The sequence below is a fragment of the Netta rufina genome, assembly GCF_964035555.1.
Source record: "Netta rufina genome assembly, chromosome: 3".
In the NCBI taxonomy this organism is placed as follows: Eukaryota; Metazoa; Chordata; class Aves; order Anseriformes; family Anatidae; genus Netta; species Netta rufina.
In genome coordinates, this window is record NC_140125.1 from 18,015,294 (window position 1) to 18,159,472 (window position 144,179).

Consider the following 144,179-nt stretch of genomic DNA (forward strand, 5'->3'; position numbering starts at 1 on the left):
GCTTCTGAGCTACAACACAGAAAAAAATGAATGTTAATTGCAAAAGAACCAAAGTATATACCTGAACGACGAGGATTAAGAGAGAAAGAATAATATTATATCACTTTTGAATCCGGGACTACCCATCGTTAGTCAGACTGTATAGAGCCCAACCTCATGTTTATTTTATATGCAGTATTAAGCAAATGACTGAATGGGGCTGCTTCTTTCACAGACCTGTGCAGTCTATTAAAAAGGCAGTATACGTTCACTGCCATGCTTTTAGGCACGTAACATAAAATTATCCTACAAACAATGGCACTTTCTATAGATTTGTGTTTCACACCTCTCCCCCTCCTTCTAACAGGACATAACTTTTCTGTGTAGCCCCTCTAGTCCCTCTTTATCAGCTACAGGAGCAGGAGAAAGCAGAACCCCACTGCTGCTGCTGACCTCGCAGTTGCCTCCACAGCCATGTCTGCAGCCACGGCAGAGATGCTCCCTGTGCTTATGTTATTGAACACATAAGTGAATAGGCTTTGGATCACGTCAGCTGCCCTCCTTCCTCCCTGACTCCTCCCAGTTGTCCCATGATAGCCGTACAATCGGCTGGGAGTTTCCACTATAGCTTTAGGGGAGCTGAAAACACATGTGCATTTTACTCCTTGTTAATGCTTCAGCAGCACTCAAACATAAGGTATGGACCTTACTGACTCTAGAACATGAGAATTTGAGTAAATGCTTGCAAGTGTTAAAAATAGCTTTAGTCATTTGGGTTTATGCCTGTTGGACTCCCATTTGTTCATGATTATCTACCAGCCATACAGAACAGTATTTCCACTTGTGGGTAGTGGGAAGAAATGCTCAAATACTACAAAGATAATATAAAAGTATGTAAAATATGAGTAGATTAGAATAAAATAAACAGAAAAGGATGTGTTGGGAAATGATCCTTTTATTTGAAACTTGGTGTTTCCCTTAGCATGGCAGAGACTGAGGTTTTTTGCTCTCTTGGTGTGTTATAAATCCTGTGATTTTCTCTAGACACAAGATGTAGCGAGAACAGTGTAAGTGGGTGAAAAATATAAAACCTGGCAGACTGAATGGTCATAGATGTACTGCTTTTTACCAGCTCATTGCATGGATTATTTCTATATTTATATATTTGTGCTGGTTGTATGCCTACGAAAGATGTATGTTATAAATAGAAATCTCAAAAAACAGCACATTGAAGTATATCTTCACCTGTTGCATGCTGCCAAATTCTTCTTAGGAATTGGCTCTCACATTCTGGGTAGTTTTTAAGGAGTTGATTTTGACCTTTAAAAAAAAATGTGAGTTGTATAGAAGTTCTGAAGCTACATACATTAAAGCCTGAGATGCTCAGATACTGCAGTATCTGGACTGACTGGTACCATATAAAGCTATCAGAAGTCAGTAGTTTACACAGGTTGTATTGACTAACATCTTACTTTGAAATTTAGCTGGAAATAAAGCCAAAAACCATTCTTATCAGAGTGAATTCCAAAAGGTTTTTGTTATGCAAGTCCCTCCATCCCTTCAGGCAGTCTTTTCTAGAATGAAGAGGCTGCGTTTCAAGTTAATTGAGAATATTAGACAAGATTCCAATTGGTCTGGTTTTCTTTTACTAGACTAGATCTGTAATTCATAATTTCTGGCACATCCCCCTTAAACGAGCAATATGTCACATCCCTGTTGTAAATGCTGCAACCTCAGGACTGAATATGTACAGCCTGTAAATTATACAGGGGTCTTCAGCCTCTGCCCATAATTTCTAGTTCTACCTATATGTTCCTATTTGATTTAGCAAAGACGGCTCCCTTAGGTATCTGCTCAGCCTCTGTGTGAATTGACTCACTGGAAACAGTTCTTGGCACATGTATTACAAAGAAATGAAAGGAAAAGTTGGGAAACTGGATGGAAAATGATCAGAAATAAGTTACATGGAATAACTCTTCTGTACTAGTTAATCTCTTAAAGTTTTCTCTTATATTGCATTTTGTCAGTGTACACCTCTCAAATGCTTAACTACTCCAAAATGATTGTTTTTTGGTTATTCTTACAGGAGCTAAGCAGATTGATGTGCAGGCTCTCCGTTCTGGGTACCCTTTGGTAAGTATTACCTGCTCATTCTGACAGCTGACAACAAATCTGTTGTTACCATTTATGTGTCTTTCTCTAGGGTGTAAGAGGAAATATTTCACCTGAAATATTCATACTGCAAAGTTCAGATATTTTCTTTCCATCTGATATGCATTCTGGTCCTCTGAAAAAAAAATAAAAATAAAAACAGTGGTGTTTTTAACAGTTTCTCAGAGTCTGCTCTTCAATGCATATGACATTTGTCTTCAGTTTTCATGTCTGCAACTCATCTATACAGAAAGGTGTTACAGCAAGGAGTTTACATGCTTACTGACATGTCATGCCAGGGAGATTGATTTAGGTTGGTAAAGGAATCCAACGCTTCCATTTGTTATTATTGTTATTGTTTTTGGCAGTGGTGGTTGGTTTTTTTTTGGGTGGGTGGAGTGGGGTAGGGGATGTTCCTATACTTTGGGAACACACTTACCTGCTATGTGATCTGAATTAACCTTTTCTTAGACCACATCCTCTAATTTGCCATTCCACAGCTTCTGTTGCTTTTGCTAAAAAAGCTTCCCTGAGAATGTAAGTCTCATTTCTTCACTGCCTATCAAGGTCACTATCGCTCTTAGAATCAAAATACCACAGTGGAAATCTCCAACTCATTCTCTTTTAGACCCATGTGGGCATCAATTTCCAAAGATAAAAATCTCTTTCCCAATTAAAACATGTTTCCTAATCTCCTGCAATTACACCAGGAAATGATACGCTGCCCTGCACAGCCTCCTTGCTTCTCTTCATCTTTCAGCCACATTTTACATTTATAGGGGCTCTAGGGCAGACACACCTCCATGCAGTCACACTCTTTCCCATCTTTAGCCCTCTGCAGCAAGCCCACCCCATCAGGTGGTCACGTTCTTCCTGGGACAATTTGATACCTCAAGCTTCATTCTTAAGTTAATTGAAACTTACTTCACCTTCCTTTTGGAGGTACCCTAAAGGATTGTAGAGAGGTATTTCTAGAGGAGTTATACCTACCAAGATACAAATCACTGAGTCATAAACTACAAGTCTACAAAAGAAATCGAAGCAGTTCCACAATGGAGATTCTCCCTTGCCTTCTCCCCCTCCCCCCTTTTTTATTTACATGCATAAATTTCAAAGTGCAAAGTGAATTTAAAAGTGGAAGCAAAGACAAAAATAGAAGGAGAACCTAAATCACTAATTGAGGAATTCTAGACTGACTCTGACATGGAAGTAGGTACTCTTGTGTAGAACAGAAGGAAAAGAAAAATGTTGCAGAAAAGTAAGAGAAACATGTATAAAACTAAATGCTAGTCATACGCATTAGTCCACTTGTGAATTATGATAATTAACCCACAGTAAAACCAGAGAGGAGTATTAATCGATCACCGATCTTGAGAATGTGAAGAGGGCTGACCAAGTCCCTAGGTAATGAGCAGACCACACAGTTATGAGATGAACAAGAGGAGTGTAAAATATCCTGCAAGATGTTAAGTTGTTTGAAAGATGTTTGCCCCTCCGTATAATAGAAAGCAGCATGGGCGAAAGGACTGGTGATACAAGCAGGAACTGAGATCGTTGGGAAGAAAGGCTGCTATGGGTATGTTCTCAGTGATCTTTCTGATGCTATGCACTTACAAAACTAAGTAAAGGCATTCTGAATTCCTTGGACAAAATCCCTTGATTTCATGCCAGTCTGCTCTAAAGACATCAAATCTTGTTTTGAAGCCAGTAAGGTTATATAGGGTAAGGGCAGAAATTGGATCCCTATTCAGGGAGATGCTTATAGTTCTCCAAAGGATGACAGGTAATAACACAAATGGAGCTTTTGCTCTTTAAACTTGACATTAATAATGCCAAGTTATTCCCCTTTCCACACTCTATTACGACTAGATGCTTTCGTTATTCATAGTAACAATTACTGGTAGTGTATTAGTGCCTAGAGATCTCGACTGAGATAGTCCCATTGTAACAAGCACTGTGCAAACACCTCATAAGATAGAGAGCGCGCAGCCTCGCCCTCCCCGGGAGCTCATCTCTAAAAAGACAAAGCAATCAAGTGGCAGGAGGAGTCCGGAGTGCCGAGAGATGGGAAGGGAATCATCCAAAGGTCACAACTCAATGTCAGAAGGGAAAGCAGAACGAGGCAAGCAGACAGACCAGTGCATTGGTGACACTTTCCCATGGACCTGACTTGGATGAGTCTGGCTCTTTCCAAAGAAAACTTGCACAAAACCCCCAAACAGGTTTCATACCTATGCTTTCACTTTGTGACACAGATGTTTATGGGCCTCTCTAATATGTCAGTTACCTAAACAACATGACGGACTAAATTTTTAAACTGGCACCTGGTAAAACATAACTGAGCAATATGAGCCCGTGTACAGCCAGCTTGAATAGTTTTGTCTGGTTTTGCTGCGTGCATGCTTGGTTCTCTCCTGTTATATCTAATTATTTGATATTGGCATATAACTGTTGCTTCCCTCAGCTCCAGCTGAAGGCCATGAATGTCCAGTGAGAAACACAAAAGCATGTTTGATACAAGGAACTCCAGTCTGAACGTCAGCCTTTCATCTGAAGGGAACACAAAGCACTTTCCACAAGTTCACAAGGTCCATTCAGCTGCAGGAGATGGCAGCCTTGATAACTGGCACATAGCTGCTGCAGGGCAGGGACGTGGGAACTTTGATCAAGGACCTGAGCACAAATTTTCGCTGCTACCAGGAGTTACAAAACCTGTAATAGCAAATAGTGAATCAGGGAAGAACAATCAGTGGGATTTTGTTTGTTTGTTTTAAGAGAATTTCAGCTGTTTCTTGCATATCGAATACATAGAAATGCACCTGAACAACCTGGGACAAGTTAAAATGCATACACTTCAGAGAACCTAAATGCTACAATATCATTAAACAATGAAAAAAAAAATAAAAAGAAAAAAAAATGCAATTTTAAGAGGAATCAGTTCTTTTTTCTGTTTTTGTTTATTTTGCACTGTACTCATGTTTTCCAACTTCTTAATAGCGGATACTAGAACTTAATCTTTGTCTAGAAAGTGGTATTTTAACATTATTATTGTCAAAGCAAGAAGTAAGCCATTTCATCTGACTAAACAGCATAAGAAAGGCCTTTGAATTGCTAGAAAGTTAAATCTCAAATTGCAGATTTCAGTGTTAAATATAAAACACCACAAGAAATTTTATCACAAAAGATTAGAACCAGCATTAACTTGGCTTGGCTTCCACTTTGTAAAGCCCATTGCACTCCTGAGAGGGGAAATCCTTCCTGTGCAGGTGGAAAATAACTGCAAACTTTGCCCTGCAGTGAGTATGCAAGAAGCTGACACAGTAAAAAAGGTGCAGAAAGGATCTGGCTTGAAACACAATAGCAGACTTAGAGGCACTGATAAATGAAAAGTAATTCCAAGATTAGGATCACAATCAAAAAAATAACACAGACATTCTCTGGTATGAGGCTGAAAATAGATTCCATATAAAAACTGTTAATAGAATGTATCAATATTTTTCATTCTTGGATGTCTTTGAATAAATACAGCACATTAAAATAAAAGCCATTTTTAAGAACTTCCTGAAATTTAGATGCGGAAACTACGCAATTAGTGTTTTCATTTTTCAAACCAAAACTGCAGTTTTAAAGATTATGAAGTTGCAATTCCTTCACACTTTTTTCCTTCCATCTGTCTGATCTTGTCCCCGCTTCTTGTAAAAATACTACAAGCGAGGAAAAAGAAAACAACTTTCTTTGCCTGAAAACCAAACTGACTTACAGTCAGATAATTCAAATGTTCCAAACTCTGTGGGAAATTTAGAGAAAGCGCTGAGAAATGTTTACCATTTTCAGGCATTCCTAGTACTCAGTCAATCTTTAAATTTCACTGATCAGGACATATCTAAAATTTTGAACTCTGTGAAGGATTGGTATAGACAGATTTTTTTTTCCCCTTTTCAATTAAAAATAAAAATAAAAAATGAATTAATCTGAAACACAAATAATAATAATAATAATAATTAAAAAAAGACAAAGCAAATGGAAGAAGTGAAAACTCTGTGTGAGTTTTCTCAGGTTGCCTAACATCTGTTAACGGTACAGTGTATACAAACACCTGTAATAAATTCGGCTAACAGTAAAAGTACACATGGGAAAAAAAAAGCAATTATTGTGTTGATACATTAGGCATTAAAGCCTTGTAGCTTAATAGAAGCTGTAGAGTTAAACTGCTTGTAAGGACAGGCTTAGCACTACCGAGTTGTTACAAAGCACATCAACCTGCATGCAGAGCTGCTCATAAATGGCACATAAGCATTCTCTCGTTTCAGGCATCTCAGCCAAAAAAAATAACACCTAGGCTCCGTAGGGCAACTTTACTCTAAATATTCACTCCAGTCCAAATGGGCCAGAGATTTTGCTGCCTAACTTTGTAACTCCCATGCTCTCTTTCTGAAACAAACTGCTCAGGGCGTGCAGCCCAGGACACTCCCACCCTGAGAGAGGAATGCAGAAGACCATGTAGGATAGCACCACCTAGTGCCTAATATCACGGTAATACCACTGGTGAAAACCACAAGGAGAATAAAAACAAACACAGAAGTTTTAATAGCAGCGTGCCATGTCCAGTTTAGCTTTATTCTTGTCGTTTCTATGTCCTGGGAGATGTCTCATCTTGAACAAATATTGCTGTAATTAGGAAAGTTAGTTTAAATTCAAGATACTGGTTTGGGGTAAAACATAATCCTCTGTTTTAAAATAGGCAGGTCATTTATTAGAATTTGCACTCCAAACACCATAAATGTGCAGTGTATCTGGAAATCCAAAACACCAAAAACTCAGTTCTGCAACCATGACTCAAGTGAATAATCATGAGACATCTGTGGGACTACTTCCAGGAGCAGGAAAAGCAGCATATGTCTCCGAAAGTGCTTAGAGCAGTACAGTTCTGCCAATTTTATCACAAACCTCCTATCTGCTGGTTTGAGCCTCAGCTTCAGGAGTCAAGCACTTCCATGCGAATCGGAATTTTAATCTAAAAAGAAAAATGACTTTTCTAACTCTGAAGTTTAGAGAATTGCTTGGGAAAATGTGAGGCATTGAGAACCCTCCAATCTAGAAATCATCACAAGTAATGAAACATATTTTAAAATGTGTGAAGGCAACTGAGGGGGTGTGGGTATGAGGGTGAGGAGATGGCAATCCTGAGCAAACCCTTTGAACCTCGCCGTCGGGTGCAGTGGATCAGGAAATCAGCCTTTCAGCAAAGACCATTACACCCCAAACTCTAGAGGCTTTGCTCTGCTGCTGCTGCTGCCTTCTGCTATTTCTGAACCATGCTGTGAAAGAGGCTGGAAAGCAGCTCTCCATTGCTCCAGGGAGTAAAGAGGAAGAGAGGGAATACTGACAAATCCTATTTATTTTTCACAGGTTAAATGTGGCAACTGCAGGTAATTACAGTTGCATTAAATGGTACAACTTGTAAATACAACACATCTTCAGCAGAGAAGTAGCCTAAACACATATACAACCAAATCTAATTATATGGTTTGTTTCTTCGCATTTCCACAATAATTCTGTGTTTTCTGGGATAGCAGAATGAAGCAATCTGAAGTAGCAAAAGTATCCTCTTCACTGGCAGGAATCCAGCGGGTCATAAGGTCATGATATGCTATAGGAAATTCATTTTACTGTGTTATTGTTGGTCTTTTCACCATTAAGTGAATTTTTCTTTGCTGTTCATGTCACTTGTATCCTTCAGTTTGTAGCCAGTGCAGCATCTAGGCTACATCTTCAAGCAGAGGACTTTTGTAGGCTGATCCCACGGTGGCTCTATGTAAACGTTTGCTCCTGTGGGGCAGCAGGCAGGTCTTCCCTGTTCCTCCTGGTGGCTCCTGAAAGCATCTTTTGGCACTGCACTTTCCATCTGCTCTGCTTTCTCTTTTATTTGCCATTAGGGTCGACTCCGTGTTTTTCCCATTCTGCCCGTAGCATTAGTAGCACTCTGAAACAGACTTTATCTGGGTGGGAAATGATCGGTGAATTTTTAAATACCATTATTGATTTCACATTAATTCTCTTTATGAACCAGGAAAAGCTTTTATGCAGGGCTGTAATAGCCAAGAAACCAATGACAAGTTGTTTAAAGACTACCGCCTGGAAGCAGCCTGATAGATCAACTAGTTTATTTTCCTTATTTTTACGCATATTCTTCAAACATACTGTATCTTCACTGACTAGTATTATCCATCCTGAAGGACGTAACACAAAAGTGATTGCATTTTACCTGCAGCAGAGGTCACTACCTCTCGGACTTCTGCTACAACAGGTATGGATATCTTGCCCAGAGCCATTTCCTTCCTTTCCTTCAGTGGCACATGGTCAGAACAGAATGATTGCCTCTGCATCAGCCAACACCACTTCCGAAGCTTCTGTTTTAGGGCATCGAACCTGTAAAAGGGCAAGTGATTATTTTGTATATTTGTCTGTTGCATCAATTTATTTCACATCCTGTAAATCTGCTTCTGGATGCAGATTATTGACTGCTCTTTAGCAAATAATATTTTAGTGATTCTTTGGCCTCAGAAAATTACCTTTGAAATGTTTTATACAAGAGTATTCATTATGAACAATTAATGTACTGAAAATGTCAGCACCTTGAGAAGGCATTTTATAGAAGATGAGTAAATTTACATTCGCGTATCGTTCAAACTTTCTGCACTTTTAATTTTTCTAAAACGTATGCCTTACCCATTGTTGTACAATCACATGAATTTGATAACCTGAATGAAATAATGTCCAAAAATGCCTTACTTTTATTTTAGAAAAGTAAAGCAATCAATTAAGAGTTGTTTTCTCTATCATTGTTTTTAGATGTGATATCTGGGAGTTTGATAGCAACCCGCCGTACTTACCCTGGACTATCTCTTTGCATGCTTTTTAGTCAGAAGCCAAAAAAAAAAAAGGTTCAGACTGAGCTGCAGTCTACACACAGGCATTTATGTAAAGTTAGAATAGCATTTTGTATCAACAAATACATTGAAATACATTGAAAGGGCTACTTGTGCCCACTTATCCTGATATTAAGTTATAAAACGTAGTATGATTCGAAATTTTTTAAAACTTTTCCCTTTAACATGTGGAAGGATGTAGAGATTGTTTTGCTTCATTTAGTAAGGTTCATGTCTTAAAAACGATGCATTACAGTTCAAACACTCCAGAAAATATTTTAAAGATACTGCCAGCTAATTAAATTTCAGGAGCAGCAGATTCTAATCTAACTTGCAGTAACATGTGAAGTAGCAGTATCGGTCACTTTGGCTGGTTTACAATGCTGGGAGATTAGAGCATAGGTCACTTTGCATGACTAACTACAGTTACGGGTAGCAAATACCTCTCCTGTCATGTCATTGCACCACACCTATGGGAAGACGAGCAGGACAGTTGAGGGCATTGTTAGTTACTGCTTGGCAGGAAAAAGCCCCCCCAAACCAGAAGAAACTTCATCTCTGAACTCGAAAGGTCATCCATCAACTTCCTACTTGGTTTAAAATATGCATTCTTCCAAGCCACAATACAAAAACGATTGCTTTTCTTTTTGGAAGGAGAAAGGCACAAAATGGCTTATATCCATGAAAAAAAAGCTTACTGACTTGGCTTTTTTTTTGGGGGGGGGGGGGGGAGGAGGAGGGGGCAGCACTGACTGAGATAATTGCTAGCTTTAATACTGAGTTAGCATGTATTTGAGACAAAAATAATTAGATGGCAAACAGATTAGGAATAAATATGATGCCAGTTATGTGTCTCATACACATAAGGGAATATACTTCGTTGGAGTAAAGAGAAGGTCTGTATTTCAATTCAGTTATATTTGGCAGACCAATTAGAATTGCTCACTCACTATAATACAAATATTTTCTCTCTGCATGTACGATAGTAATGGATATTTCTCCCCTTTTATCTTATGGTATGAGTGATGAACAGGATGATTCTAATTAAAACCAACACCAAACATTCCATTCTCCAATCTTCATCTTTTTTTTTCTTTTCATCTTCACTAACTACTCTTGCACACCTCCAAAAAATTTGACTCATAAATCAGACTGTTAGCTTCTTTCTCCCACACCTCACAGGCTGAAGTTTGAAAGATAAAAGACATGTAAACATAGTCCTATACAAGGTCTTGCAACAGAACATAGCTGCTAAGGCACTCATACAGGCCAGGGAAACTATACAATTGTGACGGCTAGACCTCCAGTATCCACTCAAACATCTTCAGAGCTATGAAAAATTGCCCCGCTTATTCCACAGTCCAACACTGCCCAGCGTTAGCTATTGCAATGACATGTTGAAACAGAGTTTATACAAAGAACGTTTGATTTGATGCGTTTTCTCCCTTTCATTTTCTGATCACATATCATTGAAGAAAATAAAATGCCCTACTTCAACAGCAATAATGCTACATAAGCAGATATAAATCTAAAAAGAAACAAACTTGCATCAAAATGTACCTGGTTTTGCCAGGCAACATTACAAGACAAAGTAATTCATTTAATCATACACAGTAGTAAGATCACCAGTTAGATAAAAAAAGAAATATCAGATGTTAAGAAATGGAGATTACAAAACAAACAATAAAGTTTGAACATTTATAAACTTCTAGAACAACAGCTGGACTACCTATCTCAGTCATGTACTTGCAGTGACTGTCAATAACCCATGTACACAAAACAGCACAGACACATTACTTCCGTTTATCCAATTCCTAATAGGAAAATTCTCTAAAACGTCAGAGTAATCTTGTCATATTCAAATTTTCCTTCTCACGTTAGCCAACTGAGACTTGAAAATACATGAGAATCTCAGTTTTCCCATTTTCCACTTCTGCTTTGCTGTGGAGAAAAGCACAGAAATATAAGCTGAGGAAACAGAAGATGCAAGATTTTCAGTGCCTCAGCAAATCTGGCTTCACAGTACTGGACACAGACAGGTGGAGGAAAAACAGTTGATTAAACACATTTAAACCAGCTGTTTTGTAAACTGTCCTTACTGTGCTGTCACCTATACTGTATAAATTTCTTCAAGGCCTAGATCACACTGATGCTCATAATCAGCAGACAATGGAGAGGGTTTTACAGTGCTACTGATGTCATTTATACACACATTCTTCTAAAATTCTTCTCCGTCTCTGCTTGTCAGCATAAAACAGATGAGATCCCAAGACAACTATCCCAATAGGCAACTGGGAGAGAGCAGAGCATTTTCCATACGCAGCACAGTTATTCTTTATTGGTTAATTTGGATGAATTTCTGTTTTTATGTCCTTTGCATAATGAAAAGTTACATATCTTTTAGTATTTATGTTTGCCTGTGGGGGTTACATGGAGTCAAGACCAGAGAATACCTGCCTATAGGGCACAGACCACACACTCTGCTCAGGAGGCAGTGCAAGCCCTCAGTTCCCTTCAACTGCAAAATCCTTGACTCTTCCAGGAATACAACCCACCATTCCACCCCTCACCTTGGTGAGTATAAACACTGTAAGACTAGTTAGTTAGTTAGTGGCAAATAAACTTTGAAGACTCATTACAAGGATTGCCGTGCTGAAAGTGAAACAAATCAGTATTCCACCCAAAACAGCCTTTACATGAAGTCCCGGAGCCCTCGGATCGGCAGAAACTGAAGGATTGCACTGATCCAGCAACATTACAGTGAAAGGCGTTGACAATGGTGTATCTGAAGAAAGGGAGAGCTCACCCACTGAGGGCAAGAGGACAGAATTCAGATCTCACTAAAGAAACCGGGTCAGTGGGGAGATGAAAAGATCACAGCCAAGCTTTTGACTAATGTGATAAAGATGGGATAGGAAAACCTTCTAGATCCAGAGTAATCTGAGGTGACAGACGAGCAAGGATTCAAAAAGAGATACCTGCAGCATGTTGCCATGAAAAAGCATTATGTTTTGTCAAAGTTATCCTCAGCAAAACACTTCCTGCTGTTGATTAGCTCACTCTGCTGAGGTGTAGGAACGTTTACCTCTGAAGTATTGTACAAATAGGAGCACAAATGTCCCCAGCATTTGGATAACTGGAAAAAACACACAACACTAGTGAAATCTGTAGGTATTGGCCTTTCCTAAATACATGCTAAATACACGTGATTCCAGGATCACAGTAATCCAAGCTTCCTTCACCACACAGGATCCATGCTTTCCCACCACTTACCTGTGCTAACACCTGCATATGTGCCTGAAAACTAGCTGCACTTTCAGCTAGATTATTTTTCAGCTGTATTACCTCCTTGATCTGCCTAACTGTACTGCTGCATAAATGCTAGTTGACAGAATAGGGGGACAGGTTAGGAAAAATTAAAAGGAAAAGGTTGCCTGAGAAGAGCAGGATTGTTTTTTAATGGCAATGAGAGTTTAGACCCTAACTACAAAACACTCTTAAGGATATCCAAAAAGCTTTCCTGGGGAGATACCTGGGCAACCTGTCTAGTGGGTGGCATCTCTGCCCATGGCAGGGGGTTGGAGTTTGATGATCTTTAAGGTCCCTTCCAACCCAAGCCATTCTATGACTCTATGAACCACTAGCAAGGATATCTTATGAATGAGGGAAAAGGCCTAGTTGAGCCATGACTGACAAATCCAACTGAGGGCAACAAGGACATAGACTCCTCTTGTCCAGCTGCCCAATCTAGAGAAGGAGCAAACTGGCAAGATGTACACATATGATATGCTACACTTTTTTTTTTTTTTCCCATCAGCTGTTAGTGTGCTTATGGGAATTCATTTCACAATCCTTTTACATCAAAAGAAGTCCTCTGAAGAAAAGGATACAGTTTTGGAGGAGACCTATAATAGCATTGGTCTAGCAAAGAAAGACAGCAATATTCTGCATATTATTATATGCAGAATTATTATTATTATGCTTTGTAAAAATGGAGAGTTCAGAATCCTACTGATAGTTTTTTTAGGGAGAAATATGCCATAGGTCAGCAAAAAAAAAAAAAAAACAAACACTGAAGAAACTATTTTTTTCCATAGGTAGGTCTAAATCTGGAGTCAGGCTCTATATTCCAGCGTCCTTCTATCAAACAATTGATTTTCTGGTTGGTAGTATTGGAGGTGCTTCTTGTAAGCTTTTTTTGCTCAGGGTCTGACTCAATTCAGTGTGTTGAAAGATTTGTTTAGGCTGCGTGCTCTCCAAGGCAATATAAGAAGACATACCTGCAGTATCTGGGGGCAGAAAACCCCAACTCTACAGACACAACCTGTCATATGGATGTGTTACTGGTGCAACGAGCAGAACAAAAGTAGACTCCAAGAAATAGGAACTGAGCGCAAGACAAATTTGAAACTAGAAACTAACAAAAAGATCTAGTGAAAATTCTCAAATCTAAGCCACAGACTTGAGAGGAACTACAGGTATAAGGTGTAGCCCATATGTTTTTTTTTGTTTTGTTTTGTTTTGTTTGTTTGTTTGTTTTTGTTTGTTTTTTTTTTTTTGTTTTGTTTTGTTTTGTTTTGTTTTGTTTTGTTTTTAAATCCCTGTACAGATATGTTTGAAAAGGGAAAGTGAAAAGCAAACCTTGAGTGGATGTTGACTGATGAGTCAAAACATTATCTCAATATTAAATACCTAGTCAAATAATTTGGAAGAATCATGCTGTTTTGACAGGTCACCCTTAAAATTACATGGTTTACATCCATTGGATTTTAAATTAATTTTAGCACAGCAGCTTCGTATCAATTAAGACTATTTGAAATACCTACATTCAGCGCAATCCAGAGAACCAAAATTGGAGACTTCAGTGGAAGGCAGTGGGTGTTACTGGGAGAACAAGGCTGAAAATGTAGGTTGAACGCCTGAGATAGTTCTACCATCATATGCAGTGGATTTCCTCCACTTTACCTCTTCAGCATAAACTCCTCTTATTGACATTGGGTTGGTCTGTACACTGAAATCTTTGCCATAATACTACCTTAAAACTGTCATTCAGACTTCATCTCTAACACAAGCTCTTGCTCCTTTCACTTTGAGACATGTTGTGCTCCTCATTTATAGCTGGGATTGAACACACTTTCTCAAAACCGTACTGAAACAAAGGCAGCAGTTTCCCACACGTTCCCTGCACAGAGCAGAAAGCCGCACAAGTGAGAACATCCCTAAGCCCTGCTACAAGCCTGCTTATGTCTGTCAAGGGCGATGGGGTTAGTCCCAGTGTGACAGCCCTGTCAGAGGCCAACACCCACAGCTTTGCACTAGCTGTTGGGTGAAGGCCCACAGGAACTGCATACCACCTCCCTCCTCGCTCATGGAGCAGCTGTACAAAACTGGGTGCTTTTCCCATCAGTTATCACTCGTACTTACCCTCCCTCCCCTGAAAATACACCGAAGAAAATCCTGAAGCAGGTAAGGTATATATGCATACATGGTTTTGAAACATTACCATACAGTGCTGTACTGATGCTTTAAAAAATCCCTACAGGACTTGTCAGCAGTTACCTTAAAAAAAATAATATATATATATAAAAACTGAAGCAGTATTCAGGTTTCCATAAACATTTTGGTAGGGCAGAATCAAAATTAGGATGTTAAATAACCAAGTCTCAAGACCCGAGTGCTTATAGGAAACAATATATTTTTTCTTTTCCTGAGGTCTTTACTCATTCTGCAGAAACCACATTGGTACAGCAACAGACAGCATCCCAGTCACAGTCATCTATGACGCAAGCCACTAAGGTGAGCTGAAATACAGCTAGATTTCTGGAGACGCGGATTCCAGGTAAACAGCAAGGACTTCCAAGAATCATTTGCTGTAACACGTGGAAGACTTAGCTGAAGCAGGGGTCAGAGCAACTGCAGCAAAATGGCATTAATACTTTCAGCTGCACAGTAAGCAGGTTCAACCAATTCTAGATCCCACTATTTCTGAAATGCTCAGATCTTCCAAGCTTATGAGAAACAACCCTCTAGGTTTAAAGTCAGTAGTCGCCAGTGGGTCAGTCCAAAATCTTCAGTATAGTATTTTTAGGCCAGGGATATATTAATGGCTTATGAGATAGAAATAATAGGCAGAAGTCTTCTGCTCCTGAAAGCAGAAATGTGACACTGTAGAGAAAGCCTTAGATAAAGACTCCTGTACACCAGGTTCTATTCCTGGCCCTGTTAATAGCCTGTGAATGCTCTCAGGCAAGCCATTTCAACCCTTTGTGCCTCACTTTCATCTGTAAGGAGAGGGATAGACACGTGGCTCTTTTGCAAAGCCCTCTGAACTGATTAAAAAGTGCGACAGAAAACTGACTTGTATTTCTTCTTCAAATCTAGGAGCTGTATGTAGCAGAAGGCTCTGTGGTGGGCTTTGTGTAACAAGCTGCAACAGTAGTCTCAATATTTCTTGTTCTCTCAAATACTAGGAAGCAAAGACGAGTAAAAATATTGTGTTCCACTTAACTGCAAACCAACAATTTTGTATTTTTCAATTTGCTGATTCTGAACAATTTGTAAATAGATTTAAGCCTTTGTATACAATTTAAGGTCTGCTCTTACTTATCTGTAAACCCCTTAGAAGCAATCCACAGACCACTATCCATTGAAATCTTCTATTCTAGACTTGTTTTGATCAACTGTTGAAGCAATACTCACATCCTCAGTCTCTGAAGCAAGGCCTTTCAGGATGCTTTTGAATGGGCACATTAAGGGGAATGAAATAGCGGGGATTCCAGCAGATCACCCTGGCCTGAATCATCCTGATCGAACAGTTTACACTGGCCCACATCCATTTGTAAACCCAGATTATTCTCTGACCCCACCATCTTGTTTCTTCTTCATTCTGAGATTTTGGAAAGGAAATGCTTAGCTGTACTGTCCCTTTACTTGAACAGATCTTCAAGTTGTTCATAACAATCTTCACTTCAGAAGTCATCTGAACCAGAGTTGCTCATCTGTCTCTGCAGGTTACCCTCGCAAATAAATAGGAAACTCATTATCAGTATTTCCTTCAGTACTACTGCCTGCACTACTTCTCTCTATGAAGTAGCCTCATTAGCTAAGCAGTTCTAACTACTCAATGTTAACACATAATTAACATGTTACTGTCATCACTAAGCACTCCATGGCATCCCTTTCTGCATTCAGAAAGGAAGTTGATTTCTTCAAAGCAGCAGCCAACCCTTCATGTACATACAGAGAACTAAGTATCTTTAATGCTTCAATACATCTACATTTGAAATGAACTGGCACACAACAGCTCTGCCCAAACTGCTTATGCTGAAAGTGGCCCAAGTAAACTCTTTACCAGGTCTTGTGCCTTGCTGTTCACAGGTCACCAAAAGGTGGTTGGTGGCAAAGAACCCGTCTGACAAGCTTTTTTTTTTTTTTTTTTGCATAATTATCCATAATATAAATCACATTATGGTTTAGTTCCACGTTCTGTTCGCTCTCTTTCCAATTTAAATAAAGAAAAGCTACGTTGACAAAGGCAACATTAACTTGCCACTATGAATTGCACCCACATTCAGAAAAGCTTTTATTAGCATATCATACAGGATGGCTTAAATCATCTCCACAGTAGTCAGTACAACGTAGCCTTAATATTAGTTTGGACTTCAGTGCCATTTGCATCACAGAAGGGTTTCTCCTCTCAGACACTACATGGCAGTAACAAATGGTTGGGATGACTATGTATAAGAATTTAAGGACTTACAAAAATGAAATTAGGATAATCAACTCCCAGCCATCACAGACAGAATAGTTTTGTTATGAGGAAAAAAGAGGAATACTAGTAAAAACTGAAGACTTTTCAGGCTTTCTAATGTGTAGCCATGAGCACTAGATTAGTGCAGCTATTTTGATACTCCATGCCTTGTAAGCCAAATGAAAGCACCCACAATATCACTTTTTGCACCAGTGATTTATTTAATAGCTTTACACAGGTTGTCTTACTCAGCATATGAGGTTATTACCACATCAACTCAGAACATTTTTCAAACTTTTGCGTAGCTTTCTAGAGATTGCCCTCAATCCCTCTTGGCTAAATCAGTAAGAATACATATTGGAGCTGCTTACATGTAGTCACAATATTTCTCTCCATTTACAGTATATTTTGCTAGATTCCCACCATTACATCTTTAACACAGATTACCACATTAGACAATTACAAGAAGTGTTTTTATGCCAAGAAATCATTGGGTTTCAAAGTAGTTCAAGTCAAGATTTGAAGTGACGTAAGTCAAAAGTCCGCTCTGGTTCAAGGTTTCAAAGTTTTATTCTAATATCAGAATGTTAGATTATTTTATGCTTTAGGTAAGAGCTAGTTCAAGGGTCAAGATGGATGATGAGCATGTTTTCAAAAATTTGGACAGGGTACTAGAAAATCAGGTTATACTATATTGCACAACTGCAGGTAAGTTGGAGTCACTAAGGATTCATTTGGTGGATCTTGGTGAAGACAACACAACCAGAAAACTTTAACAGAAATACAAGTAAACTTCTGTATTTGTATAGTTACTCATTTTTTATATATGCTACTAAATATAGTTTGCATAGTTCATTAATAGGCTATATAAGACTAAAGGGATTTCATATCACTTGAAAACCTAAACTGTGTACTATAAAATAGGCGGTTTGTTACTATGGATCACCCTTTCTGCTTGAAAATTAAAGCAGTTTTACACTGCTGTTACCTGAAAATGTATTTTACATGTACATTCTAATGGAAGCTTATATACTAGCCTGGTAATTATTATGACAGAAACTGGCCCCAAGTAGAGTGACAACTGATCTCTTTTCCTGTGAAGTTCTCTTCACAAGTGCTTACCTTTATTATTTCCCCTCCCTTTAAGGGACAGTAGTAAGAATTACTTTTTTGATGCATGGAAAATAATTCTTCAGTTTCTTCCACCATTCTTCAGGGCAACAAAACAATAAGTCAAAGAAGTCCTTAACAGTTACGACAAGATTTCTTCATTTTTATTTGTATTTACACATATACATATATACACACAGAGGCTTGGTTTCTGACCTGGTATGAACTTAAAAGCAAGGTTTCATTGTTTTTTACCTGAAAGCATAAACATTTTAAGATTTTTTTTTTTTTTTAAACAGAGCATTCACTTCTTTAGGTTCCATTACATCTTCACGTCTGCTTCGAACAACCTTCTGCCTAATGTGCTTTTAATTACAACCCTTTATTTACATTTCATGCCATGATAACACACCAGGTCCTGATTCTGCAGAGGCTTCCAGGCGCGCTTCCAGGCGCTTGGATTAAGTGGGACCATGCACAGACCAACCTTTGCATGGCTAGAAGCAGATTACGCAGAGAAGATCCAGATTCTTACCGCTTGGATTTTGCCATTGGATTAGGTGAAGCCTGAAAAGTAAAAAACATAGGTTAACTTTACTTACTTTTTTACAGATTTCAGGTCACCAGGTGGGCACTAATATAATAAAGGAGAAGCCTCGCACAGCGTCATCCCCAAATAAACACATTATTACGTTAGGAAAAGCGTTCACACAGAGAAATACGCCCATCCCCGAACGAAAGAGTTGCTGACAGCCCCTCAGGAAGCCAGCAGCCACCCTCCCACCCTGCCCGGCGCCCACACCCAGCAGCAGCAGGTTACCAAGGCGCAGCGCACACACACAACAAGGCACTCCGGGCGGCGGCCCTTTGCCCGCCTCCTTCCCCTTTTACACACGGCTGAGGGCCCCCACAGCTCTCCGAGCGCCCTCCTCCAGCGGGAGGCTCGCAGTGAGGCGGCCCCGTTCCCGTCAGCATGGCGCTGCGGGCGCAGGCCCCGTCCCTCCCGGTGCCCGCCATGGCGGCCCACGCAGCGCCGCGCAGCCTCGCCTCAGCGCGCCCCCCCCTTCCCCTCCCGCCGCCCTTATATCGGGCTCCGCCACCCCACCCCGCGCCGCGCCGCTCGCCCGCCCCTCCCTGCCCCGCGCCCGATAGAAGCGGCGCGCCCATTGGCCGCCCCGCCGCCGGCCGGCTGTGTGGGAGGCGGCGATTGGCGGAGCGCGGCCGCCAGCGGCTGCCTCCCCGCGAGTGTGTGTCTCCGGCAGTGTCAATGGCTCCTCCTGCCACGGAGCAGCGACGGGCTTGAGCCGGGCCGGGCCGGGGGCTCCTTTAAGAGAGCGCTGCTCGGGGGGGGCCGCCGAGGGGGGCGCCGAGACATCGTCCCCCGCAGCTCAGCGCTCGGGAGACCTCCGCGGCTCCTCCGCCTCTCGAGCACAGCCGGGAAGGAGGAGGAGAAGGAGGCGAGGAGGCGGCGGCAGCGGGACCTGCACCCGGAGCCCCCTCCTTCCTGCGCCCGCTGCGGCGAGGCGGCCGCCCCGGGGCTCCCTCCTTCCCCCGCGAGCAGGCGCCGGTTGCCGGAGGACCCCCCCCCCCCCTTTCCTTCCTTCCTCCTCCTCCTCCTCCTCCCTGCCCTGCCGCCACCCACACGAAGCCGGCAAATGAACTCGGTCCGAGCCGCCAACAGGAGACCCAGGCGAGTGTCCAGGCCGCGCCCGGTGCAGCAGCAGCAGCAGCAGCAGCAGGAGAGGAACAACGCCGCCGCCGCCGCCGGGGATCGGGGTAAGGCGGGCAGCGCCGAGCCCAGCGGGGAGGTGGTGGTGGTGGGGGGGGGGGGGCGCCGGGCCCGGCCGGGCAGCGGCAGGAAAAGCCCAGGCGGCGGCAGCGGGGGCTCCCGCTCAGGCCGCGCTTTGTTTGGCTCGGGCTCTGCCCCGGCTCGGGGCTGCGGGCCCTGCCGCCGAGCGGGAGGGAGGGAGAGGAGGAAAGAGGAGGGGAGGGGAGGGGAGGGCTCGGCCCCGGCCCTCAGCCCCCAGCCGCGCTCCCACGCCCGGTGGGGAGGGTGGGGGGCGACCTCCCCCTTCCCCCCGTGGCGGAACGGGGCCAAACGCGGCCCGGGGGCGGCGTCCCGGAGCCCCGCGGCCCTCCGCAGCCCGGCCTCGCCTCGCCTTGCTGCGCAGTTGGGCGCCCGGGCTTCGGTTACGGGGAGGGTGAAGGGGGGGGGGGGGGCCGGGCGGCCATTTGGTGACCTCCCTCCGCCGCGCCGCCCCCCGGCCGCGGGCCCTGGCGCCTCGAGCCCTGAGGGCCGTGAGGGAGGGGGCCGGGGCCGGGGCCGGGGCTCGGCCTGGGCGCTGTTGACAATCGGAGCGCAGGCAGGGAAGCGGCACCATTGTCTGAGGGGCCGGCGGGGCTGAGCGGAGCGGGGCTGAGCGGAGCCGAGGGATAACGCCGAGGGGGGAGCCCGGCCCTTAATGGAGGCCGGAGCCCGATCGCTGGGCGCTGCTGAGGGGGGCGGCGACGACGACGAGGAGCCGAAAGGGGGGGGGGGGTGGCGTCCCTGAGGCCCGGGGCTGGCACCACCGCAGGAGCGGGTCCTGTCCTCGGGGGGTGCCAGCAGCGTGCTCCCTGCATTCGCGGATTTATTTTTTTTTTTAAATATTTTTATTCCCGTTTATTTATTTATTTATTTATTTATTTATTTATTTCCTAAAGGCGAGATGGGGGTGGGATTGGAGGAGACATTTTGCATGTCTTATCTGGTGGATGGGGGGGATTTTTTAATTTTTCCTGCGCTGGCTGTCACAACTCTCGCAGGATGAAGGCGAGGCTGAGCCCGCGGTGCAGTTTTAGGCGTACGAATGTCTTCTTAAAATCCCTCCCCCCCCCCTCCAAAAAAAAAAAAAAAGAAAAAAAAAAAAAAGCCCTCATTGTCAGCTGAATGTCTTTTGTTTGAGTATCCAGGATATCGCATCGAGAGCGAGGTATTTTAGCTGTGGAGATGCGTCACCGTAAATATCCCGGCGTGTTTGTGGCAATCAAAGCGTTTTAATCGAACGAAGTAAATAAAATTCAAGCCGAGGAAGTATTTTTAATTCTCCATTCCTCCCCTCTCCCCTCCCTCCCCTTCCTTCCCCCGCCCCCCCTCGCACACATTGGTCAGAGCAAAGAATGTTCCCCGGACCAGCTCGCTGTGTCTATACCAGAGGATGTGATGTCTTATGCCCAATTATGGGGCTTGTGTAAATCTTCCCAAATCTTCGGCAATTATATAATTAAAATGACTTCACTGGTAAACTGACATTACAAAAATTAAAAAAAAAAAAAGCACTTCCTTCTCTCAATGATACGCACTGAGGATTTTCATCGCTGACGTTCTGTACGCACAACACAGAATTTTTTCCAGCCCCTGAGTTTTCTTCGTATTTTAAACAGATGAAAATACAGCCTCTAAGAGGCACCCGGAAAGGCGTGCTTATAAATTACACGCTGTGATTGTTCAGTTTTACGTTGGACTGCCTGTCTCAAACCATTCACATGTTACTAATTTGCTAAAGATCCAGGCAGAAACTTTTCCTGTTAAAATATGAGACTGCAGTTTATTTGCATTACTCTGATATTTTGTGGAACTCTGGGTTTACCTTTTTATTTTATTTTATATATATTTTTTTTTTTTCTTACATTGTTACTGCTGTTTACCACTCAGTGGTGGTAACTGCTGAAATTACTGGTCCATATGGGTCACTGCTAGCTTTTTCCTTCCATTTTTGAAGGTCAGTTGCGCTAAGGTCTGGCTTGCTGAAAAATGCATTATTAGCATTAAGGGCTTTTGTATTAATTTCATATTTACATTTAGGGTATCTCTAGCACATTTCCTATTCCCATCTCAGAACTTGTATGGTCAGATTCAGTATCTCTGGAAGTGAATGCCACTTTTACCTGTGACTTTGATGGCTTTGTACAGGGCTGTTACTGGAGAGGATAAGGAAGAATGCTACCAAATGAGGAGTCAGTATAAAAGGGTTAAACTATACCACACAAGTCAGCACTGACTTTTTTCACCTTTATTTCCAAGCAATGTAGGTCGTCTTAAAAAAAAAGTCTGTATAAAAGAAGCAGTGTAAGTTATTAGCCGAGGGTTTCTATTAAAATCAGATTTAAATTTGTTTAAAAATTATTATTAGATAATGTGAGTGTGCCTGTGATTAAATTAAAATTATTTTTTTGTTAAAATTGATTCTGCTTGTCCTTCACATCACAGTAAGGAGGATCTTACAAATACTGTAGAACAGAGTATATAGTGCAGCATGTAGTTAATCTTTGGAACTTCTTGTTGTTTAGTATCATTAAGGTGGATTGCTTAGTAAAATGAGTGCTAGATCCTGAACTTTATTTATTATTTAATGCTGCATAAGTACACTGTGTTTGCATCTGTGCAACAGCTGTTAAAATTTCATTATTGTGTAAAAATCTAGAGTTATAACTCCTTTTATTAATACATTGCTAGGAAAAAAAAGGTAAAGAAATCCCCTGTCAAAGGTTCCTTGTAAAGGTTTAAAAATCAAATAAAGCTGTGTTGTATAATGTGAGATTATTCTTAATTTAATATATTTTATACATGTAGTATGAATAGATCTAATGAACGTATAATGGTGCTATCTATATTATAGATTGGTAAATAATGATTGTGTACCTTTATTCTGATTACTTTGGGGAAAGGAGATCATAAAAATCCCCCCCCCCCCCCCCCCAACTTACTGTGTTGTACAGCCAAGATAAGATGTCATCAGAATATAGTTCCCAAGATGTTTTGCCTTATGTTCTGCTGTTCACACCTCCCTCCATCTAAATTAGCCACTCTGGCTACACTATGCTACTTCTGTTTTACCTTCTCCCTCCTGATCTTTCCACAGTCACCAGTGGCGTTGCCAGTGGTTTCTTCTGTGGTTTTGGAATTCTGCATGAAGGATACAGAATGGATGGGTCCTTTCATTTTATTTAGGACAATGGTCTGTCCAGAAGGAAATTGAGACTGGCTGACGTCTGTGTTTAAAATATTCCTATGTTTGCTTATAGTGCTTTTTATTTATTTATCTATTTTCTGTTTGGCTACGGTTTTAGGAAGAAAACAAGGTTAGACGCTTTAAAAAAAAAAAGTCAGAATGCAGCTAAACTTAACCTCAAAGCTATCATGTATGATATTTGTTTTTTTCTTGTTTTTACTCCTCTCAAAATTATAACTGCAGTAGTGCACATGTGCTTCTTCATGATGTCAGCACATTACTGTCTATGGTATTAATGAGGTTCTGAGCGTTATGTCCAGTATTAAGTGTTTTCAGGATTGGACCTTGCATGTTGTTAAGCACCACATGTGTAGCACCATCACAGCTGGTGGGGTTGCCGTGATCCTGCTCGCCTCTTTTACATGGTTTTGGTATTCACGTGACAAGGCAGTGAGCTGGCTGTGCCAAAAACTTTATTTATTTATTTTTTCCTTTTTCTTTCCCAGGTGTATTTTTGGCTTGAGTGCCAGTACAAGGGAAGGGATAACACTGAATGCCTGTGGGTGTGGTGGGACAGTGGCAGCTCCGATTTAGATTGGGCTAAGTTGGGTCAATACTTACGCAGTTGGGGCATATGGAATACAGCTCGTATACCTACCTGGCAAGCTTGCTCATTTTTTTCCTCCCTGTTCTGTTTTCCAAACAAAACAAGACTTTCATACCCGTACATTCTGTCTGTCTGTCACTCTGCAACTTCTGAATTTGTTAGCTCATTCCAACCAGATTTGACAAAGGGGTGTGAAGTTCTTAAGTTTTGTGGAAATAGTTGAATGGGCAGAGAAAGAAGACAATGAGGGAAAGACAGTTGTAACTTATCCTCCCTACCCATGCCAAGAAGCAACAGCCAGCTGGCCTGTCAGCACACAAGGTAATTGAATTAGTCACTTGTCTGTATAGGGGACACGAGTGCTTGAAGTACTGAGGGGAAGAGTAGGTTAGGCTGTGCAAGACACAAACATGTAGAAACTAAGCTCCAGTAGATCTCTTGCTCACACAGCTTGAATTTTGTAATGTTAAGATAAATATCTTGGGAAAGTTAAGGAGTCTTGATTTGGCCCTGTTTCAAGTGCATGTGTGTAAGCGTGTGCGAGATTATTTTTTATTTTTTAATATATGCACCAAAAGGGCTACATTGGTGTGTGCTGGCCCGTAGCAGTGACTGAATTAAATGACTCTTATTCTGAAGCAGATGCCCAGACTTGCATCAAAATAGCTAAATTGGTTTCAGTTTTTGTAGGATCATCCCTTATGGCAAGAAGTCAAGAAGTCGGGCATCAGTTGCTCCAGGTGGAAAGAAATCTAATACAGGTTTTTCCATATTCCTTAAAATAGAGTTCTAGGCTGTGAAAAAATATGTTTACATACAGATGCGTAATCATTGTTTCTGCAGCAAAAAGTTTCTAAAGTCTGCCTTGCAGTTAAAAAATTAGGTTTTATGAACTTGGTACTGCAAGCCCTACTTTTCCTTCTCAAATCCTGATTTTTCATCATGAGTACAAAAGAGGCGTACTTGTTTACTTGTCGTATATGAAGGACAATAGTACAAGTGCATAAATTTATGCTAAAGATTATGTATCTCTTTTGCAAAGATCAAAGCTGAGTATATTTGTTTTTGCTAATAATGCTAATTGCCCATAGTTTTGGTGTATTTTTCATAATTCATCAGAATATTAACATATGTTAGTTTCTGAGAACCAGCAAGTCTTTTCAGATTTTGTTTCTGTGTTCCAAAACCCTTGAGATGAATAATTGAGGTTAGGTAAATGAAGTCTCCTCCACCGGTTTATTTACCACCTTCCTGCTGTGTGTGGGAGCGTTACGCTCTGCCCCCTTCCTGCTCCAGCGCTACCTGGGAGCAGTGCAGTTACGGAGTGGACCAAAGCTGTCCAGCACGTGTCAGGCTTATTGCAGGTGTGCAGGGCATTACACATAATAGACATTATGGGCACTGAATATGAAGAATTTAATGTATATGCATAGAATCAGAGTACCGTGAATGTTTTGTCAGCCCGGCAGCTGCCTGGGAACGTCAGACTTGCTGCTTACTTTACATAGCAGCTTCCTCACCAGCACTGTAAATCTGGTGTGCCCAGCGAGTGCTTCAGTTTGCAGTGTACATACAAAGTGACTGCGGTGTGTGGGGGTCTGTTCAGCGCAGTAAGTGTACTTATTTTGCATATGCACACTGATATCAGTGAGGAGGCCAAGGGCAGCCACTGCAGTGAATACAACTCCTTTGGTCACCATCTGCTCTGGGTTGCTTCTACAGAGGAAGTTGTCTTGGGAGTATGCTCCAGGTGTATTGTAATGTGGGTCACCTGTGGCAGAGCTCAAACTTCCTTTTACAGCTTGTGGCTGGGAACTGTTTGATCTGCCATAAAGAGGGGGTAGTGTATTCCTCTAAGATTTCTAAATCATGCTGTTTGTAACGTGCAATGGTAAACACACTTAATGTCAAGTAAGTAAAGTAAATCAGAACTGTGTAGTATGTGGTTAATAAAAACAAAGGAAAGAAGATGTAACTGAACTAATAGGAATTTATAAAATGAAAGGTTTGTTTGCAGTTGATTTTTGTCATTACTTAATCCTCTTCTGTTTTCAGACCATTAAGTACTAATGCTGATTTTTTATTATGTGGTGCTTTTCTTTTTAGCACTTGAAAAGGAGGAGAAATATACTTAGTATTTTTTATTATTGTTGTAAACTTCAGTATGTGAACATATCCCTAGAATTTTAGTTTGAGTCCTTTGTATACAGTGAAATTATAAAACGCCTGTTAAAATTTTACTTTTAGGAAGCATTTTAAATTGCTGTAAAAGAGGAAGGCAAGGTCTAGATATAAATCCTGAAGTAGAGAAGGCACTGCATGGGTACCTTTAATTTTACTTCCTACTGGAAAGTTTAACAAACTCTTTTGAGGTGGTTAAAATCTCTGCCTCTGGAATGCTTCTAAGAAGGTAACTAACTGTTGCATAGCAATCCTTGTGGCTCTTCTCAGTACATAAGGTTTGCTTGTTGTGCTGCTGCCTGTTCTTAAAATGTTATTGTTCATAGAAGCTGCTAGGATGCAGGCAAGCAACAAATGACCACTTGTAAACCATTTAGTCCTTTCAGCAGGCTTTTAAGGACTGCTCCCTATGCAGTCCTCTGAGGTATTTCCTTGAGCTGCATTTTGACAAGATAACTAAGTTATTTTAGAGCTTCTTCACTAGAGGAAGGGGTTGGCTCGCTATTCCTGCTTCTAAGCATGTTTTTATACCCTGCCTTGTGTTGTCACTCCTCTGGTTTAGGCCAACCCTGAACCAGAATGCCATGGAAGCTAAGATTCAAGAAAAAACAAACAAAACCACCACCACCTGAATAGTTTGTTGCTGGTTAAGCACTTGGAACCGGCCAACTGCAGAGTTCAGTGTGTATGAGATGTGGTCCTCAGGTACGCACCTGGGAATGGGGGGAAAGGAAGCGGGACTGCCCCTTGTTGTCATGGCTAATATCTGTTCAAGCAGTTGTCAAGTGCTAAAAAGAATGGTATTTATCTTCCAGTGCAAATGATTCTGTGTTCCAAAACTGATTAAATTTTATAGCTCTATCAGGTCAGCATCAGCCTAGTGTTGATTAAGTACATAGTTTTTCCCCTTTTTTCCTGACTTAATCAAACTTCATAGGTATAAGGATTAGTGCTGTTACTTAATGATTGTTTTTGCAATTGTTAGTGAAAACTGATTTGGAAAATGATCTAAACCTCTTAGCAGACAGTGCTCTTGGGCTGGGAGACGGGGAATGGCTGGAAAATATTGGGAGTGGAAGGAAGGAATACACATTCATTACTCTGGCTGTAGGCTGCTAGAAGGGTAGTCTCCCTCTGGTTCCTGAACACAGCGTAGGGAAACAAGCATTCCTGGGAACGAGGTTGGGAAGCAAAAGGTCTTTTATTTTTGTCCTACTGTGAATTGCCATTACAGGGCAAAATTAAAAACTGCACTTGGAGATATTGCACTTGTTTTGAATAACCACTGTCCAGATCAACAGAAGAGCTGAACTTGCAGTCTCATGATCATCATGCTGTGTGCATGCTTTTATACCAAGGGGCTGGTTAGCACGAATAGGTCATGTTACAGTAACTATTTCCTTTTGGTAATCCTGGTTTGTAGTGTTTGGAAACAGCCTGCTTGCCTTAAGGGCTCTGACTTGTGGGTTTTCTTTTGTTGTGTGCGTTTAGAGGCAGAAGTTTGTGAGTTTAGTCTCTGCTTTCTGAACAGGGGTGAGCTCTAACTCTACAGATTGTCTAAATTTGGAGCTATCTTTGTATTTGGACAGGCTATTGCAGGATGACAGGTTACCAGATGTCAGCTGATCTGTGGTATCTGATGCACCGTAATTGTTCATGTGTATGCTCTTAGCCTGTGGCAAGTGGAAGGTAATTTGAGTTAGCTTGACCCTCTTTCATTACCTTCTTTCAAGGCACTCCCTTGTCCACGTGGATTGTTAGACCTGCTGGAGTGCCTGGCTAAAACAATAATCCAGTTTCTGTCTCCAAGCTAGTTTGAGCGTATCTGTACAACAGTAAGATGAGGGCTTCGCCAGAGTTTGCTCTATCGTTGCTGTTTTGAGACTACACCTTGCTGAAGGAATGATTACTACAAAGATGCTACCCTGAGAATCAGTCAGATGTTATAATTACCAGGTGTGTTTTTCTCTCGGCAAAACTTATGAAAGCTTCATTAGCACATCATAAAACACTACAGTAGGTTGGTTATTTCACAGTATCTCGGTATACTTCTTTCCCATGTTTAAAGAAGTAGGTTTTACTTTGCAATTACCAAGCATCATCTTAAAGAAGTCAGTTGTTCTAATGCCGCAGTAGTGCTTTTTGGGTGTTCTGAGTCAAAGCTCGCTGAAAGATTCCCACTGATCACAAAATGGCACCTGAGTTTCATCTGAATTGACACGAAAGGTAAAACAGTCAACTTTGTTTGTAGTGCTTAGTTATATGAAATTTGAGTTTGTGACAGTAAATATGTAGCTATCAGATCTGCCTCATCAATAATTATTAAAAATATAAAATAATACTTAAATGCACATGGGACGAGAAATGTCTCAGTAGTCAGGTGTTGCCATTCTGTCTTGCTCCCTGACTAAATTTCCAGGGCTCCCAAAAAAGAACATAGAAGTGCTTCTTGAACCTACATCAGTTCCCACTCTTTCCCAAGACAAATCTGGTTCGTTAATTACTGCACTACTGATCCTACATCTGTATGACAAATAGTGTCCTTCCCATTTTTCCTTATTTAGCAGATGAGAATTTCTAAGGGAAAACTACATAAAATGTACAGCTCCTAAGTTTGTTGCACTTGGGGAAAAATGGACGGAGAAGTGTAACTCTTGGTATTCAGCCTTCTGGAGACACAGGCCTTGGTGCTGAATTAATGTAGTTCTCTGAGAAATAAACAGTTTTGAAGGTGGTCTATCAACATAGCTTTAGAGTAGGCTGCAATTGATTTAAAAAAAATAAAATAAAATAAAAACAAAACAAAACACTTCATGCTGCAGAAACACAGCAAAACTTCTAATTTTAATCATTTTTCTGTGATCTGAGGACAAAACAGATGCTTTTTGGCTCAGTAACTCTTCCCCGATTATCATGAAAGCAAGAGTCAAAAAGGTGTTCCAACAGCTGATGTATCTTCACTTCAAACTAGATGTAATAACCATCCAGATGAACATATCTGCCGTTTCCTTGAGTTGTTGCCATCTTGGAGGTGGATGGACAACAGCTTTAAATGGCTGTTACATTAAAGACTTTGGCAAGGTGTGACGTTTCATCTTGTTCTGAAGGTGATAAGACCTGTTGTTCAAAACAATGAGAGCTTACTCTAGAATTTCACTTGCTCAGTTACTTGATCTGCATTGACTGCAGCGTCAGTGTTGATCACCGATAGTGACAGAAGATCTGAGCTCCATCCTTTCTCACCTGGAAGGTTGCAAGACTGAAGGTCTTTAAGGTGGCTGTTGTATGTGAAAAGGAGTAGCAAGTGTTCCATCACCAAACAACCATCTTGTTCTGATCCCTTTGGTTCCTCTCTGTGTCCATTTTTAACTCTGCAAAGGTATATGGTAATGGAGCCTCTAAGGCATATGCTTCAGGTCGCTGCTGAGAGAACCTCCTTCAATGCAAGTTTTGAAGCCGTTTGGCTAGCTAAACATCAGTGAGAAGGCAGGAGATGAATGTTTTTGGCTACTCTTGTAGTCTGGATGGCTAGAGGAGTTGGTATGGTTGTGATAACGGTTAATATCTGAGTGACTTCAGGTGACCTTCAAGAGTAAGTTTAGACCCTTTCATATCTTGCCAAATTTCTCAGTCACAGCAGCTCGTGATCAATAATATGTTGATATACTTGATGGTGTATCCACTACCAGTGTGGATATTTGCCATGGTCAAACTTTTCAATTATTTAAATCTTTTAATTTGAAGTAAAGGGAATACCTGACTAGGTTCACTGGGTATCTAATGAAGTCCTGTTTGAAGAGAAAGTCGTCATGGTGCATGTCAGTATGATCCTGCCTCTCCCATTTTGCCTAAGTGACTTTTCAACAACTGAGTTTGAATGAAACTCATTTTTAATGTTAGCAGGAAATGAAGTTTTTTTGACAGCTCTCTCATCTAAACCTTTTTTTTTTTTTTTTTTTTTCCTGAATTCAACAGAAGTGGGAGAGATAAAATTCTGACTTTCAGTTATAGGCAAAATAACCTCAATGTGTAACTTGAAAAGAAAATATACTGGGTATGTAAACGTTGAAAGAAATACTTTATCTTTTGGAGGCTTTTTGCTTTGGTATAGCTATTAACTATAGCTTCTGTAGTTGGAGTGAAAATAAGACATAAAGGAAGTGTGAACTTACAAAAATCTGTTTGAAATTAACTTTCCTTTTTTATTTTTGACATGTTATTCAATTTATTTTGAAATTTTCAATATTGACACTGTATTAGTTCAGTTTAAGTTAAACCTTAATTTTTCATGCTCACTTCATTAATTTTTCTGCTTATGTTTTCTGGACAACTTTATCAAGAAACTGAAGACTTGAGCATCTACTCTGCTGTGGGTTGCTTTAACAAATTAATACAGTGGAAGTTAAAAATGGTTTGCATGTGGCAAAATCACATTTTTTAACTATTTGAAAGGCATACCAGGCAATACCTGCCCTTCACTGATGCTGTAAAAATGGATTAATTCCCATTTTCTTGGGCAGATCCCAACAGGCAGCATAGCTTGTCATTTACTTGTCTCCTTAATGGCGAAGATCAGAGTGCTATGAGCAGCCAATGTATTTTTTAAATGTGAGGTTTTAAAGTGTTACACAGTCAGGTGGAATTAAGAATAATGGTTGGAAACAGCGAACATCCTAGTGAGTAGGACACAGCAATTTTCAGACTGAATATACTTTGGTTGCTGCCCTGTTGATTCTCCTTGCCCGCAAGGTAGGACCTCCAGAACTCCTCTCTCCTACTGGTGTTAGCAAGCAGGTAACAGTCCCCTGAAGAAGTACTCTAACGCCTGGGGAAGGCAGAAATTTTCAACTGTTCCTATCACTTGAATGATGCCACTTGCATAATGAGCGGGTTTTAAATAGTAGGAAAAAACTGAAAGTCATCTGTTTTGGTGTCTTTGTGAAGTTCTGATGCTGTTGCAGTCACTAAAATTCTGCGTATGTACTGAGTTAAACATTCGCTATGACCTCTAATGCTTGAGTGTAGGGCCCTGTTGGCAGAAAGGTTTTATTTTCAGTGGTAAAAATACTGTGTGTATGTTTTGGTGGCTAGGGGACTGCTTGAGCCTGGTTAGTTCATCTTTTCGGGATTTCTGGGATATGAAGGTATATATGTTTTTGTTTCATCATCTTCCCCTGCATTCTATTATGTGCTATTGCAGAAGTGGCCAAATATATTACAGAAAACTATTTTTAAGCTTTGGCTACAGAATTTCTTTAATTCCTCTAGCTTCTGGAATCAAAATATGGTTTGAGAAGGGGGCAAAGAGGTATTTTTTAAACATACTTCCTTTTTTTTTTTTTTTTTTCTTCTTATAACTACACATGGGTGATGAATGTCCTCCCAAGGCATGTCTCGTCCCCTCCCCCCATCAGATATTTTTCACATATGTGGAGACAAAGTTCTGAAATACCTTTCTCCAAAGCTGGCTGGTAAAGTCTCAATACATAGATGAAATTTCCTTTGGTCGGTGTGTTTATATAAGATGTTATGATCTTATGGATTCAAATAGAAGCTAGGTTTTTTCCTCTTATGAAGAGACTCACTCATGCATATATACATATTCAGTTTCTTTCCTTAAAGCAACCGGAGTAATTCAGTGGCCGTTTCCTCTTTCAGCAGTTTCAGTAACAGTGGTAGGTGGAGTTAGGCTAAGGAGCAGGTTCTGGTCCAGGAGGTTCCTGACTCCTCACAGAATTTTTTTCTGAAGTCAATTCTTAGAATATACCAAAAAAGAAAAAAAAACAACCTGTTCAATCATTTAGTGGTGTATGTGTGGAGGAAATGTCTCTCATCCCACCGTGTTTTCCTATGGCAGTTATAGTGATGGCCTCGAGTAATTTTGAGTACAAGCAAGTATTTCTCTTTATTTTACTGGTTTGGATGTTTGTTGTGTACCAGTCTTGTGTCTCGTAGAGTTCAGCTGTGTTCCGTAGCTGCGCTCATTGCACACCTCTGATACAGTGAAGTACCAGCGCTTTGACTTCAGTGGGGAATGAAAGTGTTAAGAGAAGTCCTAACTTGCCCAGTCTCCAGGGCAGTCTGTAGGCACCATCTTGCTGTTGATTTAAGCAGTCGGATTGCAGATAGCCACCAACAGGGATTTGATGCTCGTCTGTCCTTCCTTCCCACACTGCATCTGTACAAGCAGGGGATGTTGTGTAGGGGAGATGGTGGGAAGAGGTCTGTGCTGTCTTTTCTGGTAGCATTATAGCCCTAAATTGGTTTCTTTTGATCATGGAATTGCATCTGTGGCAAAGCTTGAAATTGCACTTGATGCTTTCTGTAGTTGGTACCATAGTCGTGGAGCTGTGCTGTTTCTCTTGGTTCAGTACCTGCCTTATTTTAGTGCTCAGCTCGTCCCAAGATAAACACAAGGTGGTTGGAGTGGGGGTTGTTGTTCTCAGTTGTAATTTGTCCTCTGGTCCCAGCTGATCCCTGTTCAAGGTGGGGATCACTGAACAGCTCAAAATACGGCTGTGGTGGTGCTTTGATCGTTCAGGGCTGCATTATTAAGGTAAAGGGGAATTGCAGTTGGCTTGCTTAATTATGCTGGGCTGAAACCTGGAGCTGCTCTTGAATTGCCACGAGCTATATGGCCATCTGTCACTGGGGCAACAACTTGGAATACAAGGGGCAGCTGGAGGGGGTGAGGCTTGCTTCAGCTGGCAGATTTTTTTTTTTTTAATTTGCCACTACCTGTCAGTCAGAGCCCTTATTCCTTGGTAAGGAAGAGGGTAGGGGTTCCCTTAATTACTAGCGCAATTAATTAAAATAAAAATCCCAAGAGGACAAGTGGACGTTTCTGCAAGAATAAATTGCATTCATGTGTTGTGTATTCTGTGTTCTTATGGACCTGTTTTTTTGCAGTTTCAAGATGTAACAATAATAGGACAGTTGTGAAGCTGTAGGTTCATCTCTGCATGCACCGAGCCAGTCATATAATGTGATAAAATTATTCTTACTGAAATCGTGTTATTTTGTGAAAGCATAAAGATTGAAAGAAATATGTAGAGCCACAACCTAGAGAAAAGGCCATGTGGAAGATGCAAACATTTAGATTTTGCACGTTTCTTAAGAAATCTCTCATCAATGGTTTTGTTACGGGTTTCTGAGTAAGGACATCTGACCTCTTAATGGTGCTGACCATGGTTGGATCTGTTGCTGTGAGTAGAGGAAAAAAAACAAAACACTAAAGCCTTGTTTTATCTGAGGAAGACTCTGGGCTTACAAACAGTAATTGCTGGGAAAATAGCTGGAGAACACATTGCAGTTGGCAGGCAAACAGTGTATGGCTTTTAGTTTGAAATGGTTTGAATATTTTTATCGGAAGAGGAGGTACCACTGCCTCTCTTCTATTTTATTAAATTGGTTAGCTTCCTTGCTTTTTCAAATCCAGGAATGAGTTGATAGCTCACTGTTTTCAGGAGGACTTGGATCGCTGAGGGTGGCATTTTGCATTTGCTCTTGCATGAGCCTACTTGCTGCTATTTTTTTCATCCCATATAGCCAGCTCATATGCCTGGGCTAAAAGGTAGGAAACAGAACAGTGTTCATAGGGGATTCCTGGTTCTTAGTCACAATGCCGACAGGTGCAGATGGTTTTCTGCTCAATTTAAACTGTCTGCTGTTGCTTTCTAAAGGACCTTTGTAAACTGTTAATGTCTGGCGTACATGTGCTGTGTCCGCTGCTCCCCACTCTTCTAGCTCTTCTAGCATGTCCAGTAGACCCAGAGACTGTTAAAGGGAATGGCTAACACGTCTTCCACCAGCACAAAGTTGATAAAGTCTTGGTTTGGTCTCAGAATGGGTCTCAGTGCTGACTGTGCCTTTACAATGTCAAGAAATAATTGGGAGGGCCCACAGGCTGAGTGTGGTCTTCTGAAAACGCTCTGCAATGTCTGGAGCATCTCTTCGTTGGGGTGTGCAGCTCACAACAGTCTGCAGTTAAAACTTCCCGTACAGCTCTCCTCCCAAGTCATATCATTTGCTGGGTGAAAGCAAACTTCTGACTACATTTTCTCCTGATGTAGTGGAAGCATTTGTCATGAGTAACTGCCTCAAGAATTCCCAGGAAATTGAATAATACAGAACTAAATTTAATCTGAAAAATACAGTTGGATTAAAAAACAACAATGACAGAACAACACCATTGTTATTAATTAAAGGAAAGTAAGTTACAATTGTAAGTACCAGAGGAGACGCAGACAAACTGTGCCATTCCTATGCTGGCAAAGTAAAGGTCAGTGCCACGTTCAAAATCGTTTTCAGTCCAGTTGCTTCTGATAAATGACTTGTCAGGTGTAGTTTGGATTTTCAGATGCTCAGGTTCATGAGTTAGTTGCTTTGATTTTGATCTCTGTTCTCCCATACAGTGATTCCTAAAAGATACTTTAGCAACAACTTTATATTGGTAAGCGTGCTGTCTCGTCTGAGGCGGTCACATTAAGCAGGGTAGGAGAGGGAGGAAGCTGTGGGGTTGTGGTATGTGCATGTATGTACTTTAAATGGTGTTTAACTTGTGTTTTTAATACACAATGGCCTCCCTCTCTTGCCTTCATCTCTCTTCTTTCTTGGGAATCCAGAGCTCTCCAGTCTTTACAGTGAGCAACCAGTTCACATCAGGCCTTTGCTTTATAGAAGATGAAAAATTAATTGAGTTGCTCTTTACCCAAGCAGCTGCAGCTCTGTGTCTGTCTGCTGAGGGCACCAAAAGAGGTATTGTTTTGTTTGTGGGTTTTTTTTGCATTTGTGTTAAATCATTGGTGATTTTTGTTGCCATATAGGTTCTGGAAGTTTTTAGCTTTGTATGATTCTCTTAACATCCCCAACGCTTTAATAGCTGAGGTTGGCTGATCTTCAGCCACAATCCGTTACTTCCTTTTTGCTGGAGGGAAGCTGCTGCCCTTTCTGTTCCTTTCATAAAGAACACAAACCTCTGCCTTAAAAAACTGAGGGCTAGCACTTGAGTGTGAAACAAAATTAAATCCTTCAAAAATCTTGTAATGTCACGGCTCTTCACTTATTTTTTGTGGGAATGGTCACGCTGTCTGACTGGTAGCTGGGCACAGCTATGGAGTGAAGGGCTCTAACACGTGGAATAGAGAAATGGGCACCAAAACGCAGGAGGTTTTTAGTCTTTTACCTAACTGCTGCTCTTAGTCTTGTTAGCACAGTACTGTTGTGTATGCTTAATTGTATGTATTCAGCAGTTTACTGCCTGGCAGTAAATCATGTCTGAGCTTTAAATATGAATTTTCCTCTCCAATGCTAGGTGATTATAAATGTTTAATGTTTAATTTTTTTCGTGTTAGTAACTGCTTTTAACTAGTGCATTTGATCCACGAAGTACCTAATGTTGTCGTCATATGCTTTACTTGATACTAGGTGGGAACACCAATATATGTGAATTGCCTCTCCGTATGTTTAATTAGAAGTAATGGGTGTATATATAACTTGAAAGAGTTATCAGCCTCCTGCCTGTATGTGAGGCCGCTGCTGCTGCTAAATCTAGTGATTGTACCAAGGTTTAGGAACTCCTTATTTATATTACTGTGGAGTGTTTCTTGTACCTGGAGCCTGTGTATGTACATCTTCTGTTGAGTGGTATGGACTGCTGTATTGCCTACAAATGAGTTAAAATGTTAGGATGATGCAGAGCTGTTACCTGGCACCAGCAGCAGAGTGCTTTTTTTTTTTTTTTTTTTTTTTTTTTTGAGGATGAGGAGGCTGGTGGTAGGGAAAAGATGTGAATAAGCTTCTTCAGATGAGATTAGAGAAGAAGCTACTAGAAAATGGGGATTTCTAAATCTGTAAAGAGTAATTCCTCTTGTTCTATGCCCTATTTAGCAGTATTGGAAAGAACTTCTTTACAGAACATTTATTTTTAATTGCAGTAGGCATAGCGGTCTAATATTATTATTATAACCTAAACTCTGGCTAGTTGTCTTTTTTTTTTTCCAGTTTCCTACTTATAATTGTCTTGCAGAAGAACTTAGGTCTAGATTGCTCCTCAGTTGGAGTGTTGTAGCCCTTGTATTGGTGATGGATTCCCTTGAGTGGGTTGGGTTGGTGTCCCTGTTGTATTGAGTACCCCCCACCCCTGCAATAACTTACGTGTAGTTGGTCTTGTTGCCTCTATTGTTATAGCTGTCTTACCATATGTGATATGGCTACCCAGGTAATAAAAAAAAAAAAAAATAGTTGTTTTTTGAGTGCTCCATGCATGTCAGGCAGAAGATCTGAAAACAAACTTACAGTGCCTATTTCTAGAGACCGGTTTGTGATGGAAGCTTCAGCGATTATGGGTGGCTGGAGCAGAAGACAATCAAGTGCAGGTACGTGTCTTGACTCAGGATGGGTGTCCTGCAGCCTCTTCCAGGCCTTAAAACAGAGCTGCCAGATGCAGGTATTTCTGCCTCATGTGGAGCAGTCTGCTTTGTGATCACAAAGTAGGGGCAGCTCAGTTGTTGGGTGCAGCCTTAACGTGTAAAGACATTCAGAGGAAGCTTGAAGAGGAAAAGGCAGTGAAGCTCTCTGCAGTGTTTCATGCCCTGTTACTGATGGGAGTGTTGGAGGTGAAGAGTACAAAACCTTCTGGGAGAAGGGGCTAAAGGTAGAGAATCCTAAAAATTGGTGGATATATTTTGGATTTTTTTTCTTTGCCTGAAAAACTAGGAAAAACAAGTCACCTTGAAAAAGAGGTAGCGTATCCTGGGGGATGGTGCTGTGAAGTCTTCAGTCTATTATGCGTACTTTATACCCAAAACATTTTGAAATACTTGGAGGAAACAGCCCCTGTGGCTGGTCACTTCTTGTACAAATTAGTACACACTGGAATCCTCCTTTGCTGCCTTTTTTTCTTTTTCCCCTGCAAGTGAAATTTGTAGTCAGAAATGCGGAAACTCAAACTTCATAGGAACTATGCATTAGGTAATCCTAGCTGTATTAATAAACTTGTACTAGTAATTTTTTCTCCTGTGTGATAAATAATAATGTCAGATTTCTAAAACAAATAGCAGGGCTTTTCCCACAGCTTTCTGTTACAGCTTGTTGGGAGGAAGTAAGCAAAAGATGAAGAAAATGTGGTAGAGGAGAGATGGTGTAGAAGTCTGTTCTTTCTGTTCCAAAAAAAAAGCCTTCTGGAAAGGGTTTTACAGCTCTTGGTGAATTAATACTAGATATCACTACATAACTGTGGTAGAAAGCTTTTAGCAGTCTTTTTTCCTACCAGTATATTTTCTTTTTTTTTGAATTTGGGAACAAAAAAACAGTAATCAACTATACGCAAGAAAACTAAGCCCAATGGTATATTTATAGTATCTGGAATGTAGGACAGGTTGTTCGTGTTGGGGGGAAGTAAAGATATATGTGGGGGGAAAAATCAAGATTGCTGTAGAAAACTTCTGGGTTCAGAATGGTGAGGCTTAATGCATTGTGAAACCTAATGTCTCGAATTACTCTTTAAAACTGTTTCTGTGTAAAACAGCTACTAAAAAATCACATGAACAAATACTACTTTAATAAATACACTAACACTGTAATGATCTTGTTCATTCTGTTGTTCCAGAATGCAAACAGGCTTTTTTTTAACTGAACCACGGTTTGTGAATAAACATTAGTTGTTTGAGTGAATTCTGTAGAATACATTCTAGACAGTTTTTGGTGCTTGTTAAGCATGAATGTATCAAAGATGGCTAGGATTCCATATGGTCAAACAAAATACAGCAGGATACACTGCAAAATACACTTGTAAAATATCCTTGATACATATTAAAACACTCACATTATCTCCATTCTGCTAGTGGCAAAAACAAAAACAATGAGCAGTAATCCAGGGTTACTGTTTTGGATGGAGTACAATTAACAATTGATGAGTTTCATGAGCCTTTGTGCTAAGGCTGAGCTCCATATTTGCACTAACCTTTGTAGGCATTGGTCTGTCAAGAAAGTGGAAAGGGTACATGGAGTGACTGCCTAAAAGGCAGTGTCGTTGGTCTGTAGATCCTTTATGGAGGTCTTCCTCTAGGAAGGCTTGGATGCTGTAGAGAGGCTTTCCTCGAGGTAAGGATGCTGGATGCAGGGAACGTTCACCAGTGTTCCCTGAAACATTGCAGTTCTCCAGGATCAAGCAGCGCAAGAAAGTTAAAAGGATGGGAGCAGAATCAAGTGGGGCCTGACTCTTCACTGCATTATTTATTTATGTATAAATAAAATCTGGTGTTTATGTGCAGACATGCATAGCTCTGTTTTGTGGTAGAGGTCTCAAAATTTCCTCCAGAAAAGATGGACCTCCTATAAGTCCTTTCAGAGACTGAGCTATGAAGTCTTTTTCTGGAAATGCTTCTAAAAGTGTCTTTCTCTATAAATGTTCCTTTACACTTTGAAAAGGTATTTGAGGTTTTTCTGAAAGGAAGTACATCTCTACGATTTTTTTTTTTCATTTACTTCTGCATTTCTGAATGTGACTGGACACTTTCAACTGCCATGATATTTTCCCAGAATATCACTGTAGGTAGCTGAGTGCATCTGTCTGCTGCTAGCGTTGGTTGTGCCTACCAACTGCAAATGAAGATTCATTCCATCATAGGTCAGGCTCTGGCCCGTTTCTGATTCCTGTGCCAGCAGCAAAAACCCACACAGCACTGACATGAAATAATTCACCAAGTGTTACACAAAGATAGCAACCTGATTTGATGTTCAGGTCTTATAGGCTTTTCAGTCATGGCTTGACTGATGCACCAAAATTTTTTTGTGCTCCTTGTTTGTCATCAGTGGTGGGATATGCTCTGACATCTCCTGGAGAAAAAATGCTGTTAGTCAGCTACTGTACAGTGATGAGGTTCTTCAAGGTGTAGTCAGTATTTAAAAGTAGCTTTCTATCCTTGCTGCCTGGAAACCTTCCCTTTTGCAGATTTTTGAATGACGTCTGCTTGTCCAGCCCTTACTTGAGAGTACAGAGAAGCCAAAGGCTGTGTATGTCCTTTGCAAGTTTAACTGCTCTCCAGACACTTTTTGGGGGTGAGGGTTGTAAGTTTCTGAAATACGTCTGCTTTTATGGCATCAAGATGCTCTTGTTACCTTTCAGGGAAACAACAGCCATTCTGTTAAACTTCAGTTGTGGCTGAATGAGCTTTGTTGCTTCTGTGGAGTTTGCAAGTGAAGAAAAATGTGAGGTTAAATGTGGTTAATAAAATGAAGGACTTCTGGTACTGAACTGGTCTCCTAAGTGTTGGCATAAGGTAAATTAATTTAGATCAAGCAGTGTAAACTGTAGTTCTTGTCAGCAGTGGTGTTTGAAAGAAGCAGCAGTTGAAAGAATGTGAGCAGCAATGTCTGTTTCTGTTTTCTTTTTTTTCTAAACCTTTCCTGGCATAATTCTGGAAGACATGAATCATTCATATGCTTGTGAGTCAGGTAAAGAGCATCGTGAGATGGCTGTAGCCAGTTCTGAATTGGCTCCATCAGTTTCAAGCAGGCCTTTGAAGGCAGAGTTCTTAACCAGTGTGACCATCATCCCAGATGTAGCCATCATCCCAGATCTCTAACTAGGAGAGAAGAGTTGGCTGTGAAGTAAGCCAGCAGGAGCAAAGGAAAGTGAACCACATTCATGTAATCCCCAAAACATGGTCAGCGTGCTGGTATATGCTTGTGCGAAAACATGCTCAACGTGATTACTTGGTGTGCTTTATTTTCTCCTGTTCTAGTTGTGCTAGTTGTTGCCACGAGGCCACCAGGATAAGGTGAGGTGGTGTTGGGTCCCCTGGGTTTGTGTTGGAAGTGACCAACGTGACTGTCCCTAGGTGCTCCTGTGAGTGGGTAACGCTGGAACAGCTGAGTAGTTGACAGGTGTGTCAGATTGCTGAGGTAAGCACAGGTGAAACTGTGACAGGATCACTTGTTGAAGGAAGCTGAAACCAGAGTGATTACCAAGACTGACAGAAAATAGGGCAAGCAACATAAATTCAATATGCTGATGTTACAGCCATCTTAGTGAAGTCTATAAATTCATTAGTTTGAGAGCATACTTCAGGAGGGAAAGCAATCACATGCGGCTTCACTTTCAGCAAATCATGACATAGAACGGAGGTGTATGAGGTTGCATATATTATTACTCTGGGTTTCTAGTTGGCATGGATCATGTCTAGCAGATAAATTGTGGGGTGTTTTTTTTTCAGTGTGAACAAGCATGTGTTCTAGCGAACTTGAATTTACAGTTGCAAAGATCTGTGAAACAGGAATTGGCACAGTAGCATTCCTTGTATTTTAGACACTGGGAGCCTAAAACTACAATATGGAAAAAGTGAGTTATCTTTTTGTACTAGGAAGATACTTACAAAATTGTACAATCATAGTGCACAGTAATTGTGTAAATACTTCATTCTGGTGAAAGAAATGGGAGAAAAATACAATTTCGAAGGGCGCTGAAGTGGGTTGTACTTGTGAGCCAAGTGCCTCCCCGTTCTGGCACAAACAGAAGAGTGGAAAAGCATGAGATGGGGACAGGAAGAGAGGGAAAGGAGCAGAGCTTGCTGTAGGTATCTGTGTCACACACCCACCTTTCTGTGCTGGGGCCATACATGTGCCTGCTGGGGTTGTGGGCCTGTACTTGGCCCGCTGTGCATGGGAGGGCCTGGCAGCTGGGGGTTATCACTGGCCTGCCTCCGTCCTGCACCTGCGTTTTGGAAGCTTTGCTCTCTTAAAGGGAGGTCAGTTGGTTGTTTGGGTTTTTGTCAGGCTTTTTCTCACCTCTAGTGGCGAGGGATAAAACTTTCCTGTATTCCTGCAAGTAAAGCTCTTAGTTCTGGTACAACCAAATTTGAGCAGTGTATGTGAGATCACACCAGCCAGTTCCTTTAATTCAGTGTGGCTGCGTCCATGTCCACCTTCTGGGTTACATGCAAACATGTTCTCCTTAGCTTTTGGAAGTCTGTAATGTACAAACACGAGGAAGGAAACTGCTCAAGTCCTCCTTTTTTAAAACTTATGCTTAGCGCCTTTGACCTTTATTTTTCTGCTCATCACCTTTGACCTCCTGTAGACATAACTAAATTGACAGTGATCTGATAAGCTACTCATCAGTGTCAGTTTTGTAAAAAGATTGCTATTACTGTAAAATAGCTTTTTAAAAAGTGGTCTTCAACCAATAGGAAGCTTCTCTAGCTGCAGATCACTTTTAAAAAGTTACATTTTATACTTAATCAGATCTCTTTAAATTACTGTGCTGCTGACACTTTAACTTAAACTATTCTTCATATTCCTCCATAATGGGCTTATTGCTAACAAAATATATTTGGATACACAGAAATTCTTTGCTTATTGCAGTAACACTTTCTGGCATAGAAGGCAAGCACCTTTACTTAGATATGCAAGCTACATAGTTGTGTAACTTCACATGTGTACAGTTAATACTATGGTCTGGCCCTCCGTCCTGATGTCTGGGACTTGTGGGTGTGTGGAGTACTCAGTACAATGAGAATGGGCTGAGGTTTTTGAGATGCTAATGCACAAGCTTTTGTTTTATAATCAAAGTATTCCTTGGCTGAAAGCTTTAGTGTTTTAGCTAGACCAGGAAATGTGAAATCTAGAGGTGGTATGCCGGTAAATACTTCAGCTCTTCATACGTTCATCAGGAGTGGGGAAGCTACCTGGCTGTTCAGCACACTGAAGTCAAGGCATGAATGAGTTGTCTGTCCTCTGAGAGCGACTTCTCTTTGCTGACTACATGGGTTGTCCAGGCTCATAACTGAGGTCATCCTTCAAAAATGGTTGGAACAGCCCTTTGAGCTTTTCACTAGAGAATTCCCTTAACTTGTTGTACCTCCAGTGAGACGTGTTACCCAAGCCTTGGCTGACTTGGGCAGGGCTTATGGTCTGTTGGCATGTTCCAGGCAGACTTACAGGAAAGGGCTGGGTGCTTGTGAGACTCTAAAGTTGTACCCAAGGTACCATGGCTGTTAGCACATTACATGGAAGTTTAAACACACTGCTGCTTTTCTGGAGGGTAAGAAAAATGGTTGAGAGTTTATTGGGACAACAGGGTTTTACTTTTAGGTACTTTGATTTGTTCGTTCATGCCAGGATGCCAAGATATTTCTAAATTAGAGTACTGAGAACTAGCTTTAGCTGAGGTTTTATAGACGCTCAGAGAAGACAAGGGAACACTGAGTTGTTTTCAGAATTACAGAATGGTTTAGGTTGGAGGGCACCTCTGGAGGTCATCTAGTCCAACCCTATGCTCTAGTGGGGCCGCCTAGAGCAGGTTATGCAGGGCCATGTCCAGATGGCTTTAGAAGATCTCTGAGGACGGAGACCCCACAACCTCTCTGGGCAACCTGTGCCAGTGCTCAGTTATCTGCACAGTAAAGAAGCCTTCTTACGTTCAGATGGAAATATATATACACACTAAAGCACCGGAAGGACTTAAATATATATATGTATATATATTGCTTTGGACCAGAGAAGTCTGTCTTTTTTTTTGTTTTTTAAGATAATATTTGAACAGTTTGTCCTCCAAAAGAGATAATTATCTAGAAGATCTAGAAGATTATTTGTCATACAAAACTTACCTGAAGGTTTGTTAGCCAGCCGCCTTGTTTGTTATGCCGTGTTCCTTCTTAATGTTAATACTCTTTACTCCTGCAGCCTTTTCAGGATACAGCCAGGTGACCTAAAAACCACAATAAGTTAATAGTATGAAGTGATAGCCCTCCTTAACCAAGGTATTGTGGCTGACCTAGCCCATTGTACTAAGTAAAATTAATTTAGCTAAATGAAAAGTGTTTATCTTTTCTGGTGGATCGGTGTGCCTGGAACTGTTCAAGGGCCATATGCCTGTGACTATTTTCCTATAATATATTTTTGTATATATATCAAAACTGTTTGCAGAAGAATGCCTCAACAGCTATGCACGTGTAAATGGCTGCATTTCTAGTCTATATGTATTTGCTTAATACTTCTCAGTATTATTTTTCTTTTTATGAAGAGCTGATAGAAAGGATCAAGCTGCACAGGCCTGTGGAACAGTTGGGAATATGATTGGGAGGAGGGGAGTCAGCACCAGGCATGGGGTGGAGGTGTCTCAGTGGGACGGCTGCTCTGGGGAATTTTGCATCTTCTGATATTCCTATTAGCTTTCCAGATGAACTACTCCTTCTCAAAATACTCAGGAAAATATTGTTACACATGTTCAAACAGCTTTTACAGTTCACGTACATAATTTTTAAGAGCTTTTTATAGAAACTTACTATACTAAGGTATGACAAATTACAGGGAGTTTGTGGGAAGTGTGGTGGGTCAGGACTTCAGAACGGATGTTGAATAAATGGCAGCTTTTCTACCTGGTCTTACAAAGGGTGAATTTCCAGAACTATGGGAATTAAATGAAATGGGAGGTTGGTGCAAAAGTATGAGGAACTGCTTAACAATAAGTAAAGTTCAGGGTTCTGCTGAGGATATACAGAAAGACTGGACATAAAAGGGAGTGGAGAGACGCAAAACAACGCTGAAAGCTTTCAGCACCTACTTGTGGATGTCTTAGACAATATTAGAAACTGGTAGTTCCTTTTTGTCCTGTGAGTTACGTTTGCTATCAGTTAACCAAGCTTATGATGCCTATTTGAAATTTGTCTCTTTTAATGCTGTTATATTTTCAAAGAACAAGTAACAAGCATCTCTTATTTGAAAACTAAAATATCTTCAAGTGAGGTTGTCTGTATTTGTGTTTATTTTTTTCATCAAATCACGTTTACATATTGCTTACTGAAACAGAGTGGTGGCCAGATTGGGACTAGGAGAGAAACAGTTGAGAGACGGTGAGAAAGCGAATCTAGATGTATTTATTTTTTTGCTTCAAGAAACTGTCAATAGTTTAAAAATACTTCATCAAGAACCAGGGCATCACCTGCGGAGTTCTGAAGTTGAGAAAATTCAGCGCAGACATCTCAATTTGGAAACTGTTGAGCTGTCACTACACTTTTACTTCAGAATTTCTTAAAATAAATAAATTAAAAAATCAGCAACTAGTAATAGTTTCAAAAAAAATAAATTTAAATCTAAATACAGTTTGACTTCTGATACCTCTTGCACACGCATGCCTTAGCAGTTACAGGTGCTGGGCTTTTAGTCTCTGAAGCTTTACTGAAAACTGAGTTCCTGGGTCAAAATCAGTTTAATCATGTTATTAAAATGTATTTTTTTTCTGAAGTGGGAATGCATTTAAATACATAGATAAATCCCCATGTAAGAGCTACTAATGGTCTGTAATGACAATGTTAATAGAAAATACAAATGGAAATCTAATAACTACTTACAAAAAAGCTCTTAGAAGTTCACCAAAGCAGCATTTCATGCATGATACTGCTTTTAATGGGGGGGGAAAAAAAAGCCCTGCATCTGACTGCATGTTTCCACTGAAGTTGAAAACGTTGAAGTAAAAACTAAGTGGGCATTGTGCAGCGATTGGTCTGAGAACTGGATTAGGTTATGAAGTGCTGTGGAATGGGCTGGGTAACCAGCGCATGTAGAATTAAAACCGTGTTTACATTTAGAAAAACCTAGACTAGAATATTCAGTATAACAATTGTCTTTCAAAGTAAACGTGGTTATAAAAAAAAAGGTTTTTTTTGGAAGGAGTTAAAACAAACAGAGGTAGAAAATTGGATTAATGTCTCGAAACTATACCATCTGGTTTTATAACTTTAAAAAACAAAATTCAGGATGTGATTTCTGCTGACGTCCAAGAGCAGTACATTAGCTGCTGTAGTGACTGGTGGATTGGTGTGCTTGGGAGATGCGTGTTCTTCAGGGCAAGGAAGAACAGAAACCCTTTGTGCAGCTGCTTTCTTGAGCATCTAATACAAAACCTGTTTCTAGCTTTTCTGGCGTGTTTTCTAACACATGTTGGGGATGGAAAACATTGTTTTTCCAATTTGTGTTTATGTAATATGTTGTTATTTTAAAACGGAGTAGAAAACCTTTTTAGCTTTATGTGCCAGAGTAGGAGGTCTGAACATGGATGTTCTGTACAATTTGCTTTCTCATAGCAGCTTGGACCTAGGCAGACTTCTAACCATTACTACCACAGTACTCCAATGTTCGTAGCTTTTTAATTTTTACTGTAGTTATTAGCAAAATTAAGTTCAAATCAGAGGATGTCTGCTACACTGGCATTTTATAATTCGGTGTCAGCTTTTGTAACCCATCTTAATAGCATACACGTATATGCTAACAGATACGTAATGAGTAACCAAGAAGGTTCTTCCTGATGTTGCCTGCTTTTACTGCAGTCCATGGGCTGTTCTCATAGTCACTTCCCTGAAGCGACACAGAGCCATGCTTTCCTGCTCTTGTCAGGCCCTTTAGAGTTTGTAATCCAAGTAACAGAATAATAGGCAAAGTCGCTCTGAAACATTTTCTGAGTAAATAGTGATCAGATACGTCTGAGTCACAGCATGCAAGCCTTGCCATGGTTAGGAGCAAGCCTAGTAGTTTGTAATGAGCTTGAATTTTACATTAAATACAACATATTATTGTCTGGTCCAAGGATAATAGAGGCTTCTTTTCTCTTTGTGTCTTATCACTGAATGGCCTTACTAAAAATAAATATATACTGTAATAGAGGTTCTGTCTTTTTTTGGTAAAGAACAGTAATTTGGGGGATTTATTGCTTTGCTTCCCCCCCCCCCCCCTTTTTTTTCCCTTTGGTGTGTAGTGTTTTTAGTATACTGTTTCTAATCATATTGTTCAAATAGTGATATTTCATAATTTTTCATTTCCACTGTAACATTTGAAAGTTATGTAAATGTTGATTTTTCAGTACTGTGCTTGGCAGGGGGGTGGAGGAGGAAGTGGTGTGCCTGTTTTAGTATCATTGTAATGGTGAGATAGGGGAAATAGCCAACTGGTAGCAAATCTCGTATTTTACCTTCTGCAGTTGACACAGTTATTTAGTGACAAGCTGTTGTACATCTGAAATTGTGACTATTATTAGCTCAAGGTGTTTTTTTCTTCACTGCCGTATGTCTTAAGTTACGGGCTATAGCTTTTTGCCTCTGCGACTACTTGGTGGCCTTTTGCTCCTTCCTAGGCTAATGGTTGGGTAAGTTGCAACTGCAGCCGAATAGGACTTGGAAACTTTGCTTGGTACAGTAAGCAGCAGCAGGGATTTCTTTTTTCTTAAAAAATAAAAATGCTTTATAGTGTTGAGAAACAGTACAAGCCAATAGACTATGTCGAAATGTTACCTGGGATCTGTAAAAACCAAAGTATCAAACTATGAGATTCTTGCTTATCCTCCGTTTTCCTACAGTAACGTTAAGTTATAGGGAGTGCTTAGGTTGATGGTTCCTGGATCTTTATTTTTTTTTTCCTTCTTTGATGTAACATAATAGGGATACAGAGAGGGAAGGATGACAGCCCAAACCAGTAAGCTTTGAAGTGTTACCAATCTACTTTTTCCTCTTCTTGCTTTGAGAGGAAAAAGCCATACTGTCTGTACCCCCTCTTAACCCCAGCACACAGAGAACTGTATGGTCTTTCAAATCAGTTGCCTTTTGGCTTTGTTGTTGTAGTCATACATAATTCTTGGCATTACTTCCTGATTTAATGAAGTTTTCCTCTTTCTGATCTTAAAATAGATGAGAGATTTACCTCTGGATTCCTTAGAGCCCGAACTGGGGTTGTCACAAACTTGCATTGACATTTTCTTTTTTTTTTTTTTTTTTATTTAACTATAAAGAGCTGTATTGTTGCTCAAAAATGAATCCCTTGTACTAAGAAAGAAATCTTCATCATCTGAGGGTAGTCTGTGTAGACTAGAATCACAGAATCAGTTAAGTTGGAAGAGACGATCGAAGATAGTTATGTGCTTCCCCAATTTTTCTAGTCAAAACAGAAGTTTCTTTAGCAAACTTCTCTGGGTGTCATGTAGACTTCTCCAAGGATTATTAAAGGGTTCCAAAAATTCCTGTAGTTGTGTGTAATCTGTTTTAGCTTGATCTATTTGTTCAACAAATTCTGAAATACTTCAGCTTATATCTTTTTTCTTTGTTCACTACTGCGAGACAGATCCCTGGTAGGCATTTCAGAAACCCTTCTATTTGGGAGAGCCTTAGGAAATTCCTAGTTCTGTGTACCAAAACTGTTCCTTGACATAACCAGGGTTCAGCTGGCCCAGTGTATGGATAGACGCCAGTTACTTCTGCGGCTGAGTCTCTGTAAGGCAGATGGCAAGGATTTCTAAGTCTGCTACTACAGCTAGTAGCAGGACCCTTTGCCACCACCCCTTCCTTGTGTCACATCAGCGCTCTGCAGGTGTGGCTTACGGCAAAGAAATCTGTGGGAGGCTTCCATTTCCTGAAAATTTGGTTAAATGATTGTGCCCTGAGATCGTGCTTTATGGGAGTTATGCTTGAACAGTTGCAGTAGTGTTTAGTCATACTGAGATTTCTAGCTAGGTGGATTGTTTTATTACACGTAAGCTTTCCTGTCATTTCAAGGGGAGTAACGTTTCTCTCAGCCAGGTTTCTCTAGGCACCCATGCGTTGCAGGAGAATCCTCCTGCAGGTGGATCAGTTACGGGCCATAGAAAACTTGAAATATAGGATGTAAGTGCATCAAGTAAAATCTGTGTTCTCACTGAGTAATTGCTCATTCCTATACTGTGTTTTTTTCTGTGTTTTTTCCCCAACTTTGTTTATTTAAGATACGAGAAATGCAACGGGGGGGGGGGGGGGGGAGGGGGGGAATTGTCAGTTCATTTTTTAGTTGTGGCAGTGCTAAAGACAGTTGTTTATAAACTTCTAATTCATTCTTTCTGGAGTTTATGGGTATCAAGAATGTCCAGATTCAGTCTAATTAAATAATGTAACGTTTCTGCTTCATAGCTCAGCAATTCTGATTATTAGAAATAATCCGTTTTTTCAAATACCTGTTTTGGATACGATTGCTCTGACATTTTACTTGAAAAAACATCTAGCCTGAGCCAGGTTTTCATACAAGATGGACTTACTGGTTTGCCTGAATGGCTGTTCCCTAAAACTGACTCAGTTGTCCTTCCTGACCCCAGCCAGGGTCTGTCCTCTTCCTAATACTTACATTTTGGAGGCGGGTTTTCCTCCTATCGATATTCAGCAGTTTTACCAAGAGAAGTGAGCTTGGAAGTGTCAGGAACTGTTGAACCAACAGCACCATTGAAGTGCATGTGTTCTGGTCATTGTTGGTATCGGATAATCTCGTTTCTTCTTATCAGGAGATGGCATCGCAGACAAGGTGGGATGTTTGTTGAGAGGAAGGGGTTTGTCGTATTTTCCGTAACAGCAGCTGTAAAGATGTGGGCAGAGAGTTGCATGCATTCCTGCTGGTGCTTAGGCACCTTAAAATACAGCCATTAATTAAAACACGTTGGTTGATCAGAACAATTGCTGTGATCAACTGTAATGCAGAATAAAACGGGAATACTTGAACTTCCTTCAGCGTGCTTTTGGTTTGTTTTTATTGTCATCACTGGCTATGCTTTTTTAATTAGTTGAACGTTGCTATATTTCAGCTAAAGAGGAGGATGACCTTCAAGACTGGTAACCTCTCTTCTCAAGCAAATATCACGAGATAGAAATTTAAATTGTTCCAAGTCTGAAACTTGCTTCAGTAGTCCAAAATAAGGAGAGGGGAAAAACTCAGTGCATAGTAGTCAAGTCTTCTTCCTTTACTGCTTAGAAATGTAATGAGGAAGGGCCCTTAAGTGACTTCCCTATGTAGTGCTTAAACAGTATATATTCCTGCACCTCTAAAACTTACTTGGCCAGCATTTTCACTGTATCATCAAGGAGCCATGCACTAAGGCCACAGTTTTATAAGTGTTGCTTTATTAATGAGGAGTGCATCCAGAAAAGGATCTTTGTCTCCCTTCTCAGTGAAAGCTTGTCAGAGCAGGATTCAAGCTGGCTATTAAGCAAGAAGGGAAATACTCTTAATAAAATACTTGTAAAGCAGCCACCTGGAGATTTTTGTTTGTTTTTTAAGTTGGCTGTAATACTGTTATCGGTTTGGGAAAACAGTATGATCTAGAAAAATACCAAAGGAAAAATCCATCTTCTTATTCTGGTCTGATAGTGTTGTTTGAAACCTGCCGGTACTGATTATTAGAGCTGTTTGCTCCAAGAAAGTTTTCCTGGCTTTTCTAAAATGAGTTAGATAACAACTAACTCAAGTATGCAGGTAGTTGAACGGTTTTTCTGTATGCCTATTAAAAATGTGCATGCTAATGTATTTCTTTAGAAATTCTGGCTTTAACTGGGTGCTAATACCTTGGGGTGAAAGTGTTCTGGAAAGAAACTAGAATTTTTCATCAGATCCTTGTTATCCCTTTTTGCTTCTGGTGTCTGAAAAGGAAAATATTTTTCATAGTATTTGGAGGGTTTTAACTGCTCTCCACATGTGGTTTTGTGCTAGGTAGTTTTGGACTATGAGCTCTTTAGTTAATGAGGCTCAGAGATGTGAATAGCTGCTTTTGACTGATCATACATTTTAAAGAAATGTAGCTGGAGACTAGTCTGGGGCTAGCAGACAGTTTATCTTGCCAATTGTCACCTTTTACTTTCTCTCTGCTTTTCTCTCTGTGCCAGCTCTAAGAACTTCAGTTTCTGTCATGTGAATATAAGCTGCATTCAGCATCTGTTAGTGACCTTACAGCGAGAGGAGCTGGAGAAAAGGTCAGGTTCTTAGACAAAGGTTAATTTCTGTTTGTCCTGGTTTCAGTTAGGACAGAGTTAATTTTCTTCCTAGTAGCTAGTAGGGTGCTGTGTTTTGGCTTAGGATGAGAAGAGTGTTGATAACACCCCGATGTTTTAATAGTTGTGGAGCAGTGCTTACGCCAAGCCAAGGATGTTTCAGCTTCTTGCTCTGTCCTGCCAGTGGGCAGGCTGGGGGTGCAGCAGGAGCTGGGAGGGGGGGGACAGACCCAGGACAGGTGACCCAAAGCAGCCAAAGGGGTATTCCATCCCATCTGGCATCATGCTGGACAATATATAGGGGTGGCTGGCTGGGGTGGGCCAGTCAGACTGCTCGGGGTTAGGCTGGGCATCGGTCAGCGGGTGGTGAGCAATTGCATTGTGCATCACTTGTTTGTACACGTTAGTAGTAGTTGTTATTATTGTTATCATTATTTTTTCCGTCTTAATAAACTGTCTTTATCTCAACTCATGGGCTTCACTTTCCTGTTTTCCCCCTTCCCAGAGAAGGAGGCGGGAGGGTGAGTGAACGGCTGTGTAGTGTTTAGCTGCTGGCTGGGTTAAACCACAACACTGGGTCCTAAGAATAACAGGGAGGGGAAAAAAAACACTCAGTCTCAAGAAACTTTCTGTATAAATGCTAAATCTAGCTATTTTCTTATTAATATATATATATATAGAGAGAGAGAGAGAGATGTATTGTAAGTCTAACATGAACTTTTGAGCAAATAAAAATAGAGCTGAGCATCTATCTGATCTATTCTTACTCTTTTTAGGCCATCATGTTATGTGCTGTGCATGACCTAATTCCAAAGAGTAATAAGCTGTCTCATTTGGATAGTGATGTTTAAAAGCTTAAAATGTAAATTCCAAAAAGATGCTGTTCGTTCTTTTTCTGTGTTGTGGTTCCCCCCCACCACCTGTCTTTCACATTTACCAGTTCTTAGTATTTGTTTAAACAGTACAACAGCATTCCCTCATCTTGGAAATATTAATCTTAATACAGAAAAAAATCTAAATACTACATGTGCTAAGATTCTTTTGTCAAACAAACTGTAACCAGTTACAATAAATGTGAATATTGTTAAGAGAGTGAGAGATCTTTGGTTTATCATCAGTTAAGAATTAGTATTTATACCTAAAATGTTCTAGCAGTCAGTAATGGTTATTCTGTGTCGTTGTTCCTTTCCATAAGGCTGAATATCCTTATTCCATATGGTGTTCAGTAAGTCTGAGCTTTCTGGAGTCAATCTGAAAGCAGGCATTTTTAATGTTAGGTCTGTCCCTTTTCCAAACTGAAATCCTGCTATTCTGAATGGAAATCTGCCTCTGAAGCTTATTCTTGCTGGGTCTCTTCCAGGTCCAAGCAGCCTCGACTCTCATGTCAGATTAATCCTTCTCGTTGACCTGTGCCATCGGAACATTACAAAAACGTCATCTCTTTGGTTTTATCTCTATGCGAGTCAGGTTGCTTTGGATATTGTTTGAAAATATTGTAGGACTTAATTATAAACATTGCATTATGTTGTAATTATCAAAGTTGTTGTGTTACTAGTAAATGAGCGTGCAGGTACTTTTTATTTTAATATTAACATTTTCTTTTACCATTACACCTACTGTTACTGTATACATGTATAAGCGTACTGTGGTTTTCTTTGACTTTTTTTTTTTTTTTGAAATTCACTCAGGAGAAGGAGTGCTTGATTGTGAAAGACTATTAAAATGATGTTAGATCTTGCTTCAGTGAACTTTTTGTAGTTGGAGTTGATTAATTTTATGCAGTTCTTGAGTTTTTTTCTTTGTGGTTGTACACCCAGCTAGTGTCCTTTTCTCTCTGAAGCTAAGTTGAATATTCAGATTGCAGAAGAGACCACTTCCATTTAAGAGAGAGCCCACTACAAGTTATGATCTGCAATGCATAGTCTAAGCCTTAAATGCTGCCCTGGATCAATGGGAAAGCTTCAATGTGAGATTTTTGCTCTGATATAAGGTGTGGAATGTACACTTTAAATATGCAGTCACTTTTTAAAAAGTGGATACAGTACCTAAAAGTAAGATGTCCCTCAGTTGCTTGGATGGTTTGTGAGGACATGGGACAAGTGTCAGTTGCCGTATTGAAACACACACCTGTTTAACAGCTCACTCCCATTTTTTTTTTTTTTTAATTTTAAAGAAAAATGTTGGGTGGGTGTTTCCCTTTATTGTGGGTTGACAACTTGTTACTGAGATGTTTGCATTTTTGTAAATACTTAATGTGCAAATGCAAAACTTCTGCCATGTATTTCTGTTTTCCATAAGTAACTTTATTTTCATTCCTATCTCTTTTTTGTATGTGCATCTTCCTTTTCCACTCCCTTAAGCTTCATTCTTCTCTGTTGCATTGCAGTTCTAGGCAGTGAAGCAGTGGGAGCTGTCATCTCAGCAGGTTGGCAGCATGTCTTCCCTGTGGTCTTCCCTTGTGGGTCTGGGGAGATTCACTCCACCCAAAGCCACGGAACTGTATTGGGTTTACATCTTAGTTGTTATTTTTGGCTTTTCTTCTAATTAGAAAGTGTTGGGGTTTTCTGTCTTAGTTAATAGTTTATTTCATTCAGAAATTATACCAGTTCTACTTAAGATTGTGTGTGACTGACCTTTATCACTGTTAAATTTGTCTGATGGGCTAGATTAATCATTGCTTTGTTCAAAAAGCCTCAGTATGGATTACTTTGTTTCACAAGTGTTCTTCTAGGAGCTGTTCCCTATTCACTAGGTGTTTCTCTAGTTTAAAACTGATCAGTTCTTTGTAGCTTCATCTGCCAGTGAGTACAAATCTTTCTACATTTCCCCTGCTACCCCGTGTTTTGGGACTATATAGAAGAACAATACAAAATTGAAACTGCAGTGTTACAGATATTAAATTAAGTAATTCAACTCTACAGAACAGGATGTGAGTTTCCTCTCTTGATGACCTCCACACCCATATTTTTCTGCTAAGGTTATATTTCTGCACTTTTTTTGTTGTTGTTTTTTGTTTGTTTAAAAACATAGTATTTTGAAAGCTTTCATGAGCCCTACTCTGTTTTCATGAAGTCTGCCTTCATTGTTTGAGAAGGCTCTTGGAAATCTTAATGTGTAAGAAGTGAAACCACCCGTGCATGTTTTTTTGTGAAGAAAATGGTATGGTCATGATAAACTTTCTCTTGAGGTGCTCCATGTGTCTTTTAATAAACTATTTGGAAAGCCCTTTATTACTACTTACTGTAACTTACTACTGTTAGTTACATTCCAAACAATGTTAATTTTATGTTCTTTAACATACACACGTAAAAGTACACTCTTAATAGCATTTGTGGAAATGCAAGAGTCATGCTTTTACGGCAGCTGACAAGAGTGGCAGATTAAACTTTTAAATAAATGCAATTTTTCTTTAAAACTATTTTATATTCTTAAATAATACAACTAGTGTAAAGTCTACAGGTAAATGTTTGAGAGCAGACCCCAGCTTAAATTAATCTTTTAAAACTGCAAATGTATTGACTTAAAATTGTGACAGCATCTGGCAGTCATTTCAGCAGGTGTGTACACGAGGGCATTGATATTACACACATGCTCCCCTGAATTTGTTTAATGACTTTATAGGACAAACACTCCTACCATCAACAGATGTTGATAATGCATTTTATTTATGTCAGTAGATGCAGTAGCTAGTACCGTTGCACATTAAAATTGGGTTTCTAAAAATGACTTGTAGGCAGAGAGTCTCTGTATTTTAAAATTGGCTTTTCTTTGGGGAAAAAAAAAGTCTATCATGTGAGTGTTTTTAGGGGAGCATTTTCAAAATGTTTTCTTAGCACGGAAAGTTCCCAGGCAAAATTGAATGTTGTCGTGTTACTCCTTTATGGAAGGGTAACAGAGTCTTCAGGAAACAGTACATCCTGAGAACTATTGCTCTGAGAATTTACCCTGTAGCTGTTCTACTCTGTTTGGAGTTTGAAACGTAGCATTTGGGAGATCAAAAACAAGCAGTGAGATGACTTCTATAATGGATCACTTCAGACTTCCGAGTTTCCTGATAGTTACTTTAAGTGAAACACTGTGGGGCACATTTGGAAAAATATTAGCAGTTTCTGAACAGTGTTATTGTTTCTGAAATATTAGAAATGTTTCTGAGGGTTGGCCCAGCCCTTCGTGAGTGTGACCAAAACGTATTGGTGAGGAAACGAGGCATCTCATCCACCCAACTCTCGTTGCCATTCATCTGCAGCCAGTGTACTAACATATCCTTCAGGTTGGAGCCTTTTGCTTTCTGAAGCACTCCTCTGCCCCATTAGCTGCTCTGACCGTCCTAAAGCAAACAGGAGCAGCACCTCTGGTGGCAGTGCCATGCAGCAGCAGGAGGAGTGGGGACTGTTCCCACCCTTGCCCCGGGCACCCTGCTGTTTCCCACGCTCTGCACATTCACACTTCCCTCTGGTGCACTTCTCTCGTCTTCCTCATCTGCCTTGCCAGCCAGATGGGAGAAGGAAGGTTTTAATTCTTACAGTACCTGCTGTGAATCTGAGTGAATGCATGCATCTCTTAATGTCATCTGTGCTAGAAGAGTGATCTTCAAGCAGGACTTGTGCCATCCTCCTAAATCTGCTGCAAGAAAATGTGTATTTTCTTTTCTGCCTAAGCAGTTTTTCAGTGTTTCAGCCAAATTGACCTTTACTTCCATTCTCCCTGCCCCCAGAGGCTTCTGTCTTCTTTCCAGTGGTAATATGTTTTGTTCTTAGTAGCCTGCGTTGGTTTTCTTCTAAGAACCCCACTGGGTTTTGACATTGCTCTCTTCATCTCCTACTGAGAGATCAAACCTGTGCTTAGCTATTTTTTCATAGTTTATTATGTTTTTTTTACTGTGTTCTATGTGGCAGTTTTGAACTATTGTATTTACATCAAGAATGGGGGAGGAAAGATCATGCATTTCTGACAGGTGCTTTGCGTTCAGTGCGAAATGGGGAAAGAGGCTGAAGAGAAGACCCTCAAAATCTCCAAGTAGCATGCTTCTGGGGGTATCCGCAACAGAATTCATACTGTGTCAGTCCTTAAACAGAAATAAGGGGTGCGAGTAGTGATGTACTCAAATGTTTTAATACATTTGGGTGCAAGAGTTTGGCTCGAAAGAGTCTCGCTCCTGGCTGCCACTATATAATCCAGGCCTCCTTCAGACTCGACTGCTGTTACTACCTGTGAAGGAAGCTGGGTGCTCTCTTGTAGGGGACTTTCTGGCTTTCTATTCCAGCTGCTGATAGTGTGATTAACTTGGCAGCAGTATTTTCTATCAGAGATGGCAAAGAAACTTAAAATTTGATGACTGAACTTTGGGGGTGTAGTTAGTTACCTGTGAGTTGTCAGTAACGTCCAACAGGAGTGTGATGCCAGAGGTGGGCTGGGTTCACAGGAACATGTGCTGAAATTCGTGTATTGGTGGTACTCTGTGTAATGAAAAAATACTTGAAATTTTACAAATTTCATTTAATGTCCTTAAAAGTCTGTGCTGGTGCTGCAAAAGGGGGGCTGCTTCTTCCCCGTCGTGTGGTCTCATGCCCTCCTTGTGGCTGTGCTGACCTGGTGGTCTGGCCGAAAGATAAGCATGGAGGTACTTCTTGCAGGCTTAGTTTTCACATGGATTAAATAACTGATGACACACTCCTAGATTGCCTCGAGCTTGTTTTGCGTGTCCCACCAGCCTTTTGTCCCACCAGATTTTTGTTATGGCCTTTGTTAAATTATTGTAACTTTATGTGATGCTAGTCATAGGAGATGCAGAGATAAATAGTAATTCTTTGCTTGTTTTTGATCTGTTGCATAACCTTATAAACAGTGGAAATGTAAGTTTTTTTCATTCATTGCATTCAAGTAATACTCATTGCGCTTTCTGTACTTTTTTTTTTTTTTAAGAGGATTTACTCTTCATATAAAATTGTACTTTAAGCAATCAGTGTATGCCGTTAAAGCTACCTCTAGCATTATGTCTTCCTTTTCCCTTTTACTGAAGAATTTGTATGCTGGCTGGGGCTATTCCTGGAATATTTTGGAAAAATCTGCCATGGGTTTTGAACTAAGTACCATATTTACTAAGGGACTTCTTGATAACACCTGATTAATAATTGAAGCTACAGCAGTATTCATTATGATAGTGTTACAGAGGTGAAAAGTTTGCGGTAATGAGGTAATAGAATTGGCATAGTGAATAACACGTTTGCGAATAAAGTGAAGTTGTATTTTTAATTGCTTTTTAAAAAGGTAGTTTATGGTGTAGCAGCTGTGTGTGTATATGTATTTTATATATATATATAAGTATGTGTGTAGCACAGGTTGAATTCATCTGTACTTTTGAGTGTAATTTTGTATTACTACATATATTCCACACTTCTTCAAATGTTCACTGTGCTCTAGCACTTCCCCACCCTCCCCCCCCCAAACTGAATGGGTTTATTTAAAAACTTCTGTAGTGTTTTTGTTATTTCTAAAAAACAAACAGAAAAACCCTACAATTCTAATTAAGCTGTTTTGTTGTTGTTGACAGATGATGATGTGCCTGCAGATATGGTTGCAGAAGAATCAGGTCCTGGTGCACAAAATAGTCCATACCAACTTCGCAGAAAAACTCTTCTACCTAAAAGAACAGCTTGCCCTACAAAGAACAGTATGGAGGTAACTTTTAAAGTTGTTTTTTAACTGTAGTTCTTGCCTCAAGAATAGGCAGATAATTAGTACTTTTTGTAATTTATGTAATGACTGAATTAATCCTTACTTATTTTGTTAAAGGGTGCCTCCACTTCAGCTACTGAAAACTTTGGTCACCGAGCTAAACGTGCTAGAGTATCTGGAAAATCCCAGGATTTATCAGGTAACAACTCTTTGTACAAAGATTGGTGGGATGCACTTTGATACCACTACCCCTGTAACCCTCAAAATAAATAAATAAATAAATAAATAAATAAATCCCTTTCTATTCTTGAACTAATAACCTGCAGTGGAAGAACACTGGTTTTAGTCTGACTTCTAGAATCTGGTCTTTCAGTCTGCATGTTCTACTGCAGATGCAGTTTGTGTTGTTTGTTTAAAATTTATTTTTTTTATTCTTCTGAAGTGCAGTGCAGTTATGTCTAAGGTATTCTTAAAAGTAATAATGCTGCAGCAAAGGACTAGGTTTGTTTATGATTTCTCATATTATTCCAGCATATTGTTTGGAGGTAGAAGTAGTTTTGTTATGTCATTATTGCGATTTTCAGCGTGCATGTGAGAAATTATTTAAAAAATAAACATATATGCAGATACACCTACACGCATATATGCACAATGTGTATTATGTGTACAGTGTGTATGTATGGGTGTATTTATGTTCACATGTGTACATGCATAAGCACACACACTACTTGTTCATTTTTTCTGTATCCTTTTTCAATCTCTGCTTCTTCCCCTTTTTGTCTTCTACGCACTTTAATTCCGTGAGATCTTTTGTGACTTCTCCCTGAAAAATCAGTGCTAGCACTTGCCAGCTTCTGTTGATGTAGTTTCTGTTGCTTTTGGGGAGTGTTGGTGGACAGGTGTCTTCTAGTCCATTTCTGTCTTAACCTTGCAAATTAAACCTGAGGTGCTGGCATGAGACTCTGGTCAGTTACGGCTTCTGTTGAAGTCTGTTCCTTCAGGCTTCTCACCCTGGTAGTACAGATTTCTATTTCAAGTCATCTGTCTTCTGTTTTCACCTTTGTTTTATATCTATCTCCCCTTTCTGTCTTTCTCTCTTAATTTCTGTAACTAAAAACCATTTAACCTTAGATTTATGTCCTTGAAATGGTGAGAACCAAATGAACATCAGCTTTTGTCATTTTACTTCCAGTTTCACTTCCTGACTTGATACCTAAAGCCTGGTACAAAGTCTTTCTTTTCAGTTTCTCTTGCCAGTTCCCAGTTTTCCTTCAAGGCTATATACTTTTGATACATCCTTTACTATGCTCATACCCACCTCCTTGCTTTATTGATGGTCAGTAATTTTATTCAAGTCCTCTGGTAGAAATTACATCACAATGGTAATTTCCAAATGAATTTTCCATGCGTTTCCTGTATATTCCTTTGTTGCATTACTGAACTCGTCTGGGGAAGGTACTGAACTGTGGAAACTTCTCCAGCATGGAATTTCCAGAGGAATTGTAAACAATGATTTTCTAACTATATTCTTAAGAATGCATTCAGACCAGTCACAGTTTGACAAGAGAGGGTACTTGTCAAGCCACTTTATATTGATCTCTCTTCCAGTGTGAATGATCATTACTTTATTTTCCCCTTTCCATTTCTTGAGATGTTCCTCTAAATTTGTGCAAATACTGATTGCCATAAGATTTTTTCTTGCCTTTTTGTTTGTTTGCTTTGTTACCATGGATAACAATAGCTATTGTGACTGAGTGTGAGCATGAATTTTTCTGGAACATCACAAGTGGAAATGGTATATTATCATTTGGAACATATAACTGTTCATTTCAACTAAAGTTCTAAAATAAAGGTACGGGACTAGTGATGTTGGGATATGTCTGGGCAGAGAACCATTCCTTCTTGTATGGGCTCTGAGCTGAGGAAAATTTTGGGGGAGATGAAAGGAGAAATGCTAGTCAACCAATGTATTCAGCTGGATTAGAGCCAGTAGTTGGAAAAACAAGAGTATTACGTATTTTATTACTGATTTCAGGCTTAATGTTTCCATGAAACAGTTGATACTTAAAAATTTTAGCGTGTTCTTCCTGACAGTATTTCAGACTTTTTCTGGTGATTTCAAATATTGACAAATTTTTCTTCTCTGCAACTGTGTCTTCAAATAGTCTTGGTAATGGACAATATGCATTGCAATCCTGAGACAGAAAGATTAATGCATATATAAGAACCTTGGTAAGAAAGTTGTACATTATTAGAAAATATGTGAATGATTTTTCACTTAAATCCCTCTAAATAGAATTCCAAGAAATTAAAAAAAAAAAAAAAAAAAAAACTAAGAAAAAGATATGCTTGAGCTGTCTTGCTTACATCACAAGTAACTGGTGAACCTACAAATTTCTTATTTGTATGGTATCTGAATAAAAAGTTTACCACTTTTAGATCTTGTAGGTACAAATACTTACCATATGCTGATATTCATAGTACTTCCTGATTTACAGAAAGATTTTAAATTTGGTATGTTGTGTTTCCTTACGTCAACTGAACTGTCTGCTTCCACTTCACATGACTTCTCAACCTTCAGTACCATTTGTCATGTCATTTTAATCCACCGACACACTCTTCCTTTTTGTTTATTACTGTGCAGGGCTTTTTTCTCTCTCACTATATCACTATATTTGCATATTCATTTTATACTGAGCAGTTCATACTGGCTTTTAATCATTTTTGGAAGACTTGAGTTCAGGGACAGACTATTTCTTTTTGATGACCCCTGGAGTTACAGTAGATACTGAGACTCTAGGTTGTTGGATCACTTGTTGCTTATTTCTTACATCAGATACATGCATAGCTCATGGTTCACAGAACTTATTATCTTTTATTTTTTCCCTATTGATTTTTAAGTTATTTTTTCAAGATTGCTGCCTGCCATGTTTTCTGACAACTGTTTCTTATCAAGAAAACATTGAGTGCCTTCTTACAGAACAAAATATATCTGTCCCTATCTTCTCTATTAAATGGACAAAAAATGGTATCCATACAAGACATAATTTACAATTCAGGATTCACAGGATGGCATTCTTGATCTCTGTACAACAACTGCAATTCAATTTCAGGCAGCTTTTCATGCCCTCATCTTGGTTTCGCTGTACTAGTTTCTATCTACTAAATGATTTAAAAAAAAAAAAAAAAAGGAAACTGAATTAGCTTCATGCCTATCTTGTGGAAACAGAATGACTCAGCCACCTTTTTTTCTAATTTTCAGTTGTCTTATATATTAACACGTTATTAAAATGATCAATATTTGAATTGATGTGTCAGGGTAATGATAAAGATTGGTAGTAGAGGTGGTAGCCTCTTGCACTTTGTCTTTTTTAACACTTCATTATGTTAACAGGAATAAAATTAAGGTTAAGTATGAAATGCATACTTACATGAAAAAACTTAAATACCTTTCTAACTACCAGAAGTAGCAGCACACTAGTGATTCTAGTTTGGTCACCAGATGATAGGCTTTTAAAACTGAATTGGACTATTTTTGTGAACTGGGGAGAACACAAATACATCATTGCTTTGATAAATTACTAAAAGATACCAAAGCATGAATTTCCAAAACAAAACCATGGGGTTCTCTCTTGGATTCAGGTATTCTAGGTATTCATGTTAAGAAGTAGCGAACCTTTTAAAATTATATTGAAGAATTCTACCTAGTAAAACCATCACTATCTCTGAAATCACCTAAACCCATTTTTGTAACTGAGTGAAAAGGCAACTTAAAATTTCTTACTTCTAAAGGACTTTGGGTAAAGGTGGGAGAGGATGGGAAACACCTGTAAAAATTGTCGTCTTCATTTTGTAAATAGTGTCTAAGCTTCCAAGTAGATACAGCCTGAAAAATTGCAAGGTGTGATACTGTTGGTTTTGGTTTTCCTGAAGAATACTTTTTTTGACACCTTCAAAGTTCTCCTATCTGTCCCAGTGAGGAAATGCACCTGGATTTCAATTTTTATTGAGATGTGACCTAGGGAGGAAAATGAAATGTGAACTGTTGAGCAATGGGAGGCACTACGCTAATGAAACTCCCCGCTCCATACAAAGTTAATCAAGTCCTAATATAGGTAAATTTAGCGGAGGATGAAATTCTGCAGGCTGATTAGGCAAGTAACTGATTGTCTTGGAAAGAAGATCATGTTGTATGCCTCAGGGATTTGTGTGCGTGTGTTAAAAGCCCAAGACAGGTCATGGAAGACCTGTGAGGATTTACTGCCTTGCGTTCACAACATTACATTTCAGCTTGTAAGACTATCTCCACATCTAACTGGAAAGCTACCAGGAAAAGATGAATTCAAAAGCAAAGCCCAGCTATCCTGTGCTGCATTTCAAGGGTAATTAGGACTGTAGAATGAGTTGCTGCTGCCTGCTTGATACAGAAAAAAACCCTTTATGTCCAGTGGAAAAACGTCGTCTTAAAAAGAAGCACTGATTGCATGGGTAATATTTTTTCCTAGCTGTATTCACCTCAAGGGTTGGTGTATAGTCTGCAGATCTTGGTCTCTCAAAGTCCATCTTGAACATAAAAGACATTTCCAGACTACTTGCTTGTTCTTTAATAGTTCTGGTAGTTTACTGGCTTCAGCCTGGTGCATAAGACTTTATTATTATTAATAAAAAGTAAATGCCTTAATCTGGCATTAGTAGTACTGCTGGTGACAAGAACTGTCTTGTCCAGCTTCTGGATACCCATGCTAGTGGTACCCATGCTGATGGTTCTATAGCTTGTGAATGAGCTACACCAAGGAGCTGATCCAGAAAAATAGTAATTTGGAGGAGGGCAGGTAAGGATGAGGAAGAAAATTTTTTTTTCCTCTGTCCACAGTCAATACTACAAACTTAAAAATATATTTTGGAAGAGAATAGCTATGAACATAGGGAATAGCGAGACTTTCCCTTATTCCTATGGATTTCTGTTTGATTAAAGTGGTGGGTGAATATTCAGAGCTTATGACTGTAAGTCGTGTTCCTATAAAGACCAGCAATCAGTACACTGTATAAATTATCCTAGCATCTCAGAGGAAATCAATATTTGTGAATCACTTGCTGCACCATTGTATGAATGTTACCCAAAGAACAAGTTTAGGGGAAGTCACAGGAGAGTCAGTAATATTTCATCATTTCTACTAAATGGTCTGACCACAGATGTGAGTACAACACCCAGGAGGGAACGGGGACAGACACACAACAAAAACACACAAGTGTGCTGCAGCTTTAATCAGTTCTCTGATAGTCCATAGCTTCTGGTAATGTGGTCTGTAAACCACAGCTTAACATCTCTGCCGAAGCCACAGTCCTGGCCCTTGCAGTTCATGTATTCTCTCCCTTCTAGCTGGAAATAACTGAGCTGTTCATGCTGCTTTGCCCGTGGAAGGCTTGAGGCTTACCTTGTGTGATGTCTTGTTTTGTTTGGGGTGGGGTAGGTAGATAAATATTTTTGGAAACCATTTTCCAGAATCTCACTCAAAGTTGAAGTGACCATGAGACAGAAGGCCTGCTACTTGTCTTCCTGTAATACTCAAAACCGTTGTATTGCTCCCTTGGTTCAGATGTTCTAGGAAAAAAAATTAATAATGCAAGGAGCATTATATGGATATAATTGCATTATGAATGTAGCAGGAGCTTTTAATGCCACGCATAGAAATCTAAAATCTGGAAGCTGTTCTGTATGGCTTTGCCTGAGAAAAGACTCTAAAGACAACAACCAAGTAAGTGACCTTTGCAAATAGAACATCCCTGTAGTAAGGATACCTGATGCAGAAGGTCCTCATGAGAATTCAAACTGTATAGATGGGCTTTTCTGTATAAACTGTCATGTGTGGCAATAGTAATAATAGATACAGTGGCTCTTGGTTAGTGAAACATGTTTAGTAGCTGGTTTTTGTCAGTCTGTAACTTCTACCTGACTCCAGTGTCAACCATTTACCTCTCTGTCCTTGGATTTAGATGAGGGGTATTTAAAATCTGAGACTTTGGAATTCTCATTGGGAATGTTGCAAATGGCAAGCTGGTGATTTATTTTGATTAGAATTTGGGCTGGTTAAATATGTCAATCTCACATAGATTACTGTTTAATAGCAGCACCTGCAGAACAGTATCTTCAGGAAAAGTTGCCAGATGAAGTGGTTCTAAAGATCTTCTCCTACCTGCTGGAGCAGGATCTCTGCAGAGCAGCTTGTGTGTGTAAACGCTTCAGTGAGCTGGCTAATGATCCAATTTTGTGGTAAGTGAAAATGCTATTCCTCATTATCTAGAGAAAATATAAGATGTGCTGCATGAGATGCCATTACAATAGAAAAATTGAAATGTTAGTTAGGAGTTGCAATTAGTTGAATTAAAACAAATTGTATTTCAATATATCTCGTTTACACAAGTATCATTTGTTACCTACAAATACCTGTGTGTGTTAAACATTAAAACTTCTGATGATCTCGTAGTGTAGACAGTAGTTGGCTGCTTTAGAATTCAGTGAGGTATTCCTTCAGTAGCCACTCCTTCCCTTTAACCTTGTTCAGGTTTCTGTGGGAATTCTGCCTGACTCAAAAAAGAAAATTAATGTCTTGATGTTAAGTGTTAGCTTGTCTAGCGTTAGATATTTTTATTTGGTTTTGTTTTCATTTTTTATTGTTTATTGCTTATATACTGAAGTTGTTTTCCCACATATGAATTCGTCCCAGCCCTGGGTTATTGAGAGGTTGAATAAATGGGTTCTAAATTAACATTATTTGTAAGGGAAAGTAACATGCTTCACATGCTAGTGTTTGGTCTCGGTTTTTGTTTTTCTGTTTAGTTTTGGATAAAGATTAGGACTAAGAGAACAAAGCTTGAGTATGACATCACAAAAGTGATGTTTTTTTTTCTGTCCTAAAGACAATTTTGGGGGTGTCGTGTTAGCTGAGTTAAAATTTCTAAGATTTGATGTCATCCTCTAAAACTAAGTATCATCAGGCTTAGACACTGCAATTGTTTGTATTCTGGCATTAATCAAAATAATCCAATTGTTGTGCTTGGAGTGCTATTTTCTTTTTAAATCAGTGCAATCTGTTTGTTGATGGAATTTCTTTTGAGATACAGTGCATCATTGGTTTTCTTTGAATGTGTTTTGCAGCTTTTTTTTTTATCAAGGTGAGGATGAATTGGTAGCACACTTTGTCTTAAGTTTTGTAATTCTTACTATGCTAGCTTTCATATGCTAAAACACTTCTGCAGTTCATGCACAAGTAGACTCTAATTCCAAAAACAGTGTAGCTAACTAAGATTTCTCCCTGAATTGAAATTACAAGTTGAGAAACATGTTCGTTTGGATTCTGAAACACATTTCAAAAACTAGTTTACAGAAACACAAAAGCCAGTGTTTGTAACTGATTGTGGTCAAATTTACTGTCACTGACCATATTAAACAACTTTAATTTTCTGTGTGGTATATTAAAATGGGAGAGTTATGAGTAGTACACTAATTTTCTTTCCTGATTCACACTTCTACTCAGGAAAAGACTGTATATGGAAGTATTTGAGTACACACGTCCAATGATGCATCCTGAAGCTGGTAAATTTTATCAGATTAATCCAGAAGAATATGAACATCCAAATCCCTGGAAGGAAAGCTTTCAGCAACTGGTAACAGTAGTATTAATTTATATTCCAATTTCAAGATGGTGTATAAAAGCAAAAACTTACTTCTGAAATATAGCTGATTATATAGTAATGACTTATTTTTTTGAGTTTAAAGTAAGGTTTTTTTGAAGTTAAAGTAAATGAGCTGATGAGATTAAGGAGATGGGTAGAGATCTCTCTACTGTTACCCAATAGGGAAATATCTAAAGTTATTTCCTTTTCTGAGGCACACTTTAGAGAAAGATCATGCTTAAGTGGAATGTTTGAGCATCCAGCTCTTCTCTCTTGGGTTTTGTTCATGTATTGCATCAATGAAATTCTGTGGAAGAGATTGTCACAGTCTGTGGCTCGCAAATAAACTTCAAGTATATTGTTGTCATCGTGTATATTTTTAAGCCTATGTGCATGCTGGTTATGAGATTCAGATGCTTCTTCCACTAGTAGACTGAGCAGTACGTTATTAACATCACTTGGGCTTAAATGGTGATTTACAGCTGACGTGACTGGAGCTAAACAGATTACCTTTAAGGCATGTGATTGAACCTCTAATCCAAAATATCAAAATACTATAAGAATGGCTTATATTTGAAAAATGTAGGAAATAGAAATAAAATATCAAAGCGAGTTTGTTACACAATGCAGTGTACATTGGTTAATGAAGCGCTAAAACTTGTTGAAGACAAACTTGGTATCTGAATCAGATGTGCGTGTATACAGGAGTATTTTTTCCTCACCACGTAAGTGCAGTTTGTTCTGTGGCAAGCAGCTAGAAAATCAAAAGATGGAAATTTGTGGAGTAAATAAGGAATGTGAAGAGCTTACTGACAAATTTCAGTTACTTCACATGCCTCTGGCTGTGTAAGTGAGCTAGTTGATCACTCTTTTAAGACACAGACTTTGTTTTTGATGCTGCCATTTTCAATTGGGTGCCCTAATGTAGGAGGTCAAATATGACCCTTAGTTCCCAGAAGTAACCATTATCAGCAAATGGCTTGTTAATTAGGGGATTAGTGGATCCCTTGTCTGTATGTACATGCAGGTGTGTCTGGCTTTGCATTCAGATCCACCTATCTGCAAGCTTACCATAAACTATTTTGCCTGTTCCAGTACAAAGGAGCACATGTAAAGCCAGGTTTTGCTGAACACTTCTACAGTAATCCTGCAAGATATAAAGGAAGAGAAAATATGTTGGTAAGTTTCTAAAGCAGTTACTCTTAAGAATATTTGTATGCCTTTTTATGGATAGCTTTGTAAACTTCTTACTCTTCTTCTAGTATTATGATACCATTGAGGACGCTCTTGGTGGAGTTCAAGAAGCTCATTTTGATGGACTTATCTTTGTTCACTCTGGTATATATACTGATGAATGGATATATATAGAATCTCCAATCACCATGATCGGTGCAGGTATTTAAACTGAAAACATCTTTGTCTCAAAGCATGACTTGTGTTCACTACCACCTTTATTACAAAGATATTTTTGTATATTAAATATCTGGTATAAATGCCAGTTTGTCTTCATGAGCATAATGAATAAATACTTTCTGTACTAGTGTCACTAACAAAAAAATGGCTGATGCTTTGGACTGAAGTACTATTATCTGCTTGTTAGTTCTTGGAATAGCTTATTTATCTATTTTATTTCATCAGGAGGAAAAAAAATTGAATTTGTCAGGAAGTATATTTGGTTATGACTACAGTTGAAATTTTCAGTTGGTTCTTATGAAATTTGTTTTTACATCTTATCTCCTGAGTAGAATCCAGTAGTGGGAGCAAGACCAAATTAGTGTCTGTCCTATTTTCTTAAGCATCGTAACTCCATCTTGAGTTAGGAAATAAGAACATCTAGCAGAAAGATTCTGAGACTAGAGGTCTTTGTTTTGTTCATTTCTCAGCTGTTTCTCTAAAGAAGAATTCTGTATGGAGTAATAAACAAACTCTTCCCTATTCTAGAAGTCTTATGTAACTAATATAAAATAATACACGTCTGCAAATTGCGGTGCTAAATTAGCAATTTGCTTCTCCTGTCCTTACTGCCAGAATGCTAAACCTGAGTAGTACAACAGAGTGATAAGAACTTAGATTCTCTTTATCTGGTACAGACCTCATTTAAGAGGTCTTCAGTGTCTTTGCTTCTACAGTGACCATAAGTCAATTGCCAGCTATGCCTTTTTTTGTTTGTTTGTTTTTGAGATAAAAGTGATGCTGCCTTTTTTCCTGACCAGAAAGGTCCCTCCTTTTCAGGTATTTTTGTTATGTATACCAGTTGTTTTGTTCTTGAGTGAACCTCTTTCTGACATTTCTTGCCTGGCTTTTGCTGTCTTGGAGTGAGAAATGCTTTGACCAGCTGAGTAAGATTAAGACTTAACACTACAACAAAACTTGTCCGTGCAAATCTGCAAGGTGCAGCTGAATTAGTTGTTGGTTCAGGACTGCACTTCAGTACTAACCTCCTGAACTTCTTGAACTTCTCCACTTTTGGTGCTCTGGTTTGTGTTGTGGAGAGGCTTTAGAGCACAAATGAGATTTCTTTTGGATGAGGCTGATTTAAGATATGTTCTTGGTATACATTTGTGGCACTCCAGTAGTCAGTGTGCATTTGGTTGAAGGGACCAAGCTGTGACTAACCTAAAGTCAGTCTTATCTTCCCTCACTGTCCTGCAATGGACATGGTGTGAGTGCCTGCTCCTCAGTACTACTGATTTTACTCTGTAGGTTCCACTACCGTTGTGTTGCAGTGCTCATGTAATGCAGCCATAGCTGTGGACCAATATCAAAATACTGACCTGGCTTCTGTTTCAGTTAAGGGATGACAGTTATAGTTACTGGTACAAATAGGGCAAGAGTCTTTCAGTGTTTAAAATCCAGAAAAAAAAAATGGATCAGTACTATTCAAAGATACAAAATATCTCAGTTGCTTCCTTCATGAAATTTGAAAGGACATCTCTGATACCTGGTTGAACTTCTGCATACCCTCAAGTTTACCCTCTGCTTCAGTAATTCCCTTCCACTGCAATTAACCTGTTATTCAGAAAACAATAATTTTAACTGCAGTTCTTTAAAAGCAAGGGATTTGTACTGTGTTTTTGTAATAGAATAGCTGTCTTGAGGAACAAAATCTAAGAGTAAACCAGAAATGTGAGATGTATTTGTTTCAGTTTCTGGCACTGTCTCTTCACTTCCTCAGACTTTCTGCACTGAATGGTCAGTAAGATTGTAGAGGGATTCAATTTTAACATGTCTGAAAAGAAAACAAAGCGAACCACTAAGCCTTGGAAAACTACCTCTTCTCACTTTAGTGTGCCTTTCAGAATGGTGCAATTAAGACAGCAGCAAATCTCTTTGCAATTCTGCTCAATTTTAACACTTGCTTCCGTGGACTTCTGAAGAAGCACAGAATTACTAGAAAGGCAGCTTTACATACTTCAAGCTTTCAAGATTGTTTTTCTTTCCCAAATAAGAAATTTTTTTTTACAGAATAATGCCTGGTATTCTATGCTTGCTGTTCAGTTTAATTTTGGTGTTTAAATTTGTTAAATCTAGGGGAAAGAGTCTGGTTCAGAAGGAAACCTGTAGGGATATTACTGTAGTTGCAGAATCATAGTATATGCTGACTTACAAAGGACCCACAAGGTTCATGGAGTCCAACTCCTGGCTCCACACAGGAACTATCCTACCTATAAATTAAACCATGTCTCTAAGTCTTGTCCAAACACTTGTAATCAGACAGATTTGGTGCTGTGACCACTTCTTTTGACATGCTAGCAGTGATGCTTACTGCATTTCCAGAACATGGTTGGCCTTTTTGGCTGCCAGGGCACACTGTTCACTCATAGACATCTTGCCATCAACTAAAACTCTCCAGATGCCTTTCTGTGGGGCTGCTTTATAGCCTCTTGTTCCCCAGCCTGTATGTATATCCAGAACTGCCCCATCCCAAATGCAGAATCTGACTTGATCTTGTTAAACTTCACGAGGTGTGATTTTTCTTCTCAGAGCAGTCAGGCATTGGAACAGGTTGCCCAGGGAGGTGTCACTGTTGCCGTCCCTGGGGATGTTCAAGGAAAGGTTGGATGTGGTGCTTAGGGACATGGTTTAGTGGCTGATACTGGTGAAAGGGGGATGGTTGGACCAGATGATCTTGAAGGTCTTTTCTAGCTTTAATGATTCTGTGATTGCTCAGCCTTTCAGTTCTTCAAGATCTGTCTGCAAGGCCTCTCTATACTCAAAGGAGTCAACAGCTCTTCCTAATTTAGTATCATCTGCAAGCTGAGTTTGTTTGTGTTTGAGCCCTGCATACAAATCATTTTTTTTTATATAAATGAAGCCTTGAACTGACTATAAAATAGAGCCCAGGGAAACTCCACTGGTGACTGGCCACCAGCCTAACATAACCCCCTTTACTATATCAATTTGAGCCCAACCCATATTATGCACTTGTCTAGCTGTATGCTGCATGTCTTGTCCGGAAGGATACTTTGAGAGACAGTATCCAAAGCTTTGAAATCCAAAAGAAAAAAATCCCATCTACTGGTTTCCCTTGATCAACTAGGTAAGTAACCTTGTTGTAAAGGAAATTAACTTACTAGAAATGGCAGTTTATGTGAACTCACAAGTAGGAGACAAGAGTAGACCATCTCTTAGGAAATCGATGCGTCCAGTTCAGTGGACAGAAACTTCTATGAACTTCTTAAAAGTAAACTCTATTTTCCAGGGTTTGGAGGGGAAAACAAGTGGTGGAGTAGGGAGTCAGGTATATGCAGGAGTACGGGTCTTCCGTGAAGTGCTCATCTCACTGAAGATGAGAAACATCTTGTCTTAACTGTTTCAGCAGTTGTCCAGACAGGTATCTTGATCTGACAGTCTGCACTATATATGTTTTTCTGTATTTTGGGAGACACAGCTTTCATTTTTTTCCTTTATTTTCCACTTCACTTACATAATATGCAAGGAAGTGAAAAAATGGATTATCAAAGGATTTTTTCCAATCATGAAAAAGCAGTAGTGACAATAATAGAAATGATTATAATTTTAAGGGTAGCAGAATCTAAAATAGTGTAGACTGTCATAATTAGATACTTCCTGTGTTCAAGAAGGAACTTCAGTATGACTGACCTCTTCTTTAGATACCTGTTCTGTATCTTTGAATTGAAAATATTTTAGCCAAATTTAGAGCTGTGTTCTTTTCATAGATTTTGTATGCTGCAAGATCTAAAAGGATCTCAGCATCTTTTGTGCGATGTGATTGAACAGGGTCATAACAATTACTTCATGTAGAATCTAGCATGTTTTTTTCCTATTAATGTACTGAAAACTTCCTTTTTTTTTTTTTTTTTTTTTTTTTCAGAATTCTAGAATTCTGAGGCAACATCCAATTAATTTGTTTAGGCAGCCTCTTATCATAGGCTTTGTGTTAAATTATTTTTAAATCATCGCATTTTGGTCCTTAAATTGAGAACCAACTCTGATCTTGTGGGGGTATTGTCTCCATCAGACGATGGCAAAATAGAACTCTTAAGAGAAATGTTTTGCTTGATTATAACACTTGAGGCACTTTCTTTTTCCATTCTTTTTTTGGTTTCTCTCTTGTAAAGTGTTCAAAGCCAGAAGTTGAAATGGATATGTTTGTTTGAATAATTCTTCTGCAAAGATGTTGCGGAGTATTTCTTTGCATTTAGAATACAATCAGTCCTTGAACATGTCCCTTTCCCTTTACGGTCTTTTCCTGGAGGGGCATCTAAATGCACTGGTTTTACTAATTGGGATGTTCCATACTGAACATTTTGGGACCACCCAAACTCAGACCTGTAAGTTCTCTTCTGTGCTAAGAGGAAGGAGATACCTGTAGAGTGACCTCAAGCAAGAGCATGGCAAGCACTTCCAAACACAATTTCACAGATCTATCTGCTTTGTTTAGGTAGTGCTTCAGAGCATCCACAGTACAAATCCTCCTTGCTCCCTGGGATTGATCACAATCCTGATGTTGGTTTATGGCTCTTATTTTCTGCCATGGACCACACTTAATTTTCTAGTTTGTTTGGCTGCAGTACAGCGGGGCCATCCTTTCTCAGGTGCTGAAGTGTACTAATGTATATATGTCAATGAATTTGTGTGATGGAGAAAAACAGCTAAGAGAAATGTGAACAGGTCACAGCGAAGTATTTTGTGACAACACACAACCTCTTTTAGGTATTGGCTATGGCTAAGTGCATAGTGGTACAAAGAGATTAGACTGCCTTAAAACGTTTGCAGCTCTGCAGTAGTGAAAACAGATCTGGCTTTTAAGTAGTAAGAACAAGCTGGGTAATTATGTAAATATTGCCTCATTCTGACTGGCACCTTTCTGCCTGAGTGCTAAAGAACAGGACATACCACTTGTCTGTACCTGGTGTCAACAGGCAGCAGAAAAAGATCTGCTGGTGAGAAATGCTGTGAATAGGCTCTTCAGTAAAATGCAGAATTTAGGGCAAATATCTGTCACAATTGCATCTCTCTTGTTCCACAGTTGCAACTCCAAATCATTCCCATAGCTTGCTCTAATATGTAAAACTTCTATGTTTGCATTTCATGTATGAAGGAAGGTTTCTGGTTTGCATATTTCATGTGCAGATTTGAATTGGACAAACTCTTGCTTGTGAATGAGTATCACTGAATTTATGCCACTGTAAGACTGTTAACTTGTGCTCCCTCTGCTGGCTTTTTTAATACCAATGTAAACATTATTTTCCCTTCAGATTAAGGATAAAGAATATAGCACAAATTCCAGATTGTGGGAAACTGTAAATGAACTATTTTGAAAAATTCTCTCTATGTTTTCAGAAGTAGAGTTCAGTCTAGTTATGTGAGATTTTCTTGTAAATGAAGAAACGATTTACACATTGAATCTTACATTTGAGAGGCATTGAGGGGTCACATGTAGGTCATGAGCAGCTTACTAAGTAGATGCTTAAATTGGTTCAAATTAGTGGTGGAATGTATGTATTTAGCTTTAATAAAAGTTCAGAATACCAAACTAAATTGTATTTCGTAACAGAATTACAGTGCATCTAGACTGGAATCCAGGTTTGTTGAACTGTTTCTTCAGTTTGTATTCAAAAAACATGTTGGTATTTTGTAGCTAGTGTCTTTTTGTTCTTGTACAGGTTTTCAGTTTGTGGTTTTCAATTTTCCTAGAAATTCTAATAAACTAAAGTCAGAAAAATAAGCTCTCTACAAGAGAAGATTTTCTCATGTTACTAAATAATAAAATGGTACAAGATCATTTGAGACTACTTTCTTCATTCTTTGAAATTCACTGTTGTCAAGGTCTTCTGACATCAAGATTTTTGTGCCATGAATCACATTAATTTTCTTTTGTTGTGGCTTTGAATAGAATTCTGTAGAATTCATTTTCACTGACATATACTAAAATGTAAACTTCTTAATGTTTTACAGCTCCTGGAAAAGTAGCAGATAAAGTTATAATAGAAAACACTAGAGATTCCACCTTCGTTTTTATGGAGGGTTCTGAAGATGCCTATGTTGGATATATGACAATCAGGGTAAGAATGTCAAATTTGAGTGGAGCTTTTAATAATTTCTTTTCAATACCTGAGCCAATAAATAATATATTTGTTTTCCTTTTTCAGTTCAATCCTGATGACAAATCTGCTCAGCACCACAATGCACACCACTGCTTAGAGATTACCGTGAATTGCAGTCCAATTATAGATCACTGTATTATTCGAAGTACTTGTACGGGTTAGTGGGCTTTTTATTGTTTGAAATTACCACTGTTTAAAGTTGACTAGTCTAACCTATGCGCACAGAAGGGGTACACAAACTGTGATCCATATTGCCATATTTTTTATGCACGTGTTTAATACGGGTCTGAAAATCTTACTTGCCTTGAAACGGCATCGTTCTGGTGATTTACTGGTGTCTTAAGACCTTTGTGATGACACATGCTTTGTTTTCTGTTTGAGTCAGTTTGGACTCACTGGGCAGTTTAAAACCTGAGAAATGACAGGAGTGTTCTTACATAAAACTTAGTTGTTTCTGATATGCATAGTTATAGCTGGCAGGAGATGACATTTGAAGGGGGCATACGTGGGACTTTACATCAGGTTCACTGCAATATGCAGTATTGGGATTTGATGACATTGAAACAGTCATGAGCTGTAACCACTGTGCTTAAGTTTCTTGACAGGAGTGGAAGGGATTTGACATAAGCATGAGTTGCTAGCTATACTGACAGAAGAAATACACTGTGGAAGGTTGACACTCATTTCAGCATCAGATGATGAGGAATTTATACCACCTGAATTGAGAAATAACAGTAGTTTAGATTCTGGAAAGAAAGGGTCAGAGGCAGTGGAGGTCTGAGAAGATGGATGTCAGTTTGTAGTCACGGGACATGAAACATGACAGTTCACGATGACAAGACATGGTAACGTCTATGCGTATGGAAAAAAGCAGATAAAACGGAATTGGAGCATCAGGAAGAAGAGGTGCAGGAGTACTGAGATACTGAGTCTTTGCATGGAAATCAAGATACAAACTTACAGCTAGTGAAATGGAATAGATCTACACAGCAGGCTGTGCATAATAGTTGCTCAGCTCAACATGAAGGCAGGGAAGCAAGGAGATCTTCAACTAGATGCAAAATTAGCCTTTTCTGGTACAATCAGAAGGAAAATCTACTGGGAACTGTAATGAGGAGAGCAGAAGGAAAGGATTCCTTGTACATACCTTGTAGAGGAAGACAAGCTCTTTCTTGGAGGTTACAGGCTGCAAAATACTACTGCATTTATGGTCAAGACAGCTCTATACTTTGCATCATCTGTTTTACTTGAGACAGATCAGCTAGTATGTGAAAGTATTAACAATGAAGAAGAATGAAGGACAGCTAGCTATTCAAAGCATCTTTATTATTTTATTTTACTTTTTGTATCTTAAGTATTGAGAAAGCTGAAGTAAACAAAACAAATTTATTCTTTAAGTTTCTCTATACCAATATTGGGTACTCTGATAATGAATGAGAGGAATTACTCTAATTTCTTGGACCACGTTCAACGTGTTTAGAGAAGTAGCTTGAAGAACTGCATGGCTTTGTATTTAATGGAACATGCTTTTACATAAGCCAGTAGGTCTTGATGTTCTTGTGAAAAATGTTTATTAAATTTAAGATTTAATTTTTATGACCACTGTTTATTGTAACAAACTTTTTGGTAATTTTGGTCTACTGCCCTCTTCAACCCTCTGGACTTCTGAATTTTTGTTGCATTGTATTTTTGCTTTTCTGCTCTAAAGTTAACATTTCTGGTCAATTTTGGAGGCTGTGGGCAGGCTATACTGTCAACACTTATCGATTATTAATTTTTATTGACTTTTTAATCCTACCAAGCCTTGCTATAATCTACTCAGGAAGTATTGTGTGTGTAAAAAAAAAAAAAAAAAAAAAAGTGGCAGTCTGCCAAAAAAGCCATTTACTGTTTCCAAGTCAATGGCATCTCTGAAATATTGATCCATAAACATTCAGAATCTCTCTCCTAGTACATGCTTGATGCCCTTTCTGTAGATCTAATTGTGTTAAAGCCTGTTTCTAGATTGTTATATTGTTATATGTTAAATTCTTTATGTAATATGTGAAGATGGGAGCTGTGTAAGTGATTTCAGCTGGAGGTCTCTTACTGCCAGTCCAAAGTACTTTTGAAATTTTAAAATAAAGTTTAAATGGGAAGATCCTGAGTCTAGATATTCTGTTGCATCCATTGCAGAAGAAATCTGGATTAGTTTTCATCTTGATAAAACCAAAAGTTGATGGCAGTATGCCTCGTTTATTCTGTTAAGTAATGTTTTTGTGTGCAATCATGATATTCTAAGTTAAAAACAAAATAAAAAAAAAAAGCCTAAACTAGTAAGATATGCTTGGTCCTTCTAAAGAACCAATTTCACCCAATCAATAAGTCCAGTGAAGTGAGTCAGAATGAAGATTGCTTTTATAATCAAAATGTGATAGAGGTATGCTTTTAGGACATCTTACTGGGTTCCCCCAAACGCACAATTCCTTAATGTCATGCAAGAGGTAGAGGAAAAGGAGTGAAAACAATCACGAGATGCAAGAAAGGAGAAATTATTAGCAGTTAATATAAATTGGAATCAACTAGGAATTGTAAGAAACTGGGAAATTCTTCCCCTCAACAAAATAGTAGCCCTTCAAAAATGTCCCCTTGTCTTCCCCTAAGAGAAACAAAAACAAAACTAAAAAACAAGATGAGAAATTATTCAGAAGAACCAGCAATTGTGCCCTAACTTGGAAAACAGATTTCTAGCAATGATGCTGATCTGTCATAGATACGGAAGAATATTTGAGAAGTGTTGTGTAATTTTTGTTCTATATTTAATGAGAATAGGTAGGAATGATAAATGTGCTCATACCCTAGAGGAATAATGAGATATGTTCTACTCTGACAGTAACCATGGATGAGGTTAAACAGCTGTAAAAACAGCCATTCTAAAATCATACAAGAGTTTAAAGAACGGGCCAAGAAATCTTCTGAACTCCTGTTAGGTATAAGCAGTAACTTGAAGCCTGGATTGGGTGGTGAGTGAGAACCTGTTGGGGGTGGGTGGGTGAGAGGGGGGGGTACTGACACTAAACAGGATGAAATACAGCAGTGCAATCCTACTTACTGGTCATGGATAGAACAATGAGACAATGCAGGTGGATGGTCAGCCAAGAGTTAAAAATAATTGAAACAAATATAACTACAGATAATGTTAATGGCTGCCTTATACCGTTAGCATTTTTGATGACTTTGTCTGACTAAGAGAAGGTAGCAGTCCCAATATAAACTATGTAGATGCCTCAAAGACACTCAACTTTATCTTGCACTGCTTTAAAGCATCTGAATTCCACAGAACTAGCAGCACACATTGAAGAAATTATAATTACCCCATGAGTTATTTTTAAGATTTTGTGGCTTTTTCAAAGTTGGCTCCTTGACTTCAAGCCACTCTAATGTTATCAATGACTTGCAGAGAGGATATAAAACATGTACTGATGAAGTTTGTAGATGATTTAGGGTGTTATAAATAACCAGGAGGATGCGTTGCTGTGCACTTCTTGTGACATGGGCTCTCAAACAATATTCACATGAATGCAGAAAAGTGCAAAGTAACTAGGAAATAAGAACAGCCTGTTGTATGCAAGTGATAAACCTCTATCCTGGGAAGCTGTGTCCTGGGAAAAGCTTTATGGAGTCACTGTAGGTAGACAGCTAAATATGAACCCATGTGTAGCTGAGAGGTCCAAAGAACTAAGGTTAGGCATGGAGAAATATTGAGAGGAAACAGCTTGGATAGTGCCCGTCTTCAGTCCTGGTTCAGGTCAATCCTCTTCTTGCTGGTGCTCATGGCAGCATGTTGAAAATTTAGAAACAGGTCAACAAAAAGTCCTAAAGGATAAAGCAGAAGAATTCATTTATCATGAAAGGCGTACTGATCACAAACTGTTACTTCTGCAAGGAGCAGACTGAAGGAATAGGTCATTTGCACTAAAATACATGCCTTAGTTTTCTGTATACAATGTATCTTTACCCAATATTTGGATACTGAAACTGGGACAATTCAGATTAAAAACTGAAGTGTAAATTCACAAGGTAACAACTGTGCAACAAGCTCTAACAAGCTTTAGGTGGTTTCTCAGTTGTTCAAAACCTTCAAATCAAAACTAAATGCATCTGAAAGACACGTGCTGACATTCCAGCTACTAGAATCGAAGCAGGAATTAACCCGGGGAGTTGTTGCAGTCTGTGTTATTCATACGGTCAGATCAGACAACCAGAATGATTTCTTCAGGATTTTACAAAAGCCTGAATGAGTCTATGAATTATTAAGGGATAGTCTTTGTGGTATGCTTGAGGTAATACGAAAGCTTACTAATAGGGCATGTACCGGCTTGCTTATTTAGTGGTGGTTAATTGAAGGGAAGGTGTGTGGTATGTAGGCCAGATATGTCGAGAAGAAATGTTACCCTTCTGAAATTGCTGTGAATCTGCCGTGGACTTTAGTAGGAGCAGAATTGCATGTTTTCATCCCTCGTGGAAATGAGGGGATTGAGCTGGTCTGATGAGGTCCCAAGCAGTTTTGAGTCCCCTAGCTACCTGAAGAGTTTGTTTTCTGGGTAATAAATAGCGTGGTAGGTAAAATCACCCAAGGAGCTGCAGCAAGGAGCATTGTAACTCAGCTGGGAAGAGATGCCTGGATTGCTGGGGTGTAGCTCTGTGTGCTGCCTTGTGCTGCTGGTGCTGCTCATTTTGAGTTGAACAGGGTGTTTCTGTATGCTACAGCGTTGTTAGTTGTTTGGGCTTTGGAAGTATTGGGTTCCGAAGTTTTAAATGGAATTAAAAGAAGGCAGCAGTTACCAAAGAATTTTATTACATTTCTTGTGTCTTTTTGTTGTAAACGGTGTATAGTGGGCTGGCTGTGGGGAAACAAATGGGAACTTTCATGAGCCTGAGTTATTACAGAAACTGTTATCTATTCTGGCGGTCATATGCAGCTGCATAACCTTGGAAAAGTGATTTTAAAAAGCAGCTCCTGCCTCAGATTTTTCTATCTACAAAACGATGACGCAGGTGTTTTTCCACCAGCGGCTTGCAGTGCTTTGGCACTGCGCATGGCAGATCTTTTTTGAAATATCAGTTCACGCTAACTTTTCTTGCAAGACTAGTGCCAGGCTATTTATAGATAACGCTGTGCTTTGGAGCTATGGTAACTGTACTGTTTTCTTGCAGTTGGCTCTGCAGTATGTGTCAGTGGCCAGGGAGCTTGTCCTACTATCAAACACTGTAACATCAGCGACTGTGAAAACGTTGGACTTTATATTACAGACCATGCACAGGTATTTTCTGTATCAATTTTATTACTTTGATAAAAATTGTTTACTGTTTATGTTTCCCATCTTAATTTACTTTTCTATTTTCCAGGGAATATATGAGGATAACGAGATCTCCAACAATGCATTAGCAGGAATTTGGGTTAAAAACCATGGAAATCCCATTATCAGACGGAATCACATTCATCATGGACGTGATGTTGGCGTTTTCACTTTTGACCATGGCATGGTAACGTTTATTTTCTTCTTTCGAAGAAAAGTAGATGATGTTGCGTAGCTGAAGTCTTCAGACTTCGCTCATTATTAAAGAAATATTTTTTTTAAAAACATGCTTTTACATGTGAATAGTTATTTAAAAATATGCCTACTGCTGCTTCTTTTGCTCTTTCGTGGCCAATTTCATTTTAAAGATAGTTTTAGCTGAGAGATTTAAGTACTTTTTGCAGTTGATTGGCAGCCTCTTATATTGAATTATGATGAAATGATAAAATATCTCATGAAGTAGGGTATAAATGGTAGGCTTACATTTACACTATCACTTTGTTCTTTTTCTTTCAAAATAGAACAAAACTAAGTTTTTTTTTCTGGTAGGATTCTGTACGTTTAGGTGGTAGAAGATGTGAAATAAAACACTGTGTGGACACTTAATCAGACCTATTTTAATGTACATCACTGAAACGGAGTATGCCCAGCTTCTCTGGAAACAAGACTCATTTTAGCATGGACTTAGTTGTTGAATGTTATCACAAAATTTTACTTCAGAATTAGTGCATTCTTTCATAAAAATGTTTCTGTGGGATGAAGGTGATATATTCTATGTGCATATAAACTAATATGTAATGAGCGTGCATATTCCTTGAAATAGAAAGCAGAATGGATTTTTGCCATTCGAATAAAAGATTATTTGCTCATTTGATTTTGGCAAAATACTCTGCAAGTCTTCCAAACAGTGCCAAATCATTGTTTTTCCTGCTTGAATGCTGAACTCCTAGTCCTGTCCCCCCCCCCAGCTGACAAAAACAGCAGGATTTTTTCTGGTCACTTTTTGTTATAATTATGAGCACAAATGTGAATTGCACATTAAAAGTACAGAATGTGAATCAAGTACAGTGAACTAAATGTCAGACTAAATGAGCTAAATGAGGGCTACTGAGGTTAATGCTGCTTGCTTTCAGATCAAGTGGTGTTAAAAAAAAAAAAAAAAAGATTCCTTTTTACTGTCACATTAGTAGCACAGAATTTGATTATCTTGTTGTAGGAGTTGTATACTGCTTGTAGGGATTTGTAGAGAGCGATAAACTACATAGGCAGTTGCTTAGGGCTTCCTTTTTTAAAGGTGCTGTAGATAAACAGCAGCTGTCATGATGAAAGCCTCCTTTTAACAGACTTGATTTCAGCACACCGTTGAAGAAGGTCAGCCAAACCCAGTGCACGTGTTACGTACCATCAGATAGTACCGCATATTCCCTTCCATACATTTTGTTCTTAGCCTTGCTACCTGACACAGTGCTTGGCTGGTTGTGACTAAATATGTTAGGCTTCTTTTCTGGTGAGAAGACCGTAATTATTTAGCGTGTTCTATCAATTGATATTCTGTTAGATAACAGAGTAGATAGTCTGTTATTGTTCGTAAGTAAATGTCTGTTACCATCCAAGTTGTAATTTTGCTGGTAGATCTTAGTTTCCAAGAAAGATAACACTTGTAAAAATGCACGCATTGAACACTAATGGCTTTGACTAGCCAAGAAAGATGAGTCCCGAGTCGTATTAATACAAACATAACTTGGGTGTATTCTGGACTTCTGTTTTCTCATTTCATTTTCTCACTCATCTTATGCCCTTCAGAACTACCATTCCTTCCATATCCTCCGTGTATTTCATCTTATTATCATACTCTCCTCCCAGATTTAGTGTGTTCAGTTACCTAACTGCATTACTTAATAATTTTTAAGTTATACTCACTCAGTGTTTGCTCCAAACAACAGCCCAACATTTAAAAGTAATCTTACTCCTAAATTAGATGTATTAATTCAGGTACTAAATGGCTTTAACTTTTCTGATGAACTTTTTACGTGAGATTTTTCTACAATTTGTGTGTTGGGAGTGTTGGTATAGGTAGAGATCTAGATACCTAGCTAGAAAGCTAGGTATCAGATTCCTATTGAAAAAAATAAGGCCTTTCTTTTGGGAAATGGATGTCCATATTTTCTATAAATACTAAATGCAGCTATGGTAAACACAACATAGTGAACTTCCCAAAAAATCCATGATATTTTATCATGGGAAAGAGGAAGAAGAGAAGCAGTTGCCTTTAGAAGATCCATATTTTGATCCCCAAGTGTGTCTATGCTCACTAAATTGTGGGTCTTTCTTCCTTTAGTTAGGGTATCTTCCTGCTTTTGTAAGGACTTGTTGTGTTGCTTTAATTCTAGCTCAGGCTTGGTTGGGTTTTTGATGAGAATTGTGTCTGGAGGTAGTACTAACAGAAGATGCACTGTGTATAGAAACTACCCATGCTTTTTTTCTTTCCACCAAGTTGTTGGGGAAGCAGGAATAAAGGAGCAATGCAGTGCTAGTTCTAGCAGTTTAATTTGCAGTTTCCTGGTTTCACGATAAGTTAATCAGGATGTGTACTGCTGTTATTTTTGCTGCTGGCATAAAACCTTCATACTGGAGAAGAGGAGGCTCAGGGAGGACCTTATCAATATCTGTAAGTACCTGAGGGAAGGATAGAAAGGTGAAGCCAGGTTCGTTTCAGTGGTGCCCAGTGGCAGGACAGGAGGCAGTGGGCACAGACTGGGACACAGGAGGTTCCCTCTGAAGGTCACACAGCCCTGGCACAGGTTGCCTGGAGAGGCTGTGGAGTCTCCCTCCTTGGAGGTCTTCAACAGCCCTCTGGATGTCGTCATGGGCAACCTGCTCTAGTTATTCCTGCTCAAGCAGGGGCATTAGACCAGATAGCCTCTAGAGGTCCCTCACAACTTAAACCATTCTGTGAAAATCTTCTGGCTAGCGGAAGTTTAAATGTGGTAGGATTTTGCTCTGTTAGGTACTTCTTCATCCTCTCTTATGTCCTAAGGAGCATATTTGTTCTGTATTGGGCAATGTTATACCAGCACAGAGCTCCCTTCTAGCAGCCCTCTGGCAGATTTTTATTTTATATAAATATTTTATATTTATTATTTTTTTATTTTATATATTTTATATATTTTATATTTTATACGTATATATATATTTAATTTTTTATTTTATTTTATTTTATTTTACATTATACGTGTTCTAGAAATGTAGTTGTGTGGGCATTTTGCAGAGTGATGGCAAACCTAAGACATTACATCTTTGTTTTATATTAGCTCAGTGTTTGCAGGCTGCCACTGCCTCATCTAAGCTGTATTAATGTATTGTATAAGCACTCTTAATCCACTTCAGTGGATATGTATATCCATATATCCCTGCAAGACTTAAACAGGCTCTGAAACGTGTAATAAAGTGATCTCAGACACAGGAAAGCTTGCAAAGGTGAATGCTTCAGTAATTCCCTGAGGGGAGCTGTCTGTGTGTGTAGGCTTGAGGGTTGGTTGAAAATCTGGCTAGGATAAGCTTCTGGTATAAGTACTGAAGTGTTTAGCAAATGAGTACTGAAATGTCTTGAAAAACAGTAATAATAATAAAACTAGATTGTGCTCACTTGATTCATTTGAAACAAAAGCATTTTGTTTTCTTCCAGCTAGAATGAATACACAGTCTATACTATCCTAATACTGTGATCAGTGTGGTTTCACAAGCAATATGGAATACACAGACATTTTCCTTTTTACATAAAAGAAACAATAACATATTAAAGAGAATGTGGCTAATATTTATCTTAGCTGCAAATAAGAGGGATGATCCTCTTGTCTCACATACTAACTATGGTTAAATGTGCAGAGCAATGCAGTCTTTGAGATACTTAGAGTTTAAAAAAAAGGGGGGGGGGAAGGAGTGCAACAGCATTGGCCTGTATATTTGGGAAGTATTTCAGTAAGTAGGAAGAAAAATAGGTCAATTTTTACAATATACTATCCTTAAGAATGGCCTAGTTCCACTATTGAAATGCTTCTTAGTCATATATTCATTTGAAAGATTTCCCCCTGCCTCCTTCCATCTCAAAGCCTGCTTTTTTCAGAGTCCTCTGTTCTGTATCAGGCCAGCCATAGAGATGATGATGTAACACCATTGCAAAATGTAAATATCCTTTAAGTGACACTGTATCTTTCAGATACAAATCCTACATACCTACCGAATGTGTGCATTTTCTCTACTTTTCTCTTGCTTCTCATGCGGTATATTTTTGGCTGTACATATTTTTCTTCGCTTGTTTGTAAATGTGAAGCAGGATAAGTACATTCCAGTACCAAATTCCTACCCTACACATTATTTTCCCGTGGGTTTCTGTACCGCAGTGCCGACTCTGAAAGGTTAAAGAGTGCTTTGTTTTTCACTTTCATGTTCTCAGACTGTTCTTTGTGTTTTGATGCTTGTAGAAACTTAACCTCTTATTTCTAAACCAGCAGTATTCTGCTGTTCGCTGGGGCTTGTGCCAAACATTGAACAAACAGGCATTAAAAATGCAGCAATGGCCCTGGCATCCCTCAGTGTCTTACACTGATGGCTCTTGCCAGGTGCCTGAGACAAGTTGCCAGACTAAACTGTATTTGATCATCGTATGTAAACAACAGAGAACCTTCAAATGTACTGTAAGAATAAGCTAACATAATTTCATGACTTGAAGTCAAGAGCAAGGCATAGGTCTTCATTTTCATTGTTTCCAAATGAGAAATATAGCACTCATTCTTTTAAATATTACAAATCAGATCATTTTAAAGAAGTGTTTACATAGTCCAAAAATGGTAATGAAGCTTTTGCCAGTTTCTATGTAGAGTACATAAAAATTCAGTTGGCCTTTTGCTGCAATAGCAAATTTTTCCTATGCCCTAAAAATAAAGGGCTTGTTTTGCATCTGGAATATGTTTTTCTTTATGCTGCATTTGTTTTTTTTATAAAATCCATCAACTCTCAAATAGAGACCATTCCAGACTTTTAGGCAGATTTTTATGAGTGTATATTTTAATGTTGTCAGTCACATTTATTTATTTATTTAAGTCAATACAAAGACAGATACTCTTTAGCAGTTCTTTCTATCTTGGTCTTTTTCTTGCCCTGTTGAGACTGTGAGTTTCAGTAAATATTTAGGAAATCTTAAAATTTGCATGATTTCCTTTTTTTTTGAATACCTATATTTTTCAAACAATAATGTGAAATGTCTGGATTTCTGTAATACTGTAATCCTTGAAATAAGAAAAAAATATATAAAAAATACAGAAAAGTTGTTCTGAGAAAAAAACAGTGAACAAAATTGCATCAATTAAAAAATGTAACCCTAATATATTTCAAAGCAGTATTTGTTGGACTAGATAAAATGTAGAAAGCACAAACACAATGAATTCCTGAGTTAGTCTTGATGTAAAAAGTCTCCTCATCTTGTCCAACTTTGCAGGAAAGGATCTTTGCTATCACATACACGTTGTATGCTAAGTAGCGCGTGGAGGCATCAACACTACAATTACTGTGGTGTGTGTTTGCGTGCAATTACTTTCTCTGGTCGGGTCTTAACAGGATACACCGGTGTTGTCTTACCCACACAGCAGTCCTTCTGTCATTGTAACTGTCATTTTGTGCCTACAGCTAATGCCTTGCCTGGTATTTTAAATAAATCTCGTATGGAGACTACTTCCCAATGTTTTAAAAGTAGCTTTCATATATTATGAAGCTTTTTTTTATTAGTAGCTTTTCATATATTTTAGATATTCAAGGCCTGTCTGGATGCCTACCTGAGCAACCTGCTGTAGGGAACCTGCTTTGGTAGGGGGTTGGACCCGATAATCACTTGACATCCCTTCCAACCCCTACAATTCTATGATTCTGTGATTCTTTCTACTTCAAAAATAGTATTTTGAGTCTGCTTAGACTTGGTATTTTTGTAATCTGTTTTCTGCATGCATCCACATTATTGGAAGTACACAGTGTCAGGCTGGACAGGGCTTTGAGCAACCTGATCTAGTGAAAGAGGTCTCAGGCCATGGCAGGGAGTATTGGACTAGATGATCTTTAAAGATCTTTCCAACCCAAACCAGTCTATGATTCTGTGATCGTTTATTCCTTCTTTGTTACTAATCACAGAGCCTTTTTTTATATTAAGCAACCCTGTTTGCAGCTTCTGTGTGGCTTCTGTGACGAAGCACATCTTATATACCCTTTTTCTTGTACCCAAGCAGTTTTCATAGTTGCAGCATATTTGGCACTCAAAGATAATCTGTGAAGTAATTAAAAAGGTACCAGACCATGAAGTAGTATTTTAATTGAAATGATGTATTCCACCATGAAGAGGATGAAGGTTTTTTAATACCAAGTTGTCATCCTGCTTAAGTTTCATATACAGCCTCTCTTCAAACAACAAGGGGAAAATAGTGTTTCCTTTGGGGATGAGAATCACAGAAGGCTGCCTGTTGGCATACAGGTGTATTTCTAAAGAGATCTTTTATACATTTCCCTGTCTGTTATTGTACGGCATCTTCAAGAACTCTGAAAATGTCTCATCTCACTTTGAGACAAGACCTAATCCTAAGTTCTTGAAATATATTCTGAATATTTACAAAAAAGAGTCATTTTCCATTTGACTTATCACACGGGCCTGAGGAGCCAGCCGTGTACACTGATAGTACTTTCTGGAGCTTGCTTAATCAATGTAGTCCCTTTCCTGTCTGCAGTCCTCAAAGTAGGGTAAAGCACATGCTGTCTTGATTTCTTCATTAAACTGCATATATTCTTGCTTGTTTATAATTGACAAATATCCCTGCAGTGTCTAAATGAAGTGTGTAACTGCATGGGGGTGTTTATTCATTGGCAGCTCACACTTGAGGAAAGGGAGGTTACTATCAAGCACTGGAAAAGTTGCTTATCTCCCATAGCCATCCATATGCATTTATTCTGACCAGTCATTACAAAGAATTTTAGGACACTTCTTCCCAAATTTATTATATTCTTATATGTATATGGCAGGAAAAAAAGCAGGTTGTCTTCTTGACACTGTCCTTCTTATATTAGATGCATGGGCTTTGTAGCTGCTAAAGAAACCTGGTACTTGGTCCTCTTTGAGGTGCTGTTTTTACTTGTAATTCAATCAGTACTAATAAATAGCAATACAGAGTGTCTTTGAAATGGTATTTTATTTTCGGGGAAAAACAGAATATAGTGACAGTAGCTGTTCTCGTTAGCCATGTAAGTACTGATGTTTTGTCAGCTTTGATGCTGTTCCTTTTAAATGTCCATGGTGTTTGGAGGGGAGAAAATAACATCTCAATGTTCAGCCTTCACTTGAGAAAAGACATTTACAGGAAACTTTGTATGTTTTGTGTCTTAAGGGTTATTTTGAAAGCTGCAACATCCATAGGAACAGGATAGCAGGTTTTGAAGTTAAAGCCTATGCCAATCCTACAGTAGTTCGGTGTGAAATTCATCATGGCCAGACTGGAGGAATCTATGTTCATGAAAAAGGAAGAGGACAATTCATAGAGAACAAAATCTATGCAAACAATTTTGCAGGTGTATGGATTACCTCAAACAGTGACCCAACAATAAGGTATTGTTTTCCCTGTTGATATTTTACTACTTAGAATAAGAGAGTTGATCGGAATGGGAAAAGTGCAACTTTATTTCATTTATTTCTAATGAACTGAAAATATTCCTGTATATGTAAAAATGAGATTACCATCTGTGTTTGACTGAACTGTGTGTTTTAATTTGCATGTGTATTTGGAAGAGCATATTTCTTGAAAAGACACAGGAAAAAAACACTATTTAAAGTCTGAGTACTATACAGTCCTAGACTTTGTATGTTGTGTAGTAGTATTATAACAATTTCGTAATGTCCATTTTTTTTGTTTTTTAGGGGCAATGCAATTTTTAATGGGAATCAAGGTGGTGTTTATATCTTTGGTGATGGAAGAGGCCTTATTGAAGGAAATGACATTTATGGTAAGCTGATTTGATTATTGCATCTTAAATTCAGAGAAAAATGAGCATATGCATTGCATTAAATACCATTTTTGTTATTAGGTAATGCATTAGCAGGAATACAGATTCGAACAAACAGCTGTCCCATAGTTCGACACAACAAGATTCATGATGGTCAGCATGGTGGAATTTACGTGGTAAGTATGACCCACAAGCAGGCATGCAAACTTAGCTTCTGTTCATAGAAACATTGCCAAAGTGTATATTATACGTAAAACATTTGTACTTAAAATGACTAGATTTCTTAGGTTAATTATAATAGGCTGAAGCTGGTGCTCATGTTTAAAAGATTAAGGCTCTTACAAATGTTCCTAAATTATTTCTGTTAATAGAGTACACCATTTAAAATAGGATGGCAGAACTTCACTTGTTGGATAAAAGCTTTTAATAAAATAAATTTAGAAATCTATTCAGCTTTTTTGAGTGTTGCGCATTTACGTGCATTCACTAACCTGAGATACTTTTTTTCCTTCAAGTTATGATATGCATTGCAGTTGTAGTACAGGCATGTACTGCAAAAGTGAGGAATAAAGCACAATGAGCTGTCAGGCCACCTTGAGCCATATCAGATTTTATTTAAAGAAATATCTGCGTGTTTTCCTACCAGAAATTACTAAATGTTTAGCTAATGCTGCATGTGTTCATCTGCTCATTCAACAGATATAACTTCATACTGTTGCTTTGCTTTTGAGCACTAAAATGTGGTAAAGATGTCACTTTAAGTGACATGCAATTTTTTGTCAGTCTGGTGGACAAGGGTGGATGTATGTTTAAGCGCCACATGTCACAGCTTTCATCTGATCGCATGGTGCTGGGGAAGTACCTCTTCTAGCAAAAGCTACAGAGATTAGCAAATACTACTGCAGAGCCTTCAAATATGGTGGTTTAGATGCAGAGAGTTCTTAATTTTATGACAAACAGTCAAAATTGTAATGTTATTTTTTTAGAAAATAGTGTGAATATATACTCAAATAGAAGGGAATTATATTTCCACAGTAAAGAATCTATGTTGGGGATGGTGGGTGCAACCAGATAAACAATATTTGCAGTTAGCAATTTTTCTCGACTCTTATACTTCTTGTATTTAGCATGAAAAAGGACAAGGTGTGATTGAGGAAAATGAAGTTTACAGCAATACTTTGGCTGGGGTCTGGGTGACAACGGGGAGCACTCCAGTCTTGAGGAGAAACAGAATACATAGTGGGAAACAGGTGAGTTTTACTTCGCATGTTAGAAGGGGGGCAAAAAAGAAGAAAGTTCTTTTGTGTTTTTATATTTTACTTTCAAACTCCTAATTTATTTTTCTGTATGTTAGGTTGGAGTTTATTTTTATGACAATGGACATGGCGTGCTAGAAGACAATGACATCTATAATCACATGTACTCAGGGGTTCAGATAAGGTAAAATGTATTCTGATTCTTATGTCTAAACAGACATGGTGTTGTGCTATTTTATCCTGTTCTTGTCACTCAGTTTCTAAAAATAACTTCTTTGGAATTCAGTATTTCTGAATATCCTCTGCTTCAGTAAAGAATTGCTTCTAATATAGCCTGGTTTTTGACCAGAAAGTGTGACCTGTGAAGCATGTAAAAATTAAAACCTGTTTGCCTGCTTGAAAATACAGTATTTTATTCAGGTTTCCAAACAATGAGATCCATTGGGCATTTCTACAGAGGTGCTTCAAATCTTTGGCCTTGAGAAATAGTAAAATGTGTTAAATGACTTTGTGTATGTATCTCCCTAGAACTGGAAGCAACCCCAAAATAAGACGCAACAAGATCTGGGGAGGTCAGAATGGTGGTATTCTTGTTTATAATTCTGGTAGGTCTGTTTCTCTCATTTATTCAGAACTGTTTTATGTTCTGCAATATTATCTCTTCTCATTTCTTCTTCTTTTTTTTTTTTTTCCACGCTTCAATTTAAGGCCTTGGATTTATAGAAGACAATGAAATTTTTGATAATGCAATGGCTGGTGTATGGATTAAAACAGACAGTAACCCTACACTAAGAAGAAATAAAATTCATGATGGAAGAGATGGAGGCATCTGTATATTTAATGGGGGAAGAGGTATATTTTTTCCCTTGCTAGCATGTACTGAGTATTCTGGATAAGAGTTCAATTTCAGATTAAGCTGTGTCCTTTTTAAAGTGCTCTTTAGAAAACTAGCTCTTGTCTTTTGAAGTAATAAAATAGCTATAACAGATACATAGTAATGCTTTTTAGCCTTAATTACATCACTAATACCGAACTCTGTGGGGGGCAGAGAGGTAATTAATCCAAGAAGACTGTTAGGTTGCTGTTTAGGACAGTCCTTTTGTCTCATCTGTTTTTGTAAGCTTCGCCATTTCACTGAGACAGTATTGAATTGAAGTTACTTAGCCAAAATATCGCATATGAATATTTCATGTTTTGCCAGAGTCAAAAAATTTAAGGAAAAAAAAAAAAAAAAGATTTATAAAGTAATCTTTGTACACCTGTTAGATTTAGAAATGGTCCTCTTCCAAAATCTTCTGACTATTGTTTGTCAGCTAGTTGTGTGAAAACAGCTTTTGATATTTTGTAGTTAAAATGAGATTTAATTTTAAACATTTTAAAGTCTTGCAATAACAAAAATGCAAGTTAAGCTTTGTGTTGACAGGATGATAGTTTTAGAAGACAAGAACAAAAAGATGCTAGAAAAATTAAAGAAAAGATCGGGAAGTCAAAAGATTCAATCTTTCCACAAAAATAAAATGGCACTTAAAGGAATTTTCTGTAATGGTGCATGCATTTCCAAATTCTACTATGTATGCCAAAAAAAAATACCCTAATGTGATTATACACTGAGAATGGCTTTAAACTTGCATCACTAACTAACTTCAGTGCTACTGATGGGTATTCTCCAAACGAAAGTAATACCTTTCACAGAAGGATTACAGATAAGGAAATGTTAACAATCTGAAATGTTTGTTGGTTCTGTAACAGGTCTTCTGGAGGAGAATGATATCTTCAGGAATGCTCAAGCTGGTGTTCTTATCAGCACCAACAGCCACCCTGTGCTAAGGAAAAATCGAATATTCGATGGATTTGCTGCAGGTTTGTGTTGTTCAAATCAAATTTTGAAGTGTTAGGATAAGCTGTTCACAAAGCTAATTTTGTGAGTTTTGTCACCCCACAGTACTTAGATATTTTCACAAGCAATCAGGATATCCTTCAGTGTATTTTTGAAACAATTTCAGAATTGTAGCAAAAAATCTTTACAGTAGTCCTGGAATTACTCGTGTGTTGAGAAATAATGCACATTCTGCCTTCTCATTTTTCTGTGAAATACTTTTTTTTCCTTTTTATTTTATAAGTAATTGGTAAAGCTGTCTAGAATGTTTTGTCACTGCTTTAAAACAAAGGAAACATATAGCAAATATATTTTAAGATTTGAATTGCATCTCAAGATCAACTTTAATTCTACAAACTTGAAAAATTATTGAAATGAGCATTTCTGACTCCAAAAGAGATGAAGAACGTTTAATAACGGTTTCTGTGTAATTTATTGCTTAATGACCAGACTTCCATACGTCTTGCATTCTATTCCATTTCAACTACAATCACATTCTTGAGTTTTCTCCCATCTTTTTTTCAGAAGAAGCAAGTTTTCTGAGAAGGCGTCTCTAAAGGTGTTGTTTTCTGTGTGTAGTAGGGGGGAAGGATAGGTTGCTGGAGCAGTCCTGGACAAATGACTTGGAAGACATGGGTTAATAGTAAAAGCTAAGATTTAAATGATTTTTAGGTCCCTATCTTGAAAATGTGTATATATAATAAAAAGGTACTTTAAGAAAGGTAAGTTATGTGCACAAGAACTTTCACATATACAGGAAGATGGCAGGTTAAACACCCAGAAATCATATGTCCCTTGAAAATGTCTGATAAAAGTAGCATTTTATTATCAGATAAACTGGTAATATATTGTTACTGCCAGAAACCATGCATGCCGGCTGTAACTCTTTGAAAGGATTCAACAAGTATTTGAACCTCAGTTTTGTAGCGGTTCGGAGTCCAATTTCCAGCTGTGTCATTTTACTTTTTCCCTGAGCTTATGATAAAAAAAAATACACAAAATCAACCCTCACAACTTATGAGAGAGGTACAAATATGCACAACTAACTATTCCCACTTTCTTTGCTTTTCTCTGTTCCCAACCCAAAAAAGGTATTGAAATAACAAATCATGCAACTGCAACATTAGAAGGCAATCAGATTTTCAACAACCGCTTTGGAGGTTTATTTCTAGCATCTGGTGTCAATGTAACAATGAAAGGTGAGCCTGAGCCCTTCTTTGGTTTTGTTTGTTCACTTTGCACTTCTTAATTTGGTGCTATTTTGTTTTTTTATTCTAACACTTTTTGGTTCAGATCTGCTATGTTTTTAAGCTGAGTTTGTAATTAAACCTTTCAGCTGAAGGTAGTAAGCCAAGCTAAGCTATCTTAGATTTTTAGACAGTCAGCTAGAAACTCTTAAATGTAACTTAAGGTTTTGCTATTATTATTAAAACTGTTATTAGCTCTTCTGTCTCAAAATTGTTTCTAAACTGGTCACTGGGTTTTAGCTCATCTCTAATGCACACTCTAAGCTAGTATAATAGTAAATCTTTTGTCACAAATCTGAAAGCAAGAGTCTAGTAAAGATCCATGCCTCACTTGGCTGCTAGGATCTAAAAGCATGAACATTTGTGATCCCAAATCACTTTTTCAGAAAATAGGAATAGTTTATATACCTACTATGTCCATGTCTAGGAAGGGAGTGTGCATGAGACAGGGTCATTTTGGAGGAGTTTGGAGTCCACTATCCATTCAACGCATCTTTTAAATGCTGGAGGTGGTCCTAATTTTAGGCCTAATTCTGGTTTCCTCTCTATTTGAAGGGGTGTATGAAAGTCTTCGTGGTAGACTAGAGGCTTTCAGACATTGGATTTTCAGACATCTGAACAGAAAACTTAAACTGGTTTCTCTGTTTTCACTAGCCAGTTCACAAAGAGTATTTAAACAAAGGCTTATCAGATGGTTTGTGCAAAGTGCATAGAGCAGCAGTATTTCTGGTCTGAGGACAGCACTGCACTGTCTGGGCACCTGTCTTGTCATTTGGCATTGAGTATGTGATGTGCTTAAATGCCAAAACTAAAGTGCAGGCAGAACACTAACTGTTCCTAATTGTACTAGCTCTTAAAAGGGTGGGCAAAAAAACTAACATCTTTAATAATAATAATAATAAAAAGTAAATGTATTCATTGACTGAGGTGTAATTAGTGTGTTTTTTTTTTCCCTAACAGATAACAAAATAATGAACAATCAAGATGCCATAGAAAAAGCTGTCAGTAGAGGCCAGTGTTTATATAAGATATCAAGTTACACCAGCTATCCAATGCATGACTTCTACAGGTAACAACTTATTTTTATTCACCTACAGTATGGTTTTTCAAATAAACTCTCACACATGTTCTTTTAGCAGGACCCCTAACAATTGCCATGTCAGTAACAGACAAAGGTTTGTTTTCCCTCACCTGCAAGAGAAAAAATTTAAAGTTTCATTGCCTTTAATTTACTGAATTGGGAAAGGTATGGTTACTATGAACATAAACCCTAAGTGATTACATGGCAGAACTTTTTTCAAAACACACAACTGAAAGTGTGCCATGAAATCCAAGTTTAAGTAAAATTCTCAAGCCTTAGTCCTGTTCATATCTTTTCTTTAAGTACTGTTCTCCCCACCCCCCAACCATTTTTCCCAGCTCATCAGTTTTTGATTCATGCGCAATGTGATGTATTTTTCTTCAGATGTCATACCTGTAACACCACAGACCGTAATGCCATATGTGTGAACTGCATTAAGAAGTGCCATCAAGGACATGATGTAGAATTCATTAGGCATGATAGGTACGTTTCAAACAAGTACATAAAGCAATTTTGGCAATGCAAGTGAACAGGAAAACTAAAGAGTTCTATTTCTTTGTAGGTTTTTCTGTGACTGTGGTGCTGGAACACTGTCTAACCCCTGTACGCTTGCTGGAGAGCCTACTCATGACACAGATACACTATATGACTCTGCTCCACCTATAGAATCTAATACATTGCAGCACAACTGAATTCCTTTCAGAAAGAAAGTCCTGCCATTCTAATATCATAACTGTTAAAACTTTTTTTTGGAGGAAGTTATACTTGCCCATTTCTGCAGAAAGAGACTGTATTAAAGCGGATGTGTGAGGTGTTGACACTATGGAGCTCAACCTACCAAAAAAGAAAGTGGCAATATGTTGACTCAGGATAACAGAACTGGGCGTTTTAGCATTACTGTGTAAACAAAGACTTTGAAGGGACAGAAGTGAAGAAAAATAAGCTGCAATTTTGTACAGATACCAACTTCTGAAAGCTGGTGTTTTTACAAGTAGCATTGAAACGCAGTCCAATTTGCAGTAGTACTATTCTGTAGACAAGCAGCATTCTTTGTTGCTGCCTTTATGGACATGGGTACCAATTGCTTTTGTAACATGGTAAAAAAATGTGAGCTAGCACTTCTGCATTTCTTTTGATTTTTTTTAACATTTATTCAGATTGAGAAATATGATTTTAATGCTTTAATCTCATGTAGTTTGTTTCTAATTTCAAGCAAAAAAAATCTTATTGTACTTGAATGTGTCCTGTTTTGTTAGCACACCTAGACTTGCTGTAACTGTACTCATGTCCCAGTATGTACGTTCTTTCTATGAAAGAGAAAACACTAATCTTAAATTATATCCAGCAATTTTTCTGGTGTCCTCTGAAGTTAGAATAATCTCCTTCCCTGCCCCAGCAATAGTCTGTACTCAAACCACCCTAACAAAAAAGCGAGTGTTTTAATGAGACTTCCTAGAATATAATGCACTATAAAACAAAGTACCCATGTAACTAAGTTTTGTGAGTGAAATTTTACTATGTTTTAAAGTACACAGTAGAAAGTCTCCTCAAAACAGTCTTGTATTTTACTCTGTTCATAGTTTTTTTTGAACAGTCTGGACATTACTTTACATAACCTGCTGGAAATCACAGCAAGTTCCTGCTCTAATGAAGCTGAGACAAGTATATATACAGCCCTATACCGTTTCATAGCTTTTTTCCATTTATGTGTATTGGTGACAGTGGGTAATCAACAGCCTGAAAGTGTATGCATGTACCATAACATCTAGACTTAATATATTGTGGAGTACTCAATAACCATTATGTAGAGGGTAGGTAAGAATTAAAGGGTTTAATTTCCTAGGAAAGACAATGGAAAAATGGTCATTTTTAAAAAATAAAGTTTATTAGATCATAACGTTGTCTGATACCACCTTTTTGAGAAACTGCCAGTAAAAAAGCATTTTTGTTCTTAAAGCTGATTGATCATAGTGATAAGTTTCTGAACTGCATTTGCATCACTTGTTGCATCATCTACCACCAGGCACAGATACCTAAAGAAAATAAAGTCCTTGTTACTGAACACGGCCACCAAGGGTCAGGAATATAAGCTTCCTCTTACTTGCACAGCTTTAGAAGACACATGACTTTTTTTTTCCCCGTGGTATAAAGGCTGCTGTCAGCCTTCAGTGCCTTATTGCAGAGGCGCTGCAACCATGGTTCCTGCACGACTGATTTCCCCCAGTACCCACCCAGCAGCTGTCAGCAAGGACTTATTCATGCATTCCCTCAGTTCGACTCAGGTCACATCCAGCCTAGCACCTATGCAAATCAAGCTCTTAGCCCTGCAGACTAGCACATGACCCAGCCTCAAAATACTGCATTACTCATCATATCGGCTATCTCCCAGCCGGGGTTTCTTACATCCCTCCCTCAATGCTTGTGAAGTACCTTTGGCATTCATAAAAATAGTTTTTCCTTCCCCCTCTGCTGAAAGACTGAAATTGTAAGCAAAGCAGAAGCAGCTGCCCAAAGTTTAAGATGTCTGCCTAGTAAGCAACGTGTAAGTTAGAAATGGAGAACCAAGGCCTTACCTAAACAGTCTCAGTGATATCATTGTTTTTTCAAACTCTTTTGCTTTTCTGTGCCCCTTCTGAATAACTTCCTCTGGAATATCAGCAAGTCTTGCTGCATTGAAGCCATAGCTTTTTGGACACGCTCCTTCGATGAATTTATACAGGAATGTAATAGTTTCCTGGCTTGGATCTTCACTCTCATTTTCAACCATACATGCCTAGAAAGATTTTGTTACCACAAGTTAGTGTATGTAATACTTACAAGACTAATAAATGCATGAAACATCACTACCTGTTCTCAGGACACCTCTGTGACTCTGAGCAGCTGTAGAAAATCATGAACAGCATAAGATCTGCCAGCCATGAGGAAGATTTGTGTATCACAGTTTATTGTACTTACCATGTGACCAAGCCGCACAGCAACGTTCTGTGAATAATCCTCTACTAGGGAGTGGTAGTGTGTGGAGAACAGGGTTCGACACCTGATTTTCTCTGCGAGTTCTCTAACAACTGCACTTGCTATAGCTGTTCCGTCAAAAGTAGCCGTGCCTCTACCTGGAGATGAAATTGAAAAGCTTTGGTATACTCAGGAACAGAAGTGGCAAAGTAAAGCATCCGTAGTTTACCTGCTACAGAAGACACCCCTATTAAGCGTTAAGACTGAGCAATAAAAGAAAAGATGACATTCTAAAGAAAGTTCTAAGTTTTCATTGACAAACATTACAAACTGGTCCATGGCAAACAGCATGGAGGGGAGAAAACCAAAACAGCAGTGAGGAATAAGAGGCACGGGCAGGGTGAGCTCACTGGAGTATACGCTCCATAACAATCTCAATCTCTTCTGCACTGCAGGAAGAGACATTTCTGCTCTGAAACATGACACTGACTTGCTCAAGGTTTTCTGCAAGTAATCATGCAAAGGCATGCAGGAAAGCTCAACTAGAAATAGGTTAATAGGGATTGGGAAATAAAAGGTGTTGTGTTAATGCCCAGGGCACCCAAGAAATTCATGTTTTTAAGAGCCAGTTACATAGATACTGACTAGTTAAAAATTATTAGCATTATGATAAAACTATATACTTGAATTCTGATTTAGCCCAACAGCCTCACAGCTGGTCTTTACATTTTAGACAATTTCTATTACAAAACAGACTAAATACCAAGTTCATCCACAAGAACAAGGGAGTGCTCTGTTGCATGCTGGAGAATGCTCGAAGTCTCGCTTAGTTCAACAAAGAAGGTACTTTCACCTTTAAAAGAAACAATAACAAAATAGATACAAGTCATCGAAGAGATGAAAAACACAGCTAAAACCTCATTGAATCTGCACTGGTATCTTAGTCAAGCCAAAATGAAACTTAGCAAACTAAACATTAACAAAAACATAAAGCATTTTTTTCCAGCATGAAAATGATGGGTACCCATTTGCTGGGAAAAAAAAGCAGGTTTTGGTTGCTAAAGAACACAGGTACACCTCATCTGTCCAGTATTAACAGCAGTGGTCAGATATATTAGCTATATGAAGAAAGGCCACAAAGGAAACAAGACAAGATTCTTTTCCTCCTTCTTAAGTGCACAAGACACAGGCCTGATGTATGTGTGATTTTTTTATTTTTTTATTTTTTTTTTTTTACATCAAGAACTCACATGGAATGATTCATTTCCAAGTTTCTGATGTGCAACAACACATGGGCTTAAGTTTTTGAAACAATTTAAATACTCTCATATTCACTGACCCACATCTTACAGCACAAAGCTCACAGAAAAAATTTGCACCTTAAATGAATTGTGATACCACAGATATTACCCGATAAAAATAAACATTTTTCAAGCCCCATGACATTTGGCATACCACCCCAGGCAGACTTCCCTTTCCAGTTGTGTCATCCCCGACTTCTATCCTCCTCTCCATCCAAGAATTTAAATATTCTAAGAACTGACAATTACTGCTTCCAAAAAGGAAGCCTGCCTGTCTCCATCATCTGAAGAAATTGGATTTCAGCATTAATGAACACATCCTGATTGAAACAAAGGACCTCTAGTCCTTGAGGGAAGATAGCAGAACAACCTTTCCACCGCAGATAACCTAACAACACTTCCCTATTGCAGAGCATTTAGAAAAAGATGCCTGTATAAGTAGAATATTAACTGTATAACATCCCAAAATATACTCCTCAGATTTGGTAGGCTTTTTTAATATTAAACTCTATAACAAATGATTGTTAATGTCTGTCAAAAATAATGGAGAACAAGCTTAACAACCAAATCAAGCATTCCTAGAATTGAACAATGGGAGACACAGAATTAGTCACCCAGCTCTCCATGGAAACATGAGACACTGTCCCCTTCCAACCTGCCACCCACTCAAAGCACAAAGAGAGCATCCAAATTTACTAGGAAACTCATCCTGTGGTAAAATCCCTTGAACAGCTGGATTGCAGAAACTCACCTGACATAATTCTGTCTGAGGCACCGAGTCTTGTAAATACTCTGTCAATTGGTGTAAGCCTGCAGACTTCAGCAGGTACGTAGCATCCCAGCTGAGCCATTATAACCAGGAGACCAGCCTGCAAAATAAAAATTAAAATGGTTTAATATTTGTTAAGTCTTTGGAGTTTCAGTTCCACACAGAGAACAAGGAAGGAAACCATGTTTCCCCTGAAACAAACACTAGGGGACACAAAACTTGCTACTGCTTTAAAACCTGCAGATTATAGCATCATAATCTCAACTAGGACTAAACTACTCTGAAAGCCTTCAAACCGTAAGTTATCGCAGTAACTGGTGTTTATAAAGCAAACTCCCTGCTGCTTTCCCAGTTGCCTATGACCTCTATTTTAATTTTGTTCAATTTGAAGTATCTTTTGCCAGATGATGCCAAGTCCTGGATAATACCACCTGAAAGCAATAAAAGATGCTTTCACTTTTTCCAGCTCTCTCTCACAAGAGACATAAAGTCAGTATAACTAGCAAATCTACAACCTAAGCATGGGCATTTTCAACCAGAATTATACTTTGTCTGTAGAGTATAATTGCTGTATTGTACTGCAAGTCCTGCAGGCCACCCTTGGGACCTCCTTTGTCTTTTATGAACAAGTAAATCATGTAATTCCTTCATGCAAAACGCACAGGTACTCTGGAACATTCAATTTTATGTAGATGGACAATCACCTGTCTCATGAGTGTCGATTTGCCACCCATATTTGGGCCAGTTACTAATACACAGGAAGCTTCGCTACCACTGTCTTCATCTTTGCTGCCTATCATGATGTCATTAGGAATAAAATCGTCCCCAAAGAAGGTTTTTGTAATGCATGGATGGCGTGAATTTTTAAGTTCCAGGAAGGGAGGAGCGCTATCCACAGGCAGTAGAATTACAGGTCGGCACAAAGGTCCATCACCATCTTGACTGTAGTTAGCAAGGGACATCAAGACATCTATAAGATTAAGAGAAATTCCAGTAAGTCATGCTTTATCTTTCTTTATCCATTCACTGGAGTGCATTTACGCATTGAACAGCATTTTTGGAAACATTTTTTCCCATTTTCCTGTTAAAGGCAACACCCAGGAAGTGCTCCTGAAGAGCAATTAAAAGGTGGGATATTCACAAGGTCTTTCCTCACTCCTTCAAGATTTCTGCTGATGTCAGATTAAAAATACCCCCTCTAGCTTTTAAAGTCTTTAACATTTGAATCATTTCACTTAGCTTATTTTTTATATACATGTATAAATATTATTTTTCTAGAATTGTTTTTTGATTTGGAACAAGGTACGTGAGGAGGAAACCAACTTCTATGACAGTAAGTTAAGAACCATAATACTGCTTAAAACTTGTCAGAATCAATTAAAGATTAATCATTAAAGAATCAATAAAGATTAAAATTCTGATGGCCTAGCAGAGAGCAGCACAATCCCCCCCAATTAGCCTAACTCTAAGGTTCCAAACACTGGCTGCCTACAAAGTAACACCATGTTATGTGATTTTTAGAGACTTTCTTTACACACATTAGAACTTTTAAACAGATGAGCCTGAAAGCTCAGTCTCCTTTGACTTTTCAGTACTGGTGCTAGTGCCATCGTGTAGCTAATGTGTTTCCCAGCTCTCCCAACCCACTCAGAACTGGTTCCTAGACAGCTGTCCTCACGGTCTGCCTGTCCTCCCTTTTCTGCTGCAGTGGCATCTGAGATGCTTTTCATTTTCCCCTGGAGACATCTTCTTAGGGCTGAGAAGAGAATCCTCTTCTCTAAGAAGATAATACAGGAGACTGTTCCACCCCAGACTTTAAGGAAAGTTTGGGGAAGTCTTCCTATTAGGCTACCTTTGTCAAGGTACTGAAAACCACCACCTTTTATTTTATCTTTCAAGGCTGCTAATAAAGCAGTCTGCTTGAACAGTGACTATCAGGCTAGGTTTCTGTACCTCCATCTGCACTGTCTTCATTTAATAGGAAGGTACTCATCGATCCATGAGAGTCCTAGTTGCAGTGTGAGACCAAAAACGCCACACTGAGCTGTGAAAAATGCACACCTACAATCACACAACAGGAATGAAGAAAGAGCTTGCACATGGCAAGACCCAGCAACCCATCAGTTCTGCCTTTACTGACAGGAAGGAAGCGAGCTGTAACTGTTACCTATTAATGCTGTTATCACAGCCACAGCTTTTAAACCAAATCAAGGGCTGGCTGCGGGCCTTTTTTTGCTTATCCTGGTCAGATTTCATCAGTTACTATGAAAGATCATTTTTGCTATATGATAAAACTAAAAAAAAAGCCTCTTACCTAACACGGCGATGCACTCCACAGCTGCCTGCCAGTCCTTGCTGTTTTTATCGAAGTTGTAGAACAGGCGCCTCATGCAGTCCTTCAGCGCCGCATCTCTCCGCTCCTCGGCATTCACCATGGCAGCCAGCATCTTCTCAATCTCTTTGGTCCAGTAACGTTTATACCCCTTCCTGGTTGACTTCAGCTCATATTCTTCAGGTAGATTACGTGATATCACGCTTTCTGGTATTTCCATCTGGTACCGATTTTTGCCGGCCCCCCAGTACAGCACAGATTTGAAGCCAAGCAGCTTGCGCTGCTTATCTAGGTATGCGTGGAGGTCTTCCTCAACAGCTTTAATATCCTGCAGTGCTTTGTCATAATCGGGGTCAAAGCCAGCCTTTGGAGTGATCACTCCTGTCTTTCGAGCCTGGTTGTGATCAAAAGCAGTATCCCACCTTTTAAGCTCCGCACTCAAGTCTGGAAAGCGTCCATCTGGATTTTTGGCTTTGCGGGTGACTAACTGCTTAAGTACTTTAGATTTGAAGTCAGCAGCAATTTCTTCCATGACATCGACAATTTCATTCATTACTTTAAACCCTTCAAGTGCAGACAAAAAGTCAGCAATTTTTTTCTTGCTGTATTTGATTTCTTCATAAAAGATGGCCCTGCTGTCAGGATGGTTCTGACTTTTCAGCGGTGATCCAATACTGTGAATTTTGCTGAGCAACCTTTCCAGGTCAGGAAGTTTCTTCAGGTGCTCGCTAACTTCAGACATTTTATCTGGCACTGCCAGAAGGTCCTCGACAGCATCTAAACGATCATTGATGGATTTGGGGTTACAGAGCGGAGCACAGAGCCACTGTTTCAGGAGCCGCTTCCCAAAGGGCGTACAGCAGGAATCGATCCTTTCCAGCAGAGTTCCTTCTGTGGTTCCGTTGGTTCCATTCCGCAGAACTTCCAAGTTCATTAGGGTGACTCCATCCAGCACCATCCGCCGGTCAGTTTTGGCAAAGAAGCTACTGGAACTCACTGTTTTTGCGGTATCGATATCCACAGGGATGTACTCCTCAAAGTTTGCCAGCGATAGCAGCTCCTGATCAATCAGACATTTTTTCAGATAGAAGATGCATCCCCCAAGAGCTGACAAAGCTAATTCACTGTTTTCACCAGGAGTTAATCCCAGAGAGTCAGTCTCTGAAGTCAGAGACTTGATCACGGAGGGCAGAGAAGACCCATTTTCAGAGTTCTGTTTCTCCTTGAAATACTCTTCTTCAAGAAGAACTTTTAGTGTTTTAGATGCGTTCCAGAACTGGGAGCCAGGGAGCAGCCCTTCCTGAATGCAACACACAAGTGAGCCTTTCAGTATTTTCTGTGTGTCCACAGACAGGTTCCCCTTCTCAAACAGTACCTGCACGGGAGTGTAATGTGCTACTAAAGTCCTAAACCTCGAACAGTGCCGGTCATCTGAGAACTGGCCTACGTAAAACTTTCCAACTGATGTATCAACAAAGCAGACCCCATAAACACGCTGTCCGGAGGAGTCTTCTTTCTCCTTAACACACAGCAGGTATTTGTTATGGTTCTCCGACGGATCACAATCCAGAATGCTGTAGGTCTGAGTGCCTTTGGTAATGATTCTGCAGATTTCTCGACGCACGACCCTGTCAAACTTTGTTGGGTGGGCCATTGACTTGCAGCGCGCTTCCATCATTTCAGGAGTTTCTGTTTGCTCAACACGGGCTATCTTGTAGCCCTTCTGCACTAGAACGTCAGAGAACCTGCCAAACGCAGTTTCTGGAAAACCCGAATGAGCCCAAGAGCCTTTCATAAATATCAGGCCCAACTCATTCACACCAGTGACTGCATCCATGTGATACAGCTCGTAGAACTTTCCAACTTTGTAGAAAATCACTGCATCAAAGTTTTGACTTTTCAGCTGCCACCATCTCCGCATCCCTGGGGTACACTTGTTGAGATAGTCTTCAGGAACATACAGAGTACATGGGTCATAATCAGGGTCATTCTGTCGCCTCCTGTGTGCATCTTTCTTCTTCCCTTCCTGAAGCCAGTCAAGTTTCTCATGTTCCCATGCTGCAAAGCCACCAGTTCCTCCACTGCAAGCATTTGCTTGAGACTCAAAATTATCAGGTGCTGCAAACGATGTCAGCTTAGACTTGGCCTCCAAGGAAACCGTTGCTGCTCTCTTGGGTGCTTCAGGGCGCCCATTTTCTAAGCTGCTCCTTTTAGAAGGCTTGCTCACGTCTCTTCTCTTTCGTTTAGAGGAGACTTTTATGGGACTTTCCGCAATGCTCTCTTCATCTGTCTCTGCGTCAGTAGATTCGTTTTCATCCACCCCGCTACTAGCTTCCTCGCTGCTTGCTGCTTCTTTCACATCAGGCTTGAACTCCACATCGGAACCATCATGATCACTGTCAGAATCCAACACTCTTCTTCTTTTGGCTTTTGTGGCACTTCCCTTGCTCTTTAACCGCTTGTTGCCCTTCACATCCTCCTCACTGTTCGGGTCATCGCTGTCACCTGATGCACTTTCATTTGATTGCTGTAAAATAAATTTAGCCTATTAAAAATTCTGGCTACAAAGTAAAATATCATATCTGCAAAAAGAAGCTTAGAAATGCAGGATAATGCAGTAGCTATGATGCTTGAAGCAGAAGACAGGGGAGTCATAGCCAATTCAGTTTATACTCACGGACTTTTTTTTCCCTCCCACTGGATAATGAACAGCTGGCTGCCTGTGGCATAATTACTCTTCTTTGTATTCCTTACTACTTCATAACATTACATTAGTGATCCTGATTAAGAAGCCATTCTAACGGGATAAGAGGTGTATGGTATACGAAATTTAGCACAAAGAAACATCACCATCAGCTAACGGTGGTGTGATTTTGTTCCTACTGACCTGACCTGTGTCAGAAGTATTATTGGTAGAAAGAATAAACAGGTCATGTCGGCAGAGGAGGTAAGGAAAACCACTACCACATCAGCTCTTTCGTCATACCACTCCTTTCCAAAGAAGTTTGTTCCAATGCACGTGGCACTACTCAAATAGTATTTGGATTATTCACAAAAGAATGTGAACACAACAAATAAAAGATCTCCTTTTAGCTGCCCCACTAACAAACTGGCATTAACAATATAAGAATTTGCACTTTGGTGCAGCTCCACAGGCTCCAAAATCCAATTTAATGCCTTAAAATAAGCACTCAAAAAGCATGAATTTCTGCATTATGGCAAAGGAGAATTTCAGATTGAATTTATGAGAACTTGGAACATCAAGAGTAGAGAAGACAAATAGAGATGCAGCAGATGAAAAGTATTTTGAGTCGGAAAGTGGGTAGGTAACCAGGGCTAACTTGGGAGAGATCAATGAGCAGAGATGATATACTTTAAAATTATGTAACTTATCTGAGGTTAGGGAAAACTAAAGAAATACTAGACTTTTCTTTCCTACTAGAAAAGGTGAGAGACCAGCATATAATCTAACAGCACAGAGGCAGTGCAAAAAAAGACACTGGGGTACATATGCATGCATAATTAAAGAGCAGATAGTGGCAACTGAACTACAAAGTAGTAGGATATTCCTTGCTTAGCTCCAAGAGACAGATTCTAAGATAAAGTATTATTTCTAAAAACAACAGCAAGTAAGAAATAATTTACCTCCATTTCCTCCTCCTCCTCCTCCTCAGTGTCCGAAGGCTCGCTGCATACTGCCAGCTCAAGTCGCTTAGTTTTATCCTTACTCATTGCGCTGTCAGCCAGCTCCATGGCTTTTTTAATTTCGGGTTTTGTGCTATAAAACATACCTCCCTTCTGTGTCTCGCCATCTGATGAACCTACAAAACAGCAACATGTCAGACACTGAAGTTGGTCTAGCATTTAACCAGTCCTTTAGTTAGTGTTCATCCTTCACTTTTAAATATATTCAAACCATTATATATATTAAACATACACTATAATACATATTAGGTATACATTATAACATATATATTCTCTTTCTCTCACATCCCTTTAGCGCCACGGTTCCCTCTTCCTTTGTAGGACACAACTACCTATAAACAAAGACAAAAACAAAGGCAGCCAACCTAGACTGGTTTTTAGAAAGGAATCCCAGAGAAGCTGGGATTCATCTTAACGCCATGCTCAAGAAGTAAACTGTATTTATAATGTACTATGTACATTAAGCTTGGGGATAGAAAGAAGAGAGGAGTACGCTATAGATGGGGAGAGAGGAGTACGCTATAGATGGGGAAGAATATTTTTTTTTTCTGCTTTGTAAGTTTAGCTGTCAACATGAGACAATAGTATCTGCTTGAAGAGGTCCTTGTACCTGTTCTCATGAATAACTTCAAAGGCTGCTATAAACTGAAGATTCAGCTCCAAGTTAGCTGCACTTGTACAAATACACTGCCTTTTGTCCACTGTTATCTCAAATATAAGCCAAACAGATTTCTTCCTCACATTAATATATTTGAGCTCACAGTAGCTAAGGATGGAGTTAAAAGCAGCTCCTTCTACAACATACATGCCACACACAAACAAACTGGATCTCAATTTTTTCTTTTGCAAATGCAGTGAGAAAACCTAAAAATATTTTCCATCAATAATGACAACTGAACAGTGACAGGAGCAGATCTCATCATATAATTTAACTGCATACTGAAGTCTGCAACAACCTCATATTCATTTAACCAATCTGTACATAAAACACTATTTCTCGCAAGCCCAACTGTTAAAAAGCCTAGCCCTGCGGTATCTATATTTATTCACAGTTGCAAGCAATAAAAACAATAAGAAATCTTTCCACTTTCTTAACCAATAAGACTCCAGCACTCTTAATTAAATTAAAACACAGCTTTTTAATCTCAATTTAAAAGCAAAGCATGCATTTTAAATATCTTACTCTGTTCTGTCTTAGTCACCTTTCTTGTAGGCACGCCAGGATCTCTGTGCTTGGGCTTCTTTCATACATCTTATTCTTCTGTTGACAAACAGCTCAGTTTTCCCTCACCTGTATTTGCTTTTAAGCGTAACTATAAGCTGTTAAGAATATACTTGATTCTTTTAGAATACCTTCAGATGCCTACAGTAATAACAGTACCATTTTAATTTAAAAATGATTTTGGCTTAATTGCAATACACTTCAGTGTAAACAAAAGATGACTACATGATCACACAAGATGGAATTGGCTTTTTTTAAAAAAAGAACCTTTTGAAATCAAAGTTGTTTCATTGGTGAAATAATCAAGTCCTACAGTCTACCAAAAATACCATATTACACCCAAAGTACTCGTTTGGCTTACACAATAACAATTTACAGAATCGCGGTATGACTGTTTACAGCAAATGACTTACAGTTTTCAGCCACAGTAACATTATAAATCATTATATAACGATCATGATTACTAAGAACAGGTTTATTATGCAAAATTCTGATTTAATTTTTATTACGTATGATTTTTACATCAGTTGGCTAAGTCATTTCTTCAAGATGACAAGCGCCAATCCTGCTCTGCAGCTACTAGCACCACCCTAACACTGAATTCTCAAGTTAACATTTTAACAAAGCTGTATTTCAAGGCTTACAAGAAATAACATCAAAAAAGAAATAATTTTAGCCACCTGACCTACATCTTGTGCCTGATCTTTTTATTCTGATCAAGCTGCAATTCCCAAATCTCTGCTTAAAATTTAGGTTTGACAGTCCTAACATATTTCAGGACTTCAGGGATTTATCTTTGATATTCTTTATATGCATGGCATAAGAAAAAAAAAACAAAACTCTATGACCTAAGCAAACTTCAAGTTTGCATTGTCATCCAACAAACAAGAGGGCAGAGTGTTTTATATTTAAAGAACAGTATAACCATAAACACACCTGAAACCCACAAAAATTTGTTTTCTCTACACTTACAAAGTGCAGAACATGCCTAATCTTGGTTTTGCTACTCGTTTTCTATGAAGAACACTATATTCTTCCAAAACATGGGACATATCTTCATTTCGAAAACATTTATTTCCATCCCTTACCTTTATATGGCCTCAGGTATTTCACGCTGACCCAGCCCCTTGTGGGACTGTCATCAAAGAACTGCACGTGGATCCGGGCGGATTTCCCCTTCCCCCGGAGGATGGTCCCCTCGGTGGGATGGTTGTATATGAGACACGGCCACCACGGGTAACCTTCCATCTTGGCCCAGACTAAGTCACCGGGCGAATAATCACAGGAGGGGCTACAAAGACAACAGGTGCAGGGGTTAATGAGCATTTAGCATTTTGAACAGCTCTTATGAAGGTAGCAGCACGCTGCTTCCGAGCAGCTGGAGGTCTTGGAAAGCTCCTGAGCAGCGTGACCTGCATCACACGGCCCATAAAAACAACAGTATTCAGACCTCTCCTTAAACCACTTTTCTCCTTTGCAGATTTTGGCCTTTTCTTTTGCTTCCCTGATGCGGCTCCTACCTCCTCCCCCCCAGGACCCCACACCGACCCCCTCCCAGCCAGCACCTGAGGCACCGACGGTGCTGACCCCAAGCAGGCCGGGCCCCAGCAGCACCCCCATCCCCTCCCCGGCCTCTCCGTGCCCCCCACCCCACCCCATCCCACCTCACCCCCGCTCACCCCGCGGCCACCCCGTGCCGCCGCCCCTTCTCGGCCGCGGGGCGCGGGGGGACGGCGGCGGCCTGGCGGCCATCCCCCTCCTGCTCCTGCTCCTGCTCCCGCGCAGCCCGGCGCCGCGTCTCCACGCCGCCCGCTGCCGGTGTCGCTGCCGGTGGCGGCGCCGCCGCCCGCGCCCTGGGGAAGAAGCTGAGCAGGGTGCTCTGTCGCGACATGGCCGGCCGGGAAGCGCTGCCCGCCGACAGCGCGCCAACAGCGCCCGCGCGCGCCAAGACGGCCGCCGCGCGCCCCGCCCACCACCCGGAGGCTCCGCCCCCTCCGTCCCGCGCGCGGGACCCGCCATTTTGGGAGCCCTTGTGGGGGCTGGTGTGTGGTGGTGTGGCGGGCACGGCCTCAGGTGCTGCGCCTCAGGGCAAAGCGGGTTTATCTTTAAACCTTGTGCCTTGCCTACAGCGGAGCCAGGCAGTCAGTGGCGATTGTTGTGATTGATGTACAGCTGGGAGGATCCTTCCCACAAAACAAACAAAAAACCACACACACACACATATATATATACACATCGCAGGGAAGCTGTGCACCTGCAATAGGGATTTTCTTCCAGCCTTTGCTGCCGAAGACAAGAGCATTAATGCTATGGGAAGGATGCTGGCTGTGGCCAGAGCAGAAACTTGGGTAAGCTGCCAGCCCTGCTGCCCTGCTGAAAGATCATAGAATAGCAGATTCATTAAAGTCATAAAACACACAGAATCACAGAATATCCCGAGTTGGAAGGGAACCACAAGGATCATTGAGTCCAGCTCCTGGCACCACACAGGTCAACCCAAAAATTCAGACCACTTCCAAGACCATTTGGTCCGACCATTCCCCTACCACTGTGATAAATGGAGTAATAATTTGTGTCAAGAAGATGGTTGATATTAATAAAGAAGGGGGAGATGTGGGAGTGTGGCAATGGGGGTTGGCAAGCCCCGTGATTGATGATAACATCAGACTGTTAACGATGAGGCCATCAGGAATGTGTAAGAGTTTAGAGGGAACAAAGAAGGGTGATTCAGGAGATGCCATGCAGTCTTCAGTTGCTTGTTCTCCAGCCATTAAGGCACAGAAGTTTCTGGGTGTTTGCTGTTGTTGGGCAAAGTTGTTTGACCATTGAAAAGTTGCTTTTGAAAAGGACTGCTGTGGGGAGAAGGGTGTAAGAGAGGAGCCTGTCCTCAAAATAAAAAAGGCAACACGATATAATGAAGTTATGTCATCAATAAAGAAGTAAAAAAAAAGGAATGAAAAGGAACAGGCTAGCAGAACAGTGACCAGGACAAGAACAGGGACATTGATGGCCTCATGGAGATAGGTTCGGCCAAACTCAGCAAACCGCTCAAAGAAGCTTGTACAGAAAGTCCATGTGGGACCACAGTCAGAAACATGTGGTTTGCCAGACAGTGAGGGAGCTGTGGGCTCGTTTACTGATCCGACTGCTATGCCATGGGCCCCTCCGCTGCTACAGATGACCTGGACGTGCCTTTTGACCCGGGCCGTATTGGCCTTGAAAAGGAGATGGATATGTTTTTCTTCAATCTGGGAGGAATAGGATACATAAGGCCCGAAGGCCGAGTTGCTTGACAACTTAAAGCGAGACATACTGTTCCCACGACTAGCCCTGGAATTCTCCGGTGTTTGTAATCAAGAAAAAGGAATGGGAAATGGAGACTGTTAAAAGTCATGGAAGATATGGGAGCACTTCAGCCAGGATTACCAACTCCAACTATGCTCCCCTAGTCAGTCGTGGACATTAATAGTAATAGACTTAAAGGATTGTTTGTTACCTTTTCTGATTGTACATATGTATAGGAGTACTCGGGTTTAGTATGTTAAAGCAATGTTCTGTATATTTAGAAGGTTCGATGTTTATGTGTGCATGTTGGTAGAGCATAGACTCCCCACGTACCCAGCGCTGTCTACTTGTCTTTTATAAATATTACTAAATTTGGATTGAGTTGAGACTTCATTTATAACACCACCATTGTCACCCAATAAACCATGTCCCTAAGCACCACGTCCAACCTTTCCTTGAACACCCCCAGGGACAGTGATTCCACCACCTCCCTGGGCAGCCTGTCCCAATGCCTGACTGCTCTTTCTGAGAAGAAATGTCCCCTAATTTAAGATGGTACTTTAGCTGCATTTACTACCAGAAAACTGGCAGATGTGCAGTATGGCGAAGTAAAATTACCTCAAAAGTAAGAGCATCAGGTGCTCTGCAGAGGAGATGGAGTTACCTGTTTGTTTTTTACAGCATGAGGGTTTTTGGGATGTCTTCTCTTAGATGTCTTCTCTCTGGTGCTCTTCCCATGGTTTTTTGTTTGTTTGTTTGTTTTGTTTTGTTTTGTTTGTTGTTGTTGTTGTTGTTGTTTTGTATGTATGTGTTTTTGTTTTTTTATGTTCAGTGGTGAGACTGTTCCTTAAAAGCAAATTTTTGATGTGTTAGAATACAATCCATGTCATCTTAAATAGTATTCTTAGTCTATAATACTACAGAGCAAAATAAGAAGTTATTTTTATCTGCATAAATTCAGAAGAAAAGAATGTCACTGAATGTCTTTTAGATTAGCTCTTTCTTTCACTAAAGTTGCCGTTTAGGATTGCAAACCAAAATGTCTTCTGTTCAGCACAGCTGTAGCCTTCAAAAAATGTCTCAGATGCGCTACCACCGAGCTAACTTCGGAACTGCAAGGTAGGGACCTGACCACAAGAGGTCAGGCAAACCCCAGAAATACCAAAGTATTTTAAAAGCATACTTATTCCAAAGGAATCATCTCTGTTTAATTTCAGTGCATAATTTCTATTTAATGTATGTATTGCCTCCAAAACAATCTGATGTGTCCTCAGCTACACACATCTCAAACTTAAGTAGAAAGACATTTAGCTTCCTGAGAACACCATAGGGGATTCCAAAGTATGCAGGCCATGAAGAACTTCCAAGTGCAATGTGCTACATACAGTATAACCTGCAGTATACTGGCAGGTTAGCCAGAACCAGCTTTTGAATATCTCCATTAGGGAGACTCCACAGCTCTCAGGGCAACCTGTGCCAGTGCTTGTTCACCAACACAGTACGGAAGTTCCTCCTGATTTCAGAGGAAACCTCCTGTGTTTTAGTTTGTGTCCATTGCCTCCTGTCCCCTGTGAAGAGCCTGACTCTGTCCTCTCCGCACCCTCCCTTCAGGTATTAATATTCAAACCAGCATTAATAAGTTCCCCCCAGGCCTTCCATTCCTTCAGCTAAGCAGTGCTAGCTCTCTCAGCCTTTCTTCATATGTGACATGCTCCAGTTCAAGGACCACGTGGTCCAGAAGCTTGAACAAGGGGCCTGGAGTGTGCAACTTTGAGAAAATCAATACTTTGAGTTGCAGCTCTTTAATTTGTCCCATACGGTGATAGAGTTTCTCTGTGTCTGTGATGTCGCAGTGTCTGGATCTGGGCATTCCTGCACTTACGGTGATGGCCACTTAAGAAATACAACATTGGAAACATATCCAACTCCCTCCTGTAGAAATTCTGTATCCAATGTCGAGTACCCTCCCTGAAGCAGGGTAGCTCTGCACTTTGATACCACAGGAGGTACTCATGACATGTTACGTTCACACTGTTCACACACACGCACATTCACAGCTACCTAGTTGGTACAAGACTTGGGAGACTAGCAGAGGCACGTATTGGTGTACCAGTGGTTTGAGGTAGCTGTTCAGGAAGACCCTCAAGGTCTTTCACTTCAGCGTGTGTGCATGTGTGTGTAATTTACATAGATAATTTTGTAGTCTTGCAAATAGCAGCCTTCTTGGACGTGGTCTGGGTTATACAATCCATTGCTGATGCTAGTGGATTTGGACAGATTCAGCAGACTCATTGGTCAGAGCTTATCAGTTTTTGTGGTTTCAGCAGGACTGCTAGTCTCTGGAGCTTATCAGTTCATGGGAGACTTTCACATGCTACCACTTGGCATGTACTTTCCATCTCTTCAGCCTGCTGTTTTCTACTACCTATTTCTCCATCCACACATATACCTGTAGAGCTATTCATGCAAATGAACACATAGGGGGCTTTTGTGACAGGATTTTCAGTTTCTCTCTAGTATGATATATAATTCTACTTGTTTTTCCACCAGTCTCAGCAGGGTAGGGTCTAGCGTAATGAACACATGAATCTTCAAAGTTTTTTGGTAGGAAGCTTTGAAAGGTAATTGATATTACTGAAAACTTACTATAAACCTCTCTCTGTGTCCTTTCTCCTTTTTTTTTTTTTTTTTTTTGATCATTATATTGATCATTTTTTATCATTGTTTCTCTTTTGCAGAGAAAACCATTGGGAATTGTTAAAGTGCTGTAGCATAGACTTTACACCAAGCTCAGCTTAATATAAAGAAGTGCTCTGATTCTTTTCCTCCCTCTCCCCCTGCCAGCGCATGCACAAATACACCCACACTGCCTTCAACAGTACTTTTTATCTCCTTAAGTACTTCTGTACAATTTCCATTCTAGGTGTATTGGAAAAGGCATGGATTTGGCTTTTTTGCAAGATAGTATCTCAAAATTTTTGAAACTGAAGCAACTTTGAAGAACACAAGTTGGTTTAACAAATTATATGGCACCTTCTTGGCATCTGATACAGGAAAGGGAAATGGACTGCTGATCATGTTAATGGTGGAGCAGAAGGAAACTTAGAACACCAACCACAACAGACTAGCAAAATAAAGATCAACGCTTGGTTATTTATATTCTTCAGGGAAAAAAAAAAAAAAAAAAGATAGAAAGGAAGAGTCATTCCTGAGGTGAGGGATCACACAGTTCTTGAAGCTGCCAGGCTTGGGGAGAAGAGTGAGGGTGCTCCTGGCAGAGGCTATGCCCTTGCTTACCAGGATGCAGACCTACAGCCTCTGAATGGGGTGGGCAAAACAGGGTACTGGTAACCACAGCACCAACCCTAAAAAAAAAAAAAAAAAAGAAGGGAATGGATCAGGCCCAGAGTCAGCTAGCACTGCTCAGGCAGGGACTTGATAACCAGGGCCAAGAAGACGTGAAGCTCCTGGGCCTACAGGCAGGGCCATGGGCCTCTGAGGCCTACTGGTGCCCTCAGGAGAATGAAGGCCTTGCATCCTGCAAGGTATTGATGTTTGGTAATGTCCTGAGTATCATGCATGCTATTTTTATAAAATTAAAAACAAACAAACAAACAAACAAAAAACACACAAACAAACAAACCTGTTTTTTAAAAACTGCTTTTTATATCGGCTGCTGCAAACGCCTAGTGATTCTATCAAAATCAAGTGAAATAACTGGCATGCAAATAGCTTAGTGGGAAGTAGGAAGAAGACTCCACTGCTTCACTTGATTAATGCATGTCCTTTCTCTGAGGATGATTTGAACTGCTTTTACACCTATAGAGGTGAGATGATCAGACGTAACCTTAAAGCAGTGCTAAATGCTTTATGGGCCTTACCTTGGTGATAAAGTGTGCTGGACCGATCTAATAATAATGAGCTGTTGTTACATTGTGAGGTGGAACAATTTACAGACATAATTTCATCATGCTAATATAGACATGACTGAATACAATGCTGACCTTGTTAAAAATTTGACCCCAAAAGGAGAATTCCAGCATGAGATGTCTGTGTATTATGTGAACTGTAAATAAGGTAACCAAGGAAAGGCTAAGGGTTAAATAAATATGACCATGACAAAATGTTAATGAGAACTGATGTCACTCTGACATAAATAAAATTCATCTGGCAGAATGGTAAGTGTCAAATACCCTAATATACAAATTTTGTGCAGGCTGGGAAAAATGACTGTATAAGGGGTTGTTAAAAGTTTTAAAGGGTATTTATCCTCCATGCTGTTTTCTGCTTATTAGTTTCCTCCTCAACGTCCAGCGTACTTAAAGGGCTAAGCAAGAGTATTGAAATAAATTACAAGTTAGTGTTCATTAACTAGCTTATCGTTCTGTAGCTAGGCTGAGAAACCACCATGCTTTTTGCATCTGCAGACATGCAGCTTCCTTGTACCAGTTTTAGAAGAGCTTGTTTAGCAGCAAGGTATGTGTGATTATTTACGGTCCCTTGAATTTCACAGTCTGGTGCTAAAACCATTTTACTACTTTCCTTAAATGACAAAGCAGTGAAAAGAAGAGATGAAACTGTAAGATTTCTGAATAAATGACATTTTAAGATACTTTGTTTGCATTATGTCTTCATTTAGATGTAAGTCTTTACGTGAGATCATAGCTGCTGGAATAGTCTAAATGTAACCCATGAAACCAACCAACAATTTGAACAGACTGCATCTCCAATTCAGATCTTTTTCTCATGTGATATACTATAGACCCTGTATAATAATAAAATGTACAAAAAATAAAATAAAATGTACAAAAAATAAAATAAAATAAAATATAAAATAAAATAAAATAAAATAAAATAAAATAAAATAAAATAAAATAAAAAAGCCAGAAACAAAAGGGAAATGGGCCATGTCTGAAGATGACTGAACCGTCTTCTGCTGATTTCTTTGGCTTCAAGATGTTCCTGGTTTTTCAAAGTGCAGTGGCCACTCAGTTATCTTGCTTCCTGCCATCTGTTTTATTGTGCATATATTAATAGTATGAACACACAAGTTTTTTGATGATATAGCTTAACAATTTTGTGTTACAAATAATAAATGTCTAAATCTAAAACCAAGCAAATAACCAAACCAAAACAAAAAACCTGCAATCAAACAGCCTAACCTGTGTAGCACAGGGCATTGGATTTCCCTGAATCGATCCCTGTTTAAATCAGACTTGTGGAAAATAGCTTTGATGTAAAGATTTGCAAAGACAGATCATGGCAATGGTCTGTTAATTAAGTAGCACAACATCTCTACAGCAGTCAAGCAGGGAATATAGGTTTAAGCTACATGGATAGGATTAAGCAAGTTCCATTTTTTTCCTTGATGCTAAATCTGGCAAATGCCTTCCAAAATGTGTTTATTTGTTGAACATCAGGAGGTGTAGATCAAGACAAGGATGAGGTGACATGGACTGAGGTGATCTGTTCTGCACTGACACATGCACTGTGTTTCACAGTGTCCTGTGTTTCAGTGTTTGTGTGCTGTAGGCACTGGCATTTTCACAGATGTGACATGGAGTGGCTGGGAGGTTAGACTGGTTGCATGGCAAGTCTTCTATCAGTGTTGCCCGAACCTGAGAAGTTAAAGTTTATAGTTGTTGACATTCATTCATGCGTAATTTAAGGTGTAATATCTATCACTAAATTTGAGTTTTCCTCAAGGTTACCAGGAGACAAGGTCTCATTTTAAACACTACCTTTGCATTGTTATTTTTGCTTTGTTTTGCTTCACATGTAGTGGTCTTCTGTTTGGCACATTCTCCATTCTTCATAGTCTCAGGAAGGCAATCTCAACATGGAGGACTCCCATATCATTGCTTGCCTTGTGTATTACCATGTGTCTTGAGTATCCTGTATTAATAATAATACGGAGCAGCTTTTTACTAATAGAATTACACCTAAATGGTTTTGTCTTGTCTTAGAGCATCTGCTATCTCCTCCCACATTCTTCCTTAAATCTTAATGGAGAATCTCAGAGAAAGTCCTGCTTCATAGTTAAACTAGCTCATCCAATTGATGCACTTTTTAAACACATTTATTTCTCTATGAATGGAAAATATGCTTAATTAGTTTGAAACACTTTTTTTATTGGAAAAATGGTTAAATATTTTAATTATATTCTGCACATTTTCTGGGTAAAGTTTATATTCACTGGCTTTTTTCTCTTCCCTCAAGTGTTAGCTTACTCACCTCTCCGCCAATTACAGCTGGGCAGCACTTGCCACAGAGATTCATAATTTTAGAAGAATTTCATGGAAACAGATGGCCCCAAGTTTTTTGTGCCTTTTTTTTTTCTTTTTCTTTTCCTTTGGTGAGGACTGCTGAACTCCTTTAGCATCTAATTTAAGAAATCTTTAAGCTGACAGCAGGATAGGACTTGTGCTATATTGGCATCCTCAGACATTAAAAAACATAATAAGTTTTTCAAATGTAATGAACTTTTAAATTTGCCTGGTAATTTTTGAAGCTCCAGGTGGCCTAATTTTCAAATGCTTCCCTGGAAAGATAAAAGCTAAGCACATTCCTTCCTTTCTAATAAAAGCTTAAATTTTCATGTAATGCTGGAGATTTGGAAATGGGTTTCATGGAAGGTATCATGTATTGTGAATTTTACAGAACAAACATGGAACTGTCTTTCCAGAAGTGATCATTTTTCCAGTAGTATGTGAAGGATTGTCCATTTACATTAACTGTCCACTGAGGAGGAGAAAGCATCTATTAGTAGGTGGGGAGAGGCGAAGGCGATAGCTTTACATCTTTATTGGATCTTGCTGGAGTGATTGAAGATGACACAATAGCTGAAGATGACACAGTGGGTGACAACAGTGATCTATCAGCTGGACACTGCCTTCCTCATCTGCCTCAGATGGAGGAGATCAAGCAAAAGTTTCAGTGACAACTAATTTCACTGCAAAGTTAGACATTAACTCATATCGCAGACATTCACTGACTTTGCAAAGATACGAGCAGCACTTTACACAGCACACTCTGTTAGCTCTGCTGCTGGCAGACCAGAGGTGAAGTGATCCCCTGCACAAGCACAACAGTGAATCCAGATGGCTACAAAATTGATGTGTTGACATTGATCTCAAATAAGTCTGCCTATAATAACTGCTAATTGCCATTCAAGCAATTTCTCCATCAGTTTTGAATGTAGTCCTGAGTCATCAATAATTTGTTTCTTCTCGATTAATTGAAAAGCAGACCAGCTTTTTACCATCCCTGGTGTAGCCCAGGGATGACAGGTCACACTGTTGTCGAACCACACTGAGACTGGTTGCATGTAGAAACACAGATCTGTTCCTTGGTGCACAGCATATTTCCTCTAATATATTTCCTCCCATGCTTCTGTGGATGGTGGTGAACTCTTTTTTTTTTTTTTTTTTTTTTTTTTTCATAGTGTGGGTGCACTGTAATATCTGCAGCATTGAGAAGCTGAAACAGCTTCTTTTGGGGCCGTCAGAACAAAGAAGTTTGCCTAAGTAGTGAAACAAACAAACAAGATAGAAAAAGAAAAGTTAGCCCAAAACAATGAGGGGAGAAAAAGAGAAAAGGAGAGAATAACGGTAATGATAAGGGGCATGGGAGAGGAAAAAAAAAAAAAAAAAAAAAAAAAAAAAAGTGGTTGAAAAAGAAGGCAAGAAATCAATGGGAGCAGGAGGAAAAAGAACCTAAAGAAAGGTGAGAGTGTATCTGCAGCTGGACAGCATCTGGAGCCCTTTTGAGGGAACACCCCACATCTCACAGCCTCACCAGCACCTCCATGCATTAAAAGGAGCTGTAAGTCTCCAACTGCATCTGAACCTCTTTGGGTGAAATGCGTTGCCTTTCTGCCAGCTCTGCTACCTGAAATAAAGTACATCTTCATGACTTCAGCAAGTCGTAAAGCTGTTCCTTACTGAGACAGATTTATTGGAGTAATATCTGGCGTTGGTTTGTTTTTATTTAAAAGGACTGTTTCTTTTTTTTTCTCACAGCCAAGCCAGAGAACGTGGCAGGGACCAGCAACACCACTTAGCATGCTGCAGCAGAGGGAGCCACATAATCACCTTCCTCCTCACTTAACATGTCTCAAGGAAGTCAACACTTGCTTACGTGGTTAGAAAATGATCTATAGAAATAAAAATGTGTGCTCAGGCCTTCCCCATCGCTGCACTTTGCTTTTTCACCAATTATGAAATCAGAACTGTCCAATTAGGAACATAATCAAAGAGAAAGACGGTGCACACAACCCCACTGTTCTGTTATGGGTCACTCTGTCTCATCTAACAGGTTAAATAGGTCTTAAACTACTTTCCAGCAATGCTGTGCTTACAGAAATACGCATTCTGCCTGTCTGCTGCAGTTACCAAAGCACTGAAGAAAAAGCACTAATTACAAGAGTATGTAATGTGCTTTATATTGGTCTCAGGATAACGATGTTTATTTGTCTGTTTGCTTGTTTAATCTCTTATCTTTCATTAAGATGATATTCTGCTTGCTAGGACACTGGATACCTCCATGTGCTTCATACAGTAAGATAATGAAATAAATAACCTAAATAGAGATATAGTTTCTGATGACACTGGTATCATTTTAAAGTTTTTACTATCTTTATGCTGTACTTCTTTTACAATAAATTACTGTTAGAAAGCCATTACAACTTTGAGATCCTTTTATATAGGAAAAAAAAAAATCTAATAATTCTAACAAAATTCTATAAATTATTCTTTCTTATACCCTCCTACATAATGTTTTGAGACTACAAGACTACAGAATCTGGCTAGCCTGATTTGTTACTACTTGGCCTTTTCCAGAGCAGTTGCTATGTTAAAACAAAATAGTATGTTGTAATATTTTAGCTTTCATAACCTTTTAGGTCATTTGTGTAACAGTACAAAGCTCTAATACAAGATAATTTCTTAGGAAAATTCCAAGTTTACACATTATTGTAAAGCCATAAGCTGGTTTTTCTCCTTGTTACGGTTGGTAGCATTTTTTAATCCTGCCGGTATGTACACTTAGTAGTGAGTTCTTAATAAATGTTTTTCATTTTTGCCATGCTGAAATTGCCTTTCTCTTGGCCTACACATTTTCACACTCTTAACTTTTTGTCCCTCTTTCCCTTATTTCTCTTGGTGAAATGCAGCCCAGTTCTTATTTGTACTGTTCAATCTATCTCTAAAATTATGTGTTAAATAAGAGTTCCCCTGCCAACAATAACAATAACAAAGTTTTATAAAGTAAAAGTTGGATGATTATTCATTTTGAAGTATAGAGGAAGGTAACAGGAAAAAAAATGAAGCTAGGTGAAATTCTTTCTGACTGATGAATGATTTTTCTTAGGTTTGCTAAGTAGCACATTAACATTGCATAGGCATTATTAAATTCTTAAGAGTACATCACTGCCATGTAAATTTCCTTGAGGCATGTGGTTAGATCACTAAGTATTTGCGTTTGTCTTTTGAAAGAGTGATTCATACATAGCTGATCATAATTTCACATCAGATATACACTCTGTGCACCCCCCCATCCTCCCTGATGTTTTGGTCATGTTAGGAATGTTTTAACAATTCGTGTCCATAAAGAACAGTCCTGTCTGCCTCTGGGTCCTGCACTGGCAATTGAATTCTTGAACCACAGATGCAGTGTGTCCCAGTCTCCCCCTCATTCTAGTCAATTTATCAAGTCTTCAGAAAATAGTCCTCAAATTTATGAACCTGTTTGCTTTTGTTATTCCAGACTTCTATTTCTAACAGTTACAGCCTTTTTTTTTTTTTTTTGTCTTCTTCGAGATTAATTTAACACTGCTATAGGTGGGACTGTCCCTGTGAATGGCTAGTGAGGAATGTTTTAATTACTGGTGAAGTGTCAATAAGAAAGCTATTTGTGTTTGTATGAAGTCTTTGATGTCTGGGGGTTTCAGAACAACGGATAACGACTAGTGACTGTTATGGGATACTATGCAAGCCTCTGATATCTGGCCAGGTGGCCAAGAGATTAAAAAGAAGAAAAAAAAGAAGCTGAAGGACGTCTGGGAGACAAGACCTGCAGGGGATGCTGTATAAACTTGACACGGTGCCAAGGAGTAAAAAGGGGAAGGACACGAAAAAAACTTGGAGGGGAAGACTACGAGCCTTCAGCATGAAAGACCCCTAGAGACCCCCAGAGGGACCACCGGAGACTGATGTACATGCTCCAGTAGGAGGGACTGGACCCCGGAAGCTAATTATAATAACCTGTTTTTTTTAGAAGTAGTAACGAATATGTATCAGTCTAGGAGTATAAAAATCAGCTACTTGATGTGGCTGGTGTGCGTCCTGGTGGAGCGGAGACTCCCAGTGCACCCAGCGCTGTTTGCTTACCTCTATTCTTTTAATAAATCCTATTTTTTTATTTAATCCTAATTTGAAGACTGAGCCATTTCTAACAGTCATAATCTTACTAACAGGTTATAAGTAGAAGTTATCCAAAGATGAATGTGATAAGAGGCATATTCAGAAATAACACTCCAGCCCTTACAGATATAACAACCACAAACAAGGTCTCACACAACACAATTCTGCTTTTAAGAAGATTGATATCTAAAAGAGGATTACTGCAAATTACCAGGTTAGATTCTAGTTTACATCAGCCTAATAGTATGGAAAGAGCATGATGGATATGTCAGTATGTAAGTGAGAAAAAAAACAGTTTGAAAATCTGATTTTATATCGTTTAGAGAGGAAGAAGTGTGAATTACCCTCAGAAGACTTATCTGCGTATTTGATTTATTCTCTGTGCATTAATTACAATATTCTACTTTCATACGCAGTCAAGTAATGGGATACATGATACCATAGCATATACAATTTTGTTTAAAGCTGCAAATGGAGAGATTTAAACATAAAAGTAACTAAAGCTTTCCATGCAAATTAATCATTTGCTGGTAATGCAATTTGAAATCAACTGGAACTCCTTGCAAATTCATACGTGAATTTAATCAGTAATTTTCAGCCTCAAATATAGAAAAATCCCTTAATGTGTGAAACAGACTGTTTTAATGTAATATTTCATAAAGAGAAGTACCATTTTTCCATTTTAAATTAAGGTTATATTTCAAAATCAAGTTATTATTTAATATTTAAAATGGTGTGAAAGTATGTGAAAATCTAATGAAATAATAATACTGGATTTCAATGTTGTTCAGTTTGACCTAACAATCATTGTTATTTTCTATTTTGATCATGATGAAACCATAGACTTTTCTTTTGAGTAGGACTAAAACAATCAGCTTTTAAAAATCAAGTATTTTTACTTCCTGCAGAGAAGGACCTGTGGGTTCTGGTGGATGAAAAGCTTGACACGAGCCAGCAGTGTGTGCTTGCAGCCCCGAAGGCCAACTGCGTCCTGGGCTGCATCAACAGAGGGGTGGGCAGCAGGGCAAGGGAAGGGATTGTGCTCCTCTGCTCTGACCTCGTGAGGCCCTGCTTGGAGTGCTGCATCCAGGTGTGGGGAACCCAGAACAACAAACACATGGACCATAAGAGCAGGTCTAGACAAGAGCCATGAAGATGATCACAGGGCTGAAGCACCTATGAAGAGCATTCCTCCTGTGAAGAAAGGCTGAGAGAACTGGGGATGTTCAGCCTGGAGAAGAGAAGTCTTCAGAAAGACATTATTGCAGCCTTTCAGTACATAAAGGGGGCTCAGAAAACAAGATGGAGAACTACTTTTTACAAGGGCAAATAGTGACAGAACAAGGAGGAACAGCTCCAGCTGAATGGAGCTATAGTTTAGGAAGGAAGCATTGATCTGGCAAAAGGAGTAAGGTGTTTCTTAGAGCTTTAAATGTCAACAAAACAAAATAAAACAACAACAAAAAGCAAACAAACATAAACCCCAAACCCTACAACTGAATAACATCTGGAGACTCGACTCACTAGCAGACTGTGCAGTATAAATCACTGTCAAAAACTGCTCCAGAACAGGTCTTCATGCATAACCAAACAGCAGCATTTTGCATTCACTTCGTCTTCTAAGTGTCCTTTAAAATATGTATTGCTGTAGATCTTTGTTGCTCCACTGATAAACAGGTACAGATGTTTTATGCAGAGCAACAGCCAGTGTCTCCCTCATTTCGTTTTTTTTCTCCTAACTTTTCATAAAATGGAATCACAGAATGGTTTGGGTTGGAAGGGACCTTAAAGAGCATCTAGTTTCAGCCCCCCTGCCATGGGCAGGGACATCTCCCACTAGAACAAGTTGCTCAAACCCCATCCAATCTGGCTTTGAACACCTCCAGGGATGGGGCATCCACAACTTCTGTGTTCCAGTGCCTCACTACCCTCACTGTAAAGAATTTCTTCTAAATACTGAATCGAAACCTACCCTCTCTTAGTTTAAAGCATTTTTTTTCTTGGACTCCTCCAGGGTGTTCTTCTTTTCCTGTTCTTCCAAACCAATGCAATGTTTCTCTATTTTTTACAGTTTTTATGAGTCACATTCTCCTCTGAGTTACAGTAGTAAAAAACCTAGTGTCATTGGATTTACACAAAATTAGCTGGTCAGAAGTGCTCTCCTGGCACCTGAGCTGGGCTACTGGGATTGCTTTCAGCAGCTATCATCCATCCTCGGAGGGATGCTACTGCCCCTGCAGTATTTCTGACCTCAGCTGTTGGCAGGGCAACACACTGAATGATTCAGTAAAGCCAAGTACCTCAGCTAACACAGCGCAAATCTGCATTCCTGGTTATGCCCACGGATCTTGGAGAGGCCGTAACATTGAGGGGGAGGAGGAGGTGAGCAGCTTCAACAGCTCCAATCGGAGCTACAGCAGAGAATCAGGGTAAGGCCTGTGTTGCCGTTTCTCTTCTTTTTACATTTACTGTTTGTCAATTTATTTCCTTTCTCCTCTTCCAGCTTCTTTTCTTCAGAAATAGTAGCCATAAAAATAGGGTTAATGAGAAAGAAGTAAAAATAAATAGAAATGAACAAACATACACGTTTAATTCTGTTCATAGTTGTAAGTCGAGATGCTTTATCATGCCTACTTTTTTCAATTTTATTTTCTTTTCACTCCCTGTTAAGATTTTCTTTATTCTGCTGGCCAATCGGATACCAAAGGTCACATTAAGTGCAGCATGAGATAAAGACCTCAGTCAGTTAAATGTCATGGTTACTTCTAGTAAATCAGTAATGGGCATATTTTTAGTCCCTTGAGAATACACTGTCAGATCACAAATGTTCAAACCAACTACTGTTAGCTCATTAGCAGCCAAGCAATTAAAACAGCTTGGCCCAAAGAGGAAAGAAATCTAAAAGCCTTCATTAATGGCAAAACCACTTAAATGATAACAGATGAAAATAGTAACAAATATCAAAAGGCCAGATGATGGCTCCAGTTACAGCACATAAATGAGTTTAAAAGATGGAAATGAGCCAATTCTATAAACTGAGAGTAAAGCAGGCTGATAACAGGATGGCTCAAAGGAATCAATAGGCTTTATTAATTCTATTTTTTCTGCAGAGTTACAGCTATTTTCTGCTTCTGGCTCTAACTACATAATTGTTAATCACAGCTTCCTGACAGATCCAGCTCTTTCCCTTATCCCCATGTGTACTTCCAGGGGTCCTTACGCAGAAAAATAGTAGTTTATCAGGCTGTGCAACACTCATGAACTTTCAACACTACACAGCATTAGCTTGAGTTTTTACATCTCCTTATTAGACAGCATTTGCAGCCCAGGGTGGCTAGAAAAAGAGGATTCAGAGCCCATAGGTATGGCCAACAAGCCTTCCATTGCTCCATACTCAGTAGCCTTCTGTCATAGTCCTACATGCTCAGTGGAAGTAGCCATGGAAAACAGGAACTTTTTAATTTAAGAGAGGAGGCAAGAGCAACAGGAGAACCTGTAATAGATGCATTAACTTGCAGGGCACATTGACTTAGTGAGTTGGCAGGACTTGCCACGGTTATCTGATCCTGAATTTTCATTGTTTTTGCATGCCTGGTTGTCACTAGCTTTGCTGGGATCCTGGCTTCAGGGATAAATACCAAATGAAAATGTATTCTGGAGTTCACACTCTTTAGGGCACATTTCACACTCCCAGGCATATCACATTGCATCAATTTCATATTTTAAAGAGTTTCTTCTTCCTTTAAAGCTATTTGTAAAGGCAAGGAGCTTACCATATCTGGATTCTGATAGAATCATATGATACTGTGAGCTGAAGCCCAAAATAAGTGTATTATATAGCCTTGCCCATAAAATTACTGAAGGATTTACAGTATTCCCTAAATGTTCCCACAGAGAAACAACAGTACTAGTACAAGAGCTAACATTATTGTAAGTCATTTAAACAATACAGGGATTACAAAACTGGGTAAAATCTGCCATGTGCATTGCACTGTGTCAGCTCAAATGCTGCTGAAAGATTTCTGTCCCAGGAATCCCAGACTGGCAGTCGGGGGATGGCTGCTTCCTCACTGGAGACATGTTGTAGGAATCTGGTAGGCTATTGTCCTTTCATGCTCTGTGACAGTAATGGGCAAGAAGAGCAGGAAGAATCATGCAATTACAGGAAATGTAAACCTTGCTTTGCAGCATAGCTATGTAGACTTTCCCTGCAGAGATGCCATTCTGTGCATACATGTCTCAGGAGTTCAAGCTACCTGGCATGATCAGTGAAGCAAGAGATCAAAGGTTTCTAGGAACAAAATAGCCACCCTACTTTCTTTTAGCATGACACCGACAAATGCTATCTTGCTTCAAGGAAAAACTGTCTTACACCCGCCAAAACTGTATCATTTATTTATTTATTATGGTAAAAAGACTCACCTGCTTGTTCAGGTTCAAACCAGGTATTAATGCATGCTGACAGTCTGACAGCCAAAGTGTGTTCAGATTCTTCAACTATAAACTTTATTTTACGTGGCGTTGTTCAAAGCAACCAGTTTAATTATTGCTGGGATGTAGGTTAAAGAACTTTTAAGGGATAATATATCAACCACAATAAGGACTCTTCATCAGCTAACAAAAGAAATATCAACTGTATGGGTAGGGAAAGTAATTATTTCTAATATTGTACAGAAAAGAACAGCTCAAGTCCTCTTAGTACTTCACATTTGTAGAATAATCTTTGAAGTAACAATTTCCATTTATAGTAAATCTCTGACACTTCTTTCTATTTTGTTATCTACTAAGAAGGAATTACTATATAGGTCTTACAAGAGTTTAATTCATAATAGGGGTCAAGATATGCTGCTCTACTTTTGCAAAAATAATTTGGAGACAGAGTTGGTATGCAATCTACATGTCAGAGCAAGCAAATAAATGTAGGTAACATAAAAATTACTTACCCAACAAATCCAACCATGTACCACAAAAGTTGCATTTTGTATTAAGAAATTTTTGAAGCTAGTGTTTTTAGTGGTCAGATTCTGTCTTCAAGTAGCTTTCACCAGACAGAAGGAATTCCTCACTGATTGGATTTGCTAGGCCCAGCTCATACTCCCTGAACAAAATTTGCATAGTACCATAATAAATACTGGGAAAGAAAAAGAAAAGAAGGGAGCACCAGCAAATAACAAATTTAAAAATAGTCCCTGAGATATATTAATAAGAATTGTTAGACAAAGAAAACATGATTGCATGAATCTGATATCAACCCTGAATTGCATTTAGTGAATCAGTTTTTTAGAAGCTTGCAATACCTTCTCAGTTAGCTGCCACAGGCATTCTACTAAGTTTGAGTTCATAAATAACTTACAAGAGTTAGTCTCCCTCTTGCCAAAAATTCAAATTCAAATTCAAAAATTACAGAAATATTCTGGTAATTTCTAGTGGTGGGAAGCTCTTCACTTTCTGAAACGTGTTCTGTGGTCATGAATATGTGCTGTAATTTTCTGACCATCAGCATTACATTTGCTTGCCTTGCCCAGCTGTGTCTGTAAATAGATTGAGATTCAGGGGATTTTTCTTCCTGTAGTTAGTTTGTTTCCAGAGGCGCTGGTGAATAAATAAATAAATAAATAAATAAATAAACTGAAGTATTAAGATCTAGGTTATAAGAACCAAGTAGTGAACAACAACCATGATTCCTTTCCCTTAGTCTTTCTTTATAGCATTTCCACACGTATAGTAGTGTTAGAGCTGGAACTTGTGCAAGCAAAGGAGCAAATTAATTTTGAAATACAGCAGGAGATGGCACAAAGCCCTTTAAACACAAAACATAAAAATAACAACAAGGTATTATTAAAATTCTATGTAATATATATATAAATAAATATATAAATATGTAAAAAGTCCTGCACATCCACCCAGCTTTCTGCTCTCAGGAGTACGGTAACTACCTATACCTTGCCCTGGCATGGGGCTTGAAAGTGGCCAGATGCAGGAGATCTGCAGTGATCTGTGATATGACAGTTATATATTGCACTCTGGTAACAGTGACCATTCTTTGGAACAACTTTTATCTTGCTGCAATAAGCCTTGTGATTTTCAGAGAAAAATAGTTTAACTTCACCCAATGAATTTCTTTTCCCGTAAATTGTCATGGAGCAAAGTTAGATTTTTCCCCTGATTTTTAGTGTTCTCATGTTTCTCACTCTGATTATTTCAGGTGTTTCCAGTACTATAAGATTTAAAACAAGAGTAACATTACTGTTGGTCTAAGAGAATGAGCAAGGGCAATAAGGAGAAAAAACACATTTTATCAGCCAGGCATGGAAAACCAGAAAATCTTTCAAGCAGTTAAAAATGGCTGAGTGTTTTAATGAAATAACACATTAGGCCTCCCATGAGAACATAGGGTTACCTGTTATCCAGTTGTGTTTTCAGTCACTCATGAATTTAAACAGCATAACATGACTTTGAGCAGTCCCAACACAGTCAGTAGTGCCTGTGGTCTCAAATGTTCATTTTCCACTGCAGGATGATTATGAAACTTTTTACTCCTCAGTTTTCTATCAGTTATTACCTGGCATTCTTTACCTGTGGTTCTATCTTCTTTACCTGATTTTCTTTCTCCTGTAAAATAAGCAGAGCCCTTATGTATGACTTGCCTCTGTTTCTTAAATTCCGTGTAGTAAATGCATACTTTAGTGTGTGCAGTAAATTATTATGAAATATTATTTCAGCTTTACATTTTAAAAACAATGCTCATAAGTGTGTTCACTTTATTGCTTTGTTTCTCTTCCATTTATTCTCTCCTCACCTCTCAGATCAGTGGCTTTTCTTAGAATGGCTTGTCTGCCTGTCATACAGTGTAACTTAGTGTACCACTGCCTTTCAGCAGCCTCAGACATTTACATTTGAAAAAAATCATGAACTCTCAGAGTACAGAATGGCTTTCAGCAAGAGAAATGTCACTGGAAAGTGAAGATTTTATCTACAAATGAGATGCAATACCAATTTAAATGTCTCTTGCACTGTCATACACATTGTGCCTCAGTCCTGACCTACAGATTGGAATTTGCAGCTAGTTGCATGATAACTTCCAATTTTCCCATGGCATCTCGTGGTCTGTGCTAGGAACCAACAGTCTCTACCTTTACAAGGGACAATGGCTCTTGGACACCAGGCTTTCAACTAGAGCAATATGGTACTTTGAACTTCTGCCTTTCCTACCCATTCAAATTAATTCCCTTATCAATTAACTGCATGTCCATTAATCAACAAAAGACACAGGATTTAAAAAAAAAAAAAAAAAAGATTATTTTTTCCTCCTGCTTTTTTGCGACCATGTTCATTTTTCTTACGTTTGAAGACTCTGGACATTACAATGAAGTGTTGAGGTACTAATGACAGGCAGAGAATTGCAGCCTGTCTTTTCACAGGGTTACTGTTTCATTTCAGTTTGAGCTCAGCATATTATAGCTAAGACTTGAAATTATTACAGGTGAAAAAAGACTTTTTGAGGCAGACTGTTCAAAATTTTTGAGCTTTGAGAAAAATGGGATTGATATACTACAGCCACGTTATGTGTTTTTGCAATACAAAATTGTCCACGTGTGATGATTAGTAGCAATGGGTATATGAGGTAATAGGTGTCTGCAGTACTTCACAAGGGATTTTAAAAACATCACTTAAAGTCCTGAGGTTTTCTCAGTCTGATTCCACAGCCAACATGCAGAGCTTTGCCATCTGTGGTGTCACAACAGCTATGATGAAAATGTTATAAACATAGTACAGATAATTACCAAAATAAATAGGTAGATGGACTTAATTATGCTGCCTCTCATAGCTGCAAAAGGAAACATACAACAATCCCCAACTTACATAAAGTCATTGACACACAAAACTAGTTTTGGTTCTAGACTGAAAAATCGAGGCTTTGATCAAACCTAATTTTTTTGACCAACCTTTGCCCAAGAACTTGTTTATCAAATGCAATTTTCTATTAGGATTTCACTCTGTTACATTGAAAAAATTTTATTAAAGCAAGACAGTGACTCCCTGTAATTATTTGGATGGCAGGTAACATGGGCTCGTATGGGCATACATCTGGCTGGTGGCCAGTCACAAGCAGTGTTCCCCAGGGCTCAGTTCTAGCATTGCTTCTGCTCAACATCGTTATCAATGACCCGGATGCAGGAGCTGAATGCTTCCTTAGGAAGTTCACTGACTAGTAAACTGCGAGATGCTGCTCACTCTACTGAGGGACGAGGGGCCTTGTTGACGGATTAAGATATGTTCAGCGTGCTGCACCTACTAGTTGTCGCACTCTTAGCCTGTATGTATTTGCTTTAAGAAAAAAATTTCCCTGATGGGAAGAATGGTTCTTTCTCCTTCATCATTTTTTCCAGGACTGAGCAGGATTCAGTGCAGAATCCACTGATAAGGATTTAATACATATCAAAGGAAGACCCACAGAGGGTGATTTCAGCAAATGCCTGCTGCAGTGCCTCCTGCTACCTTAATATGACCAAAGAGAGCTGAGTCAAGCAGGTTTTTGCCTTTTCTCCTGCTACCTGCCAAGACGTTTTTAGCAATATGCCTCTCAGTCCCTGCCAACTTCATTCTTAGTGAAATCCTAATAACTGCTGGCTATTGCTCTGGATGGTGGTTTCTACTTTCAGGCTGATTCTGCTTGTCTGCTAAAGCCTGACTCCAGGGACATACATCATGCTGTCTCAGTGGCAGGTTGGCAGTGTTTTGAATACTTCTTGAACTTGATTCAGGCAGAGCTTACCCATGGGACAGCTTAGGCTGCCAGCAAGGAGAATCCAGCATGTTTCACATACTGTGGGCCAGATCCCTCTTGGGTATTCATCTCCTGCACACTGAAAGCTTGCTGCTTTTCCCTGGGCGAACAAGTGGTAGGGCCATAGCCAAGGTGGAGCAAGAAGGTGTACACAGTGCACCCATGAGGTGAGTATCAAGAGGAGGCATATATGTTGAAAAGTCTGTAATTCCTGCTGGTGCCTACTCAGCAGGCGGACCATGTAGTAATGACAGTGAGGAAGTGGGAATAAATGGGAGCCAGGAGTGAGGAGAGGAAGAGAGGCAAGTGAGAGATGTGGAAGTGCTACATCTCCCCCACACTCTTGTTCTGCTCTAAATCTTATCTATTCTCCCATCTTCTTGATGCAGGTAGAAGTAGGGTGAATATGGTGTACCCCGCCTGCACAGCCGAAACATGGCATAACTTTTTTTCCTTCCTTCTACCATGCACTCAAGCTCACTCCCAGGTGGAGTTGAAGGACATGACTTGCTGAGTCAGGGAGCCTGAGGCAAAGGAACCTTCCTCAGGGTAGCCCTGTCTTTTATCCCAGCTGTTCCATGATGCCTGTGTGTTGTACAGTGTTCAAGAAATGCAGCAGCTTGTAAATATAATAGGACTTGATAATTCTAAGACTACAGTTATTAGGTTAGCATATAGAAGTGATAATTATGGGCAGCTCAACTTTGTGTTAGTTAGGCCAATTGGCAATTGTGGGATCAGAAAATATCAGATGAACAAGACAGAGACCCAGGGCTTCCATGGTCAGAATGCTAGGAAAAACAACCTGGGTACAAAACAGCCAGCAAATATGCATTTTATCTAACTAAAGTTGAGACAATATGTTACAATCATATCCAAATGTCATTTATAGTTTGAGCTATTTTATAGCCTCGGCTATAATAATGAGAGGACTGGCACTCTGGCCATACCCCTCTGGCCCTGAACCCATGCTGATGTGGAACTGTCTGCCCACAGATTTCCAAACACTACTTGAAATGCAGAACTTAGCTAAGGCAAAACTGTGTCAAAATAGGTTCTTTCCTTGTTAGCATTTCTTTCATACAATCTGAACTCGATTTTGTGTATCTACCTTTCTTCTTCTTCTTTTTTTTTTTTTTAACATTTGTTTTTATTTTCTTTCTGTATTCACAGAGTCAGAATTTACATATACCAGTGCAACATGACTGCCAATGTCACATCTGTTTTGCACTGTTCTTTATTTACCCATTCTGCTACATAATTAGACAGTAGAGTACATTTTTTTTACCTGTTGCCATGAAAAAAAATCATCTTTTGAAATAAGTCTCTGAACTCTTTATTTTTTCCTACTTGGAGCTGGAATTACACATAGAGACTGGCGGAGGGCTCTGCCGGCTCCTGAGCTAATACAGACAATGAAGGCCAAGTAGAGCAAAACAGATGGGCTTCAAGGGGTGGGAAAGTACCCAGTCCATCAGTCTATTTAACATTTGGAAGCTTAGGATGGCATTTATTTCAGTTAATTTTTTAATTCTGCTAGGCTTTCAGTGACTTAGTGCTGCTTTCCTGTGCCCAGGAGACTCTTTCTGTTAGTGTGCTTCATATCTTTAATTAAAAGACTACTCAGAAGTGCCTTACTGACTTTTGCCCAGCCAGGGCTGCCATATGCTTCCCCTCTTTGCTTATCTAATCCATGCTACAGGCACTTAAAGAGTGTGTCAGTGCTAAAGCAAATGCATCTCTCCTTTGAGGACCTTAGCTAATATCTAATGATTAAACCATACCTTGTCATTTCCTGGGACCTGTTGTCTTGTTGGATCTCACAAAGTCCTTAGCAGCTGTAACTTCCCCCTGCTGAGCCACTAGCAGCCATGAATCTTGCTGGCATTATATCTCACTGAGTGGATCTTCCCAAGCTGTACCTGTTAATCAAATAAGACCCAGAAGCAAACTTCAATAAAGGCTACTTGCAAGAAGAGCACTAAATCCTCTCTAACAGTTTGTAATCCTTATGTTTCTGGATTGTGTTTTCCTTGCCAAAATACCCATAGCTTTAGTGTTATGACTCTGGTACCATTCTATGATTCTGTGTCACTGGCTTCTGGGTTATGTACAGAGATGTGTCAAGTATATTGTCTGTGCCATCCATCAAATGTTGCTGCTAGGTATGAGGTTTTTGCCTACCAGTACATATGTTCATTGAGCTTATAAGAAAAGTACTTATCACTTTCACACTGTTCTCTGCTGTTTTATAGTTTTTATCAGCCTCTTGCTATACTAAGTTCTTAGTTTAGTCTTTTATCTGGGAAGACTGTTTTGACAATCTACAGGGTTTGGATTTGCTTTCGTTGTACAGTGCCATGTCTTCTTGGCTGACAATACCTGCAAACCCATGGACATGTTACTTGGATGGAGAGGTGGGTCCAGGAAGGGTGTTCCAGACACCTCTTGCATTATGAGGAAGCAATCTGTGTCAAAATGCTATAGTTTGCCATGCTCCTTACCATGCCATACTCCTTGCCTTGCCTGGTAACTGGAGTTGTTCACAGGCTAAGGAGGAATGGAAATGTTACCTGCAAGCAATTAACTCACAGCATATAACCTCCCATTTGTCAAAGGTATCAAACAGCAAGCCACATAGAGGTGGTGGATGAAGGTACCCTTAGATAGCACTTCCTTTTCAATGCCCAAAGTTTTTGCACAGTTCACTTCCCCAATTTTGACGTTGATTGCTGTAATTTTACCTATTTCACAGTTTGATGTCTCATCTGGACAAACAGGCAAATCAGCAGAGCTCTGGAAAAACCTCAGGTGGCAAAGCTGGAAGCCTGAGTCACATATACAGTTAGGCAAAATAGGTCAGGGAAAATAAAAGAGGAGAAATGCAACAGTCAGTTTGAGATCTGTGATTGATTTACACAAGCAAAAAGAATGGTTTGTACTCTCACCCACAAGCGGGCTGCTGGTCCTTGACATTGAGTGACCACCCAGAGCTCCAGATTAAAGCTAGAGATGTTTCTAAGCGGATGGAGATCTTTCTGAGTCACTTCCTGGAATGAGGAGAGGCTGCCTGTGTCAAGCAAAGTCTCTGCGTCCCTGTGGCTGAAGATGCTGTACAAGATGTTTCTCTTTGCTCTACTGGCCAAGGAGTGGGTAATGGTCTTATTGAACCAGGCAATCACTAGGAACAGTCCTGCCCTGATGACACTGTGCTCTGTCCCTTCCTGGCTTGGCTGCAAAACTGTTTTTTCTTGCTTCCCCTCACCCCAATCCCCTTTGCCTCCAGTGGAGTCCTGTACTTGGTTTCTGGCATGTTTATTTTGGTAATACCACACAGACTTCACACATAACCTGTTTCCTGCCTGCCCAGTTGTTTTCTTGTTGTTGTTATTTTGCTTTGCTTTGTTTTGCTTGTTTTTCTTTAATCAGGTAATGCCAAACTGGTAATTCAAAAATTTTAAAGGGCAAAGTGGCAGGGCAGGAGGTTATGATGTGCTACAATTACTCTGTGGTCAGTGTAGCTTTTGTAGCTGGGCTTCATTTCATTTTAAAATTGCTTTCCTCCATTAGTAAAGTTTTTTTTTTTTTTTTTTTTTTTTAATGATGACTGATGTTTTTATCAGATTTTTATTTTTTTTTGAAGTAGGGAAGGAATTTATTTAATTTCTCTATTGCTGTGTAAATGTTATAATGCATGGTATTTTACAAGTACTTCAGTAGGAAGGTTGATAGAAAAAAAGGGGTCATTTTTATAATCATCTTCCAGAACAGTAAAGAGTGTATTGTCACTGACAAAAGAAGGAGGAAAAGCACCAAGCACAGAAGAATGAGTAATATAAGTCTGTCTTCATGTCAAATAAAAACTAATTTTATATTATGTTATATTTTTAAAACAACGCTTGACTGCTTATAGTGCTTATTTCAGCAGAAGGTAACAGGAGTTTTGTAAACATATTTCTAACTAAATACTTGACTATGTAGGACCAAGCCACAAGAAATGCTGAGAAGTGTTGTGTTCCTATGACAGTTCAGAGAATTAAAAGGCACCAATCTCCTTTCAGAAACTGGACCTTAAACTCTCCCACATGCAAATTTAGTCCAATTAGAAAATTTCCTTTTCATTTTGAGGATGGGTCATCTAACAAGTAAGCCTGTTTGCTTGAAGAGCGCCAGCAACAAAGCACTCTGGTTTACCAAGATCAAGGCTTGAAAGGACTCTTATAATGAAACTAATCCTGGAATCATTCTACCCTGATGGAAACACGCTACACTCATCCTCTGTAACAATTTGCAGACCAGAAGTGGTATCCTGGTACATAATGAGAGGTGCCTTTGATTTCAGAAATGCAGAGGTCTGAGAGCTTTTTTAATTGCAGCCCACTGGCCTTTGGTGCCACATCTGCAGCACAAAGGACGTCAGTGAGACATCCTGCCTTGGCTCATTCTTCCTGTGTTTAAAATGGCTGTCCATTATAGCAGCAGTGCATCACTTCACCAACAATTCCTCTTGGATTGAGGATTTTGGTGTGAGAAAACGGTGCTCCTGCAGTACCCACTCACCTTATTGCTTGTAGGAGTCACAGAAATGCTTTGGGTATCTTCCCCTTTCTATTCCAGGCTCTTCTGATGATGAACTAGTCTGCATGGCAGGAGGCCATTTCATCTGCTTTAATTACCTCTTGAGCAAAAGTTCTGCCCTAATATCCTACAGACATCATGGCTTTGGGAAATTCCTTAAACTTCTCCCAATCCTCCTCCCACAGGGTCGTTAGCTGTGCTCTGAGTAGGAGGTGACTAACTCTCACTCTATCCAACTGTAAAATTTAAGAGATTACATTTACATGTACATTCCAGAAATTCATGGCTCAGGGAAAATGAATCAAGGGATAAAAATGAATATGTAAAGTGACAAACAAAAGTGAATATGATCTGAACAGGAAATCTTCTGTGCGGGGATTTTCAATTTGATTTTGTAACAAGAGAAACTACCAAGCACAATAACCTGTAATTAAGATAAAAAGTCAGGAAAAAAGTTTTCAATAGTTTATGCCTGGATTGAAAAAATGCTACTTGCCTGGGCAGTGTTAATTCTTAATTAAGAGGTATGTGAGTTACCATTGGTTATGCCTTGAGCCACAAGTTAAGTTTTGCTGGGAGCTGGGAGTAACCCCCAGCATGGATCTCTGTGCTTGGGAAAAAAAATAATAATAAAAATTAAAATTAAATAGTACAGAGGATGGGTGGCTGCTTAGGGAGAGATAAGGGAAAAAGAGCAATACAGAGGAAAGAGACCGGATGGAGGATGAAGGAGTTGCCTTCTTTTTTTAGTTTGTTCATGGATTTCTCCAAATAGAAACCTTTCAATAATAGTTTGCTTTAGATTTTGTCTATGGAACTTTTTCAAAGTGAAAGTGGCCTTTGACAGCACCCTGTGTTCTTACAGTGATGGAGAGCTGAGTATCAGAATGAACTATTTGTCTGTCTCCTATATTCCTTTGTATCAAGTAAAGAATTAGGCTTGTCACTGCAGGGAAAATCATGCTGACATATGATACGCTGAGCTTTGAGAAGATGCACAGGATGCTTCAAGCATTTTTTTGTTTTGTTTCTTTGTTCCTCTGCTTAGCTGCATTCCTCAGTAAGTGGGGCAGAGCTATATGCAGCTTGTCAGAAGTGCCTCTCCTAACTGTATTTTTCCATACTGTAGCAGTTACGTCATTGACTACAATCTTCTGGCAGCTAGAAGGTGGAGACGTGAGGCAGGCTACTAAGATAAATGCAACTTTTAAGCAAATGAGTTATTTTCATCCAGTGCAAATGTTGTAGTGACTGTGTTTTCCCACAACTGCAATATGTTAACCTGTAAACAATACACTGAAGGGGCTGGTATTTAATTTTAGGGTGAATATCAAATGGATGTATATAGGCCCCAGGTCCAACCAAGGAAGGTAACAGAGTTGGGCTTCTTTGCTTATTTTTCAGTTCTGTTTATGAATTTAGCATTTACTGAGACTCTTTTTTTTTTTTTTTTTTTTTTCTAAGAACAGTTTTGCTATGCGGGCTCATGACCTTGTTTTGTTCTGTGTGATCTAGTAAAGAAGACAGGCTCTTTTGCACTTGAAATTAGAAGACTACTGATCTATCCATCCTGCAGATGTTATAGAGACGGCTCATTTCTGAGTTGTTTAGACTTGTTTTGAGGTGGTTTCTACCATACTCAAAATGTTACTATTTCACTGAAACTAACATGTATTCAGAAAGAGGTACTTGTCAAGTTTTGCTGAGACATAGACAATGCAATAATTTTAGCAGGACTGCATCTAAAATATCAACTGATATTGAATTAAATAATACCAATGCTAGGAAGACTTTGCTAATTTCTCTGAATTGTGCTTATTAGTGAACTGTCACAGAATGTCCAGGCACTCTTTTTGCTTTAGTTATAGCTTGCAAATTGATTCATTACCTATCAAAAACAAAAGATGCATTCACGTGCTGTACACAACTGCACATACTAAGATGCTCATCAAGAATAATATTAAGTTGTTCATTAGTAATCTAAAGGCAAAGGACATGGGTGATAGAAGAGACAAAATTTTTATAAAAATTGTGTGTGCATTACATCATGGTGACTGGTTTAATTATGGAGATTATCAGTACTGCCTGCTGGAAATGACTGTCAGTTCCCTGAAAAGTCCATTACTAACTGCTCATATATTTGCTACATGTAACAAATGGCACACAAATCATCTGTTCAAGCTGTTTGTTCCAATCTAACACTTGCTGGTGGCATAGCCTGAAAATACCAAGCATCGTGTGTGATAGAAACTAATCTTTATGTTTTCTTATTTTTATTCTATCTCGGTTTACACTCATGAGAAGGGGGAAGAGACATTTTTAAATGCAAAATCCTATCACAGAGGTAAGATAAGATAAAATACATGCACTGTGTTCAATGCAGTTCTTTCGTGACCATGCTCTATGTCACAGCTTCATTCTATTCTCCTTCCCTCCAAGTTCCTCTCCATACCCCAGGCCCCTGCTTTATTCAGTGCTCAGCTTAATGTCAGAATTTTGTTCATACCCAGTGTCTGATTTTCAGATGAACAATTTCCTTTTGGTCTTCTCACAGTATTTATAACTGCATTCCATGCTCTATAAGGAGTTAAAATACCTTCATAAACACCTTGTAGCCATAGGAACAGAGTCACTCCTCTATCAACAGTGGGGCAATTCAAAGTCCAAGAAACATAGGAAAATAAATAGGCAACCCATATTGTAACTGAGAGCTGTGCCATTTTGGATATTACACACAGCCCAGACACTGTGATATGAATGCTAAAGTTATTTAAAAATAAGGCCCAAACTCTTCAATTTTGTGTAAGCAGAATCACTAAAAAGACTGAGTACACACAAAAGAGTCAGCACACTCCTCTCCTTGCTGACTTAGACCACAGTCAAAACAGTCGCTAGGTATATGCTTACACAGCTCTTCTAATACTCTTGTCACTGCCAAGAAGCAAAGTCATTGTGATTCCTTGTGTTAGTACAAAACTTCTGCATGTGACTCTCAGCTTCTGTTTAATCTAGCACAGAGTTTATGCCAAATGACCAAAATGACCAAATGTTTATGCCTTTGACCAAAACCAAGTTTTTCCTTATTGCACATACAGGAAAAACAAAATATTGTTAGAGTTTGAATTTCTTAGCTTCCTAGAAGCATCTTCTCGATCACAGGAATATCAGTGGTGTACAATAGCCATTACCTGAGGCTGACAGGATGTCTTGGGAATTACTCCATATACTAGAGAAATTGGCAAGGAAATCTTGACATGAGGGACATCTCCCACAGACTTCAACCTCTTGATGACTTCATGTGCTCTGCTTGGTCTTTCAAGTCTGAATGCTCTGCTATTGGACTCCATCTTAGACATCTAAAAATAAATCTTCTGATGTGGTTTATTCTTTCAAAACAACCTTTCATAACATTAATTTTAAACCAAGACGCTGATACAGTCATTTTGTAGCAATTAATATTATAGTCCTATAGGCAAGACCTGATGGTCATCCTTTGTTCTTTTATGTGGTGGCACAAATTTGGTGTCACTTTAATTATGCAAGATACATGGTAGTACACGTGAAAGCAAGCTCGAATACTCTAATGGCTTTACATATTATGAAGCAGTTCTGTAAAAATTAAAGATTTGGTATAGAGTTATTTGAAGTGAAAAAACAGAATCAGGGTTTTATGCTCCACACTTGGCACATGTATGGTATGCAGTAAAGGAACAAATTCACCTGTGGCTTTAAATAAAAGATATAAAAATCTTTTTTTAAACCTCAAACTGTAAGAGTCTCCAAATCAATATGTTCGCTTAACACGCAGTGACCTAGACTTGAAAGGCCACAAGGTAGCACTGAATCATTATCTATTTCAGAGAATTAAGAGAGAAAGAAAAAGTCAAGCCTATTTTTAGCTTTGAAATTTATGGCCATGATATCATCAAGCTAAATGAACATGATCTGATCCAGGAGCTGAAAGGCAAGGATATCTATCCTTTATGCATCTTCAAAAAAAAAAGTACAAGCCCAGATCTTGGAGCTTTAGGGAAGAAGTTAATCTTACTGAAAGATCTACTAAAGCCTCTGGCAAAGAACTTAAATCTTAACAGATCAATTTCTCTTGCAGAAACACAATTCTACTACTACTCATATTTATTGTTAATTTACAGGTAGTACACTGCAGAACAGACAATTTAGGATGGAAGCAAAGTGATTTATCTTTGTGTAATAAGACCACGTGAATCTATACACCCATTAAGAGCTTTTGTATGCCCTAAGAGTTGTAAAACTAGGCTGCTTTAACTAAATAAAGGTAGACGAGTCACTGAGAATCTCCCATCCCAGGTCTCTGGTCTATATGGAAGAAACCACTCTAGCACCTTTCATAAAGATTTGTCTGTGTATCAGGACACCTTTTTTAAAGGAAAGCTAATTAAAAGAGGCTTGAGCACAGAGATGACTGGGGTCACTTTGAAATACTGTAGAATAAATCCAAATTCATTTCTCAGGGCAGTCTGGTCTCCTGCACTTTTGCTTCCTCGCCTGGGCAGACAATTTCACCACATTAGTCAACGATAATTTTCTCAGGGAGTTTTAGTTGCAGAAGTATGTTGTTACCTTCTAGATAGCTGGAAGACTAGATTCAACACTTGAATGCAAATACTGATCTCAGCTCTACTTAAAGGGAACATACTAATAGGGAATTTCTGTGATTTTATATTGATTTATATTGATTGTACTGACTTAGGGACTTGGTTTAAACAATAGCTTCAACACTACTAAATAGACAAAGCTTTCTGAAGGTCTTACAAAAGATATTTTTCCCCTTCATTGGCACAGTGTGAACCCCAGATACACTCAAAAAAAATAAAAATAAAAATAAAAATAAAAATAAAAATAAAAATAAAAATAAAAATAAAAATAAAAATAAAAATAAAAATAAAAATAAAAATAAAAAGGTTTGTTTACTTAGCAGGAGTCTCCATGTTGGCCTTTATCGTGGAAATGCCCCACACCAGTAGCAGCAGTGTGGAAGGGCCACCAACCAATTTCATGCATTCTGCTCCAGAATGTTCCAGAACATCTATAATGAACACGGTAACTTAGGAACTATTAGTCAAAAAAAAAAAAATTAATTGTAATGCCAATGCTATCATAAACTGTGGGAGAATAGGATTAATGTCTCCCTACATTAGATTAAAATTATGCAGAATTTCTTTTTGTTTCTTCCAACATCTGTAGTATGCTAGTGTTTAGTTTTTCAATAATTAGCACTCCAGCTATCACACATATTGATGATGTTGTTTTTCTATCATCATAGCAATTCATCTCATGTGGCTTTTCTTGTCAGCTTTCACTTCTGTTGGAAGAATTTTTGACTAAATTCCCCAGCAAACTGAATCTTGCTGAACAAGTTTTTCATGCTTGGAGTATTTCTTCCCATTATATACAAGACTTAAATCATTTCCATTACCTAGCAGACACTTCAATTCATTTATTTTCTGTGACATAATTTTCATGCCCAGACAAACATCCTTGGTTAGTAGGTTTAGAGTCATACCACCACAGCTTTTAATAGTAGTTTGCCAGATTATTTGGGATTTTATGTTTCATAAGCACTTGGGCCTCTGAATGGCACTGGCTGCCCATCAGCTGTTATTTTTGTAACAGGCAATGTTTCTAAGGCAAGGCAAGGCATTATTAACTTTTTGTGCTCCATTCTTCTGGCTAGTCTTTGATCCTCAGTGGCAAATGCTAAGTGTGTCTCTTTAGCCACAGTGTAGTTGTGCAATTTTGTCCTGAGCATGAATTCCATAGAAATGCAGGAACAAGGATGCCAGCACATAAGGTCAACTGAGTGGCTCCGACTCTGCATCTGAGTGCCATCCATAGTCCTACACATAAGGACAGGACAGATATTGTCTAGTGAGAACAGGCACAAGTGTTCCCTTCATTGTATCTTTTCATGGTCTGCAATGTTTGGCTATATAGATAATTTCTGAGTGCTCTGCTGAAGGAAGTTATAGTTAGGTTACAAAAAATTATTGAGTCACAACCGCTAAAAACTGCTCTCTGTGGACAAGCAATTGTATGAAATGAAGATGAAAGACGTGCAACAGACTGAGTACTCCTTTATCTCATGCTTTTGCTGTAAAAAAAGAAATTCATGCTAGATTAATGCATCTCTTTTTCTGGAATTGTGCTTGTGTGTCTACATGACAATACCCAAACAAAAAAGACAGCAGGAAAGCCAGTTGTGAGCAAGCTATAGCACAAAGACTTTTTGCTAGGTTGTCATGCGTGGTTTTGTCTCCAGATAAAAAATTGTATTTAATCTATAATATAAATTTATATGGCAGCATTTTAAATCTGTTTCAGATGGAAGTAAAATATAATTTCTGTCTGTCTTGGCATTCAGAAGCCCTAAAAACTTCCAGACTGCCTTTAGCTGAGGATGTTTATAGAGAAAATAACGGTAGCTTTTACCTCAAATGAGAAAATTAGTTTTCAGCGTAATAGATCAACAATAAAGCAATTTAAGCAATATGACAGTAATAGAGTTTTAGGGGAAAAAGTATATCTAAAACATTTAGAATTCTTAAGTGATATAGCTTTATGAACCTTTTAATAAAACATCTCCATTTTATCCCCCCCCTCCACCAGTAAACATTACATTATTTTCTATCATTTGAAAGCATAACTCTACCAGTTCCACAACAACCTTCTGGAACAAGATGAATGCTGATGTATTTTTAAATACTGATTTAACTTTGGGAAACTGAAGTTTAGTACTAAGTGAAAGAGATCTAATCCTTGTTTAAAGAAAGAGGTGTGTTTTTTTTTCCTCTCACATCTCAAAAAAAATGAAACTCACCCCTACAATTTATCCTTTCAACATTTCTTATCAGATGCTAAATCCTACTCAGTTCAGAGCAGCAACACCCATTTCAAAGACAGTCTCTATTCAGAGCTGTTTTTCTTTCCAGACACAAGACTGCTGCAACTGTGTTGCAGCTTTACTAATACCACGAGTTTAAGTAATTTCAGCTCATGATTCCTGAATTGCCTTCTTTTTCATTATAGCAAATTCATTTTTTTTCCATATTTTTTTCTTCCCCTCTACCTGCAGCATCATCTTTCAGAATAAACAGTTCACATTGTGGCGTTTGGTACTTAACCTGAGGCAAGCACAGGGACAGATAGCTCTTTATCTCTGAATGTGACAGCCCCCCAGCCCAGCGCTCCCTCCCAAGAACTCTCTTATTGGAAGGGAGAAGCTGCTGCCACAGTCACATCCCTCTCCATGCTTTACACTCACACACCTGTCCTCCATCTGCCTCTATTATCTACTTGTTTCTCTTGCACTACCCTCCTGTTGCATATTTCTGCCATGCCATACATCCTCATGCATATTTCCAGTCTGCTTCTTATTTATTCACTCATTCATTCACTTATTTACTTATTGACATTTCCTGTCTGAGAAATGTTTACACTTTCCTTTATTGTTTCTTTCATTATTACTTGTCCAATAGCCCCAATTAGGTGGTCCCTGTTCTATAGAGTTCATTCACTTAACAAACAGCTGATATATAAATACACACAGTGTTGGTCTATCCTTCAAGTTAAATATCCATTAGGCTATTACTGCTCATGATAAAGTGTGCAGATGTGTCCTGGTGTCTACGTGTCTATACAACCTTCCACACCCATATGTAAACTTCTCAGTTAAACATAACATTGGATTTCCATATCCATTATTATCAAAGACATTTGGTTTTGATTCCTATTTTGTATTTCAAAAAATGTAAGTATTTACCCTGACAAACTAACTTAAGGCAGAACAAGATCTCTCTTGTCCTTTGGATCTTAGTTTTGAGCTACTGCAGAACTGGCCACAGACCTTTTTGTGAGTCTGAACTTCACGACCCTGATTTGAAAAGTCATTGCTTTCCTAGAATAATTTTGATTGTTTATGTTAGGGGATTTTGTTTCTACAACTCTGTAAAGTATAGTGTTAAGTCTCAGCAGGAAGTGTGAAGACATGCCACCTCCACACGCGTGAAGTACCAAATGTGTGTTCTTTAAACACATCAACAAGCTCAGGAGACAGCTGCAGAGAACTGGATCGCAGAACACAGCCAGGCTAAATGAACAGCCACTGTCCTGATACCAGTTCTTCATCAGCTGACGAAGGCAACCTAAGCCTACTATATCCAGTTTTAACTGCAAATCAGACATGAGAAATTTAACTCAGGCAAGCTAAAAATGGCACTATATGCTCATTCTTTATCATGATCTCCAATCTGTTCCTCCAGCAAAGCCTTGGAAATATTTCTTTCATTACTATATTAAGCCAAGAAGATGATATGTGCAGGCTCATGAGTCTATACAAACGCTTTTTCTAATATGACAAGCTTTCTGCAATCTTTTTCTAAAATGACATTTTTGACAGTATCCTGGGTACCAGAAGAAAACAATGTGTCTGCGTAGGCCACACACAGTTTTTGAGAAAAGTAGAATTCCCTACGTCAGTGCCATCTTTGATATTTTCCTGAGGCTTTAGGATTAATTATAGCCAACCTTGCAATGAAACAGTCTCTGTCTTGGCTTTGCCATATTTAAATGTTCCAGAAAGCTGCAAGATGTAGTAAGGCTCCTCAGTGGCTCCCACAAGGTCAACTGTATTTTCCACCATGCATAAAAGTGAAGAAAAGCCTTAATAAACTGACATCATCCTGCTAGGATCAAACCCAGCCGCAGGTGCATGCCTCCCTAAGACATACACAATTCTGACCTCATTTGCCATAGTCAGTGTTATCCCGTGCACAGGAGGATTATGAACTTGCTGGTACAATGAATGAGGGAGGACAGAGGACACAGAGAGGACAGAGGACACAGCACAGAGGACATTTAGGCACATCTACACTACAAATTGCTCCAGTGCTACTCTCCAGAAATGTTTGCTCTGCAGAGGTCTCCTCCAGACTCCTGTTTTGCACTCCCCCCGCCATGCTGCAGATACTGCTGGGGTGGGGGTGCGGGTGCCTCTGCACTGATGAGCTGGCGGGGGTGGGAGCTGTGCTTCCTATTTTAGAATGATCTTCAAGTGTAGTCCTACATCCATCTTAAACAGATTTGTCTAGACCAAGGACACCACTGTTCCCCTGAGAGATTGGCAAAAAGCCCTCCCTGAGCACGCTGCCCGGAGGAGCACAGACAGAGGCTCAGCTACGCCCAGTCCCTGCTAGAGCCCTGGGCAAGACTAAAGGCTCATTCCCATTCTTAACACTAGACATCATACTGAATTTAAAATCCACACAGAGGAAGCCGTCTTGAAGCAGAGGACTTTTATTAACACCACTTTCATTACTGCCATTTCTCTGACTTTTCAGATAGCTTAAGATGTGATTTTCTTTCAGGCTGCTTCCTCACCTAATGGACTCAGTCCATTCACCAGACACCTGAGGACTGCAGAGAAGCTCTCTCAACACCATTGACAACGTGAGTGACACTCCATCTGATGGAAGGTCCTGCTAAAGGACTCTGAAGGTCCTAGCAGGACTCTGAAGGTCCTGCTAAAGGGCACCACAGCAGCATACTCTGTGCACCACATTGCCAGCCCAATGGACTAAGAGCACGGCTTTAGAAAACCACTGCAGCACCAAAGGTGATGGGATGTTTGCTGCTTGGCTTACCTATCCCCTGGTTCTACCTGAAAGCAGGGTTTCAGCTCCTGCTTTCAAGACCACTAATGATAAAGCACTTCACTGAAGCAGTTAGCTTCACTGCTGGGCACCAGTCTTGCATGCCAGCTACAACGAATCATTTACCTGCCTACAGCCAAGGCAATAATGGGTCTGTCTGATAAGTCCTTTGTAGCTGTTCAAGCACGCTTGTACAACAACACATCATAAATCAGAATTAAACATCTTAAAATTGAGTTTCTCTAAAACAAGAGCTTTTTTGAAAATTGCATTCCTAATATAATAAACCATGTGAGTGCTCTTTCTTATGCCTGAGGAAAAAAAGTCCTTTTTTTTTTTTTTTTTTTTTTTTTGTAGACAGATGGAGAGGATACATGTTGTGTGACAGTAATATTGGACACCAGAGTTTATTTGTAGTCAGAAGAGACTTAAAGAGGTATTTGTTTTCCTCAGGAAGAGACGGTGTTTATTAAATAATAAATAACTTTGCTAATGCATCAAGATGGTGTTATATATAGCTTTCCATGCTGATCCAAATCAATTGACAGTGAAGCCTGCTTGTTCTCCTCAAGACAGAATTACTCAAGCAGGACCAGGCTAGACAGCAAACCATTACACAAACTATATCCTTCAGAAAACTCATTTCAAAAAGCAGTGTATGATGGGAGAGGATGCTAAGAGTTACCTTGAATTTCTGAGCAACTGGGGGCACATGATAGCAAGGTTTAAACACTGGTTGCCTGTATCAATAGCTCTTCAGAGCTTCAGGGTACTCCCAAGTCTGCAGACCCATGAAATTAAACTAGAAATTTATGGCATTTCTCTGTTTCTCTTCCTCAAGTGTTCATGAGATACTGAAAGCTAGACAGCAATGCAAACTGGGACATAACTGCTTACCACAATGTGCTGCAGTCATTTTTTAGGTATTTCAAGTGCAGATTAAGGTAAATTAACTTTTGAAAAATGCTTATGCTTATTTTTAAAGATGTTAAATTATTGTCAGTGAAGCTGCAGAATGCTATGAGCATCTTCACATAGGTAACAGGGATGTTTCAGATCACTTTAATAACCAGTTGATAATTTTCAAAATATTTCAAAAAAGAAATGATGGGACAGAAAATTATTTATAAAACAACTGGTGACGTGACTAACTTTTCCTATTTTATGTTCCCACAGCTGCTCAAAGAACAGAAAATAATTCTTTTAAGATTAACCTGTCAAAAGTAGTTTTCCAGCATATCCAATTTCTTTAAAATGTTATTAACAAAAATAGTCCTTTAAAGTTCTGGTTTTGGAAGCAAGAAAAAAGGATAAACACAGCACTTAAAGCTTATTCTGATAACACTGCATACATTTGTATTTACATGTTCATAGTTCAGGAAGGATGCTACACATCCTTCCTCAACACACTGAAAAATTGTGACATTTGGTGTGTATGTGTCTGTTGAGTGGTTTTTGTTTTTTTTTGGCTAACTAGCTGACCACAAAGGCAGTTTTTACCAAGCCAGCTTGTACCCTGCCATTCCAGGTTTTATGTGTGTGTTCTGTGGCACTGGCTTGGTCCCCAGTCCCTCAAAATAGCCTCAGCAGGTCTGGCAGCCCAACCCATGTGTGCCTGACCACCTACTCCCTCCCCTTTTCTGTCCTAAGCCTCCTTCTAGGAGCAAATCTTGTATCTCAGAGGTGGCCTGGTGATGCACAAATGTTAGAAGGAATCATAGTAAAAATGGCAAAGAAATTTCATCAGTCCTAGTTTACCCCTGCTGTTTCAGCATCCATGTAACTGGAAGGACCCCAGGCAATCAAACTCAAAGTGTTGCAAGTGACTTCAGTGGCACAAGGAGCTCCAGCTCATTTTCAGGCCAAATGCATTATAAATAAACCCACAGAATGAGGGAAAAAATGTATATTATTTTTTTCTGAAAGAAATCAGAATGAGGTCCTAGAATTTCCTGCCAAAATAGAATAAATTAATTTGTGAAATATCAGTGCTGGCACTGCAGGACCTCACCCAAGAGCAAATAATTGCTGAATAAAACAAGGAACCTGAGGGTGATGATGACAGGGCAAGGGTTGTCTGTGGAGGGGAGAAGCTGGTAGGAGACGTCTGCCCCTTGGTGAGCCTGATAGCCTGACCAGATCATTGGGCTGGCAGCTGGGGAATGCAGGGCATCCTCTCTCCAAAACACCTGCACCATCAGGACTGCTCTGGCACTGGAAACCTTACAGGACAGGGCTCAAAGCACTGAGGACACTTGGTACAGTTTGTCCTGACTTTCTGCTTGTAACCTCCTGTCTCTTCTGAAAGTTTTGCTGGATTGTTGTTTCCCATGGGCAGGATAGTCCTTCAGAGCTTCTAACTGGCTGATGTTAGATATGTGCCTCCACATAGGTCACCCCATGGCATCACGGGTGGCAGTGGCACTGCACTACATTGCATTTGGGAAATGGAGTCATAATTCCAGTGAATGTAGGCAGCCTGAAGCTTGATTCTGGGGAGATGTGTTCATTTTATTCCACACCTACGCTTCACTCTGGGTAAAGGAGGTGCAGACACGTACCTTCTCTGTACTCATGCTCACTCTTTTTTGGTCTAGGGCTTTTCAATATAATGTCTTTATGACTTTTTATTCAGCTTGTGATTTTTGACTCTAGGTAGCAGCACATCGCCCGCAGATTTTCATTTTACAGTTATTGTCTACAAACTACCACCTTAAATCCTGCAGTAAAACATAATTTTTCCTCATGCTGTACGATTGCTTCCCCCACAGCATTACTAGCCATTGGTTTACTACAAACCTTCTAACTGCTTCTTTACTAAGGAACCTATTAATTAAGGTAGTTAAAGAAACACAGTATCTATGTGAATGGTTTATTTTACTTAAATTAGGCACATGCTGGCATATCTTCTTAAGGAGAATTAGCCACTGGCATAAAACTTTGGATCAGTAGATTTGCATCTCATGCAGGTATTGCAGCACAGGCAGAACAGGGTGCTCATGAGTTTGAAAATCAATGTTTAAATCAGCCACATCAGAAAAGGCAGTGGGAAATCTGACTCAGTGGGTTAAAAATGTAACTAAGCTAAAGGATTTTGGAAACAATGATTTATATATGGCATGACTAGACTTCAGTCAAGACAAGACGTATTTACTTTACCTCAATACTGGATGTCTTTGTTGTTAGACCAAATTACTTATTTTCATGCATAAATGATATATCATTTTCTTCTGTTACTTTGAATTTAGCATTAGCAAGAGCAACGAACAGCTGGCAAAACAACATTATCCAGAGTTGAAGTCTGTACCTTTTTCCTCAGCCTGAATTCATTTCAGTCAGGGAATGAATCCCAATAATCAAACAGCTGGTTGTGAAAGTCATCCTGTATTGCAATAATTAATCAACAGCACACATATATGTGTATGTCTGTATGTAGTTAAATAGAGAGATGTATTTAGATAGACAGTAAAAATAAATAAATAAATAAATTTGTTATTAAAAAAAAAAAAAAGCACCTCCTCATTCCCAATTACCTGAAGTTTCCGTGGACTCTGTATCATCAGAAATAAGGGCAAGGAGCATCACTGAGGGAGGCCCGAAAGAACTAATTGCAGGCACGTATGTTCTGATGCAAGACTGCAAATGTAAGCCATTAATTTTTAAACACATGAAAAAGCATGACAGGCTATTAAGTCTCTCAGTACAGTGGAACCCAAAGAATTTTTGTTTAAATTCCGGCAGTAAATGTTTGCAGAGAAAGAAATATTTTACTGCTTCACTGAACAGCTTGTATTTCCTGAACACATTGAAAATGAAAAATTCATCATGTGAGGCTACAGAAAAAAGCCACAGACAAGAAGCTCAGTTCAGGAAACAGAATGGGAGCCATGTAACAGAATAGGAAGCCATTTGGAAAAAAGGTATTTTTGTGTATGCTATAGGAGTGTGTACATACACATAAAAATACATTTACAAAAATGAACTGTAAATTAATCATAAATGATTCCTAATCGTAACACAATTTCTTACTTAGTCAGACTTAAATGAAGATAAATCTAGGAGAGCATGGGAATGAATTCTATTTATAAACCATCACGCGCCTTAGCCAATTAGAAAATGAGCTCTTTGAGCACTGATTTCTAGGGAGTTGCAGCTGGTCAAAAAGTTTCACTTGAGTGAAGGATGTTTTAGTTGGGAAAATAGACACACTACAAAATACCCAGCCCATTAGCTACAAATAACCAAATCTCTTTAATTCAGACACATGGCTATGAACAGCTGAGAGCAGGACAACTCTTAATTGCAAATAAAGCCATTCAGATTATAGATCTGCTTCCATACAAAAGGTAAATGTAGCCTAAGTCTCCTTGAATGTCTTTTTTATGATTAAACCTCACCACTGGCATTGAGCTCCACAAACTAGCATCAGAATTGCTCCTTTCACCATGTGTCTGGCCAAGCTGGTCAGCAGATGATATTCCTGACACTAGCATCCCACTTCCTCTGCCTCCCACCCAGTGCCAAGCCCTTGCAGTAACACTGAGTGCACATTTGTTTGTAAGGAGTAAGTATGTGTGCTAGTTCATTTAGCATTAAGCAAATAGGATCATTTATAATTAATTGGCTGCAATTTGCTGAATTCTAACATGACAAAAATCAAAAGATTTTATTCAGAAAAGCAGGGTAGGGTGGCAGGGAATAAGATACTGTGAAACAAAAGCTCTCAGCCAAAAGCCAGGGAATGCTGTAGCAAACTGGACTGAACTGAGACACCTCCTGAGCTAACTCCTCCTTCTGCAAACATGTTAGAAAATTCATCATTAAAAGTTCTGCATGTACTTTTAGGACCTCTGCCACCTGCTGAGGGTATTTAAAGCAGTAAAATACTCATACAATATTTAGTATGGACCAAGCCAAATTGTGA

At 39.3% G+C, this 144,179-nt stretch overlaps 2 protein-coding genes across 3 annotated transcripts; one reads left to right on the plus strand and one right to left on the minus strand.

Moving 5' to 3' along the window:
* Nucleotides 1-19,180: 19,180 nt before the first annotated feature.
* FBXO11 (F-box protein 11) lies at nucleotides 19,181-92,110 on the plus strand. Of its 2 annotated transcripts, none has more exons than XM_084284282.1 (23): nucleotides 19,181-19,695; nucleotides 56,014-56,141; nucleotides 56,256-56,337; nucleotides 62,265-62,409; nucleotides 63,674-63,803; nucleotides 64,908-64,991; nucleotides 65,075-65,207; nucleotides 71,235-71,341; nucleotides 71,429-71,540; nucleotides 76,580-76,686; nucleotides 76,772-76,909; nucleotides 84,141-84,358; nucleotides 84,668-84,753; nucleotides 84,835-84,929; nucleotides 85,881-86,003; nucleotides 86,108-86,193; nucleotides 86,538-86,614; nucleotides 86,718-86,861; nucleotides 87,759-87,869; nucleotides 88,977-89,084; nucleotides 90,093-90,201; nucleotides 90,598-90,696; nucleotides 90,776-92,110. In XM_084284282.1, the coding sequence occupies exons 1-23, from the start codon at nucleotides 19,575-19,577 to the stop codon at nucleotides 90,903-90,905; spliced, it is 2,673 nt and encodes an 890-aa protein (XP_084140408.1). In that variant the 5' UTR covers nucleotides 19,181-19,574; the 3' UTR covers nucleotides 90,906-92,110. The 2 variants fall into 2 exon arrangements, with proteins under 2 accessions (XP_084140408.1, XP_084140409.1); XM_084284283.1 differs by having other exon boundaries at nucleotides 62,268-62,409.
* Nucleotides 92,109-104,425, minus strand: MSH6 (mutS homolog 6). Its single transcript, XM_084284281.1, has 10 exons — nucleotides 104,174-104,425; nucleotides 103,583-103,785; nucleotides 101,213-101,388; nucleotides 97,550-100,094; nucleotides 95,940-96,205; nucleotides 95,218-95,335; nucleotides 93,929-94,018; nucleotides 93,169-93,323; nucleotides 92,787-92,986; nucleotides 92,109-92,246 (listed from the first exon to the last, which is right to left on the minus strand). The coding sequence occupies exons 1-10, from the start codon at nucleotides 104,383-104,385 to the stop codon at nucleotides 92,165-92,167; spliced, it is 4,047 nt and encodes a 1,348-aa protein (XP_084140407.1). The 5' UTR covers nucleotides 104,386-104,425; the 3' UTR covers nucleotides 92,109-92,164.
* Nucleotides 104,426-144,179: the final 39,754 nt, after the last annotated feature.

What these genes read in the sequence shown, in the direction of transcription:
- FBXO11 (XM_084284282.1), top strand. Translation starts at nt 19,575, where the DNA reads ATGAACTCGGTCCGAGCCGCCAACAGGAGACCCAGGCGAGTGTCCAGG. An exon ending in AAGGAAGAGAAAATATGTTG is followed by an intron (nt 64,992 to 65,074) that starts GTAAGTTTCTAA and finishes CTCTTCTTCTAG; the next exon opens with TATTATGATACCATTGAGGA. An exon ending in GAATACATAGTGGGAAACAG is followed by an intron (nt 86,004 to 86,107) that starts GTGAGTTTTACT and finishes TCTGTATGTTAG; the next exon opens with GTTGGAGTTTATTTTTATGA.
- MSH6 (XM_084284281.1), bottom strand. Translation starts at nt 104,385, where the DNA reads ATGTCGCGACAGAGCACCCTGCTCAGCTTCTTCCCCAGGGCGCGGGCG. An exon ending in AATCGACACTCATGAGACAG is followed by an intron (nt 95,336 to 95,939) that starts GTGATTGTCCAT and finishes TTTATTTTGCAG; the next exon opens with GCTGGTCTCCTGGTTATAAT. An exon ending in CTCAGACAGAATTATGTCAG is followed by an intron (nt 94,019 to 95,217) that starts GTGAGTTTCTGC and finishes TTTCTTTTAAAG; the next exon opens with GTGAAAGTACCTTCTTTGTT.